At 41.4% G+C, this 133,705-nt stretch overlaps 1 protein-coding gene across 2 annotated transcripts; it reads left to right on the forward strand.

Annotated features, from left to right (window-relative positions):
* The first annotated feature begins 11,943 nt into the window (after window positions 1–11,943).
* On the forward strand, window positions 11,944–92,057 carry me1 (malic enzyme 1, NADP(+)-dependent, cytosolic). Of its 2 annotated transcripts, XM_083989896.1 has the most exons (14): window positions 11,944–12,202; window positions 40,234–40,367; window positions 43,717–43,866; window positions 70,146–70,221; window positions 71,448–71,609; window positions 78,964–79,067; window positions 87,461–87,570; window positions 88,056–88,153; window positions 88,877–88,990; window positions 89,577–89,682; window positions 90,126–90,268; window positions 90,385–90,558; window positions 91,138–91,236; window positions 91,354–92,057. In XM_083989896.1, the coding sequence occupies exons 1-14, from the start codon at window positions 12,074–12,076 to the stop codon at window positions 91,519–91,521; spliced, it is 1,767 nt and encodes a 588-aa protein (XP_083846022.1). In that variant the 5' UTR covers window positions 11,944–12,073; the 3' UTR covers window positions 91,522–92,057. The 2 variants fall into 2 exon arrangements, with proteins under 2 accessions (XP_083846022.1, XP_083846023.1); XM_083989897.1 differs by lacking the exon at window positions 43,717–43,866.
* The last annotated feature ends 41,648 nt before the right edge of the window (window positions 92,058–133,705 follow it).

Below are 133,705 nucleotides of genomic sequence, written 5' to 3' on the forward strand. Positions count from 1 at the left end.
CCTCTTTCTCTCTCTCAAACACATACAATCATTAATACAGTATATATAGTAAATATATATATATAAACAGTAATGAGACAGTTAGTGAAAGGTCTTGGTCTTAGATCCACATACAGTTTATAACCTTTCTAATAGTAAATATTTGGGTAAATGGCTGAGCATGCCAGCTTTCAGTGAGGAGACTGTATGTGATGAAAGGCTGACTCAAGTCACTCGTGACTCCTTTGAATCTCGACAGGCAACCACAGTATGCTGCAAAGACACACCTGTGACAGCAGGTCCTGCTGCTTTCATCAGCTTAAAACCTTCCACTGTCAGGAAAGTCAACTTTTCAGGAACTAAAAAGAAAAAAAAAAACATAAGCTAGTAGTTGGTGCAGAGAATATTTAAACAATCCTGGACTGGTTCTTACAGGATGGGAGGCAGGTCCTGCCCTAAGCAAATGAGTTCAAGTGGCTTTGGGTCTTGTTTAGTGGTGATGGGTACTGTACAGATGGAGCAATGGAAGCACCTGAAGTGCATCATGATACAACCGCAAATCCTGTCAATTGAGATCCATCCATCTATCTAGACTAGTTATATGCCATATCACTGTAAGTCAGCTGAATGAATTGGGAAGTGAGTTATGCTTGTGTGAGAATAAAGTAGCAGCCCCAGCTCTAGTCTGCATGTGCTCCAACAGAAAATGTGCAGACAATGCATGATGGCCCTGCACAACCCTGTGTATGAACAAAAAAACGCAACAATCCTTAAATACTGAATGTTGCAGTAATTTTCAGTAATAATGTGTAATGCTGCTAAAATGTCTGATCTTGCATCATGACATCCAGTGTCTACAGCATACTGTGGTTAAACTTTATTAAGTTCTACAGCATAGGCTAGTTAAACTTTATTAAGTTCTGTTTTAGAGCAGGGGTTCCCAACTTTTTTATCACTGCGGACTGTTCACTAGTGGATAATTTTACCGTGGCCCACACCGGTCTTCTGTAGTCTTATTATTGACTCTTTCCCGCCGACGTGTGTTTTTCACTCTTTTATGCTTGTGGACCTGCCTGCCAATTGCCCAGTGCTGGGAAGATGTACAAACGGAAGTGGCAAAATTTCCAAAATAAAACGACCGTAAGTGTAAATTAGACAAAACAAATGATTTTTATATTTTTTCATTCTCTCTCTGCGGCCCGGTACCAAATGATCCACGCCCTGGTACCCGTCCACGGACCGGGGGTTGGGTAAGGTTGGGGAAAGATCAAGTTCAGAGTGAGTCAAACACAGGATGTTTTGTCACATTCAACCAAAACCACAATATTTCCCCAACATTAACCATCTTCTATCCACAGAAGGGACTCTTTTCTCTGATCTCTGGTGTCACAGTCGTGTGCTCTTGTATATCCACTCTCCAGCCACGCCAACACTTGGAAACAGTGCTACTGTCAGTAAATGTAACACTTCATTAATTCAAGAAAATACACTGTCTCAGAATGTGATGTGTAATCTGGAACACTGCTACAATAAAAGTGAACATAGTTTTGAAGCGGCAGAGCTGGTCTGGTCGTATGCAGCTCTTTGATATGCAGAATAACACACTTAACTGAGCCTGTCTTGTGAAACAAATCGGCATGCATACCTTTATCATCACCTATGACTCTGTCTTTGTGTGGCCGTGTGTTTACACTGACTGCCCATAATCCCCTCCTGCCATAAAAACATAAATATATCACTCCACATCACATGCCTGTATGCACCTGAAACATCTACAGTGCTGTAATGTGCTGGATGCTGTTAATCTCCAAAAAACCTACCCCACAGGAAAGAAACAGAGTGTCTGATGATTTTTCATGACTGGGGATGGTATTTGGACACTTGAGGTTTCCTGCTATGATTGATGATCTAGTAATTTCTCCGCCAGTACAGTAATGGCTGGTTCAGCAGTCCAAATGTGCACGAAGGAAATTGAATTTAGGAGTTGAGTTTCCTTTGAAAAGTAGAAATAAAAATAGCGGGCGCCCTCAGTGCTCTTTGACTGACCTCTCTGCCACATACAGAGATCTTTTTATGCTGCTGCTGTACATACATGGCAGTGTGTCTTACCGCTGCCTTGATGATCCTCCAAGCACGTTTAAAACAGCTCTGAATTAGGAAACGGCTCGATAGAAATGTCTTCGTCCTGATCATCCATCCTACTCATGTCAAAACATTTAGCACAGCTGAGAAGTCAGGGCTTGAAAAGAGGAAACAAAACAAACAAAGACCAAACCGTAACTGCTATCGTGACAATAACCGTGTACACACCAGGCAGGCAGGGTTATGTTTTAAACAAAAGTTTGCACAAGATGTTGTTTTACGTGAAATCAGTCCCTCCGCTTAACAAAAACTTGAGCACCAAACCTGTATTTTACAGATTACACACAGGAGATGTACCATTAAGCGAGACTCATTTGGCAACACAGAGGAAAGTGGAACCAACAATTCATCTGTGTTATTGAGCTGAGGGTAACAGATCTGCAGTGCGTCCACACCGAGATAAAACTGTTTAGACACACGGAGACAAACACGAGGAAATGTGACATTTATCCCTGACAGGCCTCTTGTTTATAGTGCGGATTTGGACGGAGGAGGTGTTTTCATTTCACAATGTGCTGCCAGGACTTGAGACATGTGAGAGCAGGGAGGATAGACAGAGAAAAGGTATTTGTGGAGCTCAGATGTTGCAGATATTAGTTAGAAGAACAAATCCCATCAAAGAAGAACCACTAAATATATACAAAAAAAGAAGAATGGTGCTCCTGAATTTAGCAATTGTAATGTTTAATATGATGCAGAGTAGCTATACATATTTGGGTCATATAAATATACAGACATAAATTAAATTTTATGATGTGAAAACTTATTTTGCATGTGCTCTTTGTTATGAAACACACTCACACACACACAACAACATAGACAAGCAAACAAGTCTCCACAAGCCTGAAAATAATCATACAATAGGAATGAATCAGGGAAAGTAGAAAAGACTCTGTGTGTTTTCATGTTGAAAGACATGAAGAGAGACTCACATATTGTGTGGGGTCAAAAAGGTTACATAAACACACTGTGCGACTAAGTTAACACACTAATCTCTGTCCTCTTTCCCCGGAGAAGAAAGGAGGTTTTGTTGAAGAGCAGTGATGACGTCTCTTTGCTCATTCTGCCAAATGCCATTTAGTAGTTTGACTGGAGAAGCTCCTCTGTCTCTGCGGTCCCAATCCTTGCCGTCCCACGTGTTCAATGCCTCGTTCAGCTCTGTTCGGCAAACCTTGACCTGGCAGCTTTTTTCCATTCTTTCTGTCATACCGAGTTCACTGGCACACCTTGTTTTGTAGGCACAGTCATTATTACAAGAGCCAAAACACACCGTCTCATTCATGCTTGCAAGTAGCAACACACACACTGAGATTTATGGTCTGTGCCAGATGAGCCAGACTTATTGTTTGACAGTGTTATTGAAAAGTTCATTTAAAAATTGGTCTAACTTTATTATGTAGTTTAAAGATTGACACATTTGATTTCGACTCACTTTTGACTTATGATTGAAATATAATACCGCAGCAGCTATTGTGTAAATCTTTCAAAAGAGGATAAAAGCACTTTTGGACAGACATGTTAACACTGTCAACTGTCAACTAATGGTTCTCTGGAGCAGGACATAGATTAAATTGCCTCCATTTAAATTGAGCACAAAGTTTTATTACAAATATTCGGCAAATCAGTCTGTATTTCCATCCACTCTTGTTTAAGTTTTATAGTAAACTAGTATGCTACATTATGTGAGTATTAGGAGTTGAGTGCATCGTGATAAACAGTTGGTGGCGCTAATTTTCCAGTAGGTGCTGGTAAAACCATTACAGAGGAAGAAGACAAACCTAAAACATGTGGAAAATGTGATTGAAATATTTCATTCATTGATGCGTCACATTTTATTTTAAGAAGGGGTAGAGTCTTTAGTGGTCCATATAAATCCTCATTCTTTTCTTTTTAGTGATACACTCACTTTTCCACCTCAGCCAAAGTTGTGTAGTGTGACCAAGTTTTTTTCTAAGGCTTTTAAACATAAAAAAATGAACATTGAAAGAGCAGGTGGAAAGAAATGCACTGATAGCCTGATGCTGCTTGTTAACGTTAATGACATTTTATACTCTTTCCTACAAGCTCCAGTGGTTTACTGTTTACTGTTTAATTTAAGCCATATGTCCCTGTACAATGGGATGTGTGTGGAAACTTCTCGCACTTAAGAGAACACCGTCAACAGCCGCTCCTCCTTAAGCATTTAAGGAAGTGCCGCAGTAACAAGCAAACACAAGAATTAGACTGTGTTTTATCATCTCTAATGTGTATTAACTGTCTTATCAATCAATACAGTCACCAAGAGTGACAATGAGGAGTTAGAGTGTATTGTGAAGCAGCTTTGTGCCAGGAAAGCTACAGTAGTGCAGAATCAGATATGTAACATAAAACACAAACCTGTAATTCTGCACATTTGATATGTTTACTGTCAACCTGATATATTTTCAACCAGGAAGGAGTACACAGATAAAGGTGTACAGGCACCTTTCACTAAATAGAGGTAGTACTGATGTGCTGAAGAGTATAGGTGCAGTTTGTTCTACATTATGATAGGTGGAAAATGTTTCCAGAAATCCCCCAAATAAAGTTATCAATTGGCATAAAAACATTAGTCTGAGGGCAGTACCTTTGCCACACATATTGACCTATTCATACAGTATATCCTTGTAAAGCAAAGGCTCAGCAGCAGCTTCCTCAGGATATGTTCAGGGCTTCCTTAACCCAACCCAGCCTATTATGATCAAGCTCCCTCTTGCAGTACACACATGTCAACTCAGCTCTCTCTAATAATGCAAGACAGAAAAGCTGCAGCTTAAAGCTCTCTCTTTTTCCACCTCTCCCCCAAATATCCATGGACTCAAACAGTGGGTCATTATGTCAGAGTGATCAGTGAAAGGGCCCATTGATTTGGGGGCTGGGGGGAGGTCATGTATGGGCTCATAGGAGAGAGAGAGAGAAAGGGGTAAGGGAAGTCATGTATGTATGTATAGCAGCAGAGTTGGAAGCGCAGCGCTCCTCAGGAATCCCTCCAAAACATCCACCCATTTCCTCCGCTGGTGCTGAAGGTGCTCAGCAGACCCAATCCCTCTGAGCTCCTTTGTGTGTGTTCTGTTCTAGGTCCAAACAACGACGGTTATGGCTTCATAAAAGTACCTAAAGGGAAGAAATGTGGTTCTCATTCTTATCTTCGTCCTCTGCCAGTGATCAAACTCGGACGCTGCCAGTTCTTAAGAGTGGAATAGATTTTGAAAACCTTGGGGAATTGTGGAATTGTTAACTATGGGAAAGGTTGCGAGCCCATGCACTAGTGCAGAATTAAAAACGCACGGAGCTCGTTGTAGGTAGAGTTTATTGGTCCAAGGTCGTGATAATGAAAGAAGCTGAAAGGTCAAACTAGCTTGGCGGCCGTGACAGGTGAGCTCAGCACACACCTTCACGTATGTGAGACTCTTGTGCTCTAATCCATTCGTCTCATAGACTCCCGTCTCTCAACACCTTTATCCCCTGAGGAAAATCTCACATTTTTGTGATGCAGATCTCATCCTGGTAAATATACAGGATACATTCCAGGTGAAAGGAGAGAAGGTGGTTTGAATTATCTGTCTTTCCACCATTTTAGAAATCAAACGTGTTTATATCCAATCCTAATGGCCACACTCAAAGGAAATGTTGTCTTGCTAAGATTTATTAATAGCATTGAACTTGGTTTCTCATACTAAATGTGCTGTGAAGAGTTAGAAGTTGAGGAAAGAGGTTACTTTCTCACCTCTGTACAGCTGGCCAGTTGTGGTGAGAAATAGGTGTGGGACTGTTGGTTTGGAGAAGTTTAATTTCACTGCTCTGAACCATGTCTAATCTACTCAGAACCATTGGTAGGAGTGCCATCAGCTTTTTCCCCATTTGTCAGCAGCTGCTGGGTGAGAGCTAATGAGGCTAACATAGGTGCAACTGCCCCCCCTCACCCACTTCTACTGTACATGTAATTGAGCAACAAGATGTGGCAAAGAAAACAAACAAAAGTGGTTTTGCTTTGAAACTATTTCCATTTACCTTCACTACTCATTTTGCCTGATTCTTTGTTTGAGATTTTGTTCCCACCACTGAAACAAATCTCAGTCCATACTTGAGTGACCACATTAGTTTTTCATTTAGGATAAAGAGTCTCAAATCATGCACAGCAGCTCTGTTTTCATTTAATGTAGGATGTAAGGGACAAATTTGGCCTTCAATTCTTGTATACTGGATATCAGCCAGTCATTTTGTCCAGTGCTCGTATGTTAGAGATTCACCACTGACAAACAGCAACAGAAAACAGACGGTTTAATTAAGTATCTAAGACTTCGTTTGACCCTGAGGGTACTTTTCAGGGGAAGTTACAAAACCACAAAACCTAAATAAAACAAAATGTGACTGTGTAAAGATTAAAAGAAAATATCTTTAAATAGGTTTAATGGCCCAAAATGACAAAAACAGATTATCTACCACCAGTGTATACTGTTAAACTGCAGCTGTTCACAAAACCTCTTTTTGAGTATAAAATATGTTACTGATGACACTGGCAAATATGATGAAGGTCATTGATGATATATTTAGGACATATATATATTAGGACTTGTTCAGGATTTGGTTTCTTTCCTTATCTTAAAGGGATAGTTCAACATTTTGGCAAATTGGCCCATTGCCATAATCCCTATAGTTTTAGGAGTAGGTTTGTTTCCTTTAATTGTTGTAATTAACTCATCAAATCCCATTAGCCTCCATAGCGTAGCTCTGAGCAGCTCGCGACTCTGCTTCGCCGTTCTAAAAATAGCTTGCACTGACAATTAAAGGTAACGAACCTACTCCTAAAACTATAGGGATTATGGCAATTTGCCAAAATGTTGAACTATCCCTTTAAAGAGCAGATAAGTCAACAAACGCCCATAATGCTCAAAACTTCATGCACTCTCTGCCTTATAGTTTATACAGTGATGTGTCAGTGCAATCAGAAGTGTATGTTTTCCCCACTCCATACAGCCTGTGACTGTAACATTTAACAACCATGTTTGAGAATCCTTTACCATCAGCTCCGGTGCAGGAAGTACGGCCAGGTGTTGCTGTCAGTATACAGCAGAATAAATGAAGGTGGGGACAGAAAACCATGTGTTTGTGGGTGATTTGATTCTCAGTAATTGTATTTATCTTTGTCTGCTGCCGCCTCCTCTTCCTGACCAGAAAAGCCCCACAGGGATAAACAAGAGTCAAAACACAGACGAAAGAGAGCGAGAGAGAGAGAGAGACGGCTGTGTATGATGCAGACTGCCTGGATTGGGAATTTACATTAAGTCTCTCGTCTCTCTCTCTGTATGTGTGCATGCGAGTGTGTGCGTGAGTCAGGATTGTGCCTGTTGATGCAAGATGCAATAACAGGAGATTACGTCTATAAAACAGCTGTTTCAAAAGGGTCATGAGCAGTTGAAGGAGAGTAGATGCAAATGAGATCAAAAGAAAAACAGCTTGTTGCCACTTACTATACAATTGTCAAGTTAATATTAACTAGGTGTGGCTGCACGCCGGCCTTTTATTTTATCCTTACATCATCAGTAATTGCCTGCTTTTATGTTCTCTTTTATCATCTGCAGAGCCTCCGGTGGTGTTGCAACAGGTCAGCTTGACGGTGACCCTTGACCGGCCTTGACTGTTGATCCTCATCCACCGACTGAGAACTCGCAGAGCTTCATTACTCAAACTGCAATGCAAGTCTTACAGCTGCCCTGTGCAGCACCTTTTGATTTCAAATACCTTTCTAATGCCAATTTCTGTCTTTTTCCACATAGTCGTTTTTTTTTTTTTTTCCTCCCTTTTGGTAAATGCTGTATCTTGCAAGATCAGGATGTGGCCTATACTCTGTTCATAAAAGCCTTTAATATACAGGTACATTTATTGGTGTACACCTGCTCTCTGCTAACTCTGTCCTGGGACACAGGAAGTGAACTTTTTATTGTTTCCAACTGAAAGGAGTAAAAGAAGAGCTGGAGGCTAAATTTGACACATAACTAAAATAGCAGAAGTAAATAGCATATCCCACATTGATTCTTACTAAACTCCTTACATTTTTATTAATGCCCCTGAGGTTAGGAACAGCTACAGCAGTGCATAGACTGAGGTGAACACAAACCCACTGACACATCATGGTAAAATTGTTCAAAATATAACAGTAACATTAACCAGAGCATTATATGATTCTGAATAGGCTAGCTTTTGCACATGGCTGCACAGGGTAGTTTTCTGCACATGGTTTCACTATCTATTACACTGCTTTTTTTATCAGGGAATAGAACTGGTATTCATTTGTTGTTTTGTTTTTCTACTTGCTGTTCTAAAGCCAGGCCCTTGAGAGAGATGTCCAGGAATGAAGGGGAGAGGAACTACGGTAAATTAACTAACTTATAATTCTTTGATTTTTTTCCCAATGTGTCCCCTTAACAAGAGATATTTCCTCTTTTTTGCAGTAGCTTGATTTTATATTTCCTTTCCTGTCAACTAGTAAATATAAACGTAGCAAATGGAATATATCTGGAAACATCTTGAGGTTGTTGTACTTTTCAAATTTAATTGCCATAGGAAATATTATGAAATTAGGCGATTTCACACGGATATTGTGAAATTTCATACGAATAAAACTTTTTTTCTTTTGGAAGCAAGTAACAATAAATTATTCAATAAAAGCCCACCCTGTTTTATTGACAAAAGGTCTGTGGGAAATGTAGAGTTGTCCAATTTCTAGCCGTTTCATAATACAGGCATATTAGAATCCCATTGTTATCTCTTAATTTGTTCATATACACACGTTACAACCAGGTAGACGACTTTCCTGACAGCCTCCAGCTGTTTCAGAGCTGTGATCGCCCTCAATGGGTGGGCCGATGGTGCTTCCCAAACGCTCTCTGCATTCCTCATGCCCTGCCCGTGCCAACTGGCAAAATGCCTGAACCTCAAAAATAACTTCCAGACTGCCCTAATGATACAGACACAGATGTTTGTCATCCAGCTTAGTCATTCAAACAGGGGATGAAAGCCTGATAAACAGGGTGATCAGGAGGGGCTTGGCTTTGTGCTGCTATATAAGGAGCTGCTTTGGCAGGAGACATTGATCAATATCAAACACTGACCTCAGCAAAGCAGCTGCTACCAGTCCAAGTCTTCAGCTTCAGTTGTTTTTCTACATTATTCATACCTTTCATTATCTGACCTATGTCTGGTGAAAAATGTATCTTCTCAGATTTGGAAATGATTTTATTATGTTCATGTACATGCAAGGTCATGTTGTGGTTGCAGTCAGTGATAAACGGCTCAATGAAAGAATTTGTAGGTTTTGCCAAGGTTAATATTGATAGCTTTTTCTTACTGGTGCAGAAGAAAAGTTGCAGGCAGCCAGCAACACATACTGTATCATTCCTTTGTCGTGAAAAGGTGTCTCCAGTGGTGGAGAGCAACACCAAGTTAACTCATGTCTCTCATCATGTCATGCTAACCAGGAGCCCTGGCATATTCGAGATCAATTTGTCAATTTCAGATATTCGATGGATAGTTCCTAACAAATTAGAACTGCTAAATTTTTGTTTATACCTAATTACCTATACACCACAGCTTTGTTTTCAGCTCTTCTTCCACTTAAAGGGCGTAAACAACTATTATTTTATTTTATACCGATTAAACACATACAAATATATTCATGCGTAGTATATTCAGATTTTGCCAATTATTACACACTGGACCTTTAATCACAATCTGTCAACAGTTAGCGGTTTGTTTGCTGTTCCACCTTAAAATCAACCAGCTGAAGGAGACGTGCACAGCATGCATGCATTACACACTCATGAAATAACATCTGTAGATGTTTTAGATACATGTACACTAATAGTATTTTATATGATGTCAAAACGCCTATTTTTCAGGACTTCAAAACCTCCCAGCCCTGGAGAGAAGGAGATATTTCATAATAAGGGGGGCGGGGGGTTAAGACAAAATTTGCATGGTGTGTGCACTGCAGTGTGTCTGTCTGGTGCGGACCAGTAACTGCTGATCACAGCCTGAGTAGTCTCACAGAGCTTAGTCAGGTCTGTCCGTTTGGCAGAAGTCTAATGTTGACCCTGAGCCTAATGGACAAAGGAGCCTGGCACTGAGTCTGTTGCCAGAGGGAAACACGCAGTACAAATTCCAAGTGACCCCATGTGAACCTCCACAGGCCGTGGGTAGGACTGCGCTGGTAGCGTCTATCACTCCAGCTGACCAGAGTGCAAGTATTGCATGTATTGTAGATAACACTATATATAATTATACAATCTAGATCAACAGAAACTTCAGATAACATAATGGAGAAATCAAAGAAGAGACAGAGATATGAATCTCTTTAGTAATAGCAGCATGATGACATTGCAGCCACTATATGGCAGGAAAAATGTGAAGAAATGATGTCAAGGTACAACAGGATCAGGCCATTTCTGCACTCAAAGTACTATTGGGAGGTTGTGTATGTAGGAGAAGAGATGAGGGAGGAAGACATAAAAAAAAGAAACTTAATCCTCAAAAGTCCTGAGAACCTTTCAACGCTGATACAATTTATGAGGTTTCTGTTTAGGTTATAACACTCTCTGTTTTACCAACACACTCAAGTGTCATTATCAGCGCAGCCATCTTTACAATCTTGGCCTTAACTCGGTGTAAAATGAGATATAAGGCGTCCTCACCCACAGTTCAACCTCACTTTATCTCAGTGACACACACTCACAGGGAATCCTTGGTAATGAAAACAGGCATGGAGGAACCAGAGAAATAATTTAAACATCTGACTGAACAAAGATAAAAATGCTAAAATATGCTGACCAAAGTTGACTAGCGCCAACAGACCAGCTGTTTTCATGGCAAGACTGTGGTTGGGAAATTGGAGCCATCACCCCATCAACATGAGGTATATAGACTGAGGGTTGAATAACCGTTTGCACCCTCCCAGAACGCCTCAGTATGCCTTCATGCCTGACTGTCAAACTCACTGCCGCCTAATGTTGCATAACTTTGCTTCTGTAACTGTGTGAGGGCTGAAGTTTGACCTTGGCCACAAATATCCTGACTCTTGTCACAGCCTTCAGACACATCATGTTGTAAAATGATCTTGGTTACATGTTTGTCACAGATGACATGACTCGTTGAAACCTTAAGGGAGAAAAAATATAACAAAGTCACACATGATACAAAATAACATCATCTTTATTTTCTCATTGTCTCATTCCCTGACTATATTGTTTTAATGTCTTCAAATGCTCTTAATTAAAAAAATTATAAACATTATTGAACTAAAATGAACTAAATTGTTGACGAAGGTAAAGGTGTAGTCACTTAAATTCAGTCCAGCCCATTACATAATTTTAATCAATCCATTGAGAATTAGTTAAAGGGAGTAAATATGATTATTTTAGGGGAGGCTTTTCCTCTGACTGAGGCTCAGAAGGGTTTAGTTGATTGGATTTTGTATATTTTCACATTGATATTAACCCGCTCAACCTAATCCATGTAAGGGAATAATTTTTTAAAAAGTTTTTACTACATAAATCAACCAAAAATAAAACCCTCTCAAAGAAATTATGTCATATTTAAGTATTTAATCCCAGGTGGCTTCATACACAAATTGAAGCAAAACGAGAAAAAAAAACATGTATTTTGGTTCATAGCTGCTCTGTGTTGCAGTAACTGATCTCGTGTGCACCTGTTGTTGACAGGCGCTGCACCTTCCTCCTATCAAGATCACCGGTGAATTATTGAGAACAATAAAACTGCCTCATTGATAAAGGAGAAGCCGGTTCCTCTTCATTTGAATCATCACCATCACCAACCAACAGACTGAACGTGCGACCCGGAGCTCGGCGTGTGTGTGGCGCATCCACTTGTTGAGTTCACAATAGTTCACCAGCGTCGCTCTATTTAAAGAGGCATCAACATGGCACACGGTCTGGTCCGACGGGAGTCTGTGGAAACGGAGATGCACAAGTCCGAGGAGACGAAGAAAACCTTCGTGTACACCAAGAAGAGGGGCTACGATGTTACCCGAAACCCTCACCTCAACAAGGTGAGTTTACACGCACAGTTGTGTAAAGTTTTCATTTTGTTTCTATGAACGATAAGGTTGTCAAGCAAGCTGATGATGCCTTCAAGTGCGGTTGGAAATGGCAGAAACGGACGTTAGATGCCAATGTTGGCGAAGAAAGATGCGGATATTATGCACTTTAATTTACTAAAATGTCACAATATATCAGGTTTAGCCAATATTTAGTGACTTGAGAGTGATAACAAGTATTAATCCCACAACAACGTCTGGCTAACAAGTGGCTATAATGCTAATGTTAAAGATTCACACGTAGCCTACTTTACAAAGGACTTGTGTTGCTACATATTGAGTAACGTTTCTCATGCACTCACGATATAACCACTAACTATCAAACGTGTCTTTGATTTGAGGCATGCGTTTAATATGTTACAGGTGGTGTTTATGATTTCCGGACCTCCTGTCCGAGCCCTTGAGGAGCTCGTGAACGCAGCATTAGCCAGGAGGTTTAGGTATCAGCTTTAGACGCGGTTATATTTAGATTTAAAGCGACCAAACGCTGCTGTCACACAGCGAGGGGCTTTTGTTAATATTGCTTTGTCAGGTATTACCTTACAGCGACTCAGCCGTCTAGTTATTATCGATTTATTATCAGACTGACTGATGTCTCGAGCCTGTCACCCTGCCCACAAAGACCACAGTCTGTGATTCAGCACATTGTGAGAAGCTGCTGAGAAATCAGTTTAAAAGCTGATTTCATGCCAAGATAAGGTCTTTTACTGCATCTGGGAATAATATAAAGTTTGTTTTCGCTTTCTTTTCTCAAGGCAAATTGAGGAACAATGTTCAAAGTTGCTTAATCGTGCAATAAATAATGCTGATCAGCTTCCTTACAGCCCAGATCACGCAGTAACAGCATGACTTTGCATGTTATTGTGGCTAAAAGCCTTTCATTGTACTCTGCTGAGTCTCCTACATAGTTCTTATGACCACACTGTACTGTTGAATTTGCCTGAGGTATTTTTTTCCCCATACTGTAAATGTATCCTTAACAAAAGAGTGTCTGGCAGCCTTTGAGCCCTTCCAGTGTTTTCCCTCTGGTTTGTGTCATATGGGACGGGGGCCCCAGAGGTCAGGCTGTGGTGACAGGGTCTCTGTCCATGGTGCTGACTGACCATCAAAAACAACTGGCTGAATACAGGGTTACTCTTATGTCAAGTGAGCCTTGGAAACACAGAGCGTAATCTTGACTGGTTTTTGTCACGGTCTGGCTTATTTTAGAGCACTTCTTCAGTCTATTTTTACCCACTGACCTGATGCCTGTGCTCTCACATTTCCCCATTTGAAAAAAACAAAACAAAAAACATTAAAACTTTAGCCCTATCTGTACCATATCTTAAAGCTATTCTGGTTTATGTAACAATTTAGATACAATATCCCAAAACACGGCAGACTCAGATCACTGTGCATTTTTTATCATGATGGCTGTTCCTGTCTGATAAAAGCTGTGGGCAGTTTAGCGCAGCTGAAGGAGCTGCCAGCCTGGGTGGTGTCAACACTGAGCTGATAAGTGAGACAGTGGAGTTCAAACAGGCCAGTGTGTTTGGGGGTGAGGGGCGGTGGTGTGGTGGTGGTGGCTGCACAGAGGCCTGTTTGTTAGGCAAGTTAATGACTCCACTCCTGAGACCGCCACATAGTGCACATCAACCCTGTGTGTGTGTGTGTGTGTTTATTTTCATGTGTGTAAGTGTGCATGCTGTGGGAGGGTGAGAGAAGTGAGCGTGTGTGTGTGTGTGTGTGTGTACACAGATATAATGACTAATAGGAACAAATTAGGACACCTTTTGTAATATAGGTGAGTTCAAAATGTCATGTTTCCTTGTCTAGGTAGGTAAGAGGTGGATGATGCTGAAATTTAATTAATTTTGTCTGAAGAACAACAAAATCCCCAAATTTACATGAGAAACAGATATCAATATATCAGTTGATGGCATATTTCTCATGGTATTCAATGAACAAAAACAGTAATGTGAGTCTTATCCAGAAACCTGGTTGCATACAATTTTAGGAGTTGATTTGGCTGCTTTAACCTGTTTCAAAAAGTATTGATAAGGAACACCTTACAACATTAGTATGTGTCTTTCATTACCATTATCTCATGCTGTAACATTTGCATTATTTTCAGTCAGTTATCAGTTAAGGCTGCTATCAGTAGCAATGAATAAGTTCCTGTACTCAAGTTGGCTCTTCATTTATGTGATAATGAAGCGTCTTCTCTCAGACTTTAACTCAGAAAACAAACAGCATCCTTGTGAAGATGTTGGTAGAGAGGAAAGAGTTGGGGCAAGATAAGATGAGAGACTGATGTGGGTCTGTTCAAACAGACCAGGGGTGGAAAATGTCAACTGGATGATGAGTCAGTCTGGACTGCTGCAGAGCAGAGAGACATCTGTAGCCATGGTGACTGTACACATAGATGACAACAGCCATAGGCAGTGGCGTTCAAAGACATCACTGACAAAAACTAGACTGATGGTTAATGTTGACTGAGAAGAGACTAAAACTAACTTGACTGAAATCTGAAAAAGCGGTTGAAGCGGTTTTTGTCGGCATCCCTTATGCAGCATTTGCAGGAAAAGGACTGAGGTTACTATTGACTCTGTGAGGTGATCCATGATTGTTTTTGTACTGTAAGCTCACAACATCATGACCCGACTTCAAGTACTCAGTCAATCTTTGTGCTGCCGCCTTGAAACCCTGTCTTTTTTGATTTCTCTAAATGAAACCTGAAGTTGTTAAGAGAACATTTTCTTAACTGATCTGATTTGAAAACCTCTCCCTTTAAAGTAGGAGGATGGCTGTTTGTACTTAGAGGTCAACCCGGAGGCCTATATAGCTCCAGTGCTCAGACCTGGCCCAGTAAACTGTTTGTTTACATCTCAATTTACGCCTCGGGGGCCCTGAATGGACCCAGTGTACAACGTGGGCTCTTAAACATGTGTTGACCTAAATTCATGTGGAATCATGATTGGTCTACCACTAAGGATGTTACAGCATGTTTTGTCTATTTTAAAAGACTTCTGTTGTGATCTGGATTTTAAGTTATCTCGCTCTCTCTTTATACAGTTCACTTTACTGTTCTTCTCTCTTGCTCTTTATCCTTCCTCCGTTTCCTCACTCTTTCTTTAGAGTGGTGTTTAAGAGTGAATGTTACGAGAGCCTCCGTTCTTTTTTCTTTGTTTTACGAGAGCGCTTTTCATCTCACTTTAAAGTTGGCCATCTTTAATGAGCTCACAATTTGTGCTGTTTTTATTGTTTTGTAAAAAGGTGCGGTTTAATAGGATTAATTACAAGACAAGAACTGGACTTTAGTCTTTCAGAAACAAGGATGTTAGGAGCCTGTATTTTTTCCTCAGTAAACTCGTTTGTTGAGGAAAACGAGGGGGGAATTTCCAATTTTCCGTTTTCTGTTTTTTGTTTTTGTCTTTTTATCTTTTCGGACAAATGTGAGATGTGAGGACAACACATAGGCTACTGAGTGACTGTTGATGGTCAACCTGACCTTTTCATCAGCTGGCTGAAATGACCCAAAACACAGGCTCTCTTAGGTTTAGAGTAGTAGCAGGAAAAAAAAGGTTGCTTATGCAGCCAGGTGAACCATCCAGTGTCAGCTCCGTACATGAACTGGGGGCGAGGAAATTGGAGGAGAAGGTAGGAAATGACTGCTAAAGCGTGTTAGTGGCCAGGCACAGGCAGGCTTCTGTGGCTCAGGCAGTGGCACATTGTTGCCTTCCCTCTGATTTGAGCGAGGCCTTGGGGGCGGGGTGAGGTGTGTTTACCTCCCTCAGCTGGCCCACTTCACCTCCAACAGGACTCGGTCACAGCACAACCTGCTAATTGATGCTGAGGGGACGCAGCGCTGAGAGCGCCGTGTCCTCACCCCCCGACAGGCTTCGATTTCTTTTTAATCTATCCACACATACACATATAGTATATACACATGCAGAGCTTCACAACTTCACCTTACTCTTTAGTTAACTCAACACTCCCTCCTCCCTCCCCCCTCTCCAGAGGTGGAAGCGGATATTATAGGTGTGTTTTGTGTGTGTTTCGCCGTGCAATAAAGAGATGAAGTGGGGTGCGAGATGTAGAAAGGGTTCTCTGTGGCGAGGAAGAGAGCGCTGGCCACGCTCCACAGACGCCCTCTGTCTCGCTGCTTGATCACACATTAATGAGGCATCTGTGTGGATCCCGGCCCTCAGTACGTCTCTCTGACGCTGGTTCCGACTGAAAAACAACAACAACAACTGCCTCCTTAAAAACACTCTTAACACCCAATCAGGGATGCTGTTTCACCTCAAACACTGAACTGAGTTGTCGGCGTGTCCGCGGCCAACAGATGCCCATTCACTGGCTCTGTACTGTAGGTGACGGCGATTGTAACAAGTGCACTCAGTCATAAAGCTGAAGGAGAATAAGAACTGCTGCTCCTATCTGTTTTACAGTTTTACAACCACATTTTTACTTGTTTGCACAAAAGCATCAAACCCGACAACAAAAAGTAAAAGACTACACAGTACTGTACAGTAGGCCCCTCAGTGAGAAATGGGTCTGTCATTCAAGCCTTTAGGACTAAATGCCATGAAAACACACACTGATCCCCTTGATTAAACAGTAACGTTTTGTTTATTGAGGTTTTTAAAATCACTAACATTATGCATCATTTGACCCTACAAGCGCTCAGTGAAATGGGGGAGCCCATGCCCAGACAGCGCTGCAATTGGATGCCCCATTTGTAACCACAGGCTCCAAATATGATATTGCAAGGTCATCTGTTAGATGAAAGACTTGTAAAACTAGACATTTTTTGTTCTTGGCATAGCAGAGAACAGCAATATATCTGATTGGGTATTGACGACGTGCAGTTAAGCCAAATGGCGACAGTCCTGATAACCCTCTGTTGCAACTGGAATTCATTAGTCACTCATGTTAAATTTATTCTGGTTTGGCTTCGACATTCATTCGACTTTTGCTCCCAGGAAAAAAAAAAAGATTTCTTTTTTTCTCCATTAGGGTTTACATTTTCCTTTAAACCAGATCCACATAAACAAATTTAAGTAACAAACAACCAAATGGCTACAAGTATGCTGAGCTCTTAATTCTAAAGTGGAAATGTTCCTGTATGAGGTCTCATTTGGGTATGTGCTGTGCTTTGCTGGTTGTTGTACAGTCAATGATTTGCTGAGTTCTCCATGTGAAACATAATAATGTGCTCCAGCCGGTCTGTGTCTGTGGCGAGGGCCCGATAAGGTTTTTATAGCAGTGCATGCACTCTAATGGAATTATGTCACAATTGGGAAAAGGTGCCAGTGAAGAGAGCAGCGCCATGATTTGGCGCTGACTTCAGCCGGCGCAGACTGGAGCTTTGATTCCCACTGAGTCACCATGTCAGCATGACACGAGGATAAAGTTTGTTTTCTGCACGTTGAAGACTTATAAAAGCTTTGTGTTGACAGTTTCCTGTTTTGGAGAGGGGTTGCAGCAATGCTTTGTTTGTGCTGTTCACCAAGGTTCCCATGGTCCTTGGTAATCTTTCTAAATTTATCAGCCTCTCGGCCCCTATCCATCATAGGATCAACAGGGAAAATCCTTTGATGGATATCTGTGGAAATACAGCAGTGGTTTTATGGTTTCAATATTTTGTTAACGGTCTTTTGATTGGACCAAATCAGGAGCAAACAACGAGCAGTTAGTGGTGCTAATGAGGACAAATGTAAGAAGATTAGATGAGAAGATTGATACCACACTAAAGTCAACAAGACAAATGTGAAGCTCGAGGCAACTGTGTGACTGTCTTAGCTTATCATCAAGACAAAAAAAGCTGTGACAGCTAGTTGGCACAATCATGTTGGCAAAACAATGATTCCAGGAAGTCTTTGTATGCTGCCAGGAAAAGGATCCAGCACATTGCAACTGGTAGTTTTTACATTTCAGAGTTTGTTCAGACCTCATAAGACAGATTTTGAGAATTAAACAAATTTGACATTATGTGCCTTGTGATGAGCAGGTGAGATGGCGGCCACATTAGCGGTCGGTCAGTTGCTTTTGTCCTGATTGGAAAATCTCAAGACGTAGAACAAGGATTGCTATTGACGTCTGTGCAGACATTGATGGTTCCCAGAGGATGAAGGCTCTTGACTTTGGTGATCCCATGACATCTCCTCAGCCACCACGAGGCTGACATTTTTGGTCCTATAGTGAAACACACATGAAAAACATCCATGTTCCACATTTATTGAAGCTCATCTGGCCAAATTATCAGGTCAAATGTTGATTTTTTACTTTGGTTAATGACTTCATAGCCAATTAAAAAAACAATGATATTCTGTTAACCTTGGCTGTTAAGCTCTCATTATCAAATGTCCGCATGCTAACAGGCTAACTGATATGGTGAACTTGATAAACATTATAAACAACATGCTCAGTGTTTCCCATATTGTGAGGAGACTGTGGCGGTGGGTCGAATGCAAAAAAAATCTATTTGTGAATTTGTAAATTCCCCCCACCTGGCCATCTGCATTTGTTTTCAATGAAGCTGACGAGAGAGCAATCCATGAAGCGGTGGATAAAGTTATATACTGTATCATATAGTAGGCTAGGTGTTACAATGTGTATATTTTAAACAAGAGATTACGGATTATGGTGCGTGTTACTGTGCGTTCACACCAAAAGCTTCCAAAGCGTCAAAAACGCTCGAGGGTGGGCGTCAGACAAGACAGCTCCCAAAACGGCAAATATTTTCAGCTGCTCTGGCCGCTCGTCAGGTGACTGACGTCAAAGTTCGATCGCGCTGGTCATTGGGGAGCTGAAATACAAAAAAAAAGAAAAAAAGGCAGCCGACGGACATCGGCTCTCATCCGCGTCATAGCTAAGTACCCTAAAGTTAAACCTGGCTCAACTTCTCATCTGGTGACGCTTTGGACGCTTTGGACGCTTTGGAAGCTTTGGACGCTTTGGAAGCGTGGCGACGCCTGTTGACGCTTTGGACGCTCAGTGTCGCCGGGCTCTCATTGAAAATGAATTGACTTCCGGCGTTTTTGACGCTTTGGAAGCTTTTGGTGTGAACGCACAGTTAGTGTTGCGGTGCCGCCGAAATATGGGACAAGGGATCAGGCATTGATCTTGCAAGGTTTGTTTTTCGGCCAAGAGACGCTAGGTGGAAGGTGGAGAGCCTCCATTCTTAACAAGTCATTTAACCATTACAAATACTCCGACGCTGTTTAATAAATGAATAATTTAAATTTGATAAAGGTAATAATCTTGCATAGTTCCTCTTTAACGTATGTGTTTAAGCAAGGCCGCGCAGAGCTGTTATGAATGGTATTTCATTTTTCGTAAGAACCAGACTAGCTTGTTTAAGTATAATGAACTGACTTCGTGAAATTGGTGTCGATTGCAAATTTTTACTCATTCCTTCAAACATCTTTCAGGCCCTTAAGACCTCGTCCAAAGAATTGTGTGGCTACATTACTGGTCTTATTTTGGACTTGAATGTCAGTTGTATTGTTGTATGGATTTTGCCTGTCACACTTGAGCAGTGTGTGTGTGTGTGTGTCTGTGTCTGTGTCTGTTACAGGATGTTTAGAGGTGGATGACACTAGTTATGTGAGGTTGAGCTCGATGATGCTGGTGGTCAGATTACAAAGCTGCGTTTAACCGAGCGAAGAAAATGGGACAAACCTCTCTCTGTTCAGGCTTCATACAGAGCAGCTGCACTTGTCAATCCCCCTCACTACGCGGACTGCAGCACTCTACCAATATGTGTGTACACTGTTTGTGTGTGTATAGTATGTGTGTGTGTGTGTGTGGTTGGGTTGTCCCAGGTGTGGCCAGGTGTTTCAGGTCGACCGCACGCATTGCTAGTGACCAGACATTCCTCTGATGGACTGGAGTGGATCGGCCCGACAGAAAGAGAGTACGCCCTCATTCTCCCCAAATGACCAACCTGCTTTACACACACACACACAGACACACACACACTGACATGTCCAGAAACTGTTTAAAATAGTTTATTTGAGCCAATCCTAATGAAAAACACTTATGTGTCTGCAGGGTAAAAGCCTGAGTGTAATATGATCAGACTGTCAATTCAACTGTCTGTGCATACACACACACACTTCTGGTGGTGTGTTTATTCAGCAGCAGGTCCATCTAAATGGCCCTTCCTCCTCAGCTCACCTTTGTGTTTTTTTTGTAAGATGGTCCTCATTCATGTGAGGACAACGGAGAAGTCATTAGCTCGTCCCAGACACAGAGGGGGGAGACAGTCTGAGCCTCATCACCTTCCTATGAAGCTCATCTCAAGCACCCCTTCTCTTTCAGCCCCTCCTGTCTTCTTTTTCTCCTCCTCTCCCCCTCAATGCCGCTTTTGTCTGCTGCTATATTAGAGTGGTGGAGGTCTCCGTCTGTTTTAACAGATAGAGCAGCAAGAATTTAAAGGTAGTATTTCATTTCAGCATTCTGAAACACAGAGGTAGTATGACCATTGTGTACGAACGGTTTCTCAAAACTCATCGACAGTGTGACCCATCCTGTGCTGACTGACTTGTTTTTGTGTTGTTGCAGCCTAATAAAAACAAGCAGGTCAGTATTAATACATAGCTACAGCAACAGATCAACAGATCACTAATAGTAATGAGACCTCCTGTCTTGACAGTGCTGACCTCTTGGCGAACTCAGAGCTGTAGACTCCAAAATGAAGAAAGCAATTGCAGCTTAATATCTGGTGTAAAGTGATCCACAAAAGAGGTACAGTCTATAGACAATTATGAACCATAGCTGAACTTATTGCTTCACTTGGTGGCAAAGTGGATTCCCCCTACCCTCATCTGTAACTCTTTGTTGAACCAGAAGCTGGATGACTGAGAATAAAGTGCCAGGGAGTGAGTAAACATAACAGACTGATTAGCACCAACTTGACAGACCATTCCATCCTTGTTTAGGTTGCTAGCTGGTATTTACCAACTAGTCGTCCTTACATCATCTGACTTTAACCAGCTTTTGATGGGTGTTAGTGTTCTGGGCCTTCATTGTTCAACGTCTACAGGTTAAAAAACCATCCGGCCTGCCTTAAGTCCAAATACCCTTTGGTCATCACCAGCTGATCCAACACAAACAAAGCTCCTGCCCACTACAACTGACCATGAGCTCCTGCACTGCTGATGACAGTGTTACGGCTTCTCCCTGTGTGTTAACAGCAGCAATGTTTACTTTGCTGAAAAGAAGAGCCATTTTTTCCCCTACTTTGTTACAGCCCGGTTGTATTCAGAGGAGCAGCTGCCGTGTAGGTGGTCGTTTCTGTCATCACAGAAACCAGCAGTGACAAGAGGAAAACACATTTCAGCTGGGGGCCTTACATTACCTCGACACGTTCACTTCTCAACGTTGAGGCCATGCCTCCCTCACTGTAATCACACAGGTGAGTTGAGGATTAGTTCAACATTACAACAGAAAGGGGGCAAATGCGACTGCAGCTACGGTTCAGGTTCCCTCTTTGGACGTGCTAAAATATCCACGTTGTTCCTTCTTGGTATCTGCTGACAGAATTAGACCGTTATTTGAAGACAGCTTGTGAAATTGGATTGGCCGTCTGTGAGACCACAAAGAGATTAATTCAGGATTTCCTGTGTTGTTAAGACAGCTCAGTCAGTGGTCACTTCACTGTGCAAGTTAAGATATCGTTCAGTTTATGTACTCGTGACAAGGGTCAGTTCTTCTGTTTTGTTTTATCTAATCGACCGCCTCCTTGTGAATCATCTGCAAAGTGTTCTTTAGTTGTCGCTCCAGAAGAATGACACCAGCAGAGTCACAAACACCTGTGCGGCCAGTGAGACATGGCCTGCGATCCCCCACACTGTCGCCTGAACATGGCCAACAAACGCTGCTGCACCACTGGCCAAAAGTGAATATTTGGACCCAAGGTTGCAGATTTCTTTAGAGGTTTGGACCCTTTCCCAGAAACACTCAGGCTCCTAAGGGACCCACACTGTGCAGCATGAAAAGACTGCCTCAAGGGGATTGCTGCGTTTGAAGAGCCCTACATGTCCGCTACCTCCACCCACTCAAGGCTGCCCTCCCTGAGTCAACAGTGGCTCCGTTTTCAAGGCTGTTTGACCAACAAGCGTGGCTGTACATTCACAAGTTGACACCTCTTGATTTAAGGAGCCCTGCGCTCCAATGTTTGCTCCGGATGAGGAATTTAAGACGCTTCTTTTGGTTCGGCCTCGGGAGTTCAGCGTTGCTAGGTGGGGATCATGACTCATGAAAGTGAGAAGTAAATTAGAGGCCAAGTCGCTGTCTGCTCTCGCTGATTACTGATTTGGACATGAGATGTGGTCTTGTTGTCTGTCTAGATGCCACTCAAGTCAGAGGAAATGACACACAAACCACTGTTTATTTGTTATTACGCCAAGCTCATTATATCTTTTATACTGTAGCCCTTTTTATTGAATATAAAATGAGATAAAAATACAGGATGTAAAAACATGAACGGAAAATAGAGTCCAAAACCATGTGCTTTTTATCACACAGTATGGGGGACACAATATCTCTGGTAATTCACTTATCATTTATCAGAAGTTTCAGACAGTGAAATACTGCATCAGGCAGCAATAGTAATGTGCAAAACAGCAAATAGCAAATAGCAGTAATAAAGTGCAAACAGCAAAGATGAGAAAGTCTGAACAAGATGCAAAAAAATAATAATAATCTCGTATTTTGACAGATATTGAGAAAAAAAAAATCAAAATGACGGGGTCTGTACTCAACATGTATTTTCCTTTATGTCTGGAGAAAACAAGATTTGTAAGCTTAGGCATCCACACCGGTATGTGGTGATATGTTTAGATATTGCACTTGGCCATATAACCATCTTGATAATGTTTTGATTAATTTTTAATTAATAGAAACAACCCTCTGGGGCTTACACAAAACACTTCCATATGCACCAGCAGCCTTAAACAAAGTAATTACTGTACAGGAACAATGGATTTTGTAATTACAAGCAGCAACAACCAATATTGACGTAATTACTGTTGTTCGTGTAGTTTTCTCACCATGGGTACCAGCAGCTAAGAAACATGTAAATATAAAAACAAATTCTATCTTTTTTCCCAGCCATCAGGTTACATGAGTTTAAATCCCAGAAAATTACCATCAGTTGCCTATTGCCATCTCATCATCACATGACTGTCAAGTTGAAAAGACCTTAAAGCAGATATCAGTGGAATGTTTTTGTTAATATAAGTCCTAAATAGTCCTATTTTCCGTCAGCAATCACTTACATGAAGTATTTCAGCCTAAACACGAGTCTCTCCGTCACTCTGCTCTGCTGTAACCCGAGGAGAAAATTTTCCTTGTGGGATACAAGTGTTATCCAATGAGGAGAGAGAACGGCATGAAGGGCTGTGTGTGCAGCCAAGGGATGCGCGTGAATGTGGTGACGTAGCACGAGGACCAATTGATGCCTGACAAGGGCGGGGGCTGCTAACTCATGGTGCGTTCAAAGAAACTCGTACTTTGTGTTTTTCCTTCCTGTGAAGTCATACCAGTTCGATCTGGTACGAGTTCACGGGTCGGAAGTTACGAGTGGCCGTTATAGGGAACTTTCACAGACAACAGGATGGTAAAAACACGAGCTACGGGTTACCTGGAACGCTACCAAGTCGTAGTTGTGACTTGAAGCTGTAACTTACGGTTTCAAAAGCCTGCCTTGAACGCAGCATTAGCCGAAACGGCCGTGAAGCTGATATCTGCTTTAATCAGCTAACCTTGTTTACACCGCAGTAACAGCACTCAGGTGATATCACTCGTCACCTTGCGTTCTCTGAAGTTGATACTATTCATGGAGAGTAATGACTTTTTTTTTTTAACTAGAAAAAGATGCATCAATGTGTGATTAAGATCAATTTAAATCAAACAAACTGTGAGATAGGAGGTCAAACCAAAGATTAATCTGTAGGACACAGAGCTCCATTCCTGCCTTGATTACTCCCCATTTTGTTGTCTGCATGTTTTTTCTCAGTGCTCCTATGCAGTGTTATTAGCACGCTGCAGAAATGTTGATAGAGAAAACACTAGTTATCTTTCTGATGAATGTGTTTGGCCGTCTGAACAAAGTTTGAATGCCGTAGTGCTCGGCCTGCTAATGACCAAATTTGTTTAGGAACAAGAGTGCACATGCAGGTCTTCCACGGCACATTTATTGTGAGGTATTCACTGGGAAAAGCTTAGTCAGGCTGTAGGATCCTGAGAGGAGATGGATGGAAGCTGATGTGTGCTCTTTCTCTTCCTCCGGAGAGGAAGGGATGGATTTAAAGGGTTTTACACGCAGGGCAATCCTCTTGAACCCTGCCGTAGCTGCCACGTTAGCAGGAAACAGATGGGGGGGCTGAGAGAAGCTGCAGGATTTGAACATAATAGGACACCACTGTGTTAGTGCCTGGCTTCACACTGAATACAAACACAGCCTTTTCCCATTATTTAACTTTGTTTTAAGTTTTAACATAGAATAAGGCGGATTATTCCACCACAAGCTGGAAAACATCTTGTCTTCTTTAGTATAACATAACATTTACTTTATTGTTATCATACCTTTCATTCTTTCCCCTTTTTCATTTGCCGTCACTGAAACATTTAGTGGCATGTGACCTTTTACTGAACTGTATCTTCTCTTAAGAAGTAGATGGAGATTAGCCAATTGTGAGAAATCTACTGTACTGAAGCGTTACAGTGTTTTTCTTTCAAAAGAACAAAACCTGGAGACAAATATTTGTTGAACCCCTTGGCCCTGTTTTCTGTGGCTTTGTGCAATCTGTACATTGAGGCGTTGTTTCCGTTCAGCTCTAGTAATTATTAACAGTCTCTTTGTGTGTTTCATGTGCCCTTTACATTCCCTCACTTTTTCCAGTGTTTAAAAAAAAAAAAAAAAGATGGACAATGAGCAAATGTAAAGATTAGACATGGACTCTAAATTACCCTCCTATTCACTGCAGTTAAAGACTCAGACAAGTGATTCACAGAAGAACTATGGGATTTTTCCCCCGGTAGATAAATGTAAAGGCCTTGTCATAAATTTAAAACATGTTTCCCCACATTTTCATTCTGCACATAACTTTAATATTGTCTTTAACACACCAGGCTCAGTGCTATTGTCTCTCATTCTGCGCTGACTAAACTATGTGTCTGGCATTTCACACAGGTGGTCTGGTGATTCTCCCTGTGGCAGCTTTACTAGACTCAGTGTGCAGCCCTGTCTGTCACTGATGGTCACACACCGGCGTAAGACAGGAGATAATGAGATAAAGAGCTGTATTTGATTGTCTGTCTCTGTAAGCCTCTATGAGCTAATACAGTATGTCATTATGGAAGGGATGGAAAGAACAAGAGGTAGAGTTAAAGAGAAGGTATGTTGTACATACTCTTCTGGAAAATCAACTCAGAAAGTGTATATGGATGTCACAGTAAAAAAGAGGAATGTCTGACTAACACATTAAATTAAGTATCTGCCAATAAATCGTAATTACGTAATAAATCCTTTGTCAGAGTTTCAAGACAATGCAGTTTCACACATGCTAAATACTGTACCAAACCTGTGGTGCTGTGAGCTAAAAGCTGAGGCCTCCCACACCTGAAGTGTAAAAAAAAAGAAAAAAAGAAAAAAAAATCTAGCCCTTGACACACAATGTTTTATGCTTGTTCCTGCTCAGGAAATGCTGATAGATCTGTCAGTAACAGTTCATCTGCTTGTGCTCTGCTAAAGGAGTTTTGACAGAAGATATGTTGACATTTATGTTATTGTAGGAAAAAGTGCAAATGCAAATCAAGAAAATGCAAAACATTTCCATTTTGATGCCTTAGTTTTAGTGCACTGGTGTTGTGCCTGCTCAGTCACTGCTGCTTATTGGGAGATTTGAACAGCATGGAGCTGTCCTTAGTAGCTATAATGTCTTTAACACAAGTCTTGTTCTACTATGACAGGTGAAAATGGCTGCAGTGGATTTAAACTCAAAACGACCTTAAGTTTTGTGTGTTGGACTTAGCTTTCTCCCTTCAGGAACTGTTGCTCTGGTTATACACAATAATACCTCAGTGCGCTGAATGCCATAATGTGACATCATTATAAATTGATGGTTGATTGTACATTCATTTTTTGAGGGCAGTTATATTATTCAAGATGACAAACTTTATTATTCACTAGAACTTCTCATAGGATCCTGTGGTTGAAAACCGATGCTTTACCAAATCCCCGTGTGTCCTGTGTGTTCACAGGCACTCTTAAAGATATTAAATGTATGGCAGACACAAAACTGTCATCTCTCCTCCTTTCATGTGGTGGTCTTTGCGGCACATGAGCAAACATTTGATTTAACATGAAGTTGTTACAGAAGATCCATTGTGGCCATTTGTAATGGATTTTTCCACCAGAGTGGGAACTTCCCCTTTAATGCAGCTGTAAGTAGCTCTGGAGTGTTTCAAGCTTCTCCTCAATACACTAAGTGGACACACACACACACATACCCTCTCAGTTTCTCTTGCACACACACACACACACACAAAGTCATGCACATGCATCCATGCATGCAAGCATGCACATACAAAGTAATTTACATCAGGTTGTGCAAGGTTTTCCATTCTACGATACACCTGCAGGCAGAAGCCAGAGCCCATAAATAAACCTCCCATTCACTCTCTGTGTACAATTAGGACCATTTAAGAAAACCTTCACTCTCTCTCTTCAGAGAGAAAAAAACACTTAACGTCCTCAAGGTAGCCTTTATGAAATGTTTGGATCTCCTCGCTGAGCTTGTCACCGTGCACTTTGTTAGTTTTAGGTCACGTCATGATGACAAACTGAGAAGGACGGAGGTGTCAGAGGTTTTTAGGTTGTTAGGGAAAATGTGTTGCACCTGTCATGTGCCGAACAGAAACCCAGTCATATTCGTCAGAGGGCAGAGGTCAGCGTGCGTATGATTCTCCGGCATGTGTGCCGTTTTGAAATGAAGTCAGTGTGGAAAAGGTCATTTAAAGGCCTTTTTATTTGCCGTTACGTTTTTATTTGCGTGTCAGTGCTTCACCTCCATGGGAATTGAGCACAGACATCCCTGCTGCTTTTTCAGACTTTCTAACCCTTCTCTCTGCCTCTGGATGTTTAGACTACGACTTGGTGTGTCCACTATAGTAAAGCAAATGTCTAACCCAGTGGACTCTTTTGACAAATTGTCTACATTCTCAGAAAGTGTTTTTGGCAGCTATGTGGTTACATGTGATGTGTTCGCAGACCTTTTCTCCTTTGACAAATTGACTGATTTGTGACTGGTTTCTGACGGGCTTCCAGTGAACATATGTTAGCCGGGTGTCAGCCGCACCGTTCCACCTCCTCCATTAAATAATCAGACGTTCTTTCCTGGCTCAGCTTTGAGAGGAATCCCTGATTGAGCCACTTCCAGAAGCGAAGCCACACAGATGATAGTGTTTCTCATGCCTGTCCCCATCTTAAATGCAAGCAGATATAAAACCAACTGAGACTGTAAGCTGCAGGCATTTATTTTTTTATGGGAGTGGGTTAGAGCAATCATCAGGGTTTGATGGGGAGGTGATGAGCAGAGATATCAGTCTGACAACACTGTGATGACAATTGTGACAAGCAGCAGAAGTGGTTTGTGAGGTCACGTCCCAGTGGAAGGGTTCAGGTTGTTGTTGCGCGAATGTAATATTTGGAAATTACTTAACCTGTGCTCGCTCCTCGGGCTCTGCAGCCAGGTGAAAGTACAGTGAAAAGTTATTAGATTCAGCACTGACTGCTGCATTTATATACTGTATAAACTGTAAACTGTATATGGAAACTATATATACACACACACATAGCGAGAGAGAGTGAGTGAGAGAAAGAGATAACAGTTCATACTGCAGTTCACTGAAAAGTATGTATTTTACAATTATGTGCTGACCTTAAAGGGATACTTCACCCAAAATCGATAATTCACCAATTTTCTACTCACCGTCATACCGTCATCAAGGGTTTGGAGAACTTTAATTTCTTTCAACTATCAATTTTGGGTGAAGCAAGCATGCCTTTAAATTATACAGGATGGTTCTACTTCATATGGTAATATACGATAAGGAAGACGAATGAATGTAATATCTTAGTTATATTAATTTTCTGTTGGGTGACAACTCATGAGAAGACAAAGACCAACCATGAATTCAACCTGCTACCTGTTGCTTCTGTAGCTAAGGCCTGATATACCTGATAGGTCCAAGTTTAGACCCAGTCAGTGGGTGACATATTCCTTTATTCACTGTAGTGTATTTGAATTAATCTTACATTCACTGCTTTGGTGCTGTATAGATTTACAATATATATATGAATATTGACCAAAAATGTACATATGACATCTTTATGAATGAATGACTTTATTACATCTTCTATTGAATGATAGATGGACAGGGTCCATTGCATGTAACTATTTTTTCATAGCACCATACTCAAACTGGTGGTGGGAGTCAGTATGTGGTTTGGTTTGGTATTAAAAACTCAGTTTAGGTCACATTTCTCTGAGGCCATATGTGAACTACTCTGTAGCCGCAGCACGACGGCTCCATTTCAGGATACATGGCCTTCTTATGTTGCTACTGTTTCCACTTGATTGCTGATGCCTACAGAATTTATATAGTGTCGGATGACTGCTGCGGCCATCAGGAACAATGAGTGCAGTGATGACATTAGATTTGCTTCCTTGAAAACAGGAAATGCATTCCTGTGAAGCGTGGGCCTGACATGTAGCTCAGTAGGAAAAAGATGTGGTTTAAGTTTACCATGAAAATTCCCTGAAATCCAAGAGCTTCTGGTGGTGAGGTGGGGTGGAGGGACTCCATATGGGCGTACCATTCAGATGATTGACACAGACCCTGGTCCCAAGACCCCCCATTGCATGAGAGAAAATCCCATAATTCAATGCTACAGCTGGATGATTGACGGCAGGCATGCTGTCAAACCCATAGTGAGTTAGAAACGATACGTAGATACGTAGATACGTAGATGGAGGGCTGCAGGTGATTTATGAGTGAAGAGGACAAATATTTCAGGAGAGACTGAAGTAAGTTAAAGGGGATGGGTCAGTAATCTGAGTATGAGGGTCAGTATTTGTGTTGGACGAGAACCAGTCCAGTGCTTACTCCCCTTTCAGATTCATAGCTGCTTTATGTATTTCACATCAAATGAACACACACACCCACACATGCATGCATATACTCACATGAATGAATGCATTCATTTTTCTCTCCACTCCCTCTTTCTCCGTTTCCTTTTATCGCTCCTCCAACACACATTTACCCATTTAGTTTAATGTAAAACGTAAGAGAACATATGAAAACACATCATACGTCACTATACTAGGTTCCGTTGGCTGTCCGTGCTGTGCACCGGAAACCACTAAACCTAAACCTCTATGGAGGTTTGACACCTGTTTTTTCTTCTCTTTCTTTCCATCTCCTTAAGAGTTTGAATAGTGAGGGTTTTCCTGAAGGCCAGTACCAATATTTTTTTATTGAGCATGCTAATTGCATATCAGTTTCAGTTTTAGATGTCAACATTTTTCATGCAAGGAAACCAGGAACATTGTATTCGTAATATAGCAACTAGGTATGCCTATGGGGTGCAGATGGCATACTAAGTTGGCTGCACTATAAGAGCACCTCAAGTTGCATAAGAAGTCATGAAAACATTATGGTTGAGTTAGATGGCGCGGTGCTGCAGTGGTTTAACACTGTTACTTCACAGCAAGAAGCTGGGTTAAGAGTTTGGCCCTGAGGCCTTCATGTGGGGAGTTTGCATGTTCTCCCTGTGTTAGAGTGGGTTCCCACTGGGTTCCTCCAGAGACAAGCACAGTAGGTTGATTAATGACCATAAACAGACTATGTTGGTGACTCTAAAAGTAGGTTACCCATACAGTAGGTGCGACTCTGGATGTGTGAGGTTGTTTGTCTCTAGATAAATATTTGATGTCAGCAACAAGTCATGAATGCAAAACTGTTAAATTGAATGTATGAAAAAATATTGTAACAATATCTAATTTTATAGTGGTTGGTGATAGCGTTGATCCAATTCCTAACTGGATCAATTGTTCACAGCACTTTAGGATAATAGAATTTGGGAGACTGTAGTGCTGATTAATCTGAGATGTAACTTTTGATTGGTTGTTATTTTATGTTTTTTACAGACCATGCAGGCTGCCTCATTATGGCTGTGTAAAAAGGGCAGGACACACATCAAGTGGTATGATGTTTAAGAATAGGTGCACAGCTTTCATTCAGTAAATATGTATAATATATATTTATATTCTTGTAATCCTTTATTCCTTATTTCTTTACGCATCCTGTACTTTTTGCTACAGTTACAAGAGAATTTCCCACATGTCTTAAACCAGTATTACATGCGTATCTCTGGTATGAAAGGAGAATGGGTATTTGGATGCTGCAGAGATTCATCATCACCAATGAATGTACCTTTCTGCTCATAATGGAGTTAATAGCGTATGTGGAATGTGCTGGGTCACTCTTCTCTGTGTGAGTCCTCATTTGGATAATTTGGACAACAAAAACAAATGAAGTGTTACCAAACAATCTTGCTCAGTGCAAGCTTTAAATGATTCCTCTCCTCGAAGCTTAAACCACGTTTGAGCAGGAAACAGCCTCTGTTAGGCGCTGCCTGCTGCTCGGCAGACCTTTCTCTCTCTTTCTCTACGTGGCAGCACCAGAGAGAGGCCGAGCTGAGTGTGGTGCTGGTGAGTGGTTTGGTGGTTTTGCTGTTATATAACGAGCCTGGTCGGCTGGCTGATCACAGCCTAAAAGAGCTGTGAATGCTGGCCCTCTCTTACTGCACAGTTGCGTCCAGTCACCCCACCAGCCTCCGCTTGCCTTTGACCTTAATCAAAGGAAAAACCCGCCTCCCACTTTTGTGTTTTTTTTCCCCCCACTCTTCTCTTTGTTTTTGTCATCCTTCAGCCCACCATTTCTCTCATCTTTGGACTCGGTCCTTTAATCCCAACTATGATAACTATGGGATAAATCTGTCATTCCGCTGGGGTATCCACTCTCTTACTCCCACCAGCTGTTTTCACAGAGTCTAGACACACATACCGCTATTGATAAAACAAGTGGACACCATGGTGTGCTGTTGGACAATGAGGATGTCGTGGAGCGTGGGTCTTCTCCTGAAGCGGGATTAAATGGACTCACCGTTCATCTTTTTCGCTCTGAACTGGGATTTAGCGAAGCTTAGTGTGCAGGGTGTGTGTTTATGAAGCATCACCGGTGCATGTACCTGTGTGTACTTTATATATCTGCACGGATAAGCACGAGGCTGTTCCTGTTTAGAAAGATTGCACTTAAATCTGCATTAGCATGGCTGTTTTTGCATTCTGCACTTACATATATACGTGTGTGCATGCATATCAGTGTGTGTGTTTATAAACAGCAGAGCGGGGATGGAGAAGGGGAGGTTATATGACTCAGTTTTTCCTCCAGCTGTTGGCCAGCGTCTCCCCCAGCGCGGGCCGTCGTCGTCGGGCCAAACCAGTGAGCTCATCAGGAGGCTTCCTGTGATAGCAAGTTTCTAATTTAGCTTCTGCTGACTCTTGATATTTACTCTTCTCCCACGTGAGCGTTTGCTTTCCAAATGGGCTTACTTTGCATGTCTAGGGCACATATTGTTTTCAGACATCAGAATAAAGACGTTGTTCATGTTTGCGTGTCTGACAGCTGGAGGCCAGAAAACTCTTTACCTCAATGCCAAGTCCAAATCCCCGTCTGATTGTTTGTTTCTCTTACTCAGACAGATACTAGTCCTTTTTTTTGCTGATTGCATCAATTCATATGATTAACTGAGATGTGTATGCCGCACCTCTAACTGTAACAAACAGTCTGGTCCACGTGGCAGTAATAGCGGGGTAGAATAGATGGCGCTGATGGTGGTGTTTATGGGAAGGCCTCGGCACCGCTCCGCTCTCTGTTTGGTCAGCTGCAGAGAAGTTGCTGGTCTGAGGAGCTCTGACATCACCCCCCAAAACTGAATCCAGATACCGTGGTATATGGTGTAACAACAGTGTGCGGCTGAATTCTACCACGGTCAATGACTTTCTCACAGTTCTGTTCAATGTTACACAAATTTCAGCCTCACACCCCCCCCCCCCCCCCCCCCCCCCCCAACCGTACAGTTTCATTTCAGGTTTATTCAAAGTCAACTTTTGTATTGGCAGCCATTGAAGAAGTGCTTCTTTGTGCTGCCAGCACAAAAGTGTTCAGCTCTTTGCCCCTCCAAGTGGTAATAATATACAGTCCCATTTCATTTGTAGGTCACTCACTATCTAAGCAGGCATGGGGCAGATAAACCAACCTCCATGGGGTAAAATCCACTCATTAGATTCAGGCTGAAAAAACAAAAAACAAAACCGTAAAAACAGGACTATAGCCATTGTTCCATGCCAGATGGGGTCACTTCATTTATAGTTGAATTTATGTGTCCTCATGACTTCATGTCAATTATGTCTTAAAAACATATGAACATGGACATTAAAAGTTGGCTTGTGACTTGGTCTTGATTTGAGGATTTGAGATTTTTAGACTTGGATTAAGCAAAGTATGCAAAGTGATGACTCATGATCTCTCTAGTCTTTAGCTCAACTTTACTGCTTAATTTCCCATCTTTAAAGTGTTGATTAAACTCCATCAACACCTTTTTTAAGCCTCTAAATTACTTTTATAGCTTTTCAGTGTGACTGATGAACTTCAGCTGTTTTCAGTGTAATGTGCTTGTCCATTTCAGGGTTTTTTTTTTTTGCTTGTTTGTTAACCTCTTGAAAACCTCCTCAACAATTTGTATTCACATGCCTCATGAATACTGTTGACTTGACCCGAATCATTAAGTTCAACATTCAGAAAAACATTTAAAAAAAGAAAGCCGTGGTGGTGGCACTAATGCAACGTCAATGCGAGGCAGATGAATGAGGGGAAGCAGGGTTTAGATGGCTATCAGCAGACATCACTTTCAGCAAGTGGTTTTACTGATAAACAAGTCATACAAGAAGGCCATCTCTTGTAGTGCCTCAGCTCTCCCTCATGAAAAGAAAGCCCTCCCTCTCCCACACAGCGCTGAATAGAGAAGTGCTCTGTGGCCACACACATCTCTGCCAGGCCCGTATCTCAGTGCCAAACATTTGAGCCCTCTCCACGTTGAAGGCCTGTGGGCTTTTGTCTCCATGTCTGATCTGCAACTGTGGTTGTGAGAGGCTCAATGGGGAAAGGCCTCTCTGTCGTGTTAGGCTCAGGTCTCTCTCAATAGGGGTTGTTTCTCCCAGACCAGAGGGCACTTCCATTGACGCTGCGGCTCAGAGAACACACAGGGAAAGAGACGGGGCAGGACTGAGGCAACATGCAACTGAACTTTGACAGATTTTTACATGGAGGTGGGATTTTTGTATTGGTGGGTAGATGAGTGTGAGCAGGAAGGTCCCCTTCCCTCCCTCCCTCCCTCCCTCCCTGTCATCTTATCTGAGAATCTCACACGCTGTGTGGAATTACATCATTTTAAAATTCTCCCAGAGCGTGGAGAGGCTTTTGATGGCATTACATTTTTTTGGTTTAGGTCTTTTCTTTGGCAACACATGAATTATGAAACCAGTTATTAAGTCTGATTCAAAGTCACACAACCTTAGTTTTGTTTGTTTTTTTAAAGGAGAGAAAAAGAACAACTGAAGGAAGAGGTCATTTTAAAAGAAGAGATATGACCTTGTGTTTTCATTTTAGGATACAGGCAAGATTCTCAAAAAAGATCTAGTATATTCCCTCAAGTGCTGTAGTCTCCTGCAGTTAACCTGTATCACCCCTGGTACGTCTCATTGGATACTTTATGTACAAAGTCAGGCAACGGATAAAACAATTTTGTGTTTTTGCCAATGTGGCTATTTACACCTGCAGTGTCACACGTCGTGTAAGCTGTCTTCGAATGGATCAGAAAACAAGGCCTCCTTGGCCATTTAGCTGCCATGTGACTATTTTTACTTGGTTGCAGAGAAACACTCAATTTTTTGTAGCACAATTAGATTGAAGGCTTTTTAGTGCTGAGATTTTTTTTCCTCAAGACCTCAATAAACTGTATTTCAGCACAGTATACAGATTGTCAGTTACTGTATTTGCTGTTGAACGTCAGCACTTTTGTCTGCAAGGGACTCTTCAGTTTAGTGTTGCACTCCCACTAAGTTGGCAGGAAATTGGAGACAGATTTAAAAAACCACTGGTCACCATCGGGGCAGCGGAGGACGAGATAGTCCAACATTTTGTCCCCAACCATGGGTCAGACTCCCAAAATACTGGATCCTTCATTTCCCATAATAGATAACCATCAACTTCTCCCTCCATTCCCCTGCAGGCCCATGCCATTCATGCCTCCAGTCTGTATTACAGCCCTTGTGTTATAAATTTGTCATCTCCAGGCCACGCTGAGACGACCTTGATGACATCATCCAAGGGTTCATTTCTCACAATTTGTCCAGAGTCACTGAGGACACAGCTGTTTTAATATAGTCTCCAGTGAGTAAACGTAGCTGTTTGGCCTTTTTCATGTTGCCGGGCGACCCATTTCTTCTTCTGCAAGATCTGACATTTGTTTCACTCGTGTGTAACTTGTCACTGCATGGTACAGTGCGTTCACTTAATGCCTTTCACACATTCACTTTCAAACACATCAAGGGCGAGCAGTGTGTGAGAAACGTTTATGAACCGTGGTCATATTGTGATAAGGAAATCCACTCCCCCGGCGGTATAAAGGAATGTAACTCTTTCCTGATGAGGGGAAATTGTAACTGTAATGTAGGGAGTGGCTCTGCTGTCTTACAAGCCTGCTGTTACATAGAGCTCTGTGTGGTTGTGGCAAGAGAAAAAATTAAAAGGCTGAGGTAGGAGTGTGTTTAACTTTCTGAATCTTTACGCTCAAAGGTTTCAACAAACCCACCCTTTGAACTCCATGGGAAGCACAGAAAGGCTTTTTATCAGGGTTTTAAAAGAGCATCTCTCTCGTTTGGCCCCACTGGTGAACTAATTAGCTGTTTCCTCTCCGCTGGATGTTTTGGGGTGGGCATGGCAGCAGTCCGAGGTTAAGGGGTGGCACTGCCCAGTGGGGAGATTACAGGTTTGGTTTGTTACCACGGCTTCTGGAACATGGAGCTGCGGGCATCACATGTGTTGGCACAGGGTGCGGGCACTTCAGATGTGGTCGCGGACATGTGGAAGCTTTCGTGGATTTATTCTACCCGGCCCAGTTTAGAGCTCCAGTGGAGGGAGAGAGAGAGAGAGAGAGAGCCAACATTTGAAAACCTGTATTCAGCCAAACAAACAGGGACAGCTTGTGTTTCTACATGACTGTGTGAGTGTGCATTTTTTTTTTTTTTTTGTGAGTGTAGGTTGGTTTTGTATGAGCATAAACCGTCGAGTTAAGGGAAATGTTGACATGTGTTTTGGTTTGATAAAGCTCTGATTCATCTGTTTGCATGTTTAGCTCATTTAAGTTCATACTTAACAATTACGAGCCAACCGGGGACTGTTAGGTTGGAGATTTTTCCCTCTAGGGGAGCAAACACTCTGGATTGAGTTTTAGGGTGTATTTCTGTTGCCATACTAAAAAAGAAAACACATAGTTTGAATTCTCGTTGTATGAAGCTGTCAGAACATTAAGCATTAGGACTTTTCAACACCTTGGCCCAATATCCTTGCAGTATATTCACGTCACACTGGCCTGATGCTGAGAGACGGTGTTTTTTCTGGATGCCTGAGAAGGCTGACTGATGGACATGTTGACTGAAAGAGTCCAGTTGATAGGACCTTGGAGTTGAAGAGATTGGCAGGTCTATTTATGTGCTGACTGGCAGGGGCGTCGCAAAGCCAATACTCAACTAAGAAGCTAAAGGCGTTGTTCAAAAGTGGCGTCACAGTTCCCACACTTTCCCAGCCAAATTCTTTGAACCGTGCACTGCTAATCTTTCTTGCAATGAACCCCCCCCCCACCCCCACCTCCCTTTACCCACCCTGCCTATGTCCAAGCTTCCGGCTCCTTTTTCGGGGGGGGGATGTGATTTTGGGCTCAAATGCGTGATGGTATCTATTTTGTGTGTGACTATGGCAGCATCTGAGTGTCCATGCTGAGTGGATAATTGTTCTAAATGAGGCATGGTACATTTTCATGGCCCCTTTCAGTCAAATTGACTCACTGTGATATAGTACAGCAGCAAACTATTTTTAATCTCTATTTTATATGTGTTTCTTTCCTGTCCTTTTTTTTTTTCCTGCAGTCCACCTGTCTAGCATAACCCGTGGCTACTTCTTAATGAGATACAACTTTAATGGTTTAAATGTATTCCCTGTATTATATCAATTATATCAACACTCAGCACCTTGGGTTTGGTCAGTGTGAGCCATTTAGCGTGATTTATTTTATTGCGCTGTTGTTTTGAACTGCTGTTAATGAGGCTAGGGGGATATGGGTCCGCCAAGGAATAAAAACTGAAGTGTAAAAAACGAAGTCTGAAAAAAAATGTATGGTGAAAACACTAGAAAAGTTAAATGTAAGCACAAGTATCGATGCAAGCTGTGCAAAAAGAGCTGTTTATCTCAAACGGAAGTGAAAACCAGTACGAACAAAGTGTATTTCAGCTAATTACAGGCTTATGTGTGCTTATTCATGTGGGCATATGAGTGTGTGGCTGTGTGTGTGCTTTTCTTTTTGCAGCACTGCATTGTGCAAGTGTGAAGTTTTGTCAATAATACTCACAGAGCGAGCACAAGAGTGGCACTCTGAGTGTATCTCAGCTAATGAAAGAGCAGACTGGGCCTGTGTGAGGAATGAATGTCATTTTATAGCCTCGTATTAAGCTCAGTTTGCCTCGTGTATTTTAAGACTTTGCTCCATATATTCCTCATTGGTCAGCAGTGGCAGACAGCAGAGCAGTGGTGCGTCCCAAACACACATGGAGCCTGAAGTGAACAGCTGGCTCTCTGAAAAATAGAAAATCTTTTTTGATAATTGGGGAAGGTTGTAATTCAGAGCTGCTTCTGCCTATTTGAGGCCCGTTAAGTACAGACTGTGTCAGTCCTCGGCGAACGACAGACAGATCGGGACTCGTACTTTACTGTCTGAAATAACCGACGTCCGTCTTTCCAGTTGTGTTTAGATAATTTCGTGCTGTGACTTAAATATTGCTTGGAAGTGTCTATCAATTCTGTGTTAACCTATATAATAACACACTGTAAATCCTGATTGTAGACAATAAGCATTTGTTAGAGACGTTCTGCAGAAAAAAGGAAATGTTATAATTGTATGTTTTCCTTGTTTACGTCCTGTTACTCTCAAGAGTGACTGTGATTAAATCTAAAACCAACCATTTATAAGCTATCTCATTTTTTATACATTCAACATTATGTAAGTCTAATACGATTTGGAAGATGTCTGTGGTCGGCACCGATGGCTCGTCTGACGTCAAAAAAAAAGCCACATTTTATTCCAAATGCCTTATTCTGTGTCATATGCTTTTCTCCTTCCCTCGACTAGTGTGTCTCGTGTGATCAAGCACTTCTTTTTTTTAACAACCTCAGAAACGTTTTAACACAGCCAGATACACAGAAAGTGCTGGTGGCTTGGAAAGGTTTTTAAATTGTGGCGGCAGGGCCAAGCATCCGTGGACGGGATCCAAAACAGAGACGTTTGCAGCGCGCAGGCAGCTTTGCTTCTGTCTCAGCAGTCAGCAACAGTAGCTGGCATGTTGAGGCTGAGGCTTTCACCGGGTCGCTGGTCTTTTATAGATGGAAGGATTAAAATATGCCCAATGCCCACCACATCATGCCTCACTGGCAGAGAATAGTGGCGGATGCTGTTCCCATTTTAAATATAGACATTGTAGCCTACTTTAGGCACAATTTAAACCATTTTATGGGGCTGGGCAATTATGGCAAATATCTCGATTATTTTGGTCAATATTGAAATCACTATTATTTACATGATTATGTTATATATGTTGGTTTTTTTTGTATTTTTCTTGATTGCCCGCACAATTTATGAACCAGCAACAACAGGCCAGAGGAGCTAACTAACTAACTCAGCAGCCAACAATGACTCATTACATTTGCTTTCGTGAATAACTGACACGTGGGTAGAAACACAAACGACTGTTCACTTGGATAAGGATGTTGTTGTTGTTGTAAAGGTAAAGGTAAAGGTACTTTATTTGTCACATATACAGCTAGTACGGTGAAATTCTTTCTCTGCATTTAACCCATCCCTGAGGAGCAGTGGGCAGCCACAGTGCAGCGCCCGGGGACCAACTCCAGATTATGAGCCAGTGCCTTTGGTCAGTGGCGCTGACTGGAGGATTAACCTAGCTGTTGTGTGTGATATAGATTTGCAAGAGCTTCTAGTGTTACCACACTAGAGAACTTGTTCGATCTTTCAGAATAGTCTAGGAAATAGATAAAATCATAATTTTCTTCAATTACTGTATAGGCTACACGTTTTGAGATCGAAAATTGAAATCACGATTAAAATTCTATTAATTGTCCAGCCTTACCTTTTTGTTTAATTTTTTTTAAATGCAGATGAGCTGTATCTGTAGCTGAATGACCTTACTCTCATACATCAATGACACCTTCTCTCAGTAGGATCGTTGTCTGCTCTGTGGAATAACCTCACAGGTCAAAGGTCACACTCCCAAGGGTTGAAACCTTGACAGTAAACTTGTGCACGTTTTCTAATTTTCCTGTTCAGAGGTCAGGGGTGAGCACGATAGAAGCCAAAGTGAAGCAGGAACTTTTTGTACATACATGTGTGTGTGTGTACTATGGAGGATGTGCAGTGGTGAAAGCAGACATCACGCCAGCGTGTGAGGTAACGGTCGGCAGCCCCTCTGAGAGCAAACACCCACCCAGAACAGAGGACACGTTTGACCTGCCATCTCTCTCTCTCTCATCACTCAGGAATGTTTGAACAGAAAGGACCGCCGAATATTTTCCTAAATATTCATTTGTTCAAAGTTCAGAGTTATCAGAGCGTGGCCGAGCTGGGGAGGTAAACACCAAGATGGCCGCAAGATTGGCCACAATGAGGACTGTTTTACAGGAGGCAAATAAAAACATCTGCATTACAAAAGATAATAATAGTTATATAATTCTTAATTATGATAACTATGATATTCTTCATTGTGATGATGCACACTATGGACAGCACAGGTTACCATTTCACCTCTTTTCTTGGACTGTCCAGACCGAGGTCTCTAGACTTTGGAGGTGGACTTGCTCTTGAGAGCAGAGGCACTTGAACTATTCAGATCCTTTGAGGGTATTTCTTTCTATAATTGAGTCCTTCAAATTTTTTCGATGAAGTAAGAATATTTCAACCTGTGTTTGATCAAAATCAATTTACGCAAAAAGGTTGCAGATGAAAAATGCTTTTATGGAAAAGTTGAAATATTCCTGCGATACTGGCTGATAATTAAAACAATGAATGTTGTTTTTTTTCTCTCTCTGAATGCTGCTTATGTTTGTATGAAAAATAATACACAACATGTGCAAAGTAAATAGTAGCTACAACTGTGGTAACTGTGGTTTTTTCTCTTATGAAACAATATAATCGGCCACAGGACCTGACCACCCTGACGTCACCTCTACCTGCCGTTTACATTTACCACTTTGTCTCTTTGTTTTCACAGTCCTGTGTTGTATATCAGTCTGTCAGTCAATGGTGGACACAGATACCATGTGCCTTATACTGAAGGCCACTGGCTGAAACACTGATATGAGCTGGAAAAACAACAGTCCTATAACTACTGCTGAAATCATCAGCAGGTGACGTGCCCTTGAGCACAACATGTACCGCCCGATGTGCCTCATCCTCTTAGGACGTCCCTGCCCATGTGATGATGGTGGAGGATAATTGGGTTGCTTTGTATATTTGTTTTCAGGGCATGGCGTTCTCCATGGAGGAGCGCCTGCAGCTGGGAATCCATGGCCTGCTGCCTCCCTGCTTCATCAGCCAGGACATCCAGCTGCTCCGAGTGATCAAAAACTACGACATGAAGAGAGACGACCTGGACAGGTAAGACAAACAGAAAAAAAAAAAAACAAGGAGCTGCTGTGACTTAGTACCCTCATATTCTCCTGGTATAAACCTGTCCAGAGTTGAGTTTTACTTGATCGCCTGAGGATTTCCCTGCACACTTTGCACACTGAGGCGTCTAACATCTGGAAGCCTTCGAAACCCGACAAGCAGATTAGCTATCAGCCCTCTGAGATCTACGCATATCCATCTTCTACCACCATATATTTTACTGAGCAAATCTCCACAATGTTATCCTCTTCCCTTCCCCCTCCATTTCTCCATCTTGCCCCTGTGCCCCGCATGTTTTCATAACCTCCGCAGCGACCAAACGAAAACTTCAGTTCAGTTTTGCATGCTTCATTAGGCACTTTGGAGTTGTAGCTGTTAGCATTATGTAATGAAACTACCACGTGCAAACATTTTAGCGCTTTGAAACGAGAGCAGGCCTCAAACTGGAGCCGTCAGTGCCCAGTTTACTGCTCTGTGATAATTAATACTATCTGTCTGTGAGAGTTCCTCTTATTGCAGCTTCTGTTTGGCCGTTCCATCAGCTGTCACTCCTAATGTCAAGGATGAGTGAGCTGCCTCTGAGTCAAGATTTAGGGTCAAAGGGAACTAGACAGCTTCCTGACAGCGGCCTCGTTTCCCCCCACAGCAACACGACAGCATCAACATCTACAAACAATCATTATGAGCTTGTCATTGCCATTCCCATGCCCTATCAATGTCACTGACAATGCGTCTCAGGCTGGTTCGTGCTCCAGCTTTGGGTTTTGGATTAAGGGCTGCTGTTGCTAAAACCTACTGTGTTTACACACAGTCTGTTCCCTGACTCGCGATCCTTCTTTGGTATTTACTGCTGGACGCTGTCATTTTTGTCTTTTTTTTTTTTACGACCTTAACTCAAAACGTTCACTTTTTCCCATTCTATTTTCATCAGTTATCTAGACTGGCATGTCTTTTTCTTTCAGTGGAATTTGTCGCGGTTTTCAATTGTTGTGACAAATTAGGGAACGGCGCTGCGTTTATGATCCGAGATGATGGAGCGAGTCTAGTACCTACTGTGACTGTGTCGTCAACAGAAGGAAATGGATGTTCAAGAGCTTTGCCAATGAAAATACTGCAGTATATAAAATGCTTTGGCTAAGGGGGGGGAAACCTCGTAGCCAATGAGGTTGTTAAAAAACAGGAACGAGCCGTAGAATGAGCCTGACAAAGCAGAGCCGGTTGATCACTCATGCTAAAATAGGTTAAGATAGAGACAGATTATGTCCTGGCTGACTCAGTAGGTTGACTTTAAAGGGAACACTGCACTCACTAAGTCAGCATGGATACTGCTTTATAAAGCAGTGTGTACTGTAAATATCCCTGTTTCCTGGGTGTGGGTGCTGTTCACGCCTTGTAAGGTTAAGAACAGAGAAAGAAACCCTTCCTAATGTGTGCCAGCATAAAATCAAACACTAGCTCACCGCAATGATACAGGGCGCTCGTATTTGAAGTGAGGATTTAATTACAGTTTTGTTTGATGAGTCAGTCGGAGCAGCTGACTGACAATGAATGAAATCATCGAAATGCTGCAAACTGTTTGAGAGATGAGAAAAATGATTTTATTCATATGCTCGGGAATTCAAACCAGTTGCAAAAACTTTGTCTCTGTAACATCTGTCCTTACTTTTCTGTTCTTAAAGGGGCAGGTCACCTCTTCTACACATGAATATCACTTTACTTGTTTTCACACCTCCTGTGAAGGCAGTTGTATAACATCTTATCCAGCGTCTTAGGCTGTGGAAAGAGCTTTCTAAAATATAAAAGATTTAAAATATAACTCACCTGTAAAAACATAGCAACTAATGACTGTTTCTAATATTGACTAACTTGGCAATAGTTTTTTATTTTTATTTTATGATGACATTTCTTCCATAAAGGGTCATGAAATAGTAATACAATATTCTCACTAAAGTCCAAGTAGGGTTATTTTTTTTTAAACCTTACAATAAAACGAGCAATTACTTCAAAGATCTGGCATTTTTACTTAATAAATGACTTGAAATGTCCTGTTAGTTGACAGGTTAGTTAATTGCTGGCTGAAAACTGATAAAACACAACCTGGAGGTATAGAAATTAATAGACTTCAATGGAATAGAAAGATTATGTTTTATCTATAAAAAAGGACTGTGGTTAATTTACAAGTCACATATACAGTTGATAGTGAACACATCTGTAAAATGGTCACAGACAACTAATTTTCCACCAGAATATCTGGCATTGCACTTTTTTTAATGGTCATGTTTAAGAACCCACAACATCGTGGTCTGGTTTAAAAGTACAGTGACTTCAGACACAATATGTGCATTTACATTCAACCAAAAACCACAATTCCTCTTTAACCTTAACCAAGGTTGTTTTGTAGCCTAACCCTAACCACAGATGAGTCTGTGCATGTGAATCCATGTCTCTGGTATGACAGTCCAACAGGCCGTCATCATGTTGCTGTCATCAGACGACCAAGGAATGTTTCTTCTCCATCTGTGGCCTTTTCCATTGAAATGTAACAAAGGCAAATAAAAGAAAGACGCCAACAACAAAAATGTTGAAAATACAGTTACATCTCATGGATTTTCTCTGCTGAAGCAGCAGCAGAATACAGTAGATGTCAATTGAACTATGTCTATGACAACTCAATAATATTCATCTAAAATAAATTGTCAGACTAAAAAAGATAACCCAAAGTAATCACTCAGCAGAGAACTTAATTTCAGCTCTGTATTGCACATGATACACAAACCTTTCATGTGATAAATTACATGTGGCAGAAGCTACTTTGCTGCACCAATATGAAAACACTTTTCTTCAAGAGCAGCTGTCACCACCGTGTATTGTGCAGCCGCTGTAGCCTAACCTACAGTAGAGAGGGCCTGCATACTTTTCAGCCCTTCAACAAGAGGCACCTTGTGCTCTTGGCTTTATGGAAACTTCTCTGATTAGGAATAGAGCTCTTTCTGGCGTGCACTTCTTAATTTGGGTCATATGCAATCCTTCCAATAAGAACAAAAGACTTGCATAGGTTTTGTAATGGGAGCCTGATTTTTATTCTTTTTTTCAATCATCATGAGAATAAAAATCTTTATTTTACAGTATTGTTTATATCTTCACACTATCGTACTAAAAAATCTTTAACCATACCTCCCAGTTGCTCCATTCTTTCCAGTACATTTTATTCACAAGTAGGTACATAGGATTTCACATCTGACTTCAATAAAGCCTTCCTCAGTTCAGCAGGTATGAGTTCTCAAGATGTTAAAGATTAACATGCCATGTTTTCCTACCTGCTCCTCTCTGTTTCCAGATATGTGTTCCTGATGGGGCTCCAGGATCGCAGCGAGAAGCTTTTCTATCGGGTGTTAATGTCAGACATCGAAAGGTTCATGCCCATCATTTACACTCCCATTGTTGGCCTGGCCTGCCAGCAGTACGGCCTGATATTTAGGAGACCGAGGTGAGTCACGCTCACATTTTTCTCCCTCTTCAACTGTGAAACTATTTCTTCCCGAGCAAATGAACTTAATTTCTATTAGGATGTTTTTCAGCTTATTTCTTGCTGCTATGAACAGGAAGTGTGTGTGTGTGTGTGTGTGTGTGTGTGTGTGTGTGTGTTTCTCTCTCTGCCTCCACCCACTCTGTTATTAAGTGTTTTATGGTATTGGCTGTTTTGTTGTTTTTGTTACAGCACTGTATATCAGCCAGCATTTTCTTTAACTGTTGGCCTGGTGGCACCAGCGTTTCACTGCCAAAAATAACTCTAACGCTAACAATCTGAAAACAAATTGTACATTTATTTAAAACTAAAAACTGAAATGTCACATTGAGTTACATTTTCTGACCCTTTCCTCAATACTTAGCTGAACCTTCACAGATGATCTAATCATGAGTGCACAGTACAAGATTTTAAAATAATGGTGCATCACATGTGACAGGCTGCTATTACGATTATCCTGCCGGAGGGAGCAATCACCTCACATGATCTCATCTCATGTGATCACATCAGATCATCATCAGATCAGGGAATCAGATGTAAACAAGGTGCGGTGCAACAGTTTGATGTTAATTTGCCAATGATTGGGGTACAATGGTCAATAGTGACTATTTAAGATTTTAACATTAGCCTCAAATACACATTCTAGTCAACTTGAATGTTTACTGTTGTTTGGCAACAGGTACATCACAATCGTAATCACCTCATATTCAAACATCTCACAATGAGTTAGATTTCGGGTGTCATACAGTAGCAAACGGTCTTGATGCTTGATTCAATGTGATTTTCCAGTTTGTCCCTGTTAGTACATTATCAAATAGTTTTTGTTTTGCCATCATGAAGACTTAGGAGGGAAATGCACAGGATTTTGGCAGAAGGCCATAAGTTAACAAATTCAGGTCAGGACACTTTTTATGATCCTTGTTATACATGTTACACTTTGCTAACACTGGATAGAGCCTCCCTTTCTTCTCAAAACAGCCTTAAGTCTTCCTGGCATTACCTCCCCTAGGATGTTGGAAAGATTCCTCTAAGGTTAGCTTTTGTTCCATGTTGACATGATTGCGTCAGATCATGCTCATTTGTCAGTGGCATATTCAGGCTCTCAAATCTCTTGTTGTATCACATCCCAAAGCTTTTCTCAGAGGGTTTCTGTTGGATTCAGATCTGGTGACGTTCACTTTACTCCTTGTCATGTTCATGAAATCAGTTTTAGATGACTATAGGTTTGTGACATGGTGCATGATCAACTCAGAGAAGACGGTAAAGTTTTTCAGTACTCAGACATACTGTGGCATTCAAACCATGACTGATCGCCTCGGTATTACAGGGTTGGAAGTGCCAAGAAAACATTCCCCACATCATTATACCACCACCGGCCTTAGCTGTTGACACAAGGCAGGTTGGGCCCATCGAATCACGCTGTTGATGCCAAATTCTGACTCTCGTCATCTCCTGCCTCAGCAAAAATCCAGATTCATCAGACCAGGCTATGTTTTTTTCCAGTCTTCCACTTGCCCACCCCGGCAGATTTATGTTCTTGGCCAACCGGAGTGGATCCCACCATATTGCTCTTCTGTTGTATCTCATCCAGCACAAGTTTCAACGTGTTGTGCAAGATACTTTTTCGCTCCTGTTATAGTAGTAAAGGCTTTGTAAAGTTTTCTGTCAGCTGAAAATGAGTCTGGCCCTTGTCCTCTGACTTCCCATCAATAATGTTGTTTTCGGTCTGCAGAACTCACTGGATGACTTTTGTTTTTTATTTCTTCACCATTCTGACTTGTGCTTGAAAATCACTGAAGTTGTACAAGGACTCTTCATTTATTGACCCCCAGAATATGTTTTGAATATCTGTAAATGAAAACTGAAATGTTTATTGATATTAACAACACCATAGAGACCTCCCCATGTTACCATGGGAGACTTTAACAACACATCTGAGGGGTTGAAGGTGGGGGGTATTAAAATACAAATACAGCTAAATGAAGTTTCACATCTAGAGTTGGATCGTGAGGCAGGTTTGCTGGTCTGCATCATTATAATCAAACGTTCTGCAAAAATTTCAAAATATCCCCAAATTTTCCCCAAAAAGCACTTTCACTTTGGAAAAAACCGCAAAGACTGCTTGTCAGAGAACTGCTGAGATTGGAAGATGATTGATTGTGCAGTCCATAAAGTGAAATCAAGGTTGCTTATCTTACCCCAGTGAAAGTCATAAACAACCATTTCAGTCTCTGAAAACCTATATTCCTCCAAAACAAATGTAGGACCCCACAACCTGGGAACCCTTGAAAATAGTAATCTCCCTTTTCTATCACATGACGATTACACCTTTCTAAACAAAGACATTATCCCTGAGGAGCTAAAAGAAACAATTAAAACTCCATAGCCCCAGGCATTATTGGACTCCCATGTGAGCTGTGCAAATATTTGTTGACACACTCACACCTTATATGATTAATATGTTCCCTTGTGCCCTAAAAAATACACAAAGACTTACAGGCTGCAATAACACTTTTTTCAGAAAACGGCAAAGGATCTGGACCTATCTCTGTCCATAATATGGCCCAGAAAAGACTGATTAAAGTCAGTAAGGAAATTCTTCATTCTTCAACCTTAGACATTTCTTTAAGACAATGTACCATTATCTTATTGTCTCTCGTGATGTTGAAAAGGTGTTTAATGAGGTACAATCGTTGTTTCTGTTTTCAGAGTTTCATTATTTTGTTTGAGGAGATTAGACTCAGAGAGCCCAAATAATGACTTGTGTCAAATGTTGTCTTGTACTTCAGCATTATTAGAGGGGGCTGTTCTTTCTCGCCTCTCCTTTTCGTGGTGGCTGTTCAGCCTCTTGCAGAGTCAGTTTGCATTAGGCTTCTACATTAAAGATGTAGCTTATATCCCTATATGCAGATGACATTTTGTTGTTTATTTCAAGACCTAGTCTTCCTGCTGTTCTGGACAAAATGACCTTGTTTCTGAGCTTTTCTGGGAACAGGAGTGGACCAAAATTGAGTTGAGACCTGTTGACTTCATTCTGAAAATGCTGTTCTTCCATCCATGGCAAACTCAGAATCAGTAAACTAAGTTTGAGATAAAGCAATAGTATTCATAGTATTCATTTCGGATACCAGGATGTTCATGCTAAGTATTTCTTTTAACTTGTAGGACTAAGGGAAGACACAGATAGAGGTATGTATAGGTGCTGGGGCTTACAGCGTGAGGCTGACCATTTTGCTATGGACCTAGTGATATTTGCATTGGGGAGTGCCTTAGATCCAAACTACATACCATCATGTGGTAAATTCTTTACAGAAAAGCAAAGCAAGTTCAAGGCCTGATCTATTGTATCGGGTGAAATTGTCCACCTAGGGGATCCCACTGTTACAACAGTAGTCCCTCATCCAGATGTGCAGTTGCCAGTACTGGTAGAATTTTATTTGAAACGGGAAGAGGGAAGTGGACCTGAGACAACACTTCGTCTACCGTCTCAAATGATTTGATGTATTCCGGTGAAAACCAAAAGCCCAAGGACTCCTAAAGCATGTACTATATGTTATGTTATTGAACCTGGGTTTGATGCTATAAAATACAAACCAAATTTGGAGGTTGCGGCAGCTTGTGCAGCTGGAGTTTGGTTAGACAGCTCAGCTCGAGGCAGACCGCTGTGAGTTGTTGAAATCAGCTCAGGGTTCACCTTGAGTGGCTTTGGCTCTGCTTTTAGCAGACAGACGTTCATCGGTTTCCTCTCCTCGTCTACTGTAAACACACTTCCACTCTCTCTCACACACACATATGCACACATCTCTCTACTAGTGTCTGTTTTCCCTCACATCGGTTCATCAGGTCCAAGTCTCATTATCTGACAGGAACACTCCCTAGGCAGTTCAGTTAATAGATATCGAATTGATAGCGCTTTCATTCCCCGTGTTACATTCAGGGCCACATTCTGTTTTTCTTGGCCCTGCCCTCTTACCTTTACACTTACTCTGCTGGTTGCAGATGTTGAGTTTGTTTGTTTTTTAACTCAAACGAGGCTGATAGGAGAAAGACCACCTTGGTCAGTTGTTCTCCACAGGTACTTAAGCTCACTTACTGTTGTTAAATATAATCACTGACTCAAGGATAGAACCCCTTCACTAATCTACATGCAGTGATCAGCTATTGTTGGTGGCCAGAAGCTACAAGCCAGGATATTACCTCATATGCAGTGGTTCAAATTCATACCACAAGCTATCAGAAAGATGTGTCAGTACCAGTTTACCTTATAGATGCAGGGAACAGCTACAGGACTTTACTGAGTATGTTCCTCTCTTGTGCATCTCTACAATATAAGCACCAGGTTTTATTCAGTTTTGGCGTTGTTACTGTAGCTGTGAAACCCCAGTTTTCCTAATTATGCCCAAGGATTTTTAGTATAAATACTTACCATGGGTACCATGGGTGTATTTAAAATACTTGGAAAACCAACTTCTCCCATGCACATAACTGTGTTACCCAACAGCTCCCAGTTTCCCCATCCCGGCACAACTATGTGGAAAATATTCTCAGTATGCTTCCCTTCTTCTCACACTGAACTGACTGGAGGAGTCATTTCATACAGTCCCTCAGTCTCACAGCAGAGTGGACCAGGACCTGTTGCCAGAGCCCCCGGGTTGGGAGATGGGCCTCTAGGAAATGTGCATCAGCGGGTCGCTCAGCAGAATACACTGGGGACAACGCTGACGGTCTCTGACGGATTTAGATTTTCAGCCAGACTGTTTCTCTGCTAATGATGTCTGAGAAAATGCCAGTAACACTCTGTGGTACTTACGAGTCTGCATTTACTGCATTTCTCCGTGTTTTAACCACTCTAGCAGCATATCTGTAGTGATGAAAATGCCAGTTATTTGGACAGCATCTTTGGTCATGACTGAAATATATCAACGATAGGAGGGATTACCATTACATTTACAGAAAGTCGTAGTTTGTGAGAGTGACGCATTATCTTTTTAAGATGTCTTAACAATCTTATGGATGGTTAATGGTAGAGGATAAATCCTAATTACTTTGGTGATCCACCTGATCATACGGGAAATGTCTTGTCAAATATTGGATGTTTTGCCATAGAATTTTATACAAATATCCATGGCCACCTCAAGATGAACCATAATAACTTTCATTAGCATCAGCTTGACTTTGTGTGTAGCACTGATTAGCAGATGTTAGCACGTTAACGTCATTGACCATGTTAAACATGCTAATCCTCACTATATTAGCATTCTGACACGTTAGTACTGAAGGTCAAGGTGATACAAAGAACAACCTCCTGCATGGCTGTAGACCTTTGGTCTTCTTTAATTTAATAGCACACATGCTACAGTAAAAGTTAGTACACTAAACACTGTAACTTTAAACGTATGTGTGTTGGAAATGTCACAGTTGAGCATGTTAGCATGGTGATGTCATTCAGTCTAAAGTATTTCTATACACCCTCACACCACCAGCCAGGCTGTAAACCCTTTGATCGTAATCTTGAACTTTCAGCTCACTGTCTAAAATATTCTCATTACTGTATCCTGTGGTTCTTTCCCTAATTCGAATGCACATGACACTCATGGCACACAAACCCCTAACCGTTTGACTCATTATCACTCTCCACAAATACTCGTAATGGATTACTGATACCACTTTGCAAGTGTGTGCATGCGTGTCTTCCGGCAGGACCACCATAGCAGCAGATTAGGTCTCTAATCACTGGCTCTCAGGTATAAAGACTTTCTGTGTGAAAGCAGCAGCCTCTCTTTGTCTTTCCTGACTTTACCAGCTAATCTACCACATGGAGACTAAACACTCCAACACCGGGCTCTGTACCAGGGGCCAAAGGCCAAGCGCCATTAAGTGTCAAAACATGGCTGATTCACTGATCTTTAGATGAGGCAAGGAACAGGAAAGAGAGCTGGAGAAAGGAACACATTCACATCATCAGTGGATTAGCGGACATGCTTACTTTTATTGGTTTGTAAGCTCATGAGCGAACACAGTGTTTAAGCAGAAAGCGTTCTTCATCTCACAAAGTTTGTTTCTGTTTTCACTATAAAAGTGGGTTGTGTGTACTCTGCTTGACAGCTGAAAGTACTCAGATGTGATAAATGATAATGCTTTGTAGCGGAAAAATGATCCCAAGTATTGCATGAAAATAATTAGGTTTAGTTCAGTCATTTCCAGTGTCGCTGTGACCTCTGTGGTGTACTATATGGGGTGTCTAAATAAACTTGTAACAGGCCCTTTTATAGCAAGAGACTGCCGATTCAACAGGCTCTTGAGGTAAATGACATGGACCAATCCATCTTACTGATGGAGACAGATGATCATTGGTAGCCCATTAGTGGATTCCTGGTTAAGGGTCAAGGGTTAGCAGCTCTGTTCTACTATAGCTGTCTGTCAGGAGCTGAGGAGTAAGACTTAAGCATTCTTTAACTCTCCAGGGAGGGTGTGGGTGAAGACCAGATGCTTTCTGTTTCTGCTGCCTCTCCTACTGTATAGGAGGAGTAGATTTCCTTGCATAGACAATCTGATCTATATCTGTTTGATATAAAATGTTAATTTCATGCTACAAATCAATCAGTCTGTACGAGAGTCACTGAGAACTGACTAAGCCAGGTAGCGTGATGCTGCTTCTTGTAGAATATTTTAGGTAACAATAATGAGTAGTAAACAGCGTAAATAAGACAGCCTTTCGAAAATTTTATACATTGCTTTTTTTTAAACAAATCTCACACAAAACGACCTTACCCAACAAAGAATAAAGTGTAACTCAATGTGAAATACAAGAAGCTTTGGGGGACACTCGAGAACCATTCAACAACAACTTTTTGGGGGGTTTATCTCTTATCAGCAGTAGTCCAAAAGAGCAGTTTCTGTGCCTAAAGTATTTGTTACCATGGCAATGAAGGTCGAGTATGCTTGCGGCTGCTATGCTCCTATGGGCCATATCAGATTGTAGAACAGGGTTGTGTGAGCTTTTTAAAAATAAACTTGTCTGTCTGACCAGGTTTGAAACATTTCTCTTAACACTTCTTTTTGGTCCTGTTTGGGATTTGAAGACAATAATATATTGCTAAAGAAAATTGTCATTGACGTGATCCTTAAAACAAGGAATTTCTGATCCAAAAGAAATCCCAATATCGCAATTCTAAGGTGCATTTTCTTTTTCTTTTTTTTTTACTTCATATTTCAACAGATGTTAAGATCAGGGACAGATTGCGTGATAGTATTTCCAAAGCAGCTGCTATGTTTTAGGTGGATTTTTTTCAAACATAGAATAGTTTGGTCAACATGATGTTTCTCTACTCAGAATCAAGAAGGCTTCACTTTAATTCCTGTGAATGAGAGGATCTACAATATAACAATATACATAGACAATGCCCCCAAACCTGGCAAATGCCAATTGGGCCTTATTAGACCACAAATATCCTAGACCAGACTGATTCATAGGAAAACCAACTGAACCTGTCTATAAATGAAAACTTATAGGATCATATTTTATCAGCATACTTTACAGGAGCCCTACTATAATATATGTATATGTGGGAGGCTTATTGGCATGGATCCATGCAGAAGTTAAGTGCGGCTTACATTTCAGTATTAACTTGGTACAGTAATTCGAATAGGCTACAGCAGTATTTGAGTCTTGAGATGCTGGTGTTTGATGAAACCCGAGTCTGAGCTGCAGGAGGTTATAAAGGCCCTAATGAAAGGCGTCAGCTGAAGCTGCCTCAGCCACCTCTGAAGTGGCGCGTGCTGGATGATGAAGCGTTCCAACCTTGTAGATTAGTGGCTTTTGAGCTGTGATCTCACACCATTTAGGCCCACACACGCTGCTATACTGCATTGAGAGAAACTACTTCAGGCGGATTGATGAGCATTCAGGGCAAGAAGAAAATACCCTTGCCTTCTGAGGCATTAATCCATACATGGTTATTGAACCGTGATGACCTGCGTTAAACCATGAACAAGAAATAGCCACTTGTTCCACACAAACACAAATCTGGAGAGAATTTGTTCCTGAGTTTGACTGATTGCATGACTTTTGCTGATGTATTTGTTTACCGTGGTTTTACTCTTTGGTAGACCATGAGAGAAGCTCAGAATATGCTTTGGTTGAATGGGAGAAGTAATGGAGAAGTGGGGAGGAGAGTAATGGTTTGGAATTACACTGACCTCATGAGGAACGTGGCAAACATTTGGGATTAATTCCACCCTGGACTTTGCAGACCTTGTGCAAAAATATAGAGCTCATGTCCGAGGAAACTTTGGAGCCAGTGAAAACAAAGAAACTGTAGGGCACATTAGACTGTAACTCCAGTCCTGCTGCAGTATCCCTTAGTACAATAAATGAATGTATCAGTGAATACCCAACTTAAACCCAGAACAGTGTTACGATTTACTGAATAAACATGGAAAGTAATCAAACTAAATATGTTTTCAATAACTGTCTATTCAACTATGACTACCTGGCTGAATTGTCTGTGACCTACAGTACCAGAAACCATTGTCCAATCAAATAGCCATAACTTTCCAGTGAGAGTGGAGTAGCGTGCCCAGGCAGCAGGTAGTTGGATTTGTCTACTTAGGAGAAAATCCAAGTTGTTCCATTGTGTCTCTATGGAACAACCATGAAATATTTAAAAACATTTTCATATACTGTAGGGTTTTTTTTTCTTAGGCTTACAGCTGTACAGTTATAAGCCTGCATGGCTGTCAGTATCTGGTCTCATCTAAAAAATGTTAGGATGTAGTCACAGTGCTGCTGTTGGTCTAGATCCAGTCAAGGTCTCTGAACCCACTAGCTGTCAGGTTCAGGGTTTGTCAGATTACCTGCTGTCACATGAATTTACATTTTAAAGGTACTATATGTAATAGAGATATAAGTGTTTCTCTGCAGCCAAACACCGTTTCTTGCCAAGTGTTGGAAGAGATGAATATCATTGGCAAAAGTTTTGGCCATCAATGTCTTTATAGTACTAGAAGTTATAATCTGTATATTCCCTACGCATTACTTCTACAGGACAGATTGGAGGCTACAAAGAGTCGACATCAAGAAGGTTAGCATGCTAACTTAAGTGGCAGAAAAAGCATGATAGAGACAAGGTTGCTAATTTTGCTATAATCTTAAATCCTAAAACTGCCAAACTTGGCATGGGGAAGAGCAGACAGACAACTGCTATACCTACCGTCAGTGTTAAAGCAGATATCAGCTTCACGGCCGTTTCGGCTAATGCTGCGTTCAAGGCAGGCTTTTGAAACCGTAAGTTACAGCTTCAAGTCACAACTACGACTTGGTAGCGTTCCAGGTAACCCGTAGCTCGTGTTTTTACCATCCTGTTGTCTGTGAAAGTTCCCTATAACGGCCACTCGTAACTTCCGACCCGTGAACTCGAACCAGATCGAACTGGTATGACTTCACAGGAAGGAAAAACACAAAGTACGAGTTTCTTTGAACGCACCATGAGTTAGCAGCCCCCGCCCTTGTCAGGCATCAATTGGTCCTCGTGCTACGTCACCACATTCACGCGCATCCCTTGGCTGCACACACAGCCCTTCATGCCGTTCTCTCTCCTCATTGGATAACACTTGTATCCCACAAGGAAAATTTTCTCCTCGGGTTACAGCAGAGCAGAGTGACGGAGAGACTCGTGTTTAGGCTGAAATACTTCATGTAAGTGATTGCTGACGGAAAATAGGACTATTTAGGACTTATATTAACAAAAACATTCCACTGATATCTGCTTTAAACTTCTAACTTTAGCCTACAAGCTAGCAAGGTTACTGGAATAAACTCCCCGAGCACCTTAAAAACACTACAGATTACCTTTGTTTCACTCATAAGGTCAGAAACTGGATTCAGAGCCAGCAGTCATGCCAGCATTGAGTCAGGGACCTTTGTGCATAGGATACCAGTAGGTGCCTGTAGGGATGAGACTACCCTTGTGGGTAGCCTCATCCCTACCGGGCATCCAACACAACCCGGAAATGCAGTACCAGCATCAACACTGGAACTGCATTAGGTTACCTTGGTGGGTACCTCCAGGGATGGGGCTACCCTTGTGGGTAGCTCCATCCCTGTGGAGCTCGACTTTGGTCCTCTCTTCTCCTCCGCAACTTAATTGCACTGATCATAAGCACTTTATCGACATCCTATGCACTTGAACACTCAGCACTTTATGTAAAAATCTTGTTTTTGATTAATTTTTATTTGCACTCTTAACACTTTATTCCTTTAACCACTAATGCCTCTTAGCGCATTTCAGGTAGGCTTTTAAAACCGTCATGTTGTTATGTATGTATGTATGTATGTATGTTATGTTACAGGACTACAGATGGAAATTAGCGGCTCCGCTAAATCTGGTGCAGCCATCTTTTTATTGTTTTCAATAACTAATGCAACTGCACACTGTCTTTTTTAAATAAATAAATGAAAATAAACATTAGCCTTCGGATATTGCCATTGTCAGGTCACATGCCACTTGCCTTGCATGTCAGTGAGTTGTTCAGCCTTCCCGCTCAAACCAACAAGATTTGTCCACTGACAGACCCGTTCAGAATGACACAAAAAAGCAACGTCTAGTATTTCCCCCAAAGATCTGTTTTTGTAATGTGCTTTCAGTGTGACTACTGAAGCTGCTGAACGTTGCATTTATGAAAGACCCTCCATCCCCACTAGCAACAAAATTATAGAGCACAGTTCTTTTTGGATGCTGTCCCCACACCATCACCGCTGGTCAAATTCTGGTGTGTAGTAGTAATATTTCACCAGCCCACACTGGAAAATTACGACTTGCTGTTCATCCCATGGAGCTTATCTGATACTCTGGATGAATCACACTCAGCCTGGTTTGTAGTTTTAAAGAAAACTCTCATCAGCATGCAGCAGAAAATTCATTCAACATGTGTAACACAGATTGGCAACAAGGGTAGATTCTCTCTGATGGCTTTAAATTAAATTTCATAGGGGAAGCATTAGACAGTGGCATTTGATTCAGTAATGTTGGACACACAAGGGCATTCAACATACATTTAAGATCCTTCTCTAGTAATAATCTAAGAATGTATGTAGCTTTGATCTCCCTGCTTTGTGGTACAGCTATAAAACTCACAAGTGGGAGAGGTTGGTGGGTTTACTGCACTCCCTTATGGAAGAACCCTATGTTAGCAAATCTTGGCCACTTCCACTTGTATGTACTTATATGCTCTATATGTTTTAATGATGTTATCTTTTCCTCAGCATTACTGCTGCCAGGGCCCCATAAATTGACAAAGAGAGAGAAAACTCAAATGAAACTACATAATTCCCTTATAATACCCATCAAACCTCACCCCCCCTCAGGTCACAGGGCAGATGTTGGAGGGTTGCCAGTGTCTCAGCAGAGTCGTTTCACACCAACCTGCTCCGGCCTAATTCCTGTGTGATTTGAAACAGCCAGATGTATGGCGTAATAGAGTGCATGTACTGTATGTCATACATATGTATGTGTGTGGGGTAACCGGGGAGTCACACACGGTGTTAGAGGTTCCATTTTAGCCTTGGGTGGACAGATTTCTGGCCTCAAACCGAATATTTCAAGCAATGTCCCTCACTGAGATGCCTCCCAGTAGCCTCTTCTGGACTCAAACTCTAGATAAAATTCAAGGCCAACCTTACTATAACTTTAAATCCAAACTTTGCTTTTCTGCCACAGCAATTCCCAAAGAGATTCCCCTACTTACAGGAATATTGTGCATGATGGACAAAGTTAAAATTCATAGAAATTTCTTGTAAGTGCCAAATAAGAACAGATTTAGTGTTACATCTCAGGTCTGACGAAGCTTACATAAAACCACCACCATGGTGCCTCATTGGTTTGTTGAATCCAGCTTTGTTTCTCTCTGGAAAGAGTGGAAACTCCAAACCAAAATTTCCCTGACTCTCAGTCCAACCGTATTGGCACATTGTCATCTACAATTTTTTGGTGTTTTCTTTCCCTTTCGAGTTGAGTGTAAAAACTCACATTATCGCCTTAAAGCAGAACTCTGCAGGATTTGGGCTGTAATTATTGTGGCTCAGAGTCACTGTGATGGTAGAGTGACCTGTTATGAGGTGAATGGGGTCTAGGCCAATGCGCTCACCCCCCCCACTGGCTGAAAACCGCACTTGCAAGATCAGTCCTCCGTCTCGGTGTAAATCTCATCAATGGATAGAACTATCGCGAGAAACTGCCTTACGGCAGCACGAGATAAGAACGCAGATGACGTCATGCATGTCATGAATCGTGATTGGTTTGAGTTCGGAAAGTCGGAGGAAACCATGGAAACATGTTTGTACTGATGAAGTTCGGCTTGTGGCTAACACGGAGCTAATGCTAACAGACACACACACACCATGGATCTTTTATAAGATAATGTAATACATCATGACACACACACACACGCCTTCGCGTTTTGGAACCTTTATTCATGTGTGTGTGTATGTCTGTGTCTTTGTGTCTTTGTCTGTGTGTGGCCGTGTTAGCGTTAGCTCCGTGTTAGCATTAGCTCCGTGCTTAGCAAACACCGCTCTCTACCTTCAGCAGTAAACACAAGCACGTGTAGGGAGGGGGTGGAGGAGGTGGGGCGGCGAGTTTTTTTTTTTTACGACAGTGACATGTGCCTCCCAGAACTGTGGGGGAGCCCCGGAGAGGGAAAAAAAGAGAAACCAACGAAGGAGCGAGCTATTTCCGGCCAAGTTGCATAGTTCTGCTTTAATGGAGTTGTGAAACATTGTGAGGAGTTCAAATGCAACCCTGTCAGATGCAAACATCTGCAACCATGTAACTTTAGCACTGACTGGATGAAGCTGTTTGGGCTTTGTAGAGTAGTGAAGACGATGCAGCTTGACAGTTTGTGGTCATTGAGCCCAGCTGCCCATCTGATTCACCATATAAAGCCTGTTTTTCCAGGTGTGGCATGTGAAGCTTCAGTTCCACATGTAACTTTGTTGTTTTTCTGTTACCAAGAATTACCATGGGAATGTGGGAAGCAAACACAGAATTATATATTTATTTATTTACTCCTGTATGACATTTTTGCATCCCTATATTTCATACAGTATGTTACTTTATGGCAGTTTGATTGAAATTACATGGTTTTACTCTATCCTGCCACATCCCTGATCAATACACTAAAGGAAAACATAGCAACTATTAATCTTTGCCTGGTCTCATTGGAAACAGTATTCCACAGATCAAGCATAACATTGACAAAAGCATTTGATACCATCTGTTAAAGTCAGGGAAACTTCATCATCGTCGACATAGTTGGAAATACACACATTGGTTTTCCTGCTGAGCGTGAGAAAATGGATACCACTGTGATGACTGTGTGTGATTTAGCTGAAACTAGAAGTGCTGCAAGCAGAGGAAAACTGTTAGCCTGGCTTCGTCTAATTGAAGGTTTAAAGAAAGCGAACAAATGTGTCAGACCATTCCCTCAACCATGACAACAGAGGTTGCGTAACATTAACCAGAGTGTATTTTTAAAATGTAAACTGTGATTTTACTCAGTCAAAGTTCTGTCTAAGTGAAACCTAGCTTCATCTACTGCAAGGAAAGATCACAAGATGATGATATGGGACACAGTGAAACTCTGAAACTTTGAAGCTTTTAGTTTGAAGAAACATTGAGTACATGGAGACAAGATGTTTACCATCTATTATGCTTAGAAGACCAGGAAACCTCTGAAACTGGGTCAGTCTCATGTTGATATGGGACACTCCTCACTGCTGATAAGGGCTAAGTCAACAAATCACACATTAATCACCATCCATAGACAACACTTCTATATTTGTACTTAGATATGAGGAATGCCTGCCAATGGTATGAGTATGTGACATCATCAATAAAATATCTCACAGCTCTGCTTCTTATTTTCCAGTATAAAACCTCCCTCTGTTTTGTTAATGAATGTGGTGAGAAAACGCTGAAAGTTTGTTTCTTTTTGTTTTGACAGCTCCGTCAGCTCTCAGCTCTGCTTTGGCTGTTAACATTTGTTGTCCCCTCATACATTTGCCCAGAGGTTAGAAACTGAAAACCTTAAGATAATCCATCCACACTCACTCCAGCTGTGCGAGTTGTGAAATCAATCAACAGGCTTCGTAACTGTAAACACTTTTCACTGCCATAACATACAGTACTGTAAATAGGACGTGTGAGAGTAGAGTGGTTGCAGATTTTGGTATTACATGCTATCTATCAATTCAATTTAATTCTGTGTGCATGTTATAGCGCTTCATTCTCCAGAGTGTGCACGGTTTTGGTGTCTCATGTGATCATTAGTAAAGACACTGAATCTGGGAAGACTGACCCTGTGACCCTCTGGTTATTACGGATGATCTCACTGTGTGATGATTATTTCTCGTGGTGATGTAGACTAGCTCACCAGTGCTCAGTCCGACCTCTGGAGGAAAGGGGTTTGACCCCAGGTGACTTTCCTGCTTCACTGCCTTTGATGTGTTTTCATTATGTGAGACTTGACCTCTCCCTTGGCACCCTGAACATTCACTTTGATTTAGGCCTCAGTGTTACATCAGTCACAGTTTCATTGGTAAAGAGTTGCAAAATGCTGCAGGGCCAACAGGGGGTCACATACTAACAGGGGGCGTGTTCTTCTTGTTTGACAGATGGTAGAACTGCTCGAAAGCATCCATTACAGACGATGGATTTGTCTACCAAGAGAGCTTAATTTATCATAATTTTTTTTTTTATAATAGAAATGAATACTATATAAAATAGCTTGCAGGGCTGTTGATCATTTGCGTCAAGGCCTTGACCTCCTCATGTCCCACGACCAAGCACCAAGCTCAGCCCAGCAGGGAGTCGCGGGTAATCATAATAACTTTCTAGGTCAGTGATTCCCAACCTTTTCCACCTTGTGGCCCAAACAAAAAAATGTTGGTGACCCACATCCAACCCTTTAACAATACAGAGGCCAAATAACCAGTTCTCAGAGCATTTTTTACATTGTTATGCTAATCAACAAACATCCAAGACTGAACTGAGAGCAGAGGAAACAAATTTTACTCTTTTTTGTTTTGAAAAGGGAGAGATCACTTGTCCATTCACCATCAGTCTTAGGACTTACTTTTAACTCTTCCTGTTGCTGACAAACTATGTTTATTTCACGGATGCAATCGTGTACCACACAATTAGACTGAAAGACGTAAATCATATGGTTCGCTGTCAACATAATATTTCATGTCAGGGTCTTATCACAGTGAAGAAAAAATTAACCATTTATTCCTCGATAAATTAATTAAGAAATTTAAACAAACACAAAAATCAAACTTCAACAAAGAATACTACTGTCTTTTTCCAAGCCTCTTCAACGCTTTTTTAAAAGGATGGTGGCCCTCATCCTCTAATTGTAACCATGTGTTCATTATTGTAACCATGACAATGAATTAGATGTAACCTTAAATCCCCAGTGTGGAACTTTTGTCCCCTCTTTCTGGCATTGAGAATAAGGCCTAATTACACAAACACACCTCTCCAATAAGGAAAAAAGCTGCACCATTGGTAATCCATGCATGTCCTTGCAGTCACTTGAAAGAGAAGGAGTGGGAATGAAAGAGGCCTAGACTTTACCCGATGCAAAAGTGGTCTGTATATTGTAAAATGTGTGTGCTTTTTTTTCAATAATAGCTTTAACCTCTCACTTTATGTCGTATACTTCACAAAATATCTCCTCAGCTATAAAGCATGAACAACTGGAAAGTCTGAGAGCACTTCTCCATGTGTTTTATAGGAGACACTAGTAGCTCGTCATCCCTACAATTGAATCCATATTTTTCTGTGACTATCAGAGAGAATACAATGGTCCATAAATCACTGTCATCTACACTCCATCAATGAGCTGAGTGGCTGCTTTGCATGTTTTTATTGAAAAGATGACCTGTGAATTTTACATGATAGAAGTTTTTCCGTGTGCGCGCTGTCTGACCGGGTCCTGACCGCTGCTGCTAAAGCAAGGCATCACGTGCAAGTAAACATGCTACAACTGTTTCCACAGGCAAAACCAATAGCGTTTGAAAATGTGACTTTGCATCCCACACGAAACGTCATTGGCATTCCCCAAATGTCAGGATGTGTGTGAAAAGGCGAATGAATGGAAAACCTGGTCACACATGGCTGAAAGTCATCTAATAGCCAGCTGGGTTCATCAGGTCTGCGCCTCTGATTCCTTTAGCAGGGCCTTTGAGCTGGAATGAGCCCTTTCCTGCTGTTACTTGCCCCATGAGTTATGTAAGGTTGGCTGCAAAAGAAACTGGACTTTCACAGCAGTCGTCTGGACACTGCCTGTCCTTCATCCAGACATCTACTGTAGACAACGGGCTTTGAAACCCCATAAACTCACACTGTCTGGTTGCTATTTTCATTACCTGCAGGTTGGTCTGTGTCATAGATTCCATGTCTTTTTATGTTTCTCCTCAGTGTGTTACCAAAAGTGATGAAAGGCCGATCAGATTGGCTAAAGTGTGTTCCTTTTGGCCTCAAATTCTCCAGAGTTTCCCCCCTCTTCGCTATAAGTCTGGAAAAGCTTCATGTAGGGAAGATTAGTTGTTGTGTGGAGAGTGAGACCCGGGCTGATTTCAGTGGGCTGCAGCGGAATGGGGTGGGGGTGGGTTATGATTTCCCGAGGCCAGACGCTGGAACTGGTCCTCGCTTGTATAAAAAAAGCGAGGGTGATTCAGGCAGCATGTTGAATATTTGTAATGTGATGGAATCCTGTCAAACTCTGAGCGTGCCACGGAGGGTGGGAGTCAGCGGGAGGAGGAGAAGACGAAGAAGAAGAAGAGTGCATTGTCTTTGGAGAGTCATATACTGTATGGAGAGAGGAGGGTGTGAAGGGGAAAGCAAAGAGACGGGATTGGAAAGAGAATTCCTGCCCGTCACGTTTCATTTCCAAGTGATGAGAGCTCTGTGCCGAACAAAAAAATTACCGGGTACTGTTTTTTCGCTGCTAAGATGAATTCCTAGAAGAAACACGCATGAAAACACTCCTGTCAGATGTTCTGCAGGAGTGTATTTTCCTGATTGAACCATCACAGGGACTTTAAAGGAGTTGCATGTGTTTAGATAGAGGCTGAGACCTGGATTATGGGCTGGATACTTGTTGTGTTTGTCGAGTTGATGCTGAATTATTCGCCCACTATCCGGATCCATTTGTCGTTTCTATTTATTTTTTTTCCTCTTTGTGTTTACAGAGCACATTTTCCCTCTTCCCAGAGCTCTGTTGCATATTTAGTTTCTTTGACCATCATCCTTTCCATTGCAATTAGTTATTTTTGAACTGGGCAGAGTTCGCGTCAGCCCAGGCCGCGGCATGAACATGGTTATTGATTGTCACTGCCAGACCCCCTGCTCTCACCGAATTTTCTTCTTCTCCTCTATTGGTTCAGTCAGTTGCTTGGCTGGTTCAGCTGCTGCAGCATGAGTTTGTTATTTGTAATGCCAACAACTTCACTGCTTTGGCTGTGCATACTTAATTGACTTGGAAATGACCAGTATTTAAAAAAAAAAAAAAACAAGTTAAGAAGCTGAGTTGCTCTCCTGTTACACTATATGGTACTTCTCCAGTAGTTCACTTAGACATAAGTGCAAACCTGCAATAAAATATATCCAATGCTCTACCGTTAAAAAAAACAAACATCTTTTCTGTCCATTAAGTTATTAAATACCACTCAGAAAAGTGAGCAAGAAAGTTGAAACCAGCGGTCTCATTGCCTAAATAGTGTGCTGTCAGTCCATTTCTACTGCTTGTGGTCAGATCCCACATCCAGTCATAGAAATTTCCCCTGTCTCCCTCTGAGTGCACCATGTGTCTGTGCGCTGGTGTTGGTCCTTCAGAGGATGCTGCACTCAGCTGATCCAGTAGGGTGACAGTCAGACCCACGCTGATCCGTCTTTCCAGTGTAACAGCAGTGAAATTTGATATTCAATACAATTAAGAATGGAGCAACATGCACAACACTGTTTATCTTCATATCACAGCCATAGCGGAAATGTTTGGTTTTAGTTTGACAGAGACATAACCAAGACACCAGTGTGGCCTGTAACCAGCCAGCCTTAAATCCCTTTGTGTCTTTGTTTTTCCCTGCATTGGGTGCCGGGGAAACCAGGGTGTCATAAAAGCATTGGTGGTTGTTGTGGTATTAAGATCACATGCCTGTCCACCTTCCTAAGAACTGTGCGGCTAGAGCCAAGACTACCAAGGAGTGGAGGCTGCAGTGCCTCAGAAACTAGAAGATGGTTTTCGTGATATGAAAACATTTATTATTACTTCACACCTGCAAAACTGATGTTATTCTCATCATCTAAAATTGTGAACATAATGAACATTATAGCAGCATTATCATTGCATGCATGTCAGGATCCTTTTCCATTTCTTTCACTCCTATTCTATTGTATTTGTACAGTGACAATTGATAACATGCATAATCTCAATGCAGGCAGTCAATATAATATATCATAAAACATACATACAGACAAAATCCAATGGTAGCACTAGATGCGTAGCTAATAGCAGGTTGGCCTGTAGAAGTAAATAAAAGAACAGTACAGCAGGGTGTCATCTATATAACAATGGAAAAGAATGTGTTGATTCCTGATGTCCCTAAAAAACATATAGATCGAAAACATCGGAGGAGTCATTGTTGATATGAACAAACTGGATTCTGTCTGGTTGTATTATGACTTGTGTCATTTAAACCAGCCTAGTGTGGTTTAGATGGTGTGCTAATGACATATTCCAGCCTCTGTAATAAGATCCTGTGATCAATAGTATCAAATACGATCTAATAAGAGAAACCTTTAAAGGAGAGGAGTTCAGCCAGCCAAATGGGATATTAAGAAAATGTAAAATATGCACAGTGTTAACATTTGGCATCAGTTCTGAGCTTGTCACTCTTCACAAAGGTACCAAAGGCAGCAGGAAGTCGGGAGCCACAAGAATAACTTTTGTGGTCATTAAATCCTCAAAAGTGAAAGAAAAAACACTATATGACTATAAAGGAGATCTTTTCCTCAGCTCACCTGATGTGACCCAGGCAGACAGTCACATCAAAATCTGTGGTTTATTTTTTGTTTTTAACTCCTTGATCGTGACCATTTGAACCATTTGAAATCTATCCTAATGTACATATTCACCTCTTCTTTTGGGGACTGTGTGATGTTCGGTATGTGAAAGTCTATTTAGCTTCAATAAAATGATAGCTCAAGTATCCCAGCAGGAGGATCCAGTGTGTTAATTTTGGAGTGAAGCTCTTATTTGAAGCCGTTTTAAAAAGTCATGGATCTCCATCGGGGAGTTTCCCCATTGAATAAATGTGTTTCTTTTTCTGTCAAATACAGACTGTACCTTGGACAACTCTCTGCTTTTATATAGTATAAGTGTCACACTGTGCTAGAAACCACACTGTAATCATTCCTCAGAGCAGGTTCACGGCCCATTGTTGAGAATCTCAGTGTGATGCATGCCATTGCTAAGTGTGTGTGTCTGTGTGTGGCACCACTACAATCCTCGAGGGTGACATGGACTTAAATCACAGGGAGTGCCAAATGTGTCTGACTGTGCAAGTGAGTGGTGGTGTATGGTTGATGTCATACCCCCATCTGAGAGACATGCAGCTTCACATCGCTTGCATAACTGTTCAACATAGGAGAGACTGTATGTCAGCTATATGTCAAACAGCTTATTGTAAATGAGACAGTAATTGGTCTAACAGTAACAGGTCGTCTGGGGCCGATGACAGCTCCAGCTGGCTGATGGCGGGAGCAGGTACAGAGATTTATAAACTTAAGTGTATGCCGTAGCACTGTATCAGTTGGAAAGAAAACTGCAAGATTTATTGCATAGTACAATGACAACATTAAGCTGTATATTATAATGTTTTTTAGTAAATAATTCCATATGGTCATGATGATTTTACAGGGTACAAAGATGACCATGTTTTTAAAGGTTGTTATGTTCTCAAAACTCATTATAATGCAGTTTTGTGGTGGCCCTTATAGTCTACTTGCCAACAATGAGTACCCGGAAATGCTGAGTACCCCAAAGTTTTATGTTAGAAATAGATAGTATGGGTCCCCAGTATTCAGAAACTGCTGGATGCTAACTTATATATATTGGGCAATTAGCATAATTGACATAATTAGCATAAATTAGCATAATTGCCTATATGGGCAATATTTCAACAAAATTGACTTGGCTGATCTGGGCAATATTGGAGTGGTTTTAGGGGTTATTGATGATGCTGAATCCATTTCTTACATTTTCAAAATTCAAAATGGCTGTCTAAACCGGAAGTGATCAGATTTTGAAATCCATCAAAATCGGCCCACTGGCGGTTAAAATCTGGTCACTTCCGGTTTAGACAGCCATTTTGAATTTTGAAAATGTCAGAAATGGATTCAGCATCATCAATAACCCCTAAAACCACTCCAATATTGCCCAGATCAGCCAAGTCAATTTTGTTGAAATATTGCCCATATACAGTAGGCAATTATGCAACTTTATGCTAGTTATGTCTGTTATGCTAATTGCCCAATATATATAAGTTAGCATTCGGCAGTTTCTGAATACCTGGGACCCACACTACTGTATATATTTCTAACATAAAACTTTGGGGTACTCAACATTTCCAGGTTCACAATGGGGCCTAATGGGCTGGCAAGTAGACTATTATTGTTGTTCCTGCTTTATAATATGAATATGAAATGTTAAGAAACCATAACCGACAACTCTGCACAGGGTTTAGGAAGTATAAAGGAAGAAGACAGACATCCATGCACCGATGCACACGCCCAAACCAACTTAGTGCGTAGGGTCTATGTGCCTGTGGAGGGAGAGGAGAAAGATCCACAGGTTCACTCAGTAGACCCAAAGTAGCTTAGAAACCATCCAGCAGCAGCTGCTCATATTAGCTGGTGCTGAGTGTCACTCTGAGTGGTAAAAATGACAAATGTCGCTGCGGCACGCCACATCATCTGTCACAAATTAATGTTAAGTCTGTCAGGAGCTTATTGTCAGGCCTAAATCTAATTTGGATGCTGTCAGCTTATGTGCTTGCTACATGCTGTAAGCACTTCTCAAATACATGATTTTTCTTTCAAGGAAGAATACCACAAATCCTGTCTTATCATCCTGTAGTACAGTAGAGTTTATGTAGCTTTTGTGTGCTTCTCAACAATTTAATTCAGTTTCTGTCAAAGTGACATTTGAGAAGCTTTTACAAAAATGTCAGGCATTTGTTGTTTTTTTAAGTGAAAAAGTTCAAGTTACCCTCAGTAACAAAACAGGAATTGTCTGCGCTTACTTGACATTTGCCTCCTCCCTCTGGGCAGCGTCACAGTGCAAGATGCTGGCTCCGTTCGGCCTCAATTTAGGCCCTTTCAAACAAATGTAGAAAATCAAGGAGAAAATCCACTGTTGAAAAAAAGTTTTCTCATGGCACACAGACCAACCATAAAAATGTGTCTGTTGTGGCATATTTGAGCCGTAATTAGTTGGAGAAATCTCGTGCTGTGTGAGCATGACCTTTAACACTATTTTCAGTCTTTTTCTCACTGATTTGTGTTCATTGTGTCACTTGAACCCTCTGTGGCTTCACTAACCGAGGGCGCCCAGCGCAGCGAAGATTAAGGTTATGCCTTTGGAGTGACGAATGGTGATTGGTGGTGTTTTGTGTGGACATGGGTCAACAGCTGGCTTCCTTATGAGGCGAAGCAGTTTCTCCTCCTGCCAGCAGCACCCCCCCGCAGCTTTTCTACAGTCCCTGGGGTGTGTTTTGTGTTGGGCTGCAGGTCAGCGGTGGCGGTGCTGTCTCAGGCCATCAGGTTGTTTTCTTTACCCTCTCTGTTCTCGCCACGCTCTCGTACGGGAGGAGCCAGACACAGCAGCTCGGCGCTTTGTGGTCCTCCTCTCATCTAGAAAATGTGGCGACTGCTGTTCATTGTGGTTTCTTCAGCAGCAGAAGTCAGACACACGCGCACACACATGCAAACACACGCATGTTTAACTGGCTATAAGCATCAATATATATCACAAATTCAACAGAAGTTAATGGGTAATTATTTTGGCTTTTATGATAGTGAGTCACTGGAGTTTATTGGATGGGGTAGGAGCTGCAGTCTTTGAATAAAGGTAAAATGTGTCACAATATATTATAAACAAAGCATTGTGGTTTTACACAGATGCCCAGCATCTTTTTTTCCTATGTATCTTTCAACAGTGGTATATACTAAATAAGATAGGATATTGTTTTGTTTTCATGTTAACCTATTTCATATTAGAATTTTCCTTTAACCCTCATCTTAGATCCTAAATCTAAACTGGCAGCTAAAATGACTTCATTTTTGCAACAATGCTCTCACACAAATATGTAAAACACACAAATTTTTCTCCCTCACTGCCACACACAGGCACAAACACACACACACAAACACAGAGCCTGGGAATCTTGATGAACTGTGTACAGAAACCTCTCGTGTCCTACACATCCTCCTGACAGATGCTGCGTACTGTCAATGATCCATTAAGCAGTTTTTTTTTCTCCATCTCTGAATTCCTGCTCTGAAAAGATCATCATCCTCTCGAAACATACAGCGATGACAGATTTAAAGCAGCAAGACTCCTGTGACACGACCACATACAGTTGGTTCAGTCTATATGGCTCTGGGTGATGGGATTTCTTCTCACGAGTTAGTTTGTGTGTGTTTTTTGCTCTGTTGGAAGGTGTCACACACACTCCCACTGCTCTGCTTTAATGTACTTGTCAGGGTCAAAGGGCACGAGGTCGACAGCTCTCCTGGAAGCACTGAGAGGCAGAGACTGAGAATCAGGGGAGGAGGAGGAGGAGGAGGAGGAGGAGAGAGGAAAGATGGCGAGCTGAGTAGAAATGTTTTTGGTAAAATTACGGTTGACAGAGATTAGGAATTACACCGAGCCTGCCTGTCTGCTTTGATCCATCTTATAAATTTGTTTTCCAACAGTCATATTGTGGGGTCAGCCTTTCAGCCACAGTGCTGCTTTCTCTCCCACAATTCCTCATAATGCTGCTCCTGGCAGTGGTCAAACACTCAGCAGGCCACACTTTCCCCTGCTGCTACTCCTCTCTCACATAAATACATTGTGTAAAGATAAATCCGGTCCAGCTCCTCACTCTCTTACAGCTGTGCAGACATCACCCAGACGCTTTCTACGTATGCGCAGATGTGTAGATCTGCAGATATATACAGTACAGATGTGTGTTATTATACGGCCAGAAATAATGAAAGGTGTTTAAAATGACAGATACCAGATGTCTGTGGCCTAGTGAGCTTTATTTGACCAACAGAATCTCAAATCTGTGCATAGGGGGAAACATAGGAAAAAGATATTGAAAAGGTGTACTATATGCATATGTGTTTATCATATGTCCCATAAACAATGTATAAATTGCATATAGGCACTGGCTTGAGTGGGGATTAATCATGTAAAATTTCATCTATGTCATCTGGGATGATTATTTTTGTTATGAATTAATTTGTAGGTTATTTATTCAATTATTGAGTTAACCTTGTAGCTGATTAAAGCAGAAGTAAGCGATATATTTGTGTTAATATAAGTCTTAAATAGTTATATCTTCCGACAGCAATCACTTACATAGAGTGTTTGGACCGAAACACGGGTCTCTCAGTCCCTCTGCTCTGCTCTGAGCCGAGGAGAAAACTTTTCTTGTATCCTACAAGTTTTGTCCAATGAGGAGAGAGAACGGCATGAAGGGCTGTGTGTGCAGCCAAGGGATGCGCCTGAATGTGGTGACGTAGGGACGAGGACCAATAGATCCATGACAAGGGCGGGGGCTGCTAACTCCATCAGCTGACAAGACGTTATGGTGCATTCAAGGCAACTAGTAACTCGTGTTTTTCCGACCTGGTTCACGGGTCGGAAGTTTAAGAGTGGCCGTTATAGTGACTTTCACAGGCAACAGGTCGGAAAAACACGAGTGGGTTAAGTCGTAAGTCGTGACTTGAAGCTGTAATTTACGGTTTCAAAAGCCTGCCTGGAATGCAGCATTAGCCAAAATGACCGGACCGCTTACTTCTGCTTTAAATGTCAGAAATTCGAAGAAAAATGTTCATCCAAGTTTAAAACAGAGCTGCCCTTGTTTCCCTATTTACTTTTGTATTAGCAATAAAGACACTTGCAGAGAGAATCAAACGCGATTCGGAAGTTACTGGTGTTGAAGTAGGTAGATATTCATCTAAACTTCATTTGTTTGCAGATGATGTTTTGATGTTCTTAACTAACTTGGAAATGTTCATGCTGCTTTCGCTAAACATGTTTCAGAATACTCTGACTCTATATAATATTAAATATTCTGAATACTGTTGTATTTCAAATGAATAAAGAAAAAATAATGTGCTTTCAAATGCCCCCCCAAAAAAGTAAATGAATTGTATTACACGTGTGTGCTCGATCATCAATACTTCATAAAAAATCATCCATTCCTAAAAGTTGATAAACAATGCTCCATTGATTGATCAGTTGATTAAATATAAACTCGTCTAGCTCATTTTATGTTGAATAATGTACATGTGTAAAATTTTCAAAGTGTTCATCTTTTTGTGGCCGTTCTTAACATCAAAATCCAAAACACTGTTAGCCAGGAACACAGGCAGGAAAAACAAATGGTGTGACTTCACCCTTGTTACACTTGGATAACTGGGTTTTTTTGGTCCAAGTGCTAACCCTGCCTGTTTTGAAGGTGTACTTTCACAGTTATGTAGTAGTAAACAAAATAAGTGAAGTTAAGAGCTGTTTAAACTGCAGTCCTCAGCGTAGTGTCTCTACAAGCCAAGATGGTTGGAAACACACAGGCCTCACAGTGTTTGAGCGCAGCCTCACTGATTAGAGATTAGAGAGGACACAGTGTTTACCTTTGGAGAGCAAACATACCAGGCCCCTGGGGCCATTGATGTTGGTTGCCATGTGTGAGCTCCTCTACTCTCTAACTGTGATCCTCTGGTCAGCTCACTGACTGACCGCCCATCATTTGTACTCGCACGCAAACATTCACACTTCAACTGAGAAGGATTTGTACAGTATTCCCCCAAATGCTGAGGGCTTGATGACGCCTGACGTATAGGTTTTTTTAATATGGCTTTTGATGTGTAAGTGGAGACCTATGCTGACAGTGCACTGTATCCTATCCCAGACTTATCAAAGCATTTTTACATGACACTTTAATGTCTTTCTCTTCATGTTACTGTATTTTATTTTTAGTTTTAACAGTGTCTCATATTGTTTGCATTTGATATTTCGCCACTGTTTTATTCCACCAGCACTGATCTGGGACTGGTTTTTACTTTATGAGCAGATTCTTACAAGAAAGTGATGTTTTTATTGTCGTTTGCACATGAAGGAGGTGTTGCCCCCATGTTATAAACCAGATGGATTGGTCAAGTAGGATAGACGCTGCAGCTGGACCCCACGCACTGAGATGATCTTTTTTTATCCTGGGATTGTCCTGGAGTGCAGCACATTGATGCCAGGAAGCAAGGAATGGAGGGAGGGGGGCCTGTTGGAGGGAGGTGATACCAAGATGAATGGATATTTGGGGAGCCTCAAGGGTCCAAAACAAACTCCCCACAGAGGCCTTCGGCTCTGGACTTAAAATCCTAGGTGCCATCAGTATTCAATAAAATCTTGGTTAAAAGAAAGAGAGACAGAAAATAAATAGCAGCTTAACTTCAAACAGTATCTGAGCTACAGCTTAAAGCTGTTTCTCCTTCAAACCTTAGATACGAACTTTGTATGTATGTACCAAGTGTTATTTGAGTTCTCGTGTTGCCATTGCGTTTTTACCAAGCTTATTTTAGTCTAATTTTGGCTTATTTAAGTAGAGCTGACATGAGACATGGGGGAGTAAGGAAAAAAAGGACAAATGAACAACACCACACAAAATTCCTCACTAAAAATGTGCTGTTTTGAGGCATTACATTTTGTATATTTCCAGATAAACAGTTTGTAGTCAGTCTCATTCTGTTGAGACTGACTGATTCAGTGGTGTTTTTATGCTCAGTCATTATGTCCTTTACATGTTGAACAATGCAATTACACATTTTCCCTCTGACTATTTGAATATGGAAAAAGTGTGGTCCAATTGTTTTGCTTACTGAAGTTCCTCTTTGTGTTTTCCTGTGTTGCAGGGGCCTGTTCATCACCATTCATGACCGTGGCCACATTGCCTCGATGCTCCAGAACTGGCCGGAGAAAGACATCAGGGTGAATTAAATCACTCAAACGATATTTATTATAAGTTACTGCAGTGTAACCACACTACACAAGTATTTGGGTTGCGCATAACAATGTTTAACCGCATTTATGCAAAAGTTCAATGTCTGTATTCCTTTAATGTTTAGTCGGGTTTGCCCTTTCATTCATAACCATAGGCATTGATATTGATGGGGTGTCATGGATTATAATCCATGTTTATAATTTATATTTACGGTATAACAATGAGACGATTAGAAGTTATAACAAACTTCATACAGCTACCAATTACGTTTTTTCTTTGTTGTTTGGAGGAAACAAAATCTACTTTAACTATGTGAGCTGATAGTGGACCACTGGATTCCCTTTTCTTCTTGTGTATAGAGCAACTATGTGCAAGTCATAAACTAGTCATATTTTGAATGACGAAACAAGCAGGCATTCCTGGCATGTCAAATATACCTGCAGCCTCAGCCACCTGTTCACAGCTGTCAACAGCAGGGCATTTACCTCGGGGGCTGACATGCTGGCTCTCCTTGTCAGGGTGGTCTTATCGTAAACTCACCTAATATGCCCTACTTTTAACATTTCAATAGAGAAAGGGCAAATGGGAGCCAAGGAAGCCATCCATGGATAAGCCTTGGCAGCCTTTCTGTCGCATATTAACAAGTGATAGTTAGGGAGAAAGATTAGCTGCTAATGGCATTAAGTATGGTCATTATGCATTTTAAACATTCATATGGGAAAAGTAATGACAGTCTTTAAACTTGTCAGATTGTGGGAGGAACACGGCTGTAAAAGCTTCGCGCCAGAGGTTTTTACGTCACACAGATGGTGGAAAAAGAGTCGGAATTAGGAACATTTCAAATGAAACACTTCTGCTGGTCATATTAAGTGTTACACAATTGATTTGTTTCATGCTGTGGAATCAACCCAGAGGAACTTATTTATTGCTTAATAAGTAAAGCGAGTAGTGTGTGGAAAGCCAAGAGGGTGTAGGAGGGGGACCTGGCTTACACAAAGGAAAAAAACATGTTTCTTGGTAGTGGGGTGGACTTGTTTTGGTGAAGAAGATTTTTAGGGAGGTTGAAATACTGCTTCATTTATATTCTCATTATACTGTTTGACATGAAATATTATTTAAAAATTTCCTATAGCAGTATTACAAACAGATTTACTTTGATGAGTGGTGGGCGTGGCTGGTGTACTCCAAGGCTGACAGTTATATTGATTGACAGGCGGTGTGTGTGACAGATGGAGAGAGGATCCTGGGGCTGGGAGACCTGGGCTGCTATGGCATGGGCATCCCAGTGGGCAAGCTGGCCCTCTACACAGCCTGTGGAGGCATGCCGCCCCAGCAGTGTCTGCCCGTCACGCTGGACGTGGGCACAGACAATGAGGTAAGAGCTGAGCTCTAAATATATGTGACTTGACCTTTCACACAACTGCAAGCAGCTTGTTTTTTGACATTACAGTCATCAGAGCTGGAAAGTTATATTCATTTTTACTTCCAAGTATAATTTTCAGGCAGCCACTTGCACGTGCTGTATATTTAAGGTAATAAAGGTGAGATATGTTTATAATTCAACCAAAATAGGTAACATTAACCTGACAAGATCACAGGACTGAGGGTCTATAACAACCAAGCTGATCGGCCTGTGAGGCTGTGATTAGGCACAGTTGTCATTTGAGCTAAATGCTAATGTTTGCATCCGGCAACTCACTCACAAAGACGATGCTAACATGTTTGGCAGGTGCTAATGTTCACTATATCTTTATAGTGTATTTTTGAAGGCTAAAAAGAAGTAACACTGCCCGCCCTCCACACAGAGGTGAAATATCAGCTCAGCTTTGGAGCTGTCCAGCTCAATTTAAGGTTTATTACATTAATTAAACTTAAGTCGAGTAATCTGTGTTGGAAATTTGGTCATCATAGTCCCAAGTAGTAATGGCCAAATGTTCTCTTCCTGCTCCGCTCTCACCTCTGCCGCCCTAGACCGTTAAACTCCAAATATTGCTCCAACAAATTTAAGATGCCATGATATGCCAGTCGGGAAATGCTCTTAATCCGCCGTAGCCAGGTAAGGCTTTGCCTCCAAAAAAAAAAAAATAGCAAAGAAAAAGAAAACAAATCTCACACTTTACAACCAGGAAACACCCTTAACACAAGTGAGGTAAGCAGCTCCATCGATGGCTGCCAGCTGGGAAAGCACCTCTCCAGTCTGCACGCCTGTGAGAGTAGTAGCCAACAGAGCAATATTTATCTACCTGGTACAGTCAGTGGTCCCAGTGGCAGTCTGAAAGATGAGTCAAACTCTGGGCAGGGCAGCACGTGTGTCTGTAGCCTTAAACAGGCTAAGAATAGTCTGTGTGCACTTCTATATATACACAACTCTCTCTGCCATGGCCAAGGGCGTGGCAGCCTCAGATGCCTGCGTGCCCAACACAGCTGAGCTCAGCCTGTCAGGAGCTGTCCTTCATTTTCCAAGACAATCTTCACATGACTCAGACCCTGCAGTTTTCGGCTTCGTTCCACGGAAATGTCTCAAGTGGATTAAGGGTGAGAGATGTTGCTGAGGTTACATGAGTTTGCAAATAGAATTAAAACGAGAAATGTAAGTACCACAGAGAAGCTGGAGGAGTCGTTACACTGGACAAACACCAAGAAGAAAAAAAAAAAATTAGAGGTCATGCAGGTGATGGCATCCCAGCCTGACGCCTCTGACGGTACTTACCCAATACACACTTCATCATAGTACTCAGATATCCCATGCATTTTAGCCACAGAAACACTGCACCCTCTCCAGAAAGCCCATAAAAGATTTTGCAACATTAGTCATTTTTGTGCCACGGAAACTGGTTTAAAAGAGAAAATGTATCTTAACTAAACTGCCAATTCCTCCTCAGCTCTTTATCTTCATGTGCTTTATTATAGCTTTACCTTTTGACCTCTTCTTTTACTGGCATCCCTAATAAGTTTCCACATTGACTGAGTGACTTCGGTTCAGGGTGATAATCCCTCCTGCACGTTAGACTTTTGGGTTCACAGCAGACGTTTTAGACATTTACGGGCCATCACAACACAACTTGAACAAGCTGCTGCAGAGTCTTTGATCCACAGCATCCAAGCCTGCGTCCTCAAGTCGCTTTGTACCTGCTGCCAAAATGATAAAGCAAGAAATAAACACACGCAACCATTCACTAGACAATGATGAATGAGTGCAGATCAATGAATCAATCTGTAGTAGTTAAAGTAGTGGTGCTAGGGTTGATTGGCTGAGTTTAGCAGAAAGACTTGAAACAGGAGAAAACGTCTGACCTGGTTCTCTCTAAAGTTGAAGACAATGGTTGCCAGGCTCACAAAGACAGCATCCCTCATTGGTTTGTTTGGAAAGAGCCACCTAGGTAGACTTGAGGCCAAAAATATATTTTTTTTAAATGTTATTTCTTCTGAGGAGTTCTGCTCATGTTAAGCACCTGGTTTAGTTTAAAGTTGGAGGCTGTGTGAAGCTGCTGGCGTCTCTGTGGAGTCAGGGTGCCAGGGCTGTCCAGAGATGTCAAATATGTTGTAAAGGAAGAGACGAACCACCTGAAAGTCTCATATTTTAGCACTATCTGCAGCATTTAGGCGAGTCTATTAAACACTTTTGTCAGGGTGTTTAAAAAATAGTGGCGTTTCCCTCCGCACTTCATGTACCAAAGGATTTAGCTGGTATAACAACAGTAATTCACACTAGTAAACACAGATCAACTCACAGCTTGGCCTTAGTCTGGGGCCGTTTACTCGCTGTTTCAGTAAGCAACCGGAACCAGGGCGAGAGAGACAGGCCTTTCCGTCAAAATAAAAGCACCAAGCTAATAAAATGCGGTGAAACTTTTTAATTTTAAAGAATATAATTTACAAGAAAATCCCCAAGCCATTAAGTTAACCCTTTTCTTTGATTGTATTTAATTGTATTACAAGTTATTGTCTATAGGCTAAGTTTTATGTTGGTGAACACTTTTACTTTGGTGAATTTGGTGATTTCCGGATCCGCTCTCAAGACCGGAACAAGAAATTCAGAGTTAATAGAAACCAGGCTCTTCTCCTCTCTGTATTCACTCACTCAGCCCCACTGCTACTTAACTGTAGCCGTTAGCCTGCACACCAAAGCTAAAACATAGTTAATTCCAAAAGTCCTCAAAAATTTAACATGAGAATATCATACTCTGTAATCCTTAAAAGGCAACAAGTTAATTCCCCAAAGCATCACCTATGTCCTCAATGGTATTAAAAATGCTAATAGACAAACTTGCCTGTAAGAATAAACACACGGCAATTTGTGGCAACTCTAAGAGAAACGAGAAAAAGCAGGTTTTACTGTAGTCTGGTTGGCTGTGGCCCACTTTTCCATTTTTCTATTATTCTAAAGAGTTGACAAGGTAAATTAGATGTAATGGGATAAGTGGACCGGCTGTGTGTATGAGTGTGTGTGTGTGTGTGTGTGTGTGTGTGTGTGTGTGTGTGTGTGTGTACACGTGTAGCTCTTGTGGACTGGCTTCATTTGGGAGGCAGGTTAGCCCGGTGCCCCTCGATACTGCCCCTCACTCCTGACTGTGAAGGCATGATGGGATACGATGGGGTGGGAGAGGCTATGAGGTAGTGGTAGTTCTAACTAATTATTAAAATGACTGCTATTATGGGATTATATTTGTCCTTGAGTGGATATGGGAGTAGATATGGAAGCAAGCAGGCAGACATCCAAACAGTCCAACAAGGCAGGTCCTCTGAACATAACATAGCTTTGTTTTTTTTTGTTTTCTATAAATGAATAGTAGAACATTTTGGAGCGGAGGCTTATTTAGATTTCCGAGTCAGATGAGAAGATCATTACCACACTGTTGCCTAAAAAATGTCTCAGAAATTGACCCACTGCAGAGTTGTTATTTTCCCTCTGCAGAGGAATGTGGTAGCTGTGTGAGAACCAGCGATGAACTGAGCGCTACCTGGGCAGCTTTTATCTTATCTTATCTTATCTTAACTCACACGAGACGCACAAATATCCACAGGGGCAGACACACACACATATATACACCAGATTGAAGGAAAATGTTTTCAGGCAGTCCAGTTTTTACTGCGTCATCCTGTTATCTCTCTGGACTGGGTCTGTGCCTGTGTATCCCTTGGCCTGATGTCACCTGGAGTTACCTCAACACACATTTACTCATGCTGAAACGGGAGTCAATGATGTCATCCAGGACAATATGCTGTTTGTGTGTGTGTGTGTGTGGTGGGGGTTCATGGGTTACCTCAGACAGGTCCAGGCTATTCTTGATATCTGGCCACCTTTTCTTTTTAAATTCACTTATATGAAAGCTGCCGTTACATTTTGAATTCCCTCATCAAAAGTCCATCATATTATTTCCATGCAGTACGACAGTCATCGGTTAAGAAACTCATTGTAATGGTGAAAATGGAGCTTTTGTGTCTTCAGCGAGCATTGACTGTAAAGCATTGACACGAGGATTAATCCCTCCTGGGAAAAAAGGGGCTGTGCCACACAAAGGGCAGCTTAGCCAATCAACAGTAGGTAATCTGGCACAGAAAGACAAGTCATGTCAACAGTTCAACACAGTGTCAGCGAGGTCATCCCGCCTGAAATCCACTCACATCTACCACAGTTACAGGCTTCCTCTATATTTTAGCTATAAATGGACCAAAGGATGACACAGAAAATTGCCATTGCTTATTTTTTATCTCAATAGAAGTAGCAGCTGTAGGACAACTATTCAATAGATTTCAATTACACAGACACAATTTGAGTTGAGTGTTCCTCAAGTTGTGGCACACTCCTGTCATCACTGGTTGATCATTGGTGTGAGGTTATTGTGTTAAGTCTTGGCATTGCAATAAAACCAAAGAGCAGTAAACCGATTAGACCAGGGATGTCAAACTCAATTTAGTTCAGGGGCCACAAACAACAACAATTTAATCTCAAGTGGGCCGGACCTGTAAAAATAATAGCATAATAACCTTTAAATATATTTTAAAATTTAGATTTTCCTCTGTTTTAGTACATTAATAAGATGTTTACAGTTACTGAACTATCCCTTTACAAAACATATTATGAACCACCTGAAATTTCTTGATAAAAATATGTGCAATTTCAAATTTTCACACTTGACAAATTCATCGTGAGGGCCAGATTGGACCCTCTGCAGGGCCGGTTCTGGCCCACGGGCCGCATGTTTGACACCCCTGGATTAGACAGTGAGCATATACAGTAGCTATAAGCTCAAGAGTTGAGAGTCTGGTCTGGTATAAGGCCATTAAATACATGAGGGAAGCACCAGTAATTTCAGTATAGGAAATCATGATTACAAAGTCAAAACACAGTTATTTTCAGGGCAGGTCATTTCAGTTACTAACTTAATGTAATAATTATAATAATCGTCCTGTAGTGCCTGGAAAACTCCACCAGGAGCTTGATGGGAAATCATCTCAAAACAGTGACCATTCAGCAGCATTAGTCTTTTTGAAAGTATTTTCCAAGTCTCCCAGTGTATGGTTGGAATTATCTGTAAGTGAAACTTTAGAGCTCTTCATGTTTTTTTTAGCAACTTGTATCTTTCTTCTTGCATGCTGTTGCATCAGCTCATGAAATAACCACTAAACCCTCTGATATCAGTCCACTTCTCTGTGGGATCACATGAGAAAATGTTTTGCTTGTTTTGGTTACAGTTGAACTTAGCCACCTCCTGCCTATTACACTCCATTAAAACTTTTCCAGGAAATGACTTGTCAACTTCAAATAAATATTGCCTTTAAATAAAGTTTTGGAGCTGCAGTTTTTCAAGCCTGCCATGGGAGGGTGGCTGCTGCTATGTCCAAACCTCGCTCATCTCAGCGACACCCTCTAATTATCCTTCTGCAGCAAGTAAAGGTCGCCGGTCCCAATGAGCCATGACAATGCTCCAGATCAGCTCTCCACCCTGTGAGATTGAAATCTACCAGAATTCGCATCTTACGGACTCTATTACGTTTAGATTACGAGTCTGCGCTCCAAAATCTGTTGAGCTTGGAAGCTGCTTCTTTGTATCTTGAGACGCAGCCATGTTTTGTCAGGCAGGTGCAGCACGTCAAGGGTTTGATGAAATACGGGCCGATACCTCAAAGCAAAGGTCTGCAAGCAATCTAACACTGCTAAATGGCATTTACTTTCACCTATTCATCACTGTCTCACTCTGTCACACACACTCCTTCCCGTCCACCCCTGCTCTTCATTTTCTGACTCGCCCAGCTGCGTCCCTCTCATCTTCAAAATGCTGTGGTGCAAAGGTGAAAGGTCGCTCAGTGGTGAGTCTCAGTTCACCTTTGAAACTGTGTGGTTGCAGGAAATTTAAAAAAGTGCTCCAGACCTGTTTTCCATAGAGCCACATATATCTCTTGTTTACATTTTTTAACTTCTTTCTAGTCTTCCTAGTTATGGTTTGGTCGTAGTAGAACCAGACACGCAGGATGATTGTATAGTGTTACCACATGTCTGGTAATTCATTCATCCACTGACATTATGACGTGTCCCCGCGTCAAGACCGCGTGAGAGTGATTGATATTACAATAGAGAAGACAAAGTTTGCAACAAGGTTTCAGTCCACCGTACACACGGATGCATCTGGAGATTGTGTGCGAACGAACATGACAGGAGGTGTTGCTCTGCGCTGTGGGATCACACACGTGTTTTATGTTATGGCAGAGGTCGAAGGTCTACAGAGACGCAGGTGTGTGTATGTGTGAGGATGTGCTCAGATTATGCACAGAATATATTGCTCCTCTCTATCTTTATGTTTACGTTCAGTACAAGTCGACTGCGGACAGAACTCACACACAGTTGTTCCTGGGGCAGAGGTACAAACATCTAAACAAAACTACCTCTCCCCCACTCAGTGTTTTATTCGCAAGATGTAATCGTCCAGTAAATCGTTTTTTACGGGTCTGTTAAACATAAGCAGTTAAGATAAAATCTGTAAGAATTTACTACACAGAAAAAGGCGAGTGACTTGTGACCAGTTAAAGGACCAAACCCTGAACTTTTTCTCAGAATGAGGTCAGAGAGTGCGGGGATTTTCAAAATAAAACCACCTTCTCATACTTGGAGGGCAACCACTTCCTGAGGTATCATCGAGCAATGAGACTGTTTATTCAACCGGTAGCATAATGAAGGTGCTCGCTGACTCAATAAACCCTGATGATGACATTGGTCCTGATGATGTCATCGTTGGGGTTATTTGGGTTTGGACACTGGACACTTTTGTCACAAAGTTTATGTTTCAAACCAGGACCTTTACTGTTTCATTATTTAAAATTAAACTTTGGAGTAAACAGATTTAATGTATGACTGTTTGTAAATAGTACCAAATGCAGGAATTTAGAGAAATTATGCATTTTTAGCTAAAAAAATATTCCATAAGTCTCCCAACTTCTCTTGTCATTAAAGTATAACACTAAAAAGTGGAGCAGAGATGATAGATGGAGTAATTAACTAACTATGAGTATGTAGTTACTGTTTGGTAAATTAGTATAACACATCATACATTTTATGTAAATTTAGGCTTTAAATAGTTTTTCTTGTAGCTTTGTAGGGTTACTTTTTGTGAAAAACGGTACATACTGGTATGGGGTGCAACATTTATTTGTTTTTTGTTTGTTTGGAAGTAGTGTCCCCTACTTTGCCCCTCACCTGTTGTCCTGACCTCTGCCTCCCTGTGTTTTTGCAGACCCTGCTGAAGGACCCTCTCTACATCGGCCTGAGACACAAGAGAATCCGCGGACAGGCCTACGACGACCTGCTGGATGAGTTTATGAAGGCTGTGTCGGACAGGTATGATCATATCAGCCCCTGAATTCATCATTTGCCCGCTTCCTTAGGGCGGTCTGCTGTTGTCATCATAACAAACAGAGACAGCACACGGCGCTCTTAAAAGAAATATGTTGAGCAGTTTAGCATGGTCAGTGCATGCAGCAGCAGCAGCAGCAGCAACAGCGATGCAGCCAAACCTTGTGGGACTCGAGGGTCTGGAACTTCAGTCACTGGTGATTCAGCTGCAGCCTCTTTGAACCAGGTTTCGGTTGCTAGGTAATGTCAACCCAAACTCGGCTCACTTGGCCGAATGACATGAGCTTATTGAAATGTGATCAGAGAGCTTTGGTAACTGATGGAGCTATTGATTTTGTTGGCATGGCTGTGTCCAGACAGATGTCTGAGGACAGCTAAACAGCTGTTTGGAGGTAGGACGATTAGACTGTCAGCAGGCAACAGAATATCATCTGTTTTGAAACTGTGCCCAATAATTTGATTTACCTATCTCAGCAAATTAGTTTTGTCAGGAATGATTGAAGAGTTTCTTTGGTTGCTGTAAATTAAAAATCTAGAAGTGATTTTTTTATTATTATTGTGAACGCTTAGGGAATACAAATGTGTAGTTTGTGCACACAACTGTCCTGGGAAAATTATGAGGCTGTGTCATCCCAACGAACAGAACATGTGTGATTTTCAAAGTGAGAGGTCGGCTTTAGCTTCTTTGACTGTGAGTGAGTGTTTGATGTCCCATATTGTCTCTCAATTACTTCTTACTGATCTTATCTTCATCCTCATCTTTGAACTGACATTTGGAGTCAGGCACTGTGATTCCCCTTCTGGACTCGTACCTTATGTGTTTACTGCAGTCATATCCTGTTGAAGCCCATTGTATACCTTTGCTTTGTATCTCTGCGTCCCAGCATGCCATGGGGCTGTCATAGCCACATGCACACACACACACATACACACACAGACACATGGGCCTGGTTAAGCCTCGTTCTAACCCAGAGAGACTAGAGTCCAGAGGGAGAAGCCTGGGTCTGGGCCCCCTCCAGCTGGCAACAGGGAGCCATGACTCTAATAAGCGGGTAGCTTCTCAACTACAGGGAACAGTGATGCTTTTTTCCCCAAAGGAGCCAGATTGGCGGAAAATGAATAATTATGGGCTCAGAGATTGAATGAATGATTACAGCTCTGCAGTCTTTTAAGTAATATTCATGTTTAGTTTTCTAAGAAACTAAACATGAACTAAAATACTCCGCACTGACTCACAATCAATAAGCAGGAAAGTCTGGAGAGATTTTTTTTCAATCCACCATTTAGAAATACTTTAGAATGGTTTGTGATGTAATGAGTCTTTGAGTTTAGGAGAGGAGTCTGCTCCTGTTGAACAATCAGCACGTGTTGTGTGTAGATCTTATAAATCTCACTGATCCTGCACACTCCCACGACACTTTGAAGGAGGGATGAACAGTGGCTCAGCTGCGGGTTTTAAACCTCTCAACTCTGTATTCTTTCTCTCAGGGCATCACTCACCTCTGTGTGTCATATTTCATCACACTTTTGTTGCCGTGGGCAGATTTTTTTTTCAGCATGAAGGTGTTGACAAAATGATCCTGTTGCAGGATGTGTGAGAAAAGGAGGAACTGGATACGTAGTAATTACGCTTAGGTCAGACAGAAATAACTTAATTAACCCTAAACCCACGGGTGTAGAGACATTCAGACAAGATCTTGCTCAAGCAGTCAGATCTTTGCACAACTGGGATTTTAAGCACAAACTCTCCAGTGGCAGCCCACTTCACTGCCAAGTTTTCATTAGGAAGGAGTCAGGTGCTGCCAACATGGCGACAGCGGAGCAGCTCACTCTGAGCTTCAAAATCCTTTTTTTCCAGAAATCTGGGTGTGACATGTCAAGTCTCAGGCCATTGCTGAATTTGTTTTTCTAATAGGATTTATAAAAGTTATGGAAAATATAGAACATTCAGCTTTAGAGCACTAAAGAGTACTGTGGGCCTTATATAAATGAAATTAGTATAATGTATATTTTTGGCAGCTGTATAGGAAACATACGCAGGTTGTAGTCGGGGATACTTTGCATCACGTTGTCAGAAGTTTTCAAGTCTCAAATTTTTGTACAGTATTTGACAGAACAGGCTCCAGGGTGTTCCTCAAACACATCTGAGCAGCACGGAAAGACTACGGGAATGCCATCAACTATTTTAAACTCTTGGCACAGGGAGGATAACAGGACAGACCGACGGACGGACGGATGAAAGCAGCAGCAAGAAGAGAGGGAGAGGAGAAAGAATGTAAAATGCATCTTTGTCATTAATGACGACTCAAGGATTTGAGAAATAATGTGTGCTGAGAGATGCCGGCTCTCTGGAGAGTGAGAGGAGAGGGGGATTTTATTAAGGCCTCCGCCACAGAGCCCTGTAGGGAAAGAGGTAACAGACAGCCAGTGTGTGTGTACGTATGTGTACACACACTCATATATGCGCGCAGGTCCGACAGCTGTGTTTGTACAGAGCACCCTTGTCTGTGACCTTCTTCGCTGAGGTCCTCGCTGACTCTCTGCGGCCCTCATGAATGCGCTCAAACTAAAAGAATCCCTTCCTACTCTGCGTCTGCTCTCCCCCCACGGCGCTGGAAGTGCACACGACATCCGCCTACTTCCTATTAGCTTGGAGATTCAGATTTCGTCAAGTCTCAGATGAAGCCGGATTGTGTTTCCTTGAAGGAGCCGGGTCGTTCTTTAACTCCCTCGTCCCTACTACAGACTGGTGCAGACGTAACACCAAACCTCTGAATGATTCGCCACATGGGAAAGAGCCTGTCGTCCGACGTCTCACGCTCTTTTTCATGCTATCAAACATTAATAACAATGTCACAGGCTCAGTATATTGGACTGGTTTGGCAGTTACCACACAGAAATGATGTGCTAGCGCAGCAAACAATGGGTCTTAAGTGTTTTTTTTCTTTTTTTACTCTAATAACCAAATTGTTGTTGTGGCAAGTCATAAATCACAGCCAAATAAAAGATTTGAGAACAAAAGACCTTTGTATTGTTCTGGTTTACTGTGGCTCAGATAGCTTCAGCAGCCCCATGGCAGGAGAGGTTAGACTGCTGTCGTGTCTGGCTGTGTTGTACTTTTCTGTTTGCTGTGTCCGAGTTGAACGTGTGTTATGCGATGACCTCGTTCGACTGGTTTGAAGTGGACACGGCTCAGATGGGAAAAGTCGATGCGGCTCATTACTTAACACCTGTCAGGTTGAAAATCAAAGTATTTTGCTGCATATTAAGTCACACACCCTGACTCTTTTTAGTTGGTTCACCAGCACTGGCCTATTATTAATATTTTTTTATGCAAATATGGCAACCTGCTAGCAACTAGTTGCATAGTCTATTGGCACGTTCATGTCATGCTTGTCCACCCAATATAATCCAATATTCACACAAATTTCTAGACTGTTTTCCTCTCAAACAACTACTGAGGGAAATATTTTTCCAATCAATTCATCTAGAAAACACAATCTGAAGTGAATCAAATCAATAAACTAATATGTGTGTGTGTATGAGAGAGCTGCTGCCCAAACTGAAGCTGCTGAGTTATTGATTTATTCTGCTATTCTTACATTGGGCTCAAAAAGGCCTCAGCTACTGCAAGGCTGCATTGGGACACTTTTGCTGATGGATTTGTTCATGCAAGAATATTTTTAGATTTATTCGAGCCCTCTGCCTCATTCTTCATCTCCCTGCTCGAGTGTTTTGGTCCCTCGGAAACTTGAGCAGCCATATCCTTCTTCTACATTCTGTAGCAGGTGTAGGGAGGATTTTTCTTTTTTGCCCGTTCTCTTATTCCAGTGACAAATGAGTGCTTTCCCACCAGGTCCTTTTTGGATTGCTGTTGACAAAGCACTGGACAGAGAGAAAAATGATCAGTCTCCCTCCCTCCGTCTCTCTCTCCCTCCCTCCATCTCCCTCTCTCTCTCTCATTCTCTCTTGTTAAGTAACAGCCATGAAAGGAGGACTTGTCACTGTTTTATATCACAACATGGTCACTGGAGGTTCTCAGTTTGAAGTTATGCTGCATTTTTTGGCCTCATTTAAGAGAGTTATTTTAGCCAGCTCTAGTATTAACAGCACTGTACTGTACCTATCAGACTAGAAGAAACCAGACTTTAGCACCAAACTTTTTCTTTCTTTTTACTCATTAAGAGCAGTTTCCGCCAGTGGAAAACACCATCCGTGTTAAATCTTGTCCCCAGGGCCGGCCCCGCCAATGTTGGCGCCTTAGGCAAAATTTTTGATTGGTGCTTCCTGCCTTGTGCGCCTGATAATTTCCTCCTTTTTGACTCAGTTTGCAGCTGCAACTCAAAGGCAGAGCTAGACACAGTCTTGTGGTGCATAATATCGGCCATCGTGTTGTCAACTCCTGACACTACATTGCCTATACTATGGACCGCCTCTGTGTGTCTCCCTCTTCGTTTCTTCCTTAGCATGCTAAACTTTGCGCTCTGGCCTATCTGTCACATCGCTTAGCAACTCATTGTAGCATCTGATCTGCCTTGAACACATGAGCTGCTCAGACGACCTTTTGTCTTGTCTATGCAGTGATTGCCAAAGCTCTTATCAAACAATAATCACCACCACTTTATCCATGCACCAAACTATATTCGGTGACAGAGATGGCTTACAAATAGCTTCAATGCAAGTTCAAGCTTTGGAGTATGTTTTATCAGAGACAGATATAGATATGAGATAGATTACAAACACAAACACCCACCATTATGTCTCATATGTACATTTGATAAACTTGAAGGAATAGTTATTTCACCCTCTTGTCAATGCAAAACAACTCAAAGCAAATAACCCATAATAGTTTAAACATCTCAGTTATAACATCTGCATTTTTCTCTGTCTGCAGTTATGCTATCCCACCTTCCATCTTTCTTTCTCCTCCTCTGCTCAGAAATTAATGGACTCCTCACTCACTCTCAGCACAGTCAGGAAGGAATATGGTCTGTGTTTTTCATCTCTTGGGTGTGCCCTGTCTTGCTTGGGTTACTGCCCTTGATACTTCAGCTCAGACACAAAAGCAAATCCTGTTTCTTTGTGTGCAGAGTTTTTTTTTTTTTTTTTTCTGTTCAGCTGGCAAAGAGCGGCATTGTCAGATTTTTGGCGTTGTGTTCAGAGGGTCATCAAGGAAAGACAACTGGCTGCCAGGGAGAATAGGAACGATGAACACAAATGGCCTCCAACAGGAGCTTTGTTCTAGGCAACACACACACACACACACACAAACACCCCTCTATCTTTATTGGTTCAGACCAAATAGCTTTCTGTATTGGGAAGATGTTTCTTTTCCTTTCTGCAATCCCACAGGCATGGATTGTGACTCTGTACTTTATTGCCTGTGGATGTCCATAAATACGCATGTGTGACAGTCACAGTGATAAAAAAAAATTCAGTGTTTGGCCGACCACATAATCCTCTGTCTTTACTGTATGATGGAAATAGTTGTCGGATATTCAGCACATTTGTCAGCTACTGCAGGAGACGACGACGCTCCCTCTTCTTTTGGACTCCGTGCATGAGCAGCTCGGTTCTGCATAAACTGGCATGACCTCCTCCAATAGCGGGACGCACCAAACCATACCAGAGGGAGCTGCACTGGCAGTGAGGAAAAGGCCACATCTATCCTCGCCTGTCGCCTGTCTCCGTCTCCCGAAGCCCAAACACAATGAAAAGTTTATAGCTCCCTTCTTGGCCTCATTATTCCTCCTCTTCGCACAGGCTCTCAGCGCTTTAGTGCCGCTCTCTGCTTGATAGAAAACACATTTCTCTCCTCAACGCTACTGCCGTGTTGGCAGCGAGTCAGCAGGGCTGTCAGTATCTGTATTAGGCGTCAGTGTCTTGCAGTGCGGCAGAAGGAAGGGTAAACACTGACCCAGCAATGGCACTCTCTCATCAGGACGTTAAGTTTTATTACAGCTGAACTCAGGTCGCTTCTCATCCTGCATTTCTTCCTCACTTCGCTTCCGCCCGGCTTCATCCTCCTCCTCCTCCTCCTCCTCCTCCTCCTGCTGCTGGAAATCTAAGCAGTTTAGCAGTGACTGTGACAAGTGGGAAACAGCTTTAGTGAGTTGTAGAATAACAGTGCAAACGAAGATCCTTTTCCTTATGAGGTGGTAGGTGGGGTTTTATGACTTAAGACTGAAAAAAAGAAACCTAAAGAAAAAGAGAGAAAGTTTGAAAGAGTGAGGAGAAAGGAGACAAGCAAAGCAAGGAACAGCAGGAAGGTGACTGTGATGAAGGGGAAATGAAAACATTGCCACCTCTCCCTGTAGCTCAGTTAAGCAGCAAGGCTGCAGGTGTTTGGGACAGCTCGCTCTGTTTGCTTGACCTGCTCTCAATTTCCTCCATCACTCACTGACTGAAACATGAGCACTGGTGTTTTTAACGCAGCTTTCAGACCGCACCCTTCTGTCTATTCTCTTTGGAAATAGATTTAATAAATTGATTAACCAGCACCAGTCATTGAATGTGTTACAAATTATAAAATGCAATATCAGAATAATCCTGCCAATAGAGTAGGAAGGCACTCTGAGAGCAGGTCTTGTATTGTAATGACAATCTAGGTTTTGTTATGGCCACCAGTTTCAGAAATAATTTCATCATGGTGGGTACTTCAATACCCAAACGCCTTGTGTGCACTGTTGCTATGGAGAAGAGGTCAATCAGAGGTGCAGATTGGAGGGATTAATGCTTCAGTGTTGTGGTTGCTAATTAAAATGTGATGCCACAGCTGTTCATTCCGAAATTAAAAGCTGCAGGGTTTTTTTCTGTTTTTTTTTTGTTTTCTCAACACATTTTCTTTTTTTTAGCTGTGGAGGCTCTGAAGTCTCAGAGTCTGTCACAATTTCAAGCTCTGTCACTGGTTGTTTCTTTCTTACCTTGAGAGCCTTAGTTAACTTCTGCACACAACCCTGTACAGTAGCCTACCAGTGACATTTCTTTTTATCACAATGGTTAATCTTTGCAATTGATGATTAAACTGGAATATTTTACCTGTGAATTATCTATGAAAGTCAATAATCCCCAAGATTTCACAACTCAACTGACCGCCCACTAAACACTTTCCCACACACAATGACTCACTGACCAATGCTTAGCAACAACTACGTACTTGTCAAACTTTTGTCTTCTCAACACACTGGTGTCTTTTTTTTATGACCTGTCCGGAACCACAGCTCAAGAGCAAAGATTTTAAGTGATGGATAAAGCTGTGTGTTTACAATCTACAGCCATGTCTGGATAACAAGCTAAGGTTGGTCCTCATCCTAAAAGCCTTTTTCTTTTTCTCTGCCTGGAAAAAGTGAAACAACAAACACTGAAACAATAAAAAGTCTGTCTTGCTTGGATTTTAATAATGAGAATTACAAAATGACAAAGGCAGACATCTCTGTAATTGCAGCTATAAAAATCTTAGTATTCATTGTTTTTCCAGGATCTGCTCTTAACTTAGTTATCCTGTTCACCTTCACCAGTGTTCCTCCTCCTCCTCCTCCTCCTTCTTCTTCTTTTTTTATTCTTTCCTTGTACAACAGCTGGAAACCTGTCTTTTCATCTCAGAGACAGAGCGGCAGCAGCAGTTGCTCTGCAAATATCCAGTAAATTCCTGAACAAAAGTTCCATCTGTTGAAAGGCGTGGGAACTCGGGATTCATTTTTGTCGCCGCTAAATCTAATTTACAGACTCATAACAGTGGCTTTAGGGCTTATTTTTGTTATGTGTTTTTATAGCAGCTTATTGACACAGGCTCCTGTGCTCTGCTATTGACTACATGTGATAGGTGGTCTGAGCAGCATCTTGTAAAATTGAGCTCTGCTGGTTTACTGGGGCGCTGGGTGGGCTCTGTGCTCTTTTCCTTTTTAAATGTAAGTGTTTTTTTGTGAATATGCTCCTCCGTGGGGGTTTGACCTCCCTCACGGAAACTCATTGTGAGGTGCCGTCAAACACGCGGGTGGAACAGGTGTCAGCTTGTCAAATGTCTATTAAACACCACAGTGGGAAATGCTCTGTGGATTTTATGTTCCACAGTTAAGTTTTGACAAATTTGTATTTTTATTTAATGTAAAACTTGTTCTTATGACTGAGCACGTCCAGAAAAGTGAATTCTCTGTATTGTGTGAACTCTGTGCATTGAGAAGCTGCAGCATCCCCTCCCTTCTCTCACCCTGTGCTGTGTAGAGCAGTAGGACAGCGCCCCCTTCTGGGCTGAAGTAGTCTTTGAAAGCAGAAGCCACATGTCTGTCTGAAATATCACCCATAAGACGATGATTCATCCAGTCAATTCCTGCAGCTCTCTATTGGTTCAGCAAGAGTAAATGTAGCTCTTCTCTCCACAGGTATGGGATGGACTGTCTGATTCAGTTTGAGGACTTTGCAAATATTAACGCTTTCCGTCTGCTGAGCAAGTACCGCAACAAGTACTGCACATTCAACGATGACATCCAAGGTACGCCATGGGATCACTACAAAATGATGAAGGCTGAAGATACTGATGATAGTTACCGATATACTGATAAAGAGAGGAGAATAATGTCACAAGCACCGCGCAAAACAACCTTCTCTGCTCTGTAAATGATGGCCTCGGTGTGTGCATGTACCCTGATAGGAGTAACTGAGTGCAACCTCTTAGTCAACAAATAAAAAAGCAATTCATGTGTAGCTCTTCAGATATAAAAAAAAAAGGTTTGTTTCTGTAAAGAAGTGTTTTGTGTGCCTCAGCATGAATGAATGCCACTATAACAAAGGCAGGGCATTAAGTGCCTCTTTACCGTACAGTATGAATATTTCAATTTAGAAAAGGCAATCACTATGAATACATGATTTCACCCTATCCTATCCTTAAATTAAAACAGTAACATTAGTGTCATCAGTCATTTGAAGAACATCAGTGAGAGTAGCTTTGATAATGATTATGTTATGCTTATTCCTCAGGTACTGCTGCTGTGGCGGTAGCTGGACTACTGGCCGCCCTCCGCATCACTAAAACCAAAATGTCTGACCACACCTTTGTGTTCCAAGGTGCAGGGGAGGTAGGTGGTCAACACTTCAAATGAGACTTTTTAACTGAGAACACAAAAGGTAATTCAGGAAAACACAATAAACACAAACACAAACTGCCGTCAAGGACGGCAGTAATAAATGAAACACAGATTTTGTTGACAAAATGGGAAATTTAGCATGAAAAGGACATACACAGTTTAAAAAACATCTTGTTGTAGTGAAGTTTAGTGTTTTAGTTTTCTTTTCTTTCTTTTTTTCGATATCTCTGCTAAAATGTGGTGAAAGAACAGCAAATAGGATCTGATCTGAGCAGCCACATCTCTCTAAAGCAGCAAATTAAAGCGAGCTAACCTAAACTTCTCCTCATACCAGACCAAGTAAGGCTGAGGCAGCAAAACCCCAAAGCAAGGTTGTCTTTTATTTGCTTATAAAGTCGTTCGAGGGCAACTGGGTTTCTTTTTTTTCCATCTTTCAAAAATTACACAGTCTCGTCTTGACAAGGGACTCAGACCACTGACTTACTGAATGCTGCTTTATCAAAAGTCGAATTCAATACATAAATCCATTACTTCTGATACAACCAACCAAACTTTTTCCCTCTCAATTGGAAATAAGATGTGATTTCAGATGGGATGGGTTTTTTTTCTGAGAGATTTAATGGGAGTTTGCATGTTATGAGCTTGAAGATGAGACTAAAGCTGTGAAAGCTGGTGTGGAGGTATCATCCTGTATCCCTTTTGTCTTGCTCCCAGGCAGCGATGGGCATTGCCGAGCTGATCACCATGGCCATGGAGAAGGAGGGACTCACTAAGGAAGAGGGCTTGAAAAAGATCTGGATGGTCGACTCCAAGGGTCTCATTGTGAAGGTGTCTTATTAAACAAACACATACTAATGTAATCCACCGACCTAATGTGATATAACCACTGTAGGCAAAATAAATGTTCCAGTTATGTAGTAAAGTAAATCCTGAAATTAACGAAGCATGACAAACTGATATGAAAGCCCAGGTTGGGAACATTTGAGGGCGGACTCTCTTGAGTAGTTTCACATCAGAGCTACCTCCACAATCCATAAAAAAAGATTTCCTATGGTTCGTTTAACTTGAGGTCGTTCTTTGAAACCTCTGTAAAAGTTTCCCCCAGAGGATAATACATCTGTTTTGTCCACGATATCCATTAGTTGTTATTCCTTCCTCATTCCTCCTCCTCTTCACTGTCTTCTCTCTTTCATGCCTCCACCTGTCCCCCTCCTCCTGTGCATCTTATTTCCCGTCCTCTGAGGAACCCTTAAAAGTGATCTTTCATTTCCACAGCACTAAAACGATTAGAGAACAACAAATGTCACTCCACGCATTGAACTCTGCCATGTTTTTGCGTTGAGTTTAGTGATTCCGCAGATGGTTCAAAGACATTAACGTCTCCCTCTGCGTCTTTCTCTTGCCAAACCTTTAGGGCCGGGACCACCTGACTCATGAGAAGGAGAGGTTTGCTCATGAACACCCACACGTGAAGAAGCTGGAGGACGTTGTCCAGGAACTGAAGCCCACAGCTATCATTGGTAAAACAACACAAATGAATGTTTTGCAGCTTTCCTTCAAACTAAACTGTCTAAAATGTCTGTTGTCAGTAATAGTGAAGAAACAGTCATGGTTCACAGAAACAGCACTGCCCTTTGTTCCTATCACAACTACTACAGCTCCTAACAATAAAATATACAACAATGGGTCGTAATAAGCTGCTTGCACAGTCGATTTTTCTTGTAATGTCCATTTTCGCATTTCCATTTCTTTGTTGAAGCGATTGTCAGATCGGGTGTTAGGTGGGTGGTAGTGATGGACTGGATCCAAGGAAGTTATAGAACATTATTTTTGAGGTGTTGAAGAAGAAGAGGAGAAAATATTCAGCCGTTCTTTCAAGTTGAAAGACCAGAGCAGTTAGAAAAGCTCTTAAATAAGTCATCCAAAAGTGAATACTTTGCACATTGATGTCTTTGTGTCCCAGGTGTGGCAGCTGTTCCCGGAGCTTTCTCTGAGCAGATCATCAGGGACATGGCTTCTTTCAATGAACATCCAGTCATCTTCGCCCTTAGCAACCCGACCAGCAAGGCCGAATGCACTGCTGAGCAGTGTTACACGTTAACAGAGGTACTCACTTTTACTCCTAAACATGTCTATGAATGGGTCCAGTGTCTTATCCCCACAGAAAAATGAGAATAAATACTATTTATATCTGTACATCACCACCCGACTCTGTCCTGCAGGGGCGGGGCATCTTTGCCAGTGGGAGTCCGTTTGACCCCGTCACCCTCCCCAATGGAAGGACCTACTACCCCGGTCAGGGCAACAACGCTTACATCTTCCCCGGCGTGGGCCTGGGCGTCACAGCGTGTGCCATCCGACACATCGGTGAAGACATCTTCCTTGTTGCAGCAGAGGTAACAACACACTGACAGAATACTGTACTGTATATACACACACACTTCTTTTATATTATTTCTACAGGAATGCGTGAACATCTCATTCAGACATTCAAAACATTCTTTAGTAAATCATGGTACATTACTGACAGTGAGGGATGTAGTCAAAACTTTTTACTTCAGTTGAAACTAAGTCCAAGTCCTTGAATAACATGAAATATTGATAAATAAAGATAAAGTTCATCTGTTAGTTTTACTAACTAGTCAGTATTGTATCACTGCATTATTATTATTGTTGATGCAGTATCTATGGTGTAGCAGTATTTTGAAGTTGTATTTGTTCAGATTCATGTGCTCAATCAGCTAATTTAACCACTGTTTCATGCTTAAATAATTCAATAATAATCCTCATTGATTATTGTTCTCTTCATAGACTCTAATAATAGTAAATTATAGTAGAATAAACTGATTCTGAGGACCTGTGTTCAGTAAGTCCATAAACTCAGCTGAGAGGAATCTGACTTGTCCAACACATGTGAGCATGTTCGTTATTTTTTCCTCTGTGGTAACGTGAGCGATGTTTTTGTCGTTCAACAGACTCTCGCCAGCCTGGTGACGGAGGAAGACCTGGCACAGGGAAGACTGTATCCTCCTCTCAGCTCCATCAGAGACGTGTCGCTCAAACTGGCTATCAAGGTGAGAGCTCAACACACACACACATCACAGAGCAGCTTTACCTTTGTCATGTCTGAATCTGGTTGTAAGGAGAGGTGTGTGAAACTGTAAAAACTTTAATTTCCTTTTGCACTGCAGATCATAGAGTACGCCTACGAGCACAAGATAGCAACGCTTCGCCCAGAGCCGTCTGACAAAGAAGCCTTCGTGCACTCGCTCACCTACAGCACCGACTACGAGGAGTTTGTTGTGGACTCGTACCGCTGGCCCGACGGCAGTATGACTGTACAGTCGTGCAAACTCTGAAGCACTGGACAGAAACAGGACGAGCCCTGGCGGGGCAAGGTAACTACTGATGTGCAATATCATCGTCACTGGAGGTGGTATTGGGATATGTAAAAGGCTGTGTGTAGCATTTTTCTCATTAATATATTACTGTGAAATTAATGGTGACAATACATTTTGCTGGGAACACGTGGGCCAGTACTGTGAGAGGTGATGTCTGCTTTAAGAGTTATTGGGCTTTATTTTATTTTATTTTATTTTGTATTACCTCTTCCCTCCAAGAACAGCATGGTACTGTAGTTTACACAAGTTTATGAAATAGTAAATAATATGTAAAGTATAGATGACATGAAGGCTAACGATATGTGAGGCATCAGTTTTTAAAATGTATAAGATATTGCACTGATGGTTGTTATCTCATTACATTTTACAATAATATATTTAGGAAAAATCATTCACAGGCTACTTCTTATTGTACTGCACTAGGAGGCTCCTTCATCACTGTGTCAGCTCTAATACAAATACTCTTTGTCAAATAAAAATGGTTTTGATTTTAAGTTTTCCATGTTTGATTATTCCCTCTGTGCCGACAAAGGACAAGGACGCACTGAGTGTCAGGTCAGGAGATTAAAAAAAAAAAAAAGGACTTGATATGATTTAATTTTTTCTATAGTGCACATTGCACAGTGTTTCTCTTTTGTCATCCATGTTGGACAAATGTTCCACTGTTCATTTAGTTTTACAGTGGTAACACTTACCTGTTTATACCTCATTAATAGAGAGCCTAAGCGGAAGCAGGAAGTAGCGGCGCCATGGGACCTCAACTCGGAAAAACTCGCCATTCAAATGAATGAGACTGAACATTTTATTTCGTGATCCGTTTGAATTGTGCCATGAGAAAAAAATATGTCCTCTACCTGTTTAAAACATCACGTTTCATGCCGAGAAATCATCCGTTTATCATAAAACGACAACAGAAGAATGTATTTTGTGTAAAGACCGCTCTACGGACTACAGATCTGTGTCCCACAGAAAATACGTCACCAACTGACACGGGAAAGAGCGGCATTTGGTATGTGACGTCACCTACGCGACTGTAGTCTTTCTGCTTACAGATTCTTCTGAATTTTATTCTACAATAGCTTTACAACAAACGGCTGATTTCTCGGGATGAAACGTGATGTTTTAAACAGGTAGAGGACATATTTTTTTCTCATGGCACAATTCAAACGGATCACGAAATAAAATTTTCAGTCTCATTCATTTGAATGGCGAGTTTTTCCGAGTTGAGGTCCCATGGTGACCGTTACTTCCTGCTTCCGCTTAGGCTCTCTATTGTGTTGCAATCGTCTCATTAACTCTTAAAGGGATAGTAGCATTTTTTTAAAGTGGGGTTGTATGATCTGCAAATAGCCCCTAAGTACTTTAATTGCAGTAGAAGACTCTCTGCACTCCTCCCGTTAGCAACGCCAGCCCATAGCCCTGCCCAGAGATTTACAACATACATTGTTGTGAATGGACCCAAAGAAATGGCCTATTTTCGTGGCCTAAAAGAGGTTTTACGTGATGAAAAATACACAGTTCCATTGTTCGCTATAATATAATTTTTCAAAGTGCAGGAAAAACGCAGTTTTTATTTGGCGCTAACCAACTGCTGATCGGCGGGCGCTAACCCTGGGCGGAGGGATACGTGAGTTGGTTAGGTCCAAATAAAAACAGCGTTTTTCCTGCACTTTGAAGGGCTGGAAAAAATTATATTATAGTGAACAATGGAACTGTGTATTTTTTTTTCACGTAAAACCTCTTTTAGGCCACAAAAATAGGCCGTTTCTTTGGGTCCATTCACAACAATGTGTGTTGTAAATCTCTGGGCAGGGCTATGGGCTGGCGTTGCTAACGGGAGGAGTGTAGAGAGTCTTCTACTGCAATTAAAGTACTTATGGGCTATTTGTAGATCATACAACCACACTTTTAAAAAATGCTACTATCCCTTTAATATAACATCAATATTTACAACCTGAGCTCCACCCAATTTAAACCAATTATATGACCCACCATTATTTTCTTTTATAAGCAGTTGTGGGGAGAAAAAATGGATGTGAAGTCACCCACAAACCTGCAGTGACTCCTGTGTTTCTGTGGTATTTGCACCTGAGCCACAATAAAAAAAAAACAGCGGGCAAATCAAAGAAAAACCAACAGTGTACTCTCTGTGTCTGTTTGGTGCTGTCTGAATTAAACTGAAGAGGGGTTGTACGTTAATTAATCAATCACAGGCCAGACAGTCAGTACCAGAGGCCTTGGCTGGGCCGCTGCTCATCCTGGTCTGAAATCAATAGAAAAGCAACCAGACCAGTCAGTGTCCAGTGATGAGCGTCTGGCTCCAGGGCAAAACTCTCAGAGACAAAGTTGTTTTCATCACTTTTGCCTCACCCTCCCATTAAAATCCCCCCCAAAACAGCCCACGGGCAACTGATGCGCTGACACGACAATATGTCTCAATGTCAACACCACCCAGTAGTTAGTTAGCTGTCTGGGCTACAAATGGTGCATCGGTGTTACGACACATTAGTAAACTTGTTAAATACTTAATATTTCTGCTAAGAGAGACAGTAGAGATTGCCAAAAAACGGATTCTTTTTTGTCCAGAAGAACTGAATCCATTTCTCTCTCCCCATCACCCTGCAGGCCTCTGTGGTACCTTGCTGGTCACAGATTGGCCGGGTGACTGGCAGCTGTAACCCGACATCCTTTTGACCTTGTTTACAGCCTCACATTAAATGGCACCTTGCTAAGACCTTGTGATCGGTGCCTATCAGTGAAGGCCCTGAGGGAATGTCGCCTGTATGAGTCTGTCTACCCATCCTCCCACTCGCGCGTTTGACATTAAGCCCAAAAACCCTCTCCCATCTGCCCTGCCACCACTGCAGTGCACACACAGCTTGTCCTGCCTGCACCCTTGGGTTCAAACACTATCACTAAATCTCCTCTCAGGACCCACAACTTATCGCTGCTTTTATTAATATTAGTTTGCATTCACAATTTATTTAAAAAAAAATTCCCATTAAGTTCTTTTAAATAATCTTCTGGTATATGCACTCCTTCACATACTTTTACTGCTGCAGTAAAGAAGCTGAAATTTACAACAACCCTGATTAATGACCAGCAGAGGGCGCTCTAATATATAGTTTGAGCAGATAATGATGGACTTATAAAAGGCACTGGTGCAACGTTTGTGGCAGAGTTCAATGCACAGATTTGTATTGTATTATAATCTATCCTCCCTGTTCTCCTAATTGTAATGTAACATGTGGTAATTACAGCTGTAAATGCAGTAATAATGACCCACTAAACCATTTCATTCACTCTGAGCTTAATTCATATACATCTAATAGTTCATCCTGCCTTTTTGTTCCAGGCCTTTGTGTTTCACGATACAGAGAAATGCATTATGCTACAGCCTGAGATGATGATGGGTAAACTGGACAAAACCTTTTGTGGATGGCACAATTATCTATAAGAAGCTACAAATGGTATACATCACATTATGTTAATGGATTACCTATTGCAGGTTTGCTTGTCTGGTCACTGCTAAAAATAACATCCATGATTATGCTGCTGCCTTCATGAGACAGAGAAATTCAGACTTTAGATAAAGAAAGAGTGCATTACTTCATAAAATACATATAGGTTAGGTTAATTCTATAGTAAGCTTAATGTAATTCGTCTTTGAGGTGCGCATCTATTCTTTACGGTTACAAATATGGGTAAAATAAATTGTGTTACTAAAACATAACAAACTCAGTCACACAGAAAAGTAAAAGCCTGGGAAAAAAATTAAATGGACAAACTGCCGTATTTGGACAAACGTTTTTTGTTAGATTTAGTTTGTTTCCAGCAATCTAATATCTGCTACCTGAGTTATAAATCAATGTGATCTGACAGTGCAACCCATAACTGTGAATAGAGTGCAACCAACATGCAACTTTTCTATACTCTTTTGAAATCGATGGCAGGCTGCCGTATGCTGGAGTGGATGGACGACGGCATAAAACCTGCCTGATAGAATCAACTAGATCTTTTGCCTCTGCGCTACATGAATGTTTCATTCTCTAACTTGGCCTTTTACATGCTGAATAGATGCAGTTTGGACAACAAAAAATCCAAGTTTCACAGTAGCCACCATGTCAGAGGAGCAGGGTGTTGCGTAGATGTGATTGAAACTCCATGATGTCTCTGCACTTGTCAGCACTGTCTGGAAACGGTGAAGGCCTTAGAGGTGTATAAGTCTTGCCTGAAACATCTAACAACATCAAATTTATAAATAACCAGTAAAGCAATGTTATCAAGCCTTTAGAAAGCAACATGTATTGGACATTTCATGTATTCTACAGTTGGCGGTTTGTGTTTGTGATGCTTTCTATTAACATTTACTGGCTTAAGTCTTTGTGTGATGACTGTGAAGGCAGTGTGATAACCAAGGAAGCCTGACCATTGACTGTGGCAGGGTCACTGTTTGACCCTCCCTGAGCAGCACATCATCAGCTTCAACCCTGACCTCTGACCCCCAAGATTAACCCTAACCTTTACCCTATGAGGCTACATATAACAGTTACATCATGAACAACTAAGTTTACTGTAAGTAATTTTTTTTCTTCTATTTTATACTTTTCTGCAGCGTTCATGCAAAATAACCTGATATAATTCTTGTTGCTCTGTGTGATATGAGACAGCGCACACTGTTACATTTTCCTCATCAAATCCAGCTAGCTGGTGGTGGACTGAATGAGAACTATTAAGTAAGAAACCATCCCAGCTCAGCAGCTTCATACCATTCTTCTTCTTCTTCTTCCGTGAATGATTCTGTGAGTAATTAAGAGCGACATCTCTGTTTTGCAGACACTTCGTGAGGCCTGCACGTCGCACAGGTTTTAGCCTGTGAGGCAGTGGTGGGCACAGGTTTCCGACAGCCTGTTGTTTCTCGGGCGGGTACCACGCGCAGATACCAAGCAGGAGCGCCAGCGCCTTGACAACTTTTCCATAATTAGATGAGGCCTTGCACTCAGCATGGGGATTCTTGCTCTGAAATCTAACATGACATGTGTGATCACGACCCAAAGTCGCGTTTAATTAATTTTTGTTGCAACACAGGGCACACAGACATCATTCCCTGCAGCTCTTTGCACTGAAAAAACCTCATCTTCTACTAAAATAGGCCACATGGCATATTTGTGAGTTTTTAGATGCATGTTTTAGCAATTGACTTAAAATTCAACAAGTGATAAGACCAGGATTTTACTCTTTAGAGCAATGATTCAATTCACCTCTCAAAAGAAGGGAAATTAACATGTTGGGCTAACCTAGTTCAGTTAAAATAGACACACGTTGCCTTTAGCTGTTGAGCATGTCTTTGCCGCCTTTTGAATGTCGGCACATGCTAGCCAGGCTTGTGCTTATTATTCTGCTGCGAGCTCCAGATGGATCAACACATGCTGAAAATATTACAAGCAAAGACATTTGCATGTGACCTAAATCCCTCACTTCTGCTCCGCCATGCAAATAAGTCAGTCCAAAGACATTATTTAATGATCCTGGATTGGAACATTTGTACCTCATAATCTATTTTCTCATATCTGAGACATTTGAATAAGCTGATTATGGCTGATTAGTACAAAATACATGCTGTAAACTAAGGTAAATTAAACTTGAATACTTATTTTTTTTACAAGTATTGATATGTATTGTCCCCATTTGGAAATTAAAGGTACTCACATTATTGGTGTTGTGAAAGAGCAATATTTATTATATAGTTATTACACACTTACCTGTTTAAAGAACAGTGCAGAGAACAGATTGTTGTGGGCCTATAATTAATGCATTGTTAAATTGTATTTGTAATGTGTACATGTGGTTTATGTCATTTGCATTGTATGCAACGTATTGATGTTTTTAAAGTTGCATCTCTAATGAGTATGGACCATGGTCCAAAACAAATTGAATTGACTGGTTGACAAAGAAAGGTAAGCCCACCATAACACTTGATGCACTCAAGACCTGTAAGAGAGCACGGACAATCAGGCTGAGGCACACCATTGGCTGAAATCACATTTAACATGCATGTGCTTTAAGACATTAACATGCATGTATTTGCGACAATAGCCTTTGCTGTTGTTTTCTGGATCTTCATTAATTCTGCAATTGTTTGCTGCCAGTGATTTACTGCCAAGTTTTGTGAACATCAAAGCATTTTCTCTTTTTTTCCTGAAACCAGACATAACCCATTAAATTAACATGCATATTGCATCTTGAGCTCAATAAGTTGCCTAATTAATTGTGAGAGGCAACAACAGCTTGTGGTTCTTATGGGTATAGAAAAGTAGTTTGTCCTCTTAGCTTGTGCGGTCGGTCGCGCTGCGTGTCCTTCCTGTATGTTCAATGCGTGTGGCTTGCGGATTATAAATGAGGACAGCGAGGTGCATGTGATGGTAATGCAGCCTCCAGTGCTCTCCTTGCCCATTAATAACCAGGTTCTCTTTGAACAGACCACGATGAGCGAGGTGGCCTCTTTTTTTTTTCATCTGTTGCAGCATGTAAATCCGCCTGCTGTGTTATCTCCTTAACTGCTCAAGGGTCCACCTGAGTTTGTCCACCTGATGGATGAATCTACAAAGGCTTTATATCTCCTTTTTGATCAAATATGCCTCAGTGCTGTGTTGTATGTCAACATCACACAACAGGCTGATTGTAGGGTGACAAAGTTGGACGCAATGAATCCTGGAAGCGTTCGATGTTATTGATTCAATTTCTTTTTTATTACATTAAGAGATGCAGGGGTTTTTGTGGTGAGTTTACTTTTCACCACTTTCTCCAGCAACTGTTTTTCAGGCAAGGAACAGGAAACATACCTGCTTTCATACAGAATTAGCAGCTAGCATGAAGCATTTAGCTGCAAAAAAGGTTGATGCTTCCTTCAGGAGTCGGTTAAGACCACATAACTTTAAAACGGAGAATGCTATCTTGTGAGGAGTGGGTGGCAGCAATTGCCGCTTGCCAAGAGCTGCAACCATTTATGTTTTTAACAAGATAAGAGGTTATAATACGTCCTCTGAATACTGCTTTGATTTCGAGACCGATTGAAGGCAGTGCAAGTTGCCATTGAAAAATGAAAAGATTGGCTTCGCTGGTTACATGATAGACACTTCAGAGCTAACTTGGGTGTTGCTTTCAACTGCTGGAGACAGGCCTTGACAAGAAATGAGAAAAGGTTTTAAGTTGAACTCACAGCATTTCCTCAGTAAACAGCTGTTAATAGTAACATTGGCTACAAAGCAATAACAAAACTCACAAAAAGCTCATTGCATCAGGTGGCAAGAAATAGGACTCAAAGTGTGTTTTTCTGGATCTGCTGGATATATAATTAGCATGAAGTTCATCATTTCAACTTTGAAGATACAATAACCTGTATCAATGTTGTGTTTTGGAAGTGGTAAAAAAAAGAAAACAACTTTGAATGCAGGTGTATATTCATAATCCTGATTCAACTTTTAAGGCCAAATATTTCAATTCCTCATTGGATCCCAATCAATCATGGAGAGTATCCTGATTATAATTGTGATACAGCTGCAATGAGTTATTTGAATAGCTGGTCATCTACAAGCTTAACATAACCTTTTTTTTACAAAAAGGTTTTGTAAAAATCGTCATCTGTTTTTCTGGTCATTGAATGTTTCACAGGCCTGTAAAGAGCACCTGATCAGACTCTTGACCTTGTGTTGAACGCTCCCTGTGCTCCCCCACTCCAAACCCAAATCCCCATGCAAAATGCTCAGGTCAGAGTATTTCAGGGAATTAAAAAAAAAAAATGCAAGTAAAATAGATAACCAGAGACAAATGGGATTTATAAAAATAATGCCCCACTGTGTGTGTGTGTGTGTGTGTGTGTGTGTGTGTCTGTGTGCATGCGTGTGTACTGTAGGTGTGTCTGTCTTCTGCTGGCTGAATATGGGTGGATAGCTCATTATCTATTGTCAGCGGGCACAATGGCCTGGAGGCCAGGCTATACGCTGGACCAACAGCCCCCGAGGACAATACCTGTAAACAGTGTGCAGCCTAATTCAAAAACACAGTCTAGCATCACTGTGTTGTCTCACAATGACAAAGCCTTTGAATAGGGAGGTGGGCTTTTAAGCAGACAAGCGTTATCTGTTGAAAGGTGGGAGTGTTTTCCAAATGAAAGGTTGCAGCCGTGAAAGTATCGAGTGCAACCTCAAACATGTCTGATGTTTTTTTTTTTTTTTTTTGACTGGTTGTCAAACTGCAGGTGCTATTATTTTCAATTAGGATGTTGTTTCGATGCACTAAACCTCTAGTTTTAGATAACTGTACATTTAAAATTAGATATTTTAGCCCATATGAAGATGACGCACAGCATTGATTTGCTAGAGTAGCTTTTAAAATGTTATGCATCAGCTCCCTAATGCATTTAACCCTCATGTTGATTGGTACAAATGTGGCCCTCATTTGAGCCTCTAGGCAGTGAAATCAGAGATATAATAGTCCTGTATGTTCCAAATGAGGCCAATATGTGCTTTAAATGACGTACACGAGTGCAGAAATGCCATTCATGTAGGTCACCGAGTCTACATCCATCCATCACCTCCGCCCACCAGGATCTTAAACACATCAAGAGAGAGAGGAGTCGATCTAAGAAAAGAGCTTTGTGTTGCTTGTGTTTGACTGTGCGTGGTCTGAGTAACAGTAATCCAATCAGAGAAAAAAAACACTACTCAACATGCAAGTTTTGCCAGATATTTCAGCTGCTGCGCGCCCACCACAAATTCACTAGCTCCCTGTCAACTTGTTGGCTTCCATCACACTGAGCGCTGACGTTATGGACCTAATTCTTTTGACGCTGTTCTTTGAGTGGGTTTCACGATTAGATTTGGATAACTGCCTCTGTTTACTCTCAACCATGTATCTCACACTATCTCCATACTCTATCAATATACAGTAGCTTTTTTTTTCTTCTCTCTCTCTCTTTCACCAAGTGGCCTCCTATACTTGCTCTGATATGGCCTTGTTGCTACAATGTGCCTGCTTTCTTAGCCACTGGCTGGTTTTTGTAGTACCTCCTGTCACATGGGTGTTGTTGCTCAGCTGCTGAGCTTCACTGACAAGTTGTCTTGAAGGTCAGAGAAATGAACAACAAATGTTCAGGTAGAACACTGGATCAACAAAAGTGAGAATAGACAGGTTATAAGTCACAGCTACCTGACTCCATCATTGCTCGTGTGCTGTAGATGTCATACATGGAGGTTTGTATAGGAGGAACTCCAGCTATAAACTTTGCATCACCAACAGTCGGCATGGAGTATGAACAACATGTATGCGTATTGCGTACAGTCAGCTACTGCAGGTAACCATTGTATGGCCAATAGGAGTGTTAGACCTATGTAATGTTCACCATAATAATCATTTCTTTCAGAGTCATCATCTTTGGGGAATTGTAGGATTTAACATGGCCCCCTCTACAAGGGACCAATAGTCAGGAAATATTGGTCACAGATTTCAATAATTCTATATTTCTGACTTGTCTCCCAACTTTGTGGAGCTACAATGTTTGATTTGTTTAATTTAAACACCCATTTAATGAAGACACTTCTTCTCTCTTTGTCTGTTAAATTACAAATTATATAAAACAATTCAGATTCACTTGTTTTTCCATTTTAGCCTTTCTAAGACAAAACAGTGAAAATGTAAGGAATATGATGAACATGTTTGGTAACAATCTCAATATAAATGCTGACAATTAGCATGTTCAAGCTGACAATAACATATAAAATGAGAAACCTTGTCTTCCCTTTATTTGAAGTCAGTGGCCCATTGTTTCTATAAAGACTTAAAGGAATTAATTTCTAAATGCTACAAAGGCAGCTGGATTTGTTTGAGGTTTCTTCTATTCTCGGGTGATGAACATCAAACACAATTTCAGTTCCCACAAGGGACAAAGCTCAGCAGATGAGTGCCAAGCAAACCAAAAAACACAATTTTTTCACAGTAAAAGGTTACATGTGGAGGCAGAAAACAGACATCTCCCTCTTTTAAATCCTCCCCTGGCTGTTTCTCTGTCTCTCTTACTACCTCCCCGTTGACCATGCCCCACTTCAGCCCAAGACACGCCTCTTGCTGCTCGTGGCGATGCCCTCCAGATGTTTCATCGTCCATATCTTTGCCCACAGACAACAGGGAGGGGTCATCATCATGTGACCATCATGTGCCTGACCATGCAGGTCTTTCTGGGTCGGTCAGTCTCTCTCTCCCTCCCTCCCTCTCTGCCGCTGCTGTTTCAGTTCCCTGAGGCCACTGATGCTGGTCAGCGAGGCCACATGACTCGAGGCGATGGGTAAACTCAGGCAGGTCTTGGGCCAAGAGGTGCCGCCTTACATTTGCAGTTAGTTGGTCTGAAGAGCCTCTGTGATGGGCCTGAATGTGATCGGATCCGAGTAGCACTAATCCACTGGGCTGGTTGGGGCGGGTTGGGACTCTGGTGTCCCATTAAGTTTAGCCTGGAGGATCATAAGGTTACAATTTCAAGAGTCTGGACTCGCCTTGGGTAATGTGATCTGAAGGTCCACAGCGCAGAGATCCTTGTAAGAATACAGGGGAAGAGAAGAGCTATTAGTCTATTAGAGTGACAGAGAGAGAGGTTGGAGGATCTTCAAGCCTGGAAGTATGAAAGCATTTGTGTTAACCTTGTACTTTTTAGTTCATTGTTTAAATTTTACGTGCACAAAAAGCAAGGTAGCCTGGCAACCTGTTCAGGGTGTAACCTGCCCTCGTCTTACAGTATGTCAGCTGGGATTGGCTCCAGACCTGCAACCCTCTACAGATAAATGGTTTAGCGTGGATGGATATATGAAGAAAGCAAGGTCCTGAGTTTGGATCTCACCCCCAGTTTCCTCATAGTGGCAAACAAGACACCTCCATGAACCCACAGGATTGTCCATGTACGTGACAGAGATCTATGGTGTATCCACTTCATGATGGGATGGAGGACTATAATAAACTAACTACGTAGTATCCATCCATCAGTCAAAAGTTTTTGGATCCATGGAATAGATATGAATAAATAGTATGGAAGGTTCAGTTCATTTTTCAACAAAAGTGTCATAGCATTGTAAGTAGGATCAATCAAATTGCTAAGAACATTTTCATTTAAACCTGGTGGCATCCATCTATTCAGGCGGATTCAGATTTGTTTACCCACGTTTTGAGGCTTCTCACTTTTGCCACTACAACATTTTTTCTGCAAATGCTTTTCAAAACATTTTACAGAGGCTCATGTCGCCCTGGATGATCCATGAGAGCAAACAGTGAGAGTGACTTGTCAGATATCCCGATCAATCCTATCGCACGAACCGCTTACTAGTTGATAAACAAGAATCAATGGCTTATTTGAAAGAGCACTCGTGCTACTTTCATAAACAAAAATGCTCAATAACAGTGTATTATTTAGCCTCTATTGTACTGTAATGCAATTTCTTATTATTTTTTCTTGATGAGATTAATTTTCTCTAAACTTAGAAACGTTCTTATGTATTTATTTACTGTAACACTAAGTGATGAGGTTTGCTGGTAATAAATACCCTGGACACAGGTAAGTAAAGAAGGGTCAGGGGATGTATAGAGATCCAGGACTTTGTATAGTTTCATCTTCAAATCAGACTTATAGCCTGCGGGCATCATTGTTTAAATTAAAGCTGATGTTATCAGGCTCAATTATATCCTGAGGCCATGTCCCGTTTAAATCCTGTTTTTTTTTTCTTTTTTCTTTTGTGTTTCAGGTTTCAGCTCATGGTATTAATTGGATCCCATGTCGGCCCACTTTATTGAACATGACACTCCAAACAGGCCACGTCCTTACATCTACAATATGGAGGAAAGTAAAGGAATGAGAGGAGGAAAAACCTGACAAATTAAAATTAAATTACTGACCAGCCGATTTGGCAATTATGGACAATTAGCCAGCAGAAAATTGCAGCAGGCCTAATTTTCAAATGAGCATTTTGACACCGTGACCTGTTTTAGCCTCCAGGGACGAAAGAGATATTTTGAAGCAGAGTGTGGGGACAGACTTCACACCATCATTAAACACACACACACACAGAAAATGAACAGTAATCACAGAAGTATTTCTTATAAAAACAGGTAGGCTATTTATAATGGTATTTTTTACTTTATTGAAACAAATCACTTGCAAAGCTGATGCGGAGTGCAGATACACATGAGCAATAAGGACTTTCTGATGCTGCACAGGACAGAATAAATGACTAATTCAAGTGAGATTTTTAATATCAAGTGTTCAAATTACCTGTCAGACACAGGATTTAATTTTAAATTGCACAGCTGTCAGTCAGTCAGTCAGTCCACCACTTCAGCCCTTAACAAGCACTGAAGGAGTTGGTTGGGAATCTCTGGGGGGCTGCATACGGGTGTTATCAAGGACCACACCGAGGTGCAGAGGCAAAACTATGAGATTTAACAGGTCTTATAATTGTAATTGCAAAATGTGCCAATAGGCCATGAGTTGCACCTTCTCTCTTTGGGGGTCCCGAGCATTTGGCTGTTTTACCTGTTCACACTGCACCTATGTTTTCCTGTTCCCCAGAGGATGCATTTCTATGAAGCACAGTAAAGATACAGATCCATGGTGCCTGGAGGATTAATTGACTTTTCTACAGTTGCCACCAGTGAGTCAAAGCTTTAATTCATGTTGTTACATTTCGGTATGTCTACAAACTGGATTGAGATGAAATATGTTACAGGCCTCCAAGGTTTCCAGAGGATGAATCCTTGAGGATTTGGTGTTTATCTGATTTAAACTCTGGTGCCACCATGAAGTTAACACATGTATGTTCCCATCAGGATAAAATGTAGTACATCTAAGTGATCCTTTGACTCTTTCTCCAGTGCCATCATCAGGTCAAAGTTTTAATTTGGCACATCAATGATAAAAACTCATTATTGTGGACTGGAATGATTTTTTTTTTCAAAATCATGTTTAAAAAAATAACCTTGGAGGTATAGTCCATTAGATACAGATATTTCAAAACCTACAATGATAGCTTTCATGCAGCGTACTATTTGATACATCAATCTCTTCTGAATTTATGTTCTGTTTGGACAATTAGAAATTCCTGCCAATGTATCAAGTTATGCAGGGAAAAAAAAAACTGTTCATATCCAAATAAAAGCAATAACTCAAAAAAACCAGGTGTAATTTAGAAAATATTCAAAGTTTCATTTCCATGGGGGAATAAAAAATCTTGTGTTGTCTGCTTTTTCTGCTGGAGAGGCAGAACAACCTGCCGTGAGAAAGCATAGTGGCGCTCGTGCTGTGCTCTGTTCCAGACATAACAGCTTTCGTATGGCTCAGAGGTTATTGAAGGAATGAATGTTATATGCTTCAGTTCCCCACAGTAATAAGCAGCGTTAAATAGTCATGGATGGGCCAATGATCCAAATGAGCCAATAATCCAAATGATCCATGTCAAAAAAAAAAAAAAAACGACAAAGTATTAATTCCTGCTGGTGAGTTTGGTTTTCATCACCTTCATGTTTATTTGTCACATGTCGAACAAACGACCAAGTGATAAGATATTGTTACCTTTATCACATTTAGAGTTCTCTAAGAATACATTTCTTGTTCTTCTTGTTACTGTAAGTCAGGGAAGAGCCAGCGTCTTCGCCTTAGCAGTCTGTTCTTCTGTTCACACCAGTTTCCTCCAAATTCACAGGTTTGGGGTCACACACTGTCACAATCATTTAAAGCGCTTGTTCTGTCAAAGTCTTTTACCTTTTCTTTCATTCAGTCCGGGCGTTTGCGCCATATATGTTCAAATTTTACTCTGATTTCAGAGCCCCCCCCCCCACACACACACACACACACACACACACACACACACATTCCTGCCTTTCCTGCCAGAAGAATCACCTGACCTGCACCTCCACTCTCACCTGCTCCCCTGCTCCTGTTCCCTCATTAAACTCCCTCGTATATGTACCCTACACCGGTGTCTCTCCACTTGCTCTCAGCCAGATTGTCTCTGTGCCTTAGCTTTCCACTGCGCTCCTCTGTTCCTCGCCTGCCTGCTTTGATCCTGATTATGTTTTGGACCTTGCCTTCATTTTTTTAGAGGAGATTTTGCTTCAGCCTGACCCTCTGTGCTTTGTTTGCCTGCCTGGATTTTTTTGAATCCTTGTATTTATTTTATTTTTTTCCCAAGTGAGAACGCTTTACTTTTACATCTGCCTCCTGAGTCGTGTTCTTTGGTCCCTTTTCTTAGAGCTGCAACATTGTTCCTCTCCCCTGAGGGGATGTTTACCTTTATGACATCTACAAACTAAAGCTGTTGGAAGTGCTGCCAGGTTAACTGCTAAAAATTTCTGGCTCTGGTCAAAAGTATCAGAATGTGCCCTTGTTGTAGTTTTCTCCTCTGGAAATGTTGTTGTGACACAAACCTTGAAGCAGTGGTGTGCTTTATTTGCAGTTAGATAAAGGAAGACTTGTATCCCAAGACTATGACCTCATTCTCAGCTCATGAATTGATTTCATTCAGAAGTGGAGAATTAGCAAGGCCAGTATCTTTCAATTGTTGGGAAAGTTCTTTGAGATAGCAAAAAAAATAAAACATAAAAATAGCCCATTTGCCTTGCAATTTCTTAATTCTTTAAAGCAATTTGTCATAATGTTATACAATTCTTTGCACTGTATGACATGCTTCAATAGGGGGAATGTGTTTACATGATTCTGACTGCTCCTGAGGTCATTTGCATCACTCGAGGGGGGGCGGTCCTTTCAGCTTCCAGTCCAGTTACTTTCTGTATTTATTTGGACAAGTCATACGATATCCCTGCAGTTGAGTGATTTACAATGGTGAGCTGTCAGGTTCTTCCTTATTGGAGGTGTGAATGACAACAGGGACCCTGTGAGGACGCTCCTCGCAGGGCGCTCGTTAGAGTGAGCAGCTCGCTGTGACCTCGGTGTCCTGACCTCTGTGACCTCCACTGCAGCAGTTCATCAGCCCCGCACTCATGAAAGCCCACAGGCACAACACAAACTAATACTAACTTTCTAATGTCAACACATAGCGCACAAAAACACATATTTATTATAATCACTCAAATATTACCAGACTCTATAAAGCATGCTAGAATTACAAGAGTGTGTGTGTGTAAGACAGTGGTAATATTAAATAACCACAATATATATTATTATTAATGCTCTCATTTGAAAAATTTTCCAGAACTGTAATCCACACATGTAATAATATGGTGAATAGGTAAAACTGAAAATGTATTAAAAATTGGTGCAATGGCTATTTATTTAGAGGCAGAAAACAATGTGTAGATTTAACATCAATCATTTTATTTAAATATTGCAAAAATACAACAAACATATCTTAATGGAAAAAAGTAATTTTGAAAAGTGAAACTGAGTCAGAACTAATAGAAATGTGTAAAAAATTAAATTCTGTAATAAATAAAAATGAATTAAAATGTAATTTTGGAGTGCACGGTCGTCGTTATGGACAGCCTGACATGTTTCACTGTCAGGCCGTCACTGTCGTCTGGGCAGATCAACTAAAAAGCCAATTACAGTGATGAGACACAGGTTGCAAAGCTGGTTAAAGTTAGTTTGAATTGTGAAGCACTGTCGTGTTTTAAAATTCCTGCGAGGGGAAAAGCTGGGGAACCAATTATGATAACTAGAATACTTCCCCAGGAAGGCAATGAAAATAATGAAAGAGAGGCTCTCCGTGGCTTTATTCTGCTTGATTTGGTTGGTTTGCTGAGGCCAAGACATTCAAAAACAGCACTTATAGCCTTAAGCTGCATTATTAATTCATAATAAAAAGAGAGAGAGAGTGGGAGAACACGGGATGCATAGCAATAGGAAGATGTTCCCTTGAACATGCACTTGAATCCAGTCCGATGCGCTTTTGCAGAGCCTTGTATGCCTGTCTGAGTTCACAAGCCAATCCTCCCTCCAGGTTCAAAAACTGCACTGGCCACTCACAGAGCCCAGGGCAAGGCATTCATATGGCAGGCGAGCTGCATATTAGACACATATGGTGCCGAAACAGATTTAAGAAATAAGCTGTCATCAAATAATCAAATCATTCATGTTTCAGAGAGCAATAATGGAGGTACGTGAGCAGATATGTCTGGGACCTCTCCTAGTGGGACGCCTTTGTGTGTGCTTGGTGTGCCTGTTGACAAAGGCTACTACTTACTGTCCCCTTCTCCTCTCTTCTTCTCCACAGTCTCACACACACACAGCGAGCTAATGAGAGATGTTCATCAGAGAGTTAAAGCTTGATCCTTACAGTAATGGTGATTGGCCAGTTGATAGACATTAGATCCATTTTAAAGCCATGTTAGATTAATTTCAATATCCATCTGAACAGAGTTTTACCCTCTTTACCTGGAGACGTGGAAGGACAAATTCAAAAGGTCAAAACTAAGGAAAATGTCATGAGCATTAAGACTCAGAATAAAAAAGCTCCTGGTAGATTTCCTCTCAGTTTTAATTTCACGTTCTCTCTTTGCTCTCGCTTTTGTCTTTTATTGTGAAGTACTTTGTGAAGGCTTATCTAGAGAGGTGGTGTATAAATAAACGTAACTGCTGTTGACACTTTGTGCAGTGGTTCCCCAACTCTTTCACTTCAAGGACCCTAAACCGACACAAATTAGACCTCACACCCCATCTGATATGATTTTTATTACACTGTTTGAAATCCTTGACCAAATTACTCACATACTCTGCCACTGTGTTACTTACGGAGGTGAATTATAGTGAAAATAAATGATTCCCCTTTTTGCTGGGAGGCCACAGCAACCCACACAAGAACCCCAGGCCCACCTTGAGAACGACTGAGTTAGTAAATCTTTATCTTTTTTTGCAACTGCTATTCAGTCCTGATCCTCTATTTGTAAATATTGAAAATCTCTCTTTCTTATACATGTATAAAAACCAAAATGACTCATAAATACTGCTTTAAATCTGTTCTCATAGCAATACAAAGCACAAGTATTGAGTATAATAGCTGGACGAATATAGGACTGGCGTGTCGGATGAATGGATGTTTTTCGTCAAAAGTTGTAGCTAACACTTTTGCTGCTGATGAGATGACTGCTGATCAATTCCCACTGGTCCAGATAAGCACTTTAAATTAATTCATTAGAGCCTCAGCTGAGCAGTGGCTGGATATGATGCACACTATGCAAGCACTAGAAAAGACAAGCCGTGCTCCCTGTACCCTGTCTGCACTCATCCCATCAACGTCAACAGATCGCTGTGTCCTCACTGAGAAAACAAGCCAGCACATAGGAAACGGGGGGATGTGGGGGGGTGTGGTGGTGGAGGGGGGACGCATGCACCACTCCGCCCACCAAACCCCAGGCTCTGCTTTTTTTAACCCACGCCTCCGCCTCAGCCCGTGCCCCGCCTGTTCGCCTGCTGCATCCCCCCCCATCCCCCCCACTCCACCTCAACCCCTCCACCACCACCACCGTCACCACCACCACCACCGCCGCCCCCCACCCCACCCACCCACCCTCCACTTGCAACCCAAGGCCATGCGTCCATGCTGTGCATGACAGCTCGCAACATCCTCTGCCACAAATGTTTTCTCAAAGCATCCACTTCCGTGACCCTATCAGCACATAAAACCTCCCCACAACCCCTGATGGAGTGTGCCTCTCACTTTTTTTTTGAATGTGTCAACAATTTCTGGCTGGCTGGCCAGACACGACGTCCTGGCGATGTCTGTTGTGTGTGTGCCACTGTGTGTGTGTGCCACTGTGTGTGTGTGTGTGTGTGTGTGTGTGTGTGGACATGTATATGTGTGTTTTTGTACTTGCTTATGTATGTTTGAATATATTTACGTCTCAGTGTTTTTTTTCTGTCTTTCTCCACATAAAAGCAGGGAAAAAAGGGCCATGTCATTCTTCTACATCTTAATCAGGAGCTACACAAGGAGAGGGCTGCTGCAGCATGGACCTCTCTGATCATGTTAATGAGGTCCCCTGGCTATGCAGTCATTGAAGTATAATTGACTTGTTCGTCTCTTATCTTCCTAATAGACACTCTGACCCAGAGCACGTTTATTTCGCTATGAGAAATGTCAAGAAGAATTGGAAGTTTCCTCAGTGTGCCCATTAAAACTGAAGGCATGCCACCCTGTCTCCAGCCAGCCAGGACTGCCATTGGCTCCCTGCCTCATTATGCAGATGCCAAACGCAAATAAATGATTTGCAGATTACCGCTGCCCCCACCATTCTCCCCCCACACTCGTCCTGTCCCTCTTCCCAAATTGTGGTCTTCTCTCCTCTCTCGCAGCACTGGAAAGGAGGACATGGAGGAGGGAGGGAGAAAACACAAAACTGTCCAAGGAGCACCATGACGATTTGCCTCTCTGGAGCAAAATAAATAATACACAGTTAGTAATTATAATAAGACATGTCCCTGACTTGAAAACCTGGCGAAGCGCATTGATGTTGTTACAGCCACGTATGTCTCCTGGCTTTCAGGACCTATCAGAATCAAACAGGGGCGTGTGTAATGCGGATGGAGCAAGAGGCAAGCTGCGAAAGCAGGCGCCAGGTGAGGGTGAACCAGTGACTGTGGTCACACGCTTGTGGATATGAGGGGGAACATCTGTGCACATCAGCAGCATACCGTGCCTGCATGTCCACCATGTCTTTCCGGGCCAGTCGCAGAGTCACAAAGAAATTGCTTTTGGTCACAACACATTGTTTGCTGCAAAATGTCTTCCTTCCAGAGGCCTGTGTTTTCTGCAGCTTAGAGCTTCCTCCACTACCTCCTCCACTCCTGTAAAACTGGAGTATGAAGAAACCTTGTTTCAGCATGGCCCTGTTGGGTGTATGAGGTTGTTTTATATCATAGAAAAGGTTTTGATATGATGATGATGATGAGCAATAATGTAATCAGTCAACAAAACTGCAGAGTATTAACCTCGCCCACTCATCTCTCTACATGTAATACACACACAGGCTGCAGAAAGTTGGGGATGATCAGAGATGCATTACTTACATTTCTCGATTACTTTTTTTTTCTCTGGCACAAAGTCTGGGTCAAAATGTTCCTGCCTAAAGCCATGAAAGCCTGATGCTGATGACGCTGATATGGCTAACATTAGCTTACATTAAAAGTAGCCTGGCTAACTTCAAGAAATAGAATTTCTTTTATAAAAGCTGACATCACCCATGGAGATTTTTCTATATATTCTACTATATTCTGTTTGGTTTGGCACCATAAGCTTTAAATCACCAAACTATTACCTGCTACATTTAGCATAATTCAGTTCACGCTGAAGAAGAGACAGACGTTTAAATTAACTTGTACAGTATATGAAGTGAAACAGATCAGCCAAGATGATCACAACCTGACCAAAACAACTTTTATCAAAACAGTTCATTAAAAAAAATTTAGTAGATAGAGGGATTTTTTTGAAGTTTCCATAACAACCATATATTTCGGTGGGGAGATAATTACTGTCATGTTTGATTTTATCTATTCAGCAAACATTATCCATATTTTATGTGTCCCACAACCTCCCTGGCTTCAGTGGTGGCAGTAACCAGACCTAGGATGTTAGTTAGTTATGAGTCCAAAACCCTACCACTGAGAGATTCTTCAATAACCACCCAAAATATTTCCACTAAATATTTTTTTCTTTGGTCCTGCTCTGTTGCACTGCAGCTGCACTGGAGCAGTAAGAAAGAGATACAAACAACAAAGAATAACAATTATAATGTGAATAACATGAATAATAAATAGATCTGAAAAAGAAAATCCACTCAAAAAAGTCTGAATAATTATAGAAAAGTTGTGTTATTGTTGAACATATAAACTCCTTTACTCCAATCCACAAACATTGAATAGTTACAGTAAGAAGCATTACATTATCAGAACCTACAAACCGCAATATCATTTTCAAGAACTCAATCAGGATGTCGTCATCCACCTCGCTCCTGATTCAGCGTGCATTAATGAGACTGAGACTGTGGCCGCCTTGTGTAGCTACAACCGTACCCTGAAATTTTGATTTCCTGATCAGCTTCTGTGCGATCGCAGCACTGGCTCTGCCTTGACTTGCAGACATCATTATAGTAATTACCACAAGCTCTAGTAGTTGCAGGCAAATAACTCTGCCGGGTTCACCCCAGCCAGCTCACCACCACCACCACAACCACCAACCCCCCCTCTCTTTGCTGCAGCTCCACAGAGGAGGGGAAATTACATTTTTCACTGAGCCTCTCTGTTGTCTGTATTGTGACAGTGATCATACTCCATCACATAGCCTCTCTCTCAGCTATGAGTATCCCACAATCGGAATAATGGTGAAAAAAAAAAAAAATCTGAGCACAGAAAGCGGCCTATTTACCGAACAGTCCTATACCACCTTCAGCTCGTGAATAGAAGAATAGGTTTAATTTAGTGACTACTTTTAATTTGCATTCATCCGAGCGCTGGTTCAAGGGTCGTTTTTAATTAGATGAGATTAGATTGAGGGATTCCAATCAAAGCGTTTGCAGCGCAGGTTGTTGCCACAAGGTAAAACCCCTCCATGATTCATCCTACCAAGACAAACTCTGAATCTTTTATTTGGCGGTTTATATATTTAATGATGCAAGGAAAGCCTCAAGCCGTCAGACTTGTGCCTTGGATGACCGGTATCCATTTGTTCTGTGACCTGTGGGTCCCTTTCTAACTGAGAGAAGGCCAATTGTATGAGGAAAAACCTTCAGTAACACAATGTATAAAGTTCCCCAAGAAGTGCTTAAAAAGTACTTTTTTTCCTTTTATCTCTTTTTTTCTTTTTAAATCATATGTTTGGAATTGAAAATACAAAAACCCTTTTTTTCTGCCATGTTCTTTGACCTGCAAAGAAAACATGGGTGAAGCATAGCTGCAGCTGCAGACCTCTTGACCTTCAGAGATGTGGTGCTGGAGGAGTAGGATGAACAGCTTGAGGTGTTGCAGGTTGGGGGAGTTTGGAAAATCTCTTTATTTTCATTCTTTTACTACAGAACACAGTGGCTCACCCACATCTATCCTTCCTCACAACCTCAAATATCCATAGTGTTTTCTGAAAAATGAAAACCAGAGAACAAAAATGACCTCCAGGAGCTGTCACTGACTCAGTCAACAGAGAATTTAAATATATAATTTTTTTCCTTCTTTTCTTCCTGCTCTTCACGTTAGCTCCTACAGTACTCGCCTCCTCACATTGTCTTTTTTTTCTCTCCAGCAACCAGCACGGCTAAACCAATTGTTTAGTGTGTAATAACATTATTAGCATATCTTTTATTTTGAAAATGATTTTTTGATTAAGCACTAAAAACTGCACTTTGTCACTGTGCTGAAGTGTACTAGAGCGTTAGCTTGTGTGCAACATATCTGAAGTGCCATTGTCGTCGCTCACTTGTCGTGCATCATACTAACTCTCTATTTAACGGACAGACAATTAAGAGAGATGCAATTAATGCATAATACATAAAGGCGAACTGGTGAAAAGAAAGGCGTAAAGAAAAACCCAAACAAAAGTGGGATAATATTGGCTGAAAAACACATTATACAGACCTGAATATGAGTGACCTCTTCACATACACATACACACACACACACACACACACACACACAAATACATGAGCATGGGAGGGACTGAAGTGTACAATGCTTTATATCAGCAGCATTAAATATACAAATTGATACAGCCGTGCTGTTTGTTAAAGCTGACTGTAATTTTGGACAGAGGGAGGGCTGGGTAATTTTTACACTCTGTAATTAGGTATTCAAGCCAAGGCCACACTGGTCACTGTCTACACCCTCTGTTCTAATTAGCCCAAATTGAACAATTTGTGTCTCCTTTTAAACTCTAAACCATTCCCTAATCTAATAGTCATTTACAGAAGCAACAGGAGCAACAGCAAGTGACACTGATTTACCCACGACTGCAGCTCCTTAGGCTGATCAAAGCTCAGCTGATAATCGTCGCTGCAGCGGTTCAGCGTTAAGCTCACAGGATGTAATACTTTGTGTCTTACAGATGCTTTATGAACTGTCTCCTTCTAAACTCTGGATTTACTGCAGCTTTGGACCATGCACTTCCCTGTTTTCCAGCTCTTCGTCACACCACTGTTTTTATGCTGCACATCATTTTTGCCCATTAACATCACACAAATAAAGTTAATGTACACACACTGACTGACAGCCTGTTTTTGTTTTAACACACTGAATTGTCTAACAAGCGAGATGACGGCATATACATCCACAGGTTTTACAGTTTTCATGTGGAATAACTAATCTCTTTGAGATGTGTCCAAGTGCTAATATGACAAACTAGGAGAGACTTCCATTATGTGTGTAATGTGAAAATTACTGATGATAAAACCTTCAATAAAAAATGTAAATTGTATGGTTGAGGTGTCTGCAACTTTTGTGCATGTGTGTTTTTGCATGTAACAGCTTTTCTTTTTTTTTTGCTGTTGCACTTTAGTTCATTTCAATGAAATGTGATCAAGGTGGAGCTTCTCTCAGACAACATTGTGTAGAAAAGTAAAGAAAGAAAATCTTCTTTGTAGATGTAACAATTTCTTGAGACCTAACTTTCTGACATGTCCCTGCTTTTAAACTTTTGTGAACTTTAGAAAAATGTTTGAAGACCCAACAATGACTACAGACCATTGTTGTATCTCTGTTTTTTTTTAATCCACCTTTAACTCAAACATTCACTTTGAATGAGAAGAATAAGATGTGCTTGCAAAGAAATATGCCTGTTCTTCTGTCGAGATGTTAGGCCTTTATAAACACAGAGGACCTGGAAACCCACCTTTATATTGTCTATGGTGAATTTAAAGAGCCTGTGGGTGCTCATACAAGACAACAAATAAATGACCGTGATGTTTTTTTTTTTTCTATTCAGGTCACATCAAAACTAAACAATGTGTGATTGAGAATTTTCAGGCGTTTTGCACTGACAATATCTACTCAACACAAAATGCAGAAATGTCTGCTTTGTAAAACTGTTATGATGATTGTATTATAAAACATAAAAAAAATATACAATTTTTCAATAATTTGTGTTGCTATTTACAAATGTATTCCATTGAGTGTTTAGGTATAGCTTAATTTAAGAGTGAGAGGCAACTATGAAATATACACAATGCTCATCATTCTGCAGGAAGTTAGAGGATATAGTATCTTAAACATGTGGACAAGCTATGTGGAGGCAAAGATACAGGGTGTTGAAATATAAACTGGTACTTAATGCACTTAAAAAAACAGGAATCAAAAGAGCATACCACACAGATTTCACTTCCTGTGTGTTCTGAGATGAATAAAGAAAAAAAGAAAAAGAAATGAGGTAAAGACAAACACCCACAACCACTCCAAGACAAGCATGGGATTTGAAATACATGGTTTTATTATTAGGGTAGCTGTTAAGAAATTATCTAAATACTTACACACATGCACATACTGTATGGGATTAACATCATCCCCACTTCCTAAATCTAGCCCAAATGAGGCTTCAGTTTGAGATTGTGGAGGCAGTGAAATCCCCAAATGTATTCTGATCTAATTCTGTGTTATTTACATGTGTAAACGGTAAATATAAATAGCTACTGTATTAAACTGGCCTGATCTGATGTGTGTCTGTGGCGGTAACCTTTGCCCTTTCATTGATGACAACAGAACGTTGCCACTGGTGTTGGTAATCACTGCTTGGACCCTCTGCAAGTGTCTCCGTGTAAAGTGTGTGTCTGACTCTTTTGTGCATCTCTGTTAGTGTGTTTTCATTTGTGTATGAATAGATTATGACTGTGGGGGTGCACGTGTCCTTGAGTGAGTGTTTATGTGCATGTGTGTGTGTGTGTGTGTGTGTGTAGGCCGTGTGTGAGCGGCAGCGCGTGTTGAACATGTGCTGGCGTTCTCAGAGGAACAGCAGGGCTCTAATAAGGACTAGTCCTGGATGGCAGCTGGTAAACTCTGTCCTCAGAATAGGTGTCCTTTATTCACACACAAAGGAATGCAAATTAGTCCCAGTGCCGAGTGGACACTGAGAACGGATCCACATGGCACACACACTCACTCTCAAACGCGCATTGAAGAGTTGCACTGCAATGCAACTTCCCGCAATCAATAGAAAAACACGGCAGACTAATGACAAGGGCAACCGGCACAGCTGTTTTGTGTGTGTCTGTATGTGTGTGTGAGTCTACACACGTGTGGGCACCAGGGGTCATTTTCTGCTATGACAACAAAAAGTCTGGTAGGAGTCTCAAGAACTCAAACCACACACACAGACTCTCCCCCCCCCTCTCTCTCTCACACACACACACACGCTCACAAAATCCAGACGTACAATCAAAGCACTTCATTTTAAAACCCCACCTGAGAGCTAAGTATGGAGTACCTACTGGTGACCTCATCATTGCACTTGTTTTTTTTTCATGCTTTTTTATCACAGCAGCGCTAAGATGACAGATAAATATCTTTTATTGATTTGAACAATAAAGCTTTAGCCCTTCAACTTGATTTTCAAGTTCTTATACATATCAAGTGCGGGTCTTTCCTAGCAGGTCAAATTATGTTATTCTTCGTATGCCATTCAAAATGTTCTAATTTTTATCTTGTCAGGACATTCATGACAATGTTCATGGTCGACATCAACAAACATAGGCCTTGAAAAGAATTTGAGGTTTTGAGAGAGAATATGTAGATTCATATTCACACATGTTTTGTGTGTTTATTATGAAATTAATCATAATGAATATGAAATGTTTTGGTTTTGATTCTCACTCATGGACCTTAGTTAGTGATCTAGAAATCTTATATTACTGTAAGCCAAAACTGACTAAATGCTGTGTGTCATTAAGATATTACACTAAATGTTGTATACTGATAATTCATTCATATAACTACTGATGCCACGGACACTTGTTGTTGTACCTAGATAATTATTATCCTACCCAGAAGCTCTCATGGGTTATGTATTTTTATTATTTCAGCCATTTTCAGTTCCTTGTTTTGGATTTACAAACTGCAATTTTAGCGTTTCAGTTCATTCTCACCTCTTTGTTTTCACAGACAAAAAGCTCTGATCCAAAACCAACTGACAGAAAAAAAGTGATTTATTATCATCATGGATCATGTAGCAGCTAATTTGGCAGATTTTAATTGTTAGTTGAGACCAAAACGACACAAAAAAGTCAATACATAATTCTTGAAGTAGTCAGAAACAGCTCTGTATGGACGACAGTGTTAGTTTATGTCTGCTGGATACAGATGAACCAAAATTATGTTCAAAATCATTTAATTCTGCTGTAAATTGAGGTTGAGTGGCCTTAACTTAGTGTTTCAATTAGTGATGATGACAAATAATTAAACAGTGCACAGAATCATGGATCGGATTCGTTGGACACTTTCTAACTTTGATCAAACTCATTCGGAGGACAAGTAAAGGCACATTGTTAATTACATATTCTACTCATCAACCATACTGAAGAGTCCAATTTCAATTTTGAATCATTTTGCCTGCTGTAGTTGGTCTTGCACTATTTCTTTGTCAGGATTCTGACATTCGCTTTCGCCTCCGTTGACCTGAAGGTCGCAGTTTCAAATAAGATTGTTCACATTATGGTATGACTCCGTGACACAGGAGGTACAGCAAACAGCAGGTTGTCCACTGATCAGAAGGTCGTGTTGTGATTTCTGGCTGCCGTGAGATAGTAAAGTGTTGTGTTGTATGAATGGGTCGATGTGGCTCGCAGTGTAAAACACTTTTTTGTTTTTTCTGTGTGGTTGATTAGACAAGAAAAGCAAATTATTAGCGTAGTCTATTTTACCGTCTATTAACTATAAAGTCGTACAGACTTCTCCAAGGTCAAAGTGATTAAAAAACACAAAAGCCAGCTAGTTTTTTTTATGATTATTGTTCAGATTTATAAAATTCTACTAATTTATAATTGTGCAATTTAATGTTAGAGCCACCTGTAACCTGGTACCAGTTTGGCCTGGTGGTTTTGCTAAACCAAAAGCTTGGCTACCATCTGCATGACTGTTATTGCTTGTTTCTTATCACACTGGACATTGTTACATTATCTGATGTAAATAATGACCATAGGTACAAAACTGAAACCTCAGATGTAATAAACTGTAATTTTCCCACAACAAGGGAACAATTAGAGATTTTCTCCCCAGTGCTGCAGAGAGGATTCTGGCGGATTTTTCTGTGCTCTTACAAGGAAAGTCTGGATTTCTTCTTAGATACAGAGAAAGGTGTCCTGTCAGTGGGACGAACAGTCAAAGCATTTTTGTAATTTTGGGGAGCTATCAATTTATAGGTGTCAGAAAGTAGCAGAGCAAGCCCATGATAGGTATTTGTAGCATGGTGCCATATAGAAAATGATTGTATGAGAATAGCATGAATAGATACCCTGTCAGATGCAGCAGTGAAGGTGACCCAGTACGAGGGCCAGTCAGACATCAAAGGGGGCCAGCTGTTTCCTCAAACTGAGGGTGGGGGGAGTGGGAGTGGGGGCGGTGGAGGAGGAGGGGAACAAGTAGGGCTGAAGAGGAAGATTGAGATGACACGTCGGATCTCCAGGAGTGTCACTTTGTGTAATAGGTGAGTGGCGGGTATTCATCTGCCTCAAGAGAGAGAGAGGGAGAATACTCTACATGGACTTCAATGAGACTTCAGTAATTACTTATTACTGCACATATGGATGAGATGGGCGATGAGAGGACTTGAGGCTTTCGCAGCTCTCCCTCCATCTGAAAACCACGTCCGGGGTGACTTCAAGAACATCCCTATAATGCTCCAAGACAAAAGTCTCATTACAGGTAATTATGGACTGCCTATATCCTCCCCCCCACCCCCACAACCCTTTCTGCAAAAGCCCTCACTACTTTTATCCTCTCATTCAACAGGAGACGCAGCCTGGGAGAGGGAAGCTGGAATGGATCGGGGCGGGGAGGGGGGCAGGGTGGGGAGCCGGCTATTACCTGGGAGCAGACACTGATCATGGCCGCTGACGCTTTACTGCACTTCTATTCATGTGGAGTGGCTCACTTGTGGGCAGCAATTACCGACCAAATGATCCAAACTGGGCCTTGTGATGAAGTAGCTGGACTGACTGAGTGACTAGCTGCACTATTCTTCTTCGCTTGTGAGCATGCTATTTGTCCTATGTGCTTTAAAACAGACTGCAGCTAGTGGGTAAGTATAGCTGTAGGTGGATGCGTAGGTGGATTTAGCATGGACTTGATGCAGTCTGGTTAAAGACAGAGGTTCCTCTGTGACAGAGAAAGTCAACGTACAGTACACTGCTAGTTTTTTGTTACTTATTATTGATCTCTTTTTTTTCACAATAACCTTGTATAGGACATCCTTGGAAAAGAGATTCTTAATCACAATGGATCTTCTACCTGGGTTAAATAAAAAACTAACTGAATAACAATATAACAAAAGGAATGGGTTTAAAAAAAAAAAAAGCAGAATAGGGTATCTAGGAAAAACAAACACATAGCTACAAACAACACATAGCAGAAGTAAAAAGGAAACGCACACTGTATGAAAACTAATTAATTGGTCTTTAAGATAAATTGTCTTTACGGTGGTTTACAAGGCACATTTAATCAATATGGACTAATATAAAAATAGATTTGAAAATTAGAGGTGAAATCAGGTGAAAATGTTCATTGGTATGAGTTTTACATTGAGAAACAGTCTGCACACAAGTTCTCAAATTGAACATGTGCAACGTGCACTCGATGTGCAACACATACTGACTAATACAGGCAAGATCTCTCCTATTGGAAGGACACAAAACACCAAACCAGATAGTAACAGGCCAAATTAAAACCTTAGAATACGCTTGTTTTATCCAAACCTTTCCCAAAATCTTTGCTATACATCATCTCACTTTAATGTTAAATGGAGTTTGCACGAACATAAATTAAAACATGCCTTCCATCATGATTTCATTCTCAGTCATTGAGCTAAAATCATTTGATTAGCCCCGGTTTCATTTGAGAGTTGTATAATCTGCTCCATTTATAACACTGATACAGACTCACACCAAATATCACGGTATTGTTATTTCGCTTTGAAAGCCTGGACTGACCACACTCGGCATGTACCGTACATGTCCCTGCATGAACGCCCTGCTCCCTTCTCACCATGAGATCGCCAGTGTGGAGCTGGTGCAACAGGCAGGGCTGTCATCCACAGATCAGAGGCAACAATGGCGCCTTCCTCGGCCGCCCTTTGAATATGTCACTGTGGGAACAGCATAATCAACCCCGTGTCACCACCAGCTGCTTCATCTGGACCACATTAGAATAAACAACAGGCGATGAAGAAGCAGAGGCATAAAGAGACAAGTGGGTAGGAAAGACAGCAATACACTCGTCTGCCACCAATGGAAAGATGATATTGTTCTGGGTTATTTGGCCCGCTGTCAATGCTACGCTCCATCTGTGGCCACTGGTGAATGAGGAGGCATGAAACACAACTCGAGCCAATAACTGAAGGGTGTGGAGGCTTGACGAACCTCCTGTGCCCATGTCCAAGGTGCACCACAACAGCCTGAGGGGGCAGGCTGTGGCTTTGTTCAGGGACGAGGGGTTAGAGCCTATAGCATCTTATATCTGCGCAGGTTTATCCTCACACTGACCTCGATTTTTAGATGTACTTTTTCCAAGCACATAACTGTGTGCAAACAGTTTTGGTTAACCAGTGCCAAAGATTTACCAGTATATCCTTGGAAGGCAGATAATGGAGAAGGCAAGAGAAAGACAGATGAAAACAGAAGTAGTCCAAGCACCATGACCACAAGAGCAGACATTGTTCTTTATAATGAAAGATTTCAGGCAGAGATATGTTTGACGACAATGGAGCGTCCTTGGAAAACTCAGACGGATTATGAATAGAGGTTTTGTCAAATGTTTGACAAAGGACCAGTACTACCTGTACAGAGAAGGCTATGCTTCCAATTTCTCCGAGGTCAAACACAGGTCACGCTCAAACAGACTGAAATCTCACATTTTAAGGTGAGCATGGCTCCAGAAACTCCTCAAGTTAAACTGTGCTGAAGTCTTCTGAATAAACACTGAGGGAGTAAAACATTTCCCACCACCGTCTTCCATAAGCAGCAAATTACATTAAATATAGGTTGTGTAATGCATATACCACTCCCTATTCATCCTGGTTTAAGTGCCCTCTCACTAGCCAAGATCTTGTCTCATCTCCAGTACCTGTGAATTATACAAAATGATGCGTTCGCCATTGATTTCATCAGTCCACTGTAGTCGCTAGTAATCCCATTATAACATGTCTGTTAGTACAATAGCCAGATATGGCCTGAATAAAGGAAGCCTTTCTTTGCCTTGTCAAAGGTAGGCTGTCTTCCAAATTACTTCTTCAGAAGTTAAAAGGCCCACTGCCTAATCAGTCTATTATACCAGACTAATAGATGACCAGTAATTGCAACTAATAACTTATTACTCATCTACACAAATATTCTAATAGCTTGTATTTAGAAGCCAATTTTTTCAATGGACATAGAGAGAGGGAGGAGGGGTCCTATTCACGAGGCAGACAGAAAACACAAAGAAATACTCCCACAAAGGAAGCCTAGAAAGCAACCTGTAGCATGTTTTTTCTTCTCTTAGCTGGATTAATATCTAACCTTATTCATGGGGATGTGAAACCTCAGCTTCGTCTTCATCTCCAGAGCTGTCTAGCAGCAGGGCTTTGTTTGGTGCCCCAGGCCCCTTTGAGAGAGAGACGGCATGGGGAATTATAGATAATGTCCTCTATCCTCTCCCCCTGCTAGCCCGCTATAGGCCTCAGTCACCGAGCTCAGTGGGGACCAGAGAGGTGGACACACTGTACATGATTTGAGCCGCAGAAGCCATTGTAGTCCCGACAGTGCTCACAGGTGGAAATGCATTCAGTCACAGCCGAGCCGTGAGGAATTACCTGCAAGAGACAAAATAATAATGTCTAGTGTGCATGGTACATGGTGCTCACATTTTTTATATCGGCACTGGACAAGCGGGAAAATGTAATCAATTACTCATTACACATTACCCCATAAAAATAATTACTTTACTCTACTAATTGCACAATATTAATAAAGAATATATTAATACTAAAAGCTTATAAGTTTCATCGCCTCCACATTCAAATGTCTGACCATCGTGAGCCAGGTGATTGCACACTGGACTGAAGGTCCTGTCATCGTCCTATTCACACACTCCAACTCTGAACTGGATTAGGTTCATATTTAGGTTTATCCTGAAATAATAACATCAGCAAGCTTGCTTAGAATATACAATACATATTAATATGACAACTTTCATGAGATCCTCTCCTCTGACACAGGATCGTGTGCAGGCTGAACAATTAAAACCTGCCAACCTAGTGGGGTAATCTGCCTGACTACTAGGCTGTGCCAGACAGTTGAAGAAATCAGACATTAATGTGTACCAGGCAATATAAAATTTAAATCCTTCACTTGTTATAGAAATAAAAAGACATTGTACCATGTTTAATCTGTTACACTGCCACGGTGAGCAAATATTCTCTATCCGTTGAAACTTTAACGTTTAACTTAAACATCATGGTGCATAAACATGCTTCGGACTGAATCTACACTTGGGGGGAAGCATCATTAACAAATATGTTTATTGACCACAGAGCATTGAGGATTGAATGAGCAGAGTACAATGGGGGTAGTTAAAGGGGCAGGACACACAAAAACCCACTGGGAGTATACAGCCCCTGCTGATCAATGACCTCATCCAGAGTCAGTTTCTCTTTCAAAGGCGGCGAGACCAAAGAGCAGTGGGGCCTTTTCAGCCCCGCAGATAACAAACCAACACCAGACATCCAATAAAGAGACTTCCACTTCATTTAAAAGCAATTAATATTCTTGGCCGGCCGGCGTGATCCCTTTGGTGTGGCAGGTCTGTACACGCCCCCTGCACTGTAATGGAGTTGACTGGTTAACTTTGAGTCTGTGGCCACAGTGTTGGCTGCCCGGGTGAGAGCGCTGATGCGCAGTGGGACACAGTGTTTAGATCAGAGTGAATGGACCTGTCTCACAGCCCACTGCACCCCAAAAGAGCCTCCTCTTCTCCATCTCTCTCTCTATACATGTCTCGCTCTTTCCATCTCTCCCTCTCTCTGTCTTTCCCGTCCTCTTTCTCCCTTCCACGTTCTCTATCTCAGCTTTTGTTTCCTTTTTTTCCTCCTTGCCTTTCTTTTTAAAGTTCTCTTCCTCAGTCGGTGTGAATTGGCTTTCAATAGGAGCAAGGGTTTAAATAGTTAGTCTTTGTAATGTTCGATAATGATTGTCCCCCTGAGGATGTGAAAGACAGACTGGAGGGATAAATATTTTGTTCCTTTAAGCGCATGCACCCTTGCCTACAAGAGGTTGTTACGAAAGACAAATAGTTCACGTATTTCACATGTTTGAAGTGATGTACCGAGCCTATATACATTTAGCATTTCTATGGCAAATGAAGATAGGGCAGGAATACAAGAATGTAATTCATTATAGCCTTGCGAAACCTTTGATGGTTCACATAAAGAAATATGGATTTACTTGTCTGTCAAGTGTCTTCATTTGAACTTTTCAACCCGAGCTGCTGTTTATAGGTGGAGATCTGGACATCTTCCTGCTGCAGCTGAGAAAAACACAGCATATTGACTGACACGGCAATGACACTGTGTGTGAACACCTCAAGAAATCATACACTTGACAGGAAATAAAAATGAAGTCAATTAACTGTAAGGTTAGGTGTCTGAATGAAAAAAGAAGGCATACGATGAATGTTAATCCGTCCATTATTTATAACACAATCACGAAATGTGTTTGTGTGATCACATAAGACAGACAAACACATGCACACATCTCCACCTCAACGTGTTGTGGAGTTTTCATTTCCCCGAATAATGCACACGGGAAGAAACAGGTGCACAGAGAGCCACAAGGAGCAAATACTGTACAAGACGAAGTAGTGACCTTACTTGTTTTCCAGAGTTGAGAACACCATGATACGAAAAAGAGAAGCTTTCAAAGACATAAAGGTTTGTAAAAAGCATATCTTCAATTCCTCTGGTGTTGTGTACCATCAGGGTCTTACAACAGCTTTTCATAAAATCCTCCGTATCACAGTTTCAGCTGGAAAGAAATGATTTATTTTTAAATTACTTTTTCTTAACTCAAATACTGCATTAATTTAAGGTTGGTTGAATCAAAACAGGTAGTAGACAAATATACAGCATTGCTATGTCATTTAGGAATGCTTTATGATTAGATTTAGGAATGCTTTATGATTAGAGCTACATTTTTGTGCAAGAATACTGCATTGATAGATCTGACTTAACTTTTTCATGTGGATCTTTCAATATGTTCAGTTTGCTATTCAACATACATCTGTGAGTAGCTCTGAGTAGCCTACTATTGAACAAATTGAATTAAATTAAAAATGTAAATAGCCCTCGCCCAAAATAAATAAATAAATAGGCTAAATGAATAAAATAGGCCCATCTGTGGTCACCACTATGTCTTGAATTTGTGCAACAAGTGTCTGTTAAACTAATTACATCATTCACATTCACATCATGTAGCAATAGTCCATTGTGTCATTAATTCACGCCCCCGACACACCTCCCCTCAATAAACCCACCTTTAGAAAAAAAAAATGGCGCCATCAGAGGAAAAAATGGCGGCTCACCATACCTGAGTAGTAGCAGCAGTTTCAGCACCGGGCCTATCTCTGGCTTCTCAACATAGTTCTTGGTCGTTTCGGATTCATCATCACCTTCGCCCCGTGGATTATAAAGTCTGGACCCACACAGGATTATCAGAAGTGCTCCTGGATCCCTAATATCTCCAAACCGGCTTGAAGGTGAGTGCTCAGTCATTAAAGCAGAGATCCTCTATTAGCTCTTCGGGGAAGACGAGTTACTCAGGTGAAAAAAAAAGGAAATTTACCTGACCCGAAGAGGTTTTGTTGAGGAAGAGGGGTCACTTTGAGAGGGGTTTACTGGACTGAGTTTAACTAAACTTTCTGTTAGTCGAATTGGACTGTGTTTGTTATTTATTGCTGGAGTGTCGTGATTGGTGCTTGAACTTTAGTAGGCCTACACATTGGTTTACCCATGTTGTGTTACCAGTCTAGTCTACACTTTTGCTTTTCATGGCCATACTGTGTCTTGGTGGTTGATTGAAGGGAGTGTAGGCCTACATGATCTACTATAGTGGCTGAGTTGTTCATCCTTGTGGGAGCTACCTGACTAAAACTCAGTTTCTAATTGTCGGAGGGAGTTACACTAGAAAATCACAGCCAGGTAGTCTGCTACAATCGGATATTCTGTGAGCGAACACCACCACTATCACTGTCATTTCTTTAGTCGATCTAAAGGTCCTTTACAAAGCCAGTGGACAGAAAACATTCACTGAAGTAGCCTATGGGAGATTATTAAAAGTAAAACCAATGAAACGACTTTCCAATTCAAATAACACATCTGCACAAAATGTTTTTCATCATGGTCCATTCTTAAATGTAAATTTAGCGCTCACACGGCTATACAATACTATGGCACTGAATGCCCTTGGGGAACTGCAGAGAAAGGTTTGCCTTCAGAGACCTTGTCCAGCAGTGGTAATGACTAGTGCATTAGCAGTCGCCTGGTTGTTTAGTAGGCTGAGGATAATGAGGAAATCAATGAGCCACATTCAACACATCTTTAGTCAAGTGAAAGATAAAGAGCTTTTGCAGCAGTAAAGCGTATTCATTCTCAGCACTGTGAACATTTCATTAACAGTCAAAAACCAAACACAGAAATAACTTCATGCCTCAGTAGTGGCAACAAGGACGAGAAGTTGATCAGTAAAGTGTTACTGTCTTATAGACCGGCGTAAGCAGCCTGTCGATAGCAGCTTGTTGCCGCCTGTGGGCTCCAATCAAATCCAATTTTTAACCCGCCAGTTTGTGGATAAGAGTTATAGACCTGCTACTTTTACTGCCTTTCACTTGTTTCGCCCACATCGATGTTACGCTCCATCTCTACACAACTCTCAGCTTACCGGGAAAGAGCAGAAACAACTGGATAAAATGTGTTTTTAACTCGGACATGAATAGACTCCTGAGCTCACATGCCTGACTGCTTGATGTGAGGAGACCTAAACAATGGGCATTTTAGTTTTCAGAAACCTGCGCAAATGAAAATTCATCCTCATTATTCATGACATCAAACGGGGCTGGGGGCCCAGCGCGGGCTCATTTGCAGCTGAATGTGGGATGCAACGGAGACAGTGGCCTGTTTAGCATGTGTTTGTGTTGCAGAGGTGGTGGAGGGATGGAGGAGGAAAGGGTACCAGTGGGCCACAGCTGGTGTGCCACAGTCTCAACCCTCTACCTGCTGCTATCATAACTGACAGGCTGGGCCACAACCAGGGACTAATGGTCTCTCTCTCTCTCTGACTGAAGTTGAGGTTGTGGACTCAGCCCACGCACTGACCTCATTACCTTCATGTCTGCCTGTTCATCCGTCGGAGCCCAAGTTGTCAGCTTGTCTCTTCTGCTGCTGTCTTTTACGTCAGCCTGTTTGCTGATCTGTTTGCCTCAGTTTGTGAGAAGGACTAAAAAATTCCCGTGCATTGTGCTCTGCAGAATAATGCAGCGTGGCGTCCTCTGTAATGCGTCTTTCAATAAAACCAGTCCTCTCCCTTTATGCTTACGCACATAGAGAGACAGAGCTGTCCATCTTCCCGATTGCAACTTGTGTCCCTCCCTTTTTCTCTGTATCAGTGGTGGTGTTTGCTTCCCCATGTTTTTCCACACTGCAGTCATCGTCTTCTTAATGAAAAATATTGGACACTTTAGATATTCTGTGCTATACCCATCCCTCATCTTCACCAGGTCTCCACCAGTCACAGATGTGTGAATTTCAGGTGCATAGGTAAACCCAAGTGAAGTAATATAGCACATGATGTGCAATCCCTAGTCTCTGCTTCCTCAATCATTTTCCCCCCACACCATGCCACTGCTCTGTATATAACTCTCGACAGTTGTGTGCATGCCAAGATGTATCAAATTCCTCTCATGCTCCTCTATGCTTTTCCTCTTGCATGTGTGTGTTTCATCCCTGCGTGCAGCTCTCTGAAACCAGCCGTGTGTGTTTACTCTACCTGGTTTATACCTGCTCCAAGAGAACAGGCTGCTGGCAGCTGACCCGTCACCTCACATCTACTCTGTCAGAGCCTCGTCATTGCCGGGAGGACGTGGATGTACATGGAGCCAGGTCACTTTTGGTTGACGGATATGTATTTGCCTGCATGTTGTGCCATTTGTTCCATCTCTTTCAGCTCTATCTGACCAGTTGTGCATGTTGACTCTTACCTGCGCTCATCTCCTGGTCTACCTGCTCCAGGAGAGCAGGGCTGCCAGCAGTAGAGCAGTCACATGGCATCAGTAGTGAGAAACTGACAAGAGACAAGCACAAACTGCCTCTCTCTTTCAGACACATGTTCATTTTACCAACCACGCTTCATCAGAAAACTGAGTCAACTGTGCAGCAAATACAAGTCTTGTGCTTCACGCTATAAAACAAGAGACCTGGTTGTTTTGTTTCCTGTACTGGTTGGTGAACATAGAACATATCATGTAGCCTTGAAATAACAATATGATAACATATTATATTCACTTGTTCTTCATTTGTCTGTGCTTTGCTAGAGTAAGGACTACACTGCGCTGAAATGGCATTAATAGTGTCATCTACCTCCTTTTTGTTCTTATTAATCAGTATTGACAGACAGTCTAGCCATGTTAATAACCTGAAACACAGTGATGATCCAATTAAAATGTGTCCACATTGGCCATTCAGTGTGTATGTCAGGTGGGAAGACAGAAAGTGAAGGGAAAGCCTGTAATTTGAAGAAAAGAAGTCCAGCTGCCTTCGCTGTTCGGCAAAAAAATAAGAAAGCCTTGAGATTCTAAGCTATGTTTTATTTATTTTATTTTTTATTTTTTTGTGGTGGTGGCAACGCAGGTCTAAGGACACTTCGACATCCTGTGAGTTATTTGAACAGATTAAGTGTTGCACATGAGGCAGAAGCAAAAATAACAAGACTTTCTTTCATTGATTTTTGGGTGAAGAAACCTGATGCAGCCACGTAACCTTTTTTCCATCTGAGATTGTTTGTATTTTCCTCGTGTCCATCGTCAACAGTTAGAGCAATGACAACAAGAAAATACCAAAAGAAACATGGCTGATCAAGGCTACTCTCTCTGATTGTTCTCTGGTGGTGGTTTACCTCGATGCAATATTATGCTGAGGCCTATCTGCCCGCAGCTGTAAGAGGCTGCAGTTATGCACAGCATTCAGCTAAATGCTAATATCAGCACACAAACATGCTCACAATTACATTATCTACAAAATCAGACTTTTCATTTTTTTTTAAAGATAGACATAGGACTACTGAGTCCCCTGAACTGTCAATCACAAGTTGACCACATGATGAACACTGTCATGATGTGATGCGTGTAAACGATAATATTATGCACTATCCAATAGCAGGCGCAGAGCAGGAAGCACCAATGAACAATCTTGTCTAGTGTGCAAACATTTCCAGGGCTGTTAAGAGTTGAGATTTGGGCCTGATAATGGAGGCAAGAGGATCAGTAGGGCTCATCATCTGGGGACCATGAAGTCTGTATTAAATTTGATGACATTCACTTCACTCTAATACTTACTGTTGTCTGGGCCAAAGCGCTGTTGGCCATTAGGAGAAATTGTGGTCTTATTGACACACTCATTCATTCAGCACACACACTGCTCTTTCGTATCACACACAGTCAAACAGCACTGATAGATCAGGGGAAATTCAGTGAAGGGACAGTAACAGAGGAAATGTGTCTACCCCAGACTAGTTAGGCTTCATATGAATTTCATTTTTCCACAGAACACTGACTGTGAATTTTGCTTCCCTCATTACCTACAGTGATGTTGCCTGAGGAAACACTATCCCCACAGGAACCTGAGCATTGTTTAAAACCATACCTTAAAAAAGAGGAACCTATCCGTCAAAGCATGATATTGAATTTTTTATTTAAAAGCGCTCTATAAATAAATTTTATTATTATTATTATTAATGAAAAGCTCCATAGATGTCCTTCTTCCAAGAAAACGTATCTCTTGAGTAATCAGTTACCAGTGCCGTGTTTACCAGTCTGAAGAAGAAGATCATAGTATCAATGGACATGGACAGTATGAAGGTTTTCTGGGTCATGGGCTTTTCGTAAGCTGGGTCTGGGTTTGGTTCTGCCCACGGCTGTTATTGCAAAGGACACAGTTATATTGTTGTGTTGTAGGCTACTGTGAGGCAGACTGGCTCTGCAGCTGCCCTAGAAATGAGATGTCTTAACCCAAAGTGCAGGCAATTCTGTTTTCTGGCATTGCTGAGAGTGGCTGTCAGAGTATTGTCTGCAGAAATATTTTGAATATGTAGGGATCTGCACACACACATCGAAAGTACTAGAACATCAGACGCTCTTTGGCATTAACCACCGTCATTACAAATTGCTTAACAAAGGGCGAAAAGATTTCACACAACAGCCGAGTCAGTATGAGGGGAAAAGAAAAGATAAGACTTCTAGTCACAAATTTTCATTTTCTATTGTTATTTTGTCTCCAGTCTCATTCAGCTACGTGTAACGCATTAATATGTTGTGTCAATGAGAAGGCAAACACAATGAGAGATACAGGCTGCCAGTTATCTACTGTATTTCACCATCACCATCTCCAATAGTTGATCTGTTTCGGAATAATTCAGAGTTTAATATACACAGTCAATGCATTGTTGAAGTTATTCAGTATTAAAACTGTATTTTCTGCACTTACTGTTTTGAAGGGTGTGTGTGTTGAATAATGGAACAAGGGTTTTTATGCAAACTTCATCTCCTTTTCTGAACACTTTTAACTGAATAAATTCTTCAGTGAAACATTCAGATTTCTTTTCCAGGTTCGTAGCGTCCAGCTCTTACAGTCCATAGCTAACAATGCAATGCATACAGTGCATTACTGTTAATTTTGCAAAAAAAAAAAAGGGCTGAATAAATGGCAGAATGTGACTGACCCACAACTATTCATCCCTTTCCTTCTTTATTACAACATATCCAGTCTGACATTGCCTTTTTCTCTCTTGCGATTTCAGCTTTTGTGTCCTTGCTGTAATCGTAATGCTTTTTATTTCTTCTGTGCACATGCCAAGAACAATTGATTGGGTTGTGTGTGATGATTGGCACTCAGTTTAACATAGCTCTGTATTCAGCCTTTTACACTGAAAGAACATTTCAAATCTTGCTATAACTGCAGATTTCCTTTTGAAGTGATTAAAGACCATATGCCCAGTTTAAATAGATTTCATACACAGTATATTCTTGAGCAAGCCAGGAAAGTGCATTGAATAGCATAGTTAGTGGTATGAAACTTCAATGTGAAGCTGAAATATTCATTATCTTTATCATGTCTCATTCACCGCTTGGTCAGTTGAGGCAAGTGCACTGAAAAGGATTCTTATGATCAAGGATACCCGCACCAGACTCTAGAGAGAGAGATTCAATCGTAGCCTGGAAACAAGTCGGCCTTGATGTGGTGGTTGGCCTGCCGGTGAGGTCTGGTTTTGGATAAAACTCTAGGCTGGGAGTCAAACTCTCTCAATCAAACTCCTTTTCCCCAATGTTCCCACTAATGAACGGCACTAATTGATTGAAAACGCTGGTGGGAGGGGATGAGCGAGCAAGGGTGTTACAGTGTGAGAGAGTGAAGGGGGTTTGAACACAAACAGCGACTGGATCCGGTCCAGACTGATGCGGGGGCCCACGGTGGAGAGCGCTGAGTATTGTACACAGGGGAGAGAATATAATACAGGGTACAGTGAATACAAGGGGAGCAGCCACATAAAGGGACAGTCAGCTCTGACCCTCTGAAGCTGCTCCCCTGCTGAGAGTGAAAACTCTCCGTGGTTAATTACAATAATTCCTGTGGGTTGAATCATGGCGTGCATTTGTGGCCAGTTACAGTATAATGAGAATACATGTTTAATATAAATTCTGGTGATAGATTTCATGTGCGTCACACTGGCCTTTTCTTCTTGTTGTCTTAGAGTTAGTGGAAGTGGCAAGAGAATAAATTTAAACTGAGCCTCAAAGAAAGTAAACGCATCGCTTCACATTCAGCTGCAGACCACAGTTTTTTTTTCCTTCTTCTTCTTCTTTTTGGCTCCTGCAACCAGGCTGGCTTGTGCATGCAGTCGCTAAACTCTCCTGAGGAGTGGAGGTCAACATCCCCTCTGAAAAAAATCTAATCTGATCACTTGTACCATCACTTGTGCAATTATGTTTTTTCCAGCAGCGAGCAAAGCTTGTGACCAGCAGGTGAACGAAGATCAACCAGCAAATCAAAAGCTGCAGCTTCTTGTTTGGTTCTGTCTTTACCACCGTGGGCACATGCACTCAACCTTAGCATCGACTTATTCGCCTGCAGTAATGGAAAAAAAAAAAAAAAAAAAGCTCAAGAAATCTGCCCTGCTCCACTTTGGGTAGTTGTTAACTGGGTGGAAAAGGCCACATTTTTTCTGGCAGAGTCAAAGCTTCCACTTAAATCCATCGCAGCGTAGTGCTTTGAGTTGGGGTGGTACTTGCAGGTCCACTCCCAACATATTAGATCTGTGTCCAACATGTTGCTGAGTGCGGCTGCTTTCTGGTGCATTTTGTTTCTGGTGATATTGTTATTTTTCAAGCAAAATATTCACATTCCTCACCCAAATAAGACATAAAAATAGGTGTGCAGCTGTGTGAGGTGTAGGATATGTTAGGTAAAAACAGTCTGGTGTCTTGGCCTGATATGTTGTGCACTGAACTGCATTAGCTATGAATGGCTTATGTGATAATTTATTTGAGAAATGAGTATTGTGTAAGAGATTACAGCTTTCAATGAGGTAAAATGAGACAACAAGTCCTATTTCCAGTGACATGTGTCTACCTCAGAAATGGCTCGGCTTGTTTGCTGTCTGACATAGTTGAATGGTCTCTGTGGAATGACTAGTCTGTTAGCTGAGCAGGCTAAAAACATGGTGGATGTAGTTAGCCTGACTAAAAGGAGGAGAAATACAACAAATGGGTTGTTGTGTCTATTCGATGTGTGCTTAGCTAGCTTAGCCTATATCAAGAATCACCTAAATCACCTTTGTAGAGCTGCAACGATAGCTAGTAAGGTGGTCAACAGTGACGATAGTGTCATTTTATATGTGTTTAATACAGAAACGGGTTAGGATTGTGAAGGTGTGGTGCCAAATGAATAGCAACTTCTTTGTTTAGTATAAATTTGGCGTAATTAGCCTTCTTTTTCCACAGTAATTCAATACGAGTAGCCTAACTGATAAACTCAAATCAATGATTCATGGCCTAAAATACTGCATGTGTGTGCTGTGCAATTCAAACGGTTTAAACTGATATTATCCCTATGAAACAAACTAATAAAAGATGAACATGTTAAGAACAGAAACTGCACCACTTTGCCCAATACATTCAATTCAAATCAATATTTTACATAGGCTACAATATATCCTGTGTCTGAGTTCTCCTTGAGTCATTAATTTGAAACCTAATTTGTACTTTCCATCAGTTCATGAAAATACAAATTGGCCACCACATTAAAACTACTCAGCAATTTTAGTGTTAGGCCAGATCGTAGTAAAATTTGAATTTAGAAACCCAATGCATGTTTGATGGTTGGAAATCTATATTTTGATGTAAAATAATAAAGGGGACATATTTTCACCTCTAATAAAAATGCACCAGCATTGTTTAAAAGTAAAGTAAAGGTGTGGGTTGTGACATAGGGGACACACAATGTCTGGCATGAATTTGAAATGTGAGACATGTCATATCTGGAAGATCTCAACCTGAACACTATGAAAAGAGAAATGAAGAAAAAAAAAACACATGTGTGACTCCTTATGTATTTTTGAGCTGGAGTGTTTTTCCAGTGTCACCACCACCACCACCACCATGACAATATATTCAACAGAAGTGACGGGGCCGGGGGGATTGAATATAGCAGTGTAGGTGAATTCTTTAAAATGATTTCAAATGGATTCACTGTGCCACATCAAGGTCACCACCACTTTCTCTCATTTGCACCAAATGAGACGGTCATTCACCAGCGGCCAATTTAAAGTATTAAATTGCCAGCGACTGCTTTTTTATTTGTTCATTGCACACAGCATCCAATGGGAATTGTGTTGCAAAACAAAGCCGGGGTTGCAGCTGGGTAGATGTAGTAGAGTGAAAGAAAACTCTGAAACAACCATCAATTTTTCATATTTTAAATTTAGAAAATACGACACAAAACATCAAGTAAATGATCGCAGGAACTGAAAGTCATTAGAAGTGGAGTCAGTTATTCTGAAGCTTTAAAAATTTTTACATTTGTTTTTCATTTGTTCAGATAAAGTGTCCACATCATCAGTGGACATCTGCAGTTGTTTTCTCCTGTGTGTGTGTGAAGTGGAGGCAGTTTGACTGGTCAGTGGAGTGTGTGTGTGTGTGTGTCTGTGTGTGTGTGTCTGTGTGTGTGGTGAAAGCAGCCGCTGAACTGACAGGATACCGAGCCTGCTGGACTCCACCACATCCAAATAAGAGGTGGCAGCTTATTTTCCCCCATTTCAAAAACATCTCTGTATTAATAATGAAACAAAACTTACAGAAGCTCAGGGGAATGTGGCTGAAGACAAGACAAAACACAAGGCTTAAATAAGACACAAATTCCTCAGCATATTAGGAATTTCAATATTCCAAATTTTAGATTGGATAGGGATTTTTTTTTTCTATAAACATGAATTTTTATTCGGTTATTTGCAAAATGTTACACATATTCTCTGACCCCTTCACCCAACATTTTTGAAGACTCTCTTTGGATACTTTTCTATAAAGCTGCACTCAAAAGATTTTTTATTTTTCTCCCTAGCCAAGCCGCTGGAGGGATTTATTTTTTTTTTTTTAATCTATCAATGTGACCCCTGACCAGTTTAG

This window comes from Trachurus trachurus, assembly GCF_905171665.1.
Source record: "Trachurus trachurus genome assembly, chromosome: 16".
NCBI classification, from domain to species: domain Eukaryota; kingdom Metazoa; phylum Chordata; class Actinopteri; order Carangiformes; family Carangidae; genus Trachurus; species Trachurus trachurus.

What these genes read in the sequence shown, in the direction of transcription:
- me1 (XM_083989896.1), top strand. Translation starts at nt 12,074, where the DNA reads ATGGCACACGGTCTGGTCCGACGGGAGTCTGTGGAAACGGAGATGCAC. An exon ending in GGCCGGAGAAAGACATCAGG is followed by an intron (nt 70,222 to 71,447) that starts GTGAATTAAATC and finishes ATTGATTGACAG; the next exon opens with GCGGTGTGTGTGACAGATGG. An exon ending in ATTCAACGATGACATCCAAG is followed by an intron (nt 87,571 to 88,055) that starts GTACGCCATGGG and finishes CTTATTCCTCAG; the next exon opens with GTACTGCTGCTGTGGCGGTA.